Source organism: Gouania willdenowi, chromosome 24 (genome assembly GCF_900634775.1).
Source record: "Gouania willdenowi chromosome 24, fGouWil2.1, whole genome shotgun sequence".
NCBI lineage: Eukaryota > Metazoa > Chordata > Actinopteri > Blenniiformes > Gobiesocidae > Gouania > Gouania willdenowi.
Window position 1 is genome coordinate 751,606 of NC_041066.1, and position 144,179 is coordinate 895,784.

General features: G+C 39.6%; 4 protein-coding genes and 2 long non-coding RNA genes across 12 annotated transcripts; 4 read left to right on the plus strand and 2 right to left on the minus strand.

Annotated features, from left to right (window-relative positions):
- The first annotated feature begins 17,814 nt into the window (after positions 1–17,814).
- Positions 17,815–115,936, plus strand: LOC114457987 (uncharacterized). 5 transcript variants are annotated; one of them, XM_028440194.1, is made up of 7 exons: positions 41,983–42,066; positions 44,177–44,488; positions 44,643–44,924; positions 44,995–45,138; positions 45,351–45,376; positions 48,451–48,517; positions 49,555–49,993. In XM_028440194.1, the coding sequence occupies exons 1-7, from the start codon at positions 42,021–42,023 to the stop codon at positions 49,632–49,634; spliced, it is 957 nt and encodes a 318-aa protein (XP_028295995.1). In that variant the 5' UTR covers positions 41,983–42,020; the 3' UTR covers positions 49,635–49,993. The 5 variants fall into 5 exon arrangements, 3 of the variants coding, with proteins under 3 accessions (XP_028295995.1, XP_028295996.1, XP_028295993.1); XM_028440195.1 differs by lacking the exons at positions 44,995–45,138; positions 45,351–45,376; positions 48,451–48,517; positions 49,555–49,993 and adding exons at positions 108,983–109,135; positions 110,204–110,229; positions 114,084–114,161; positions 115,641–115,936 and having other exon boundaries at positions 41,990–42,066; positions 44,174–44,488; XM_028440192.1 differs by having other exon boundaries at positions 41,990–42,066; positions 44,174–44,488.
- On the plus strand, positions 42,134–57,760 carry LOC114457985 (paraneoplastic antigen Ma3 homolog). 3 transcript variants are annotated; one of them, XM_028440189.1, is made up of 5 exons: positions 42,134–42,145; positions 48,669–48,673; positions 52,929–53,123; positions 53,204–53,268; positions 53,772–57,760. In XM_028440189.1, the coding sequence occupies exon 5, from the start codon at positions 54,496–54,498 to the stop codon at positions 56,170–56,172; it is 1,677 nt and encodes a 558-aa protein (XP_028295990.1). In that variant the 5' UTR covers positions 42,134–42,145; positions 48,669–48,673; positions 52,929–53,123; positions 53,204–53,268; positions 53,772–54,495; the 3' UTR covers positions 56,173–57,760. The 3 variants fall into 3 exon arrangements, with proteins under 3 accessions (XP_028295990.1, XP_028295989.1, XP_028295991.1); XM_028440188.1 differs by having other exon boundaries at positions 53,791–57,760; XM_028440190.1 differs by lacking the exons at positions 42,134–42,145; positions 48,669–48,673; positions 52,929–53,123 and having other exon boundaries at positions 53,130–53,268; positions 53,791–57,760.
- LOC114457991 (uncharacterized) lies at positions 60,383–62,295 on the plus strand. The gene is made up of 3 exons (XR_003672978.1): positions 60,383–60,923; positions 61,003–61,067; positions 61,590–62,295. It is a non-coding gene; the product is annotated as an uncharacterized LOC114457991 (long non-coding RNA).
- On the minus strand, positions 69,162–70,003 carry LOC114457992 (uncharacterized). The gene is made up of 3 exons (XR_003672979.1): positions 69,967–70,003; positions 69,740–69,849; positions 69,162–69,263 (listed from the first exon to the last, which is right to left on the minus strand). It is a non-coding gene; the product is annotated as an uncharacterized LOC114457992 (long non-coding RNA).
- A 6,552-nt stretch (positions 115,937–122,488) lies between the features above and the next one.
- Positions 122,489–126,246, plus strand: LOC114458034 (serine/threonine-protein kinase pim-2-like). The gene is made up of 7 exons (XM_028440277.1): positions 122,489–122,510; positions 122,662–122,756; positions 123,740–123,790; positions 123,880–124,095; positions 124,691–124,868; positions 124,975–125,145; positions 126,152–126,246. The coding sequence occupies exons 1-7, from the start codon at positions 122,489–122,491 to the stop codon at positions 126,244–126,246; spliced, it is 828 nt and encodes a 275-aa protein (XP_028296078.1).
- An 8,434-nt stretch (positions 126,247–134,680) lies between these two features.
- Positions 134,681–138,698, minus strand: LOC114458035 (homeodomain-interacting protein kinase 2-like). Its single transcript, XM_028440278.1, has 8 exons — positions 138,694–138,698; positions 138,386–138,563; positions 136,856–137,037; positions 136,038–136,161; positions 135,780–135,899; positions 135,599–135,691; positions 135,236–135,405; positions 134,681–135,134 (listed from the first exon to the last, which is right to left on the minus strand). The coding sequence occupies exons 1-8, from the start codon at positions 138,696–138,698 to the stop codon at positions 134,681–134,683; spliced, it is 1,326 nt and encodes a 441-aa protein (XP_028296079.1).
- Positions 138,699–144,179: the final 5,481 nt, after the last annotated feature.

The following is a 144,179-nucleotide window of genomic DNA, read 5'->3' on the forward strand; positions in this document are numbered from 1 at the left end:
GTGAAGGAACTGTATAACATAAATATAAAATAACTACAATCTATACAAAACATGGCAACATACTGTGATCGTATAGTGGATAATTAAACTGAGGCATATTGGCTGAATATAAATAAATAATAAAACAAAAGCATAGTATTTCTGCCATTCTTGCTTTAAACAAAATAGAAATATACAGAAAAATATAAAACAAAATATGGACTGTCACTTTGCCTATTTTTATCAACAGTATAAAAATAGTGCATTGTTTTTATTTAACTTGCAACACACAAACTATTAAAATTAGCAAGTGCTAATTACATGAACTGATAAACCTTTGTGTTTATATAACAACAATCTTTAACATAAGGCACAGCACAACATACCTGCATTGTAATAAGACACACAGAGTAGAAACATCCTCTGGTTACAGCACATACACTCATCAAGCAGCAGCCTAGGAGATGGTCAGGGAAAATGCTAATGTTAGCTAGCTCTCGTTCTACCGGACTTGTAAGCAGACATACATACAAACACAGAGCATTCACTCATCATAAACATGGCGAAATTACTGTTAAAACATATCACAATCAACCCTATATAACCATCTTTACTAGTATGTGCATTAACTGTACTTAAAATGTCTTTTCTCTGAGAGCTTAACAGACAGTTACCTCCGGTAATTCCTCCGTGGCTGTGAAGGAATTACCCATAATACCTTGCGGTTTCTACTCCGGTATAGCCCTGCAGTTGCTTATTTCTAACAGCAGGTGTCCTCGTTGTGCATTTAGCTGGATTTAACACATACCTTATTAACTCTGTTACACTCGCATTCAGTGCAAGAGCAGATTGAGAACATTGATCTGTCCTCCTTATCAGCGGAGCAGCAGTGGGAAGCGAGGTCACTTCTGAGGAAGTACATCAATGTTTTTTCCACCAGTGACGGAGATCTGGGCTGCACTGACCTAATATCTCATGATATTCCACTCTTGGATAACGTTCCGGTGCGACAACGCTACCGACGCGTTCCTCCCTCAGACTATGAGATGGTCAAGGAGCACATCAATCAACTCCTTGAGTCACAGGTGATCAGGGACAGTTCCAGTCCCTATGCATCCCCTATCGTGCTCGTTAAAAAGAAAGACGGTTCCCTCCGAATGTGTGTCGATTATAGACAGCTGAATAACAAAACGAGGAAGGATGCCTTCCCCCTTCCTCGCATTGACGAGTCACTCAATGCATTGACTGGTGCCCGCTGGTTCTCCACTCTGGACCTTGCCAGTGGGTATAACCAGGTGCCAGTTGCAGAAGTAGATCGGCATAAGACAGCCTTTTGTACACCGTTCGGACTCTTTGAGTGGGATCGCATGCCCTTTGGGCTTTGCAATGCTCCAAGCACTTTTCAGAGACTAATGCAGCGCCTCTTTGGTGATCAACAGTGCCAGTCTTTGCTGTTGTACCTTGATGATATTGTGGTTTTCTCCACCACAGTGGAACAACACTTGACAAGGCTAGATTTGGTACTGGGGAGGCTGCAGCAAGAGAACTTAAAAGCAAAACTGGTTAAGTGTGCCTTTTTCCAAACAGAAGTTAGCTACTTGGGGCATGTGATTTCCCACAGGGGTGTCTCCACGGACCCACACAAAGTAGAAGTGGTGGCCAACTGGCAGCCTCCTACTACTGGGGCAGACCTCCGGTCATTTCTCGGCTTTGCCAGTTATTATCGACGTTTTGTTGAGGGTTTTGCTAAGTTGGCAGCCCCTCTACACAGGCTGGTAGCTGCACTGGACACCAAGGGGTCCAAAAAGAAGACTAGGTGCAGTTTCCTTGAGGGCTGGACCGATGAGTGTCGCAGTAGTTTCGAGTCACTCAAAACAAAGCTTACCTCGGCTCCTGTGCTGGCCTATGCTGACTTCTCCCTTCCGTTCATCCTGGAGGTAGATGCCTCTTATGGGGGGCTTGGAGCTGTTCTGTCCCAGGAACATGGGGGCCAAGTGAGGCCAATTGCTTATGCGAGCAGAAGCCTTAAGCCCACCGAGCGCAATAGTGCCAACTACAGCTCCATGAAGTTGGAGTTTTTGGCACTAAAATGGGCAATGACGGAAAAATTCAGGGAGTACCTGATCGGCCATAAGTGTTATGTCTACACGGACAATAACCCACTCAGCCACTTGTCTTCGGCAAAACTGGGGGCCACTGAGCAGCGATGGGCAGCCCAGCTTGCTTCATTTGACTTTGAGATCAAGTATCGATCTGGCAGAAGCAACAAAAATGCTGATGCCCTATCTCGTCAGCATCCCCCTGAACCGCCGGTCATGGAGGCTATGCTTTCTGGCACCGCAATCCCCAAGCCCTTACAACAGGTCTTGCATGATACAAGACATCTGGATGCAAGTCAATCCTCTGTTGTGGCTCTGCCTTGTCAGACACCCTCTGAGCTCGTGGCACTTCAACTGCTAGACCCTGTTCTACGGGAAGTATGGGCATGTTGGAAGAGGAAGCAACGGCCCAATCAAGAGGAGCGCAAACGGTTGCGTAAACCAGCCTTGGCCATACTCCATCAGTGGAACCGCTTGGTTGAAAGGGATGGGGTGCTTTATCGGAAAGTATTCCGCCCTGATGGTGCAGAGACTGTGCTCCAATTGTTGCTTCCTGCTGCCTTAAGAGATGAGGTGTTGACAGAGGTCCACCAAAGGCATGGCCACCAGGGTATTGAACGGACCCTGGAACTGCTTCGACAGAGATGTTTTTGGCCAGGCATGTCTGCTGAAGTTGCACATTGGTGTCAAATATGTGAGAGATGCCAATTTGCCAAAAACAACCAACCTACTGTCCGCAGCTCCATGGGCCATTTGCTGGCTTCACGGCCAAATGAGATTCTTGCCATGGATTACACGGTATTAGAGCCCACCCATAATGGGATGGAGAATGTCCTTGTCATGACTGACATCTTCAGTAAGTACACCTTAGCTGTACCCACCCGTGACCAACGAGCTTCCACTGTAGCTCAGGTGCTGGTAACGGAGTGGTTCTCAAAGTTTGGGGTCCCAGCCCGGTTACATTCTGACCAGGGTCGCAACTTTGAGAGCTTTCTTATTCACCAGTTATGTGCCCTCTATGGCATAGAGAAGTCCCGGACAACGCCATACCATCCTGCTGGCAATGGTCAGTGTGAGCGGTTCAATCGAACCCTCCACAATATGCTCAGAACTCTGCCTGCCTCTCACAAACGGGATTGGGGTTCCTGCCTTCCACAACTCATTTACTCCTATAACACCACACCCCATCAAGCAACTGGAGAATCCCCATACTTTTTAATGTTTGGTCAGGAGCCACGACTCCCAGTTGACTTTTTGCTCGGTAGAGTTGAAGAGCCAGTTGGAGGGGAAGTGAATAGGTGGGTGCAGGAACACCAGACGAGGCTAGAAATAGCCTTTGAAGGTGCCCGTGAAAGGCTGAGGGCCGCTGCAGAGCGTAGAAAGCAGTATCATGACCAGCAGGTCCAGGATGTCTCACTGGAAGAGGGCCAGTTAGTGCTCCTGCGTGACTTTGGGAACAAGGGGCGCCACAAGTCCAGGACTACTGGAGTTCTGTGGTGTACCGAATTCTCAAAGCACCACAACAGGGGGGCTCGGTATACACCATTGCACCAGCAGATGATCATACCAGAGCTAGAAATGTCCACCGCACGTTATTGAAAGTGGTTGTTGGAAATGGCTCCCCTGGTCCCCGTACTGTTCCGTCTGACCAACCACAGTCGGAGGCTGAGCTCTCGAGTGAAGAGGATGTATTTGCTCTGAGGCAAGAGCCGCCACCTGGGAATTCATGTCAAGTGCCGGCCGTGACCCAGGCATGTGGTTTACAGCCGTTACCATTAGTCGCAATGCCAGGTCCGTTAAGGGACCTTGTTAGGATAGAACAACCACCTGCCTGTTTTACAGTTTCATCCTCTGTTCCACTGGATTCCGGTGAGCCAGCTGTGAGACGTACAGGGCGATCAACTGCAGGACAACATTCAAATGTCCATCATCGGGCACACTCCCCGTTAGTGCTTGTGAAATCACCTGAAAGGTATGTTTTCCACTTAATGTGTTTATTTGACCCCAACGTTGACGTTGCTCCCTTACGTGTTGTTTTATAGTGTAGCTCTGAACTACCACTGTCTACGCTCCCTCTGTTGTGCTGCTGCGCATGCGTCCTCTGCATATGACAGGTACACACACTCCATGTCTGCTCTGGCTGTCTTCGTTCTTTTAAATTTAATAATGAAATGTGTAACAGGGCTCGTTTATTGGAGCGAGTTGGAGACCACTGCTGCTTTGCTTCACGTCATTGTTTTGATTGCCTGTTCTGGTTCTGTGGAACCCTGTATCCATCTACCCTCTTGTATGTCTGTGATGTGGGACGGACCTGCCCTGTGAATCGTTCTGACGGGCACAGAACGCCTTCCGGCTTCACACCACACCTGTGGTTATCGGACATCCTGCTGGTTTAGTTTAAGATATTTAATATTATTCTTTACATTGTATGGGCATAACTTTATTGTCTGCTTACTGCATATTTGGTTTATTTTATTATACATTCATTTGTTTAATCCTTGTTGGTTCACATAACCACAACCTCTGTTTGAAATTCCCATTAATTCTTTTATTTGCAGTTACTGAGCGCCGACGGTGGTGGTCCTGGTATCTGGTGGAGGGTTTTTCGTTGTGTGCTGTGCAGTCCCTGAGTTGACGTCCCCACGTGTGTGTGTGCGTGAGTGTTTGTTGCCACATTTTAGGTGTTTTATTTTCCTGAGATCCGCCAACCAGCCTCAGCACTGGTCACTTTTGTTAATTGATTTTATTTCAAGTAAACATTGTTTCAAGAAAAGTATATTTTTGTAATAAACAGATTTTTTAAACTGGAAAACACGTCTAGAGCTCAATTAATTGACGGGCCTGGGTGCCTTACACCATCTTTTCTTTACTAATTAATAGTTTATTATAAAGTAATTAAAAGAGAAAAACCCATCCCGCCACATATATAATTAAAAAATGCAAACATAATTCTACTGTTTCACATTACTCTCTAAAATATATTGTAGCATTTTCTTTTTTTTAAATTAAATAGTGTGTCACTCATTTTTAATTTTTTTTATCAATTTGAACCCCTAGAACAGACATCTTGTTTAACTTCTAATCTTGCTATTTATAGTATTTATTTTTGCTTTGAACATTATCTGGTATTTAAAAAAAAAAGAAAAAAGAAAAAACTATCATTAAATTACACAAGTTTTGATTTAACATTCTGTGAGGTTTTAAATAACGTACATGTTGTTGTGCTGCTTGTCTTGATTTTTATTTTGAGTTCAAGTCAAATGTCACGTTCTCCACACATTTGTGTGTTGTGTTCCTCCTGTGAGGTGCTTTATGAAAACATGAGCATCAGCAACAAGCTGAGCTGCTCCACTGATTAGAAACCATCAGCCAAGTGGAGGGAAAGGGTTAGTTAGTGCCCTCTGGTGACCACACAGAGAACTGCACTACATCACACTCACTGTGGAGCAGTGTTGCCAGGTTGGGCTTCTTTTAAACACCGTAGACCACACATGGGCAACTAGTGGCCCCGGGGCCACATGTGGCTAATTTTTTGTGGCCCTAAAAGCAACATATGAAAAATGAAGCCCAACATAATACACAAAGTACACATAAACAGACAAACAATTCCCAAAATGGCTCATAAAACATACAATGACTACGGAAACACACAAAACAGCAACACATTACAGAATAGCTCCAAAAACACACAAACTGGTGACAAAATGACAGAAAAAACAACAACAAAAATACAAAAAGTGATCCCAAAAATGCACAAATCAACAACAAAAATACAGACAATGACAGAAAAATTGAAAGTTAGACCAAGAACATAAAAATAACAAAATATTGACTCCAAAAACAAACAAAATGACTGCAAAACTGACAAAACATCAAAACCACAAAGACAATAAAAAAAGTCAAAACTAATCCACCTGTATTAATGCTCTGATTAGTAATTATTCTAAATGCTGACATGAATATTGATCATGTGACCCTCAAACCAGATACAATCAGATGTTTGTGGCCCTGCTGTGATAGAGTTGCCCATCCCTGTCGTAGACTGAGGGGTGAAAGTATTTCACACATTTCATGCTGGGAATTGGATCAGTTTTTTACACTTTGTGACAAGTTTGTTTATGTAACTTTTTTATTATTTAAATTCAACAGTTACAGAGCAAACTTCTTTTTTTCTTTGGTTATTTTGTGTAGTTGTGTTTAAAGAGTAACTAAACCCTGAGCTTTTGTTTGACGTGTGTCTAGGCTGGAAATAAAAAATAAAAAAAAAGCCTTAATTGTGGGCGGGGCGAAGGTATTCAACAATTACCAACATGCACATACAGTTTACTCTCCTTTATTTGTTACTGTTGCTCTCAGTAATATTTGTAATATTATGTTAATTGTCTCTTGTTGCTGTGAACTGAAATGACTGATTTATAGGGATGTAACGATTCACTCAACTCCTGATACGATTCGATTCACGATACTGGATTCACGATACGATTTTCTCACGATTTATTTTACAAAATGGGAATGTTGACAAATGACTGAAAAATATTCCTTTATTTTTTTGAGGAAAATACTATACTATTTTCCTTTTATTTTTCATTGTCAAAAGAATCCCTTGATAAACTATTCAAAATGATGCAATTTAACTAAAAATAAATCTTGAATGAAATAAATAAAGGAATAATACAAATGAAGAAGCCTATTAATTTAAATTCTGGTTTTATAATAAACAATTCAAAACTGCATAATAGTTCTTTTTCTTTTTAAAAGTGCAACTGAAAATGTATTTTGTGCCTTAACAATTGGACTTTAAAAAAAAACAAAAAAAAAAAAACAGTCATTTTACTGTATTTACGTCAGATATTTGTTTAGACCAGCAGAGGGCGCTGGTAACCCAGTGGTCGGTTGGCATGCAGTTATTCCACCAGTGAAGAAGAGAAGCTATGCTAGCAGACAGAGTTAATAGAAAAACCTGACTTTTACAGATATTCACGTAATATTACAGATATTCTTTCGGTGCTAAAGGAGTAAAGAATCATTTATGAGCATGTTTAACAGTAAATGGCGGCCAGAAAGAAAATAGGAGCAGATTCCGCCCGTCACGTCCGCTTCTGGAAGGATTAATATATAGCGCCCTCTTCTGGTTAAGAAAAGTACTGCGATTCAATTTTCAGAGCATCGATGTGAACCGTGGTGGTGGTAATAAAATAAATAATCCTTCTCAGCCAATAGCAATATTTGACTGTAAAGGGCAAGGTAATTCAACTTGTTTTACGTGATTAAAAAGTGCAAAAAAAAAAAAAAAAAAACATTTAACAATTCAAAAATCAATAAGAACATTAAAATCAGCAGTAAAAACATTAAATCAACAAAAATCTGATTAAAAATATTTCTCTCAGTCATACTCAGTAGAGAAAAAGAGCCTTTAACTAGCTGGATTTCAACCCATTAAATACTTTTAACAAAATGTCAATCAACAACAATACTTTAGACCAAATACAACTGTTTAGAGCAGAAATACATGGTTTTAGGGTTTAGTTACTCTTTAACATGTGTTTTTAGAGAAGTTGAGATTTGGGCTGGTTTTTATTGAAGTGGGCGGATGTTTTGAAGAGTTTGTGTGGGAAAATTTCTGACAGATCTGGCAACCCTGGGGGTAGTTCCTGAAAGTGAAAGTAAAGTGTGAGATCAGTAAACAGGTGTGAGAGCAGAGCTGTGGGAGACTCTAATCTGTGTTTGAAGACACTTCAACTGTTGTTTGTCAGCTCCAGACTCAGAGTGCTGAGTCACAGGGTGGCCCTTAAAGTTGGCTCTATTGTGAGCATTTAGTAACATTCACATAGTGAACATTTTATATTTGTTCATACTGAGTGCATATACAAGCAATTTATGCACTTCTATGTACTAGTCAGATTATTATTAGTTATTAAATTTGGACTTAAAACTACATTATTTGTGTAACTGTGACAGCATGTTTTCAAGAGAGGAATTAAAACAATGACATAAAACATGTATTTGTAGTGTAGTTGTTATATTTAACACATAAATATCATTGAAATCACAATAAAATCATGAATAAATTAAACATCACAAACAACGTGTGAGATGTCTTGAACAAAGTAGTTGTAAAGTAACTTTAAAAAGCTGGAGCTAACCTGCAGGTTGTGGAGGTAATGAGGTTTAAACCAATCACAGAGCTGCTTTTAATTAAATCAAGTCCATAAAATAAAAATAGATAATAACATTTTTGTTTGAAATAATCATTATAAGTTAATAAATGTCTAAATAATGTTATGCAAATCACATGGTTCAGTGGTTCCCAAAGGTACCAAAGGACAAGGAAAAATCTGAAGGCACAACTATTGTGGAAAATAGACTTTATAACATGTGTTATCACTCATATCATGTACAATATCTATAAATGTGCATAATTATTTACGTAAGCCAAATAAAATGTGACAGATATATTAACTAAATATTTTAAAAATATATATGTATAGAGTTTGCCTATGTATTATGAAATGAGTGCATACAAAGTAATAATTATTGTTGTGTAGTTGTATATTCCAATAATTAGGGCCCTATAAAATCATATAAAATCATATAAAATCAGTTTTATTATTTTCAAAATTCTGTGTTTTCCATATTATTATTTTTTTTATTCGGTTTTTTTTTTTTCTCAGAAATGATTTTTTACATAAAGTATTAGTTTTTAACTCCTGTGAGAAAACAAAATAAATACTAATAAATAAAAAAAACAATAATTGAACAAAAATGTACAGTAGATATAATTTAAAGGTAGATATAAGTTGTAGTGACATGGATTATTCTGACTGCTCCTTTTTAATAATTTATGTATCATATAAAGATGTATGAGAACAGCATTAATGTCACCCAAGTGCAAATTCCTCTCAGGGATCAATGGTTTACTAAATCTGATCAGGTTTATTGATTAAGTTTTGATCAACTTCATTCAAATTCACCTAATTTAAATGATCCTGATGACATCATTCCAGAGTAGGGTTGCACAGATATCTCCCTGAGATAAACGATTCTATATGCATCTTGATACACAGGTTACCAGGGCCATGGGAAGTGGGGGTGCTGCAGCACCCCCTAGTGGTGAAAGGGAGATTTTAACAAAATTTAATGACGTTTAATTATACAACATGAACTACTGCACATTAATTATACTTCATACACAGACCTAGAGGAACCAATCTATTATAATAATATATAATATAATATAATAATTATTTAGCACTGCTAATTAATCAATAATCCTTTTTTTCTTCTTTTTAGAGACAATTACAGAAAACATGCCAGACCATAGACAATATTTACAAATCTTATACTTTATAATACTGTGTGTGTGTGTGTGTGTGTGTGTGTGTGTGTGTGTGTGTGTGATATAATAATAATAATGTTATTGTGCTATTTAGAGGGTGAGGGGAGGAGACAATAACAAGTTAATAATTGTCAAATATGTGGGTGAAAGGAACAATATATATATATATATATATATATATATATATGTGTGTGTGTGTGTTACACCTGGGTGGAAGGTGGGTGTGGGGGTGGAGGGAGCAGGGAGGAGAGATTGAAGGTAGAAAATGAAAGGATGGGGAAGAGATGATTATTGTAAAGTGAGATGTGAAGTTGTAGTTGTGTATATTGTGCTTATTGTGTTGTGTAATCAAGCCAGTCTGGTGATAAGTGTGAGGTTTAGGTATAATGGTGGTGGCTGTGGACAGAGGGAAGGAGTGAGTGGTAATACCTAAAGCAGGACCCGTAGATGCAGCCAGGCCAGCAGAAAGAGCGGGGGCCAGGGAGACCAGGCCACCTCCCCATGGCCAAGCAGCCCCCCAGACGCCTCCAAGACCCCAAGCCGAGAGGCAGCCACTGCCCCCCACACACACCCTAGAAAGCACCAAGGAGCCGAGGACCCAGCGCACCCCGACCCCCAACCCCAAGGCCCCCCACCGACTGGTAAGTCTGCAAGCTGTCCGAGGTGTCACTTATGTCAGCAAAACCTGGTGAAAAGCAGGATTGTATGGTTGACTGGCTCATAGAGGAGTCAGAGCAGGCTGGTGAAGGCGATTGGAACTACAGTCAAATACCAAAAAACTACATACTAATTAGTCACATGTATACAGTACATATGTAAATCACAATGTGTAATTAAATGTGAAACATTTGTTTAGAATAAATGATACTGTGACAATCAAACCCAGCTACAACAACAAAAACAAACACATGATGTAAGAGTTTTTTGTAAAAAAATTGCTTTGATGTGCAGTTCAATCCCCAACTATCTAATGTTTACATTTGTGTATCTCCAAATAGCCGCGCATACAGGTAACACAATATTACAAACATTGTTGGATTTTGCTAGTATCAGATATGACTTACCTCACTGGGAACATTACACTCCGTCTCCCTGCATTTCACGAAGAAGTCAAGCCATGAAAGGAGTTTATATATTAGGGGAATGCCAGCTGCATTCGCCTCATCTCCACTTCAAATACAGGTTGGTGTTACGTTTAATGGGGGTTGATACAGGCCGAGCAGAGTTTTGTGTGACACCATGTATGCGCACAACTTCCGGGCGGCAGTAAAATCTGAGCAGATAATTGTCCCGGCTCACTCCGCTGAAATGATGTACGCCTGAGTATGTTTGAACCTCAATAGAAGGTTTGCACGGCGCGTCATCAACCCAGAAGTTGGCGATATTCAGCAGGTAAACAAAGCGCACACAAACAAGCAAATCCCGAATTTAGAGAGGAAATGGTGAATTATTGCTGTGTTTCAGGCTGTACCAATCGGTCAGACCGTTTATAGAATGCCAAAAGTTATCACAAATCAGGGAGAACAATGACAAAAATTATCAAAGGAAAGGCCTGCTTGTAGCTAGCAAAGCTAAATGAAAAACTATGAGGCAAAAATTGAAAATTTGTTCTGACTATTTTGAATTGTTGATAGCAGCGGCTCTTGACTCATTTTCTAGTGTGATAATAATATAATTCATATCAAGCTACTGCATGTAGCATTAATGGCTTAATATAATTACATTTAATAGCCTGCTACAGTACACTAAAAAAACAACTCTTTGAATGAACAAAAAAATCATGGAAAGTATTTCCACATGATTAAATGGCTTTTTTTCAGCAGGGTTATTCACCCAATCACTCTCACATTCACACACCAGTGGGACAGGACTGCCATGCAAGGCGCTAGTCGACCATTGGGAGCAACTTAGGGTTCAGTGTCTTGCCCAAGGACACTTCGACACATAGTCAGGTACTGGGATCGAACCCCCAACCTCTCGATCAGAAGATGACCCTCTACCACCTGAGCCACGGTCGCCCGTGTTAGGTCAATTCATTCATTGGGGTTAATTTAATTTGTTTCCGAGGACTCGGACTGACTAAACATAATAGTATTGGACCCACTAATTTCACAGTAGTGAAATTACAAAACTATATTAAGTTGATCCAACCCAAGTTAAATTAGTTAGCACAACAGAATTAGTTAATGCTGAAAAGGCCATTCAATCACATGGAAATACTTGTCTACAGTGGAGCGCACATACTCCACACAACAAAGTCAGGAAATTTGCAAGTCCGTTCTTCAAGTTTGCTCTCACGAGTCCGTATCCAGGAGTTCACAAGTACGGAGTATGCATACTTAGAACTGAGAAACGGCCCTTATCTTTCCAAATTCTACAGCTGATTGGAACCCAGAGGAAACCTCATTCATCCCAACTGATCAAAACCTCAGCAAACATATAAGATAAATTAACATAGGCAAGGCAAGGCAAGGCAAATTTATTTATATAGCGCATTTCATACTCAAGGCAACTCAATGTGCTTTACATGATAAAACATTCAATTGTTTAAAATCAATAAGAACATTTAAAATCATCAGTAAAATCAATAAGAACATTTAAAATCATCAGTAAAATCAATTAAAATCATCAGTAAAATCATCATTACATCAACAACATGACAAAAAATCTCTCTCTCAATCATATGCAGTAGAGAAAAAAAGTGCCTTTAACTTTGATTTAAAAATGTTCACATTGGATGCTGACTTCAGCTCCGCTGGCAGTTTGTTCCACTTCTTTGCAGCATAACAACTAAAAGCAGCATCACCATGTTTACTGTGAACTCTGGGCTCCACTATCTGATCTGTGTCCATAGATCTGAGAGACCTGCTGGGTTCATACCTGACTATCATGTCACTGATGTATTCTGGACCAAACCCATTCACAGATTTATACACCAGCAGCAGAACTTTAAAGTCTATTCTGAGGCTGACTGGGAGCCAGTGTAAAGACTTTAAAACTGGAGTAATGTGCTCTGACCTCTTTGTTCTGGTTAAGACCTGAGCTGCAGCGTTCTGAACCAGCTGTAGCTGTTTGATGCTCTTTTGGGGGATTCCTGTCAGAAGACCATTACAATAGTCCAGTCTGCTGGAGATAAAAGCATGGACCAGTTTCTCCTGATCTTTCTGAGCCATTAAACCTTTCACTCTGGAGATGTTCTTTAGGTGGTAGAAGGCTGTTTTTGTGATAGATTTGATCTGACTGCTGAATGTAAGATCTGAGTCAATCAGAACACCAAGGTTTTTGACTTGGTCTTTAGCTTTTAAAGATCGAGACTCAAGATAATTGCTGACAGCAGTCCTCTTTTCCTTGTTACCAAAGACAATCACCTCCGTCTTGTCATGGTTTAGTTGAAGGAAGTTTTCACTCATCCAGCAGTTTATTTTTTCTAAACAGTCACACAACACCTCAATGGGACCATGGTCATCTGGGTTCAGTGATAGATATAGTTGTGTGTCATCTGCATAGCTCTGATAATCAACCTTACAGTTCTGTAAAATTTGTCCTAAAGGAAGCATGTAAAGGTTAAACAGAAGAGGTCCAAGAACAGATCCCTGAGGAACCCCACAGGACATTGGTAATCTGTCAGATTCAAAGTTTCCAATGCTTACAAAATAGCTTCGCTCCTCCAAGTATGACTTAAACCATTGCATTACTTTTCCATTTAGTCCAACCCATGTTTGCAATCTGTGCAACAAAATTGTATGATCTACAGTGTCAAATGTAGCACTTAGATCCAACAGAATGAGAACAGATACTTTTCCTGAATCAGTGTTCAACCTTATGTCATTGATCACTTTGATAAGAGCAGTTTCAGTGCTGTGATGAGAACAAAAACCTGACTGAAATTTATCAAATATTTTGTTGAATGTTAAGAATTGACTCAGTTGGTTGAAGACCACCTTCTCAATGATCTTGGCCATGAATGGAAGGTTGCTGATTGGTCTATAGTTAGCCAGTATAGAGGCATCCAGTGTTCTCTTTTTTAACAGCGGTTTCACAGCAGCTACTTTCAGGGATTTTGGTACGGTGCCTGATTGGAATGAGCAGTTAATTATCTGACACAAATCAGTGACAATTGACTTTACAACAGTTTTAAAGAAGTTTGAGGGTATTGTGTCAAGGCAACACGTTGATGGATTCAGCTGCTGAACAGTCTCCTCTATTGTTTTTGGGTTCACTGTAATAAACTCTAACACTGTAGTAGACTCATCCCTCAGTGGTTGAAGCTGTTCAAGCTTTTTGTGATTTTGCTGGTTTGTTCTGATGTTTGACCTTATTGATTGTATTTTTTCATTGAAATATACAGCAAATTCATTGCATTTTCCAGCTGACAGTAATTCAGGGGCTATCTGATCTGGGGGGGTTGTGAGCTTTTCAATTACAGAAAACAACGTGTGAGAGTTGTTGACATTTTTGGCAATAATTTCAGAAAAGTATTGCTGCCTTGCTTTGAACAAGCCATCATTGAATTTTCGCAGACTTATTTTGTACAGTTCTAGATGAATTTGGAGTTTTGTTGATCTCCATTTACGCTCAGCTCTTCTACAGTCAGATTTCAAATTCTGCATTATCTCAGTCCTCCTCCAAGGTGTTTTCTGTGTGTTTGGTTTTCTCTTAGTTTTGATTGGAGCCACCACATCCAGAAGATCATCAACTGTCTCAGCACTCAATGTTGGTGTCATTGCTATGGCTTCCATAAACTGTGCACTTGTGTTTTCATTTATGTACCTTTTCTTTAAACACACATAACTAGGGGGAACAGATGTTACAGTCTCTAGGTAAAAAAAGACACAGAAATGATCAGATAGAGCTAAGTCTCTTACATCAACAGCAGAGATGTCAACACCTTTAGAGATAACCAGATCCAAAGTGTGACCTTGAGTGTGTGTCGGACCAGTCACATGTTGTGTAAGACCAAAATATCCATTAAAGCATACAGTTCTTTGGCAGTATTGTCCATGTTATTGTCTACATGAATATTTAAGTCACCTGTTATTATTAAAAAGTTGTATTCAGTGCATACAACTGACAGCAGTTCAGCAAACTCATCCATGAATTCTCCAGAATATTTTGGGGGTCTATAAACGACTAAAAACAGAACTCTTGAATCACCCTTCAGTAAGAATGACATATATTCAAAGGAGATAAAATCACCAAATGTTATTTCTTTGCACTGAAATATTGATTTAAAAATGGCAGCAACTCCACCACCTTTCCTGCAAGAACGACACTTATTTAAATAAATAAAGTCTTGTGGTGCACTTTCATTGAGAATAGTATTACTGATACCATCATTCAACCATGTTTCATTAAGAAATAAAAAGTCCAAGTGATGTGTCAAAATAAAATCATTAATTATTAGTGACTTGTTAACAAGAGATCTAACATTAAGAAGAGCTAATTTTAAAGACTTTACTGGAGACACTGGTGGACTTATTGGATGACATGTTATAGGAGTCAAATTTTTATCTCTATAAAGCTTTTTGCTTTTCTTTAATTTCACAATTTTACCTGTGTTACCTGTCACCACAGGAATTAAAGAAGCTGCATTAACTCCATAGGGCCCTGACTTTTTCTGGTTGCTCCTAAAAATAGAGCTATTGCAGTCTGGGCCCAGCACACATCAGACCTGTGTCGCTCTAAGATGAACACAGCTGGCCTGAGGAGAAGAGTGATCCTGAGCCTGGTATCGTCGAGGAGGGATGGGTGGTGCAGATTGATTCTTTAGAGGAGATAAGATGGGACCATGGTGGGGTAAAGGGTGGGGTGTCAGTCTTGTGCCAGCCAGAACCAGATCATTCATCTGGGCAGTTAAATCCAAGAAGGCAGGGGTAGGAGAGAAGCTGGATGAGGTGGAAGTAGGTGAATTTTGGGGTGAAGCAGGTGGGTCCTGAGATGTGGGGGTTGGGTTGACCTCTTCATTTTGGCGATTTTTATTTCTTGCTGGAAGCTCATCGACTCCATGTTCTTTCCTTGTTGTTTTGTTCTCCGATGGTACATGTTGTCCTCTGTCTTTATCAGAACTGATAGCAGTGTGACTGGTGAAGTAAAACAAGTTGGATGTGAAGAGTTTTACTCCAGCCTTGTTTAGACACAGTCCATCTGCTCTAAAAAGATGACGACGTTCCCAAAAAATAGGAAAATTTTCTATAAAATTTAGTGAAAGGGCAGCACAAGCCGAAGACAGAAATTTATTCAAAGAGTAAATCCTTGAGAATTTCAGATCTCCTTTGCGGACTGGAGGTATCGGGCCACTGATGAACACTTTAGGCTGTAAACAGCTCACAGTTTTTAGCAGATGGGTGAAATCCTGCTTTAACACCTCAGACTCCTCCTTGGCTAAATCATTTAACCCAAAATGAATCACAACATTTTTCAAATGTGGGTAATCTGCAACGATATGCAAGATGCAAGAACATACCATGTATTCCTTCACCAACTTTTCTGGATCTTCATTCAAGGAGACACACAGAACTTAGACGGACAGCTTTGACATTAGACGAGAATGTGTCCTCAAAGTATGCAGATCACAAAAAAATAAAACAAAACAACGTTAAGAACACATCTCAACCTACCAGCAGAGCTGGTTTCAAAAAGTTTAGACAACTTTTAACTAGACTTAGAGGAAGTCACAACTTTGAAGCCATTTAGAGATTAGAGTCGTAGTGAATACAGTGGTTCTCCAGCTTGTAAACCCTTCTTGAGTACATCATATATGAAAAGGCCAAAGTGAAGCAAGATCTTTCCTGTAAATCTACCACCTTCAGTTAAATCTATAAAAGTGTACAGGAATTGATTTGAGCATGTCCCTTATTTCCAGAACATTAGCCATTTCCACAATGGTCAGGTTTTCACTTCATCTCTTAACTCCCACTTTAACCGAGAACATTTTCTCCAGTTGAACTTGACCCAAATCTAAAAGCTTCTTCAAAAAAGTGACAAAAACGAGATGTAAATGAGGATGAAAATGCAGCAAAACAGGTGGCAAAGGAGCAACAAGTGATGCAAGAGCAACAACACAGATTACAAAAAACATAAAAAAAGTAACAAAAAAAGCAAAAAAAAAAGTAACAAAACAGGCGACCAAAAAAAAGGATGATAAAGCAAAAAAAACTGTTACAAAAAAGAGACAAAAAATTAGATGCAAGTGAGAATGAGAACGCAGCAAAAAATCTACAAAAATACAACAAAACAGGTGACAAAAAAAGCAACAAAAACTCCAAAAATATGACGAAAAAGTGACGACCCTGTGAGGAAAAGTCTTAGTTCAGTTTTTACAGTCAATAAGGCTGTAAGCGCTAGTCGGGAAGCTTTCAGATTTGGGTAAAGCTGAACTGGAGAAAATGTGCTCGGTTAAAGTGAAAGTTAAGAGGTTAAGTTTCAAAATATGACAGCAGTACAGGTTGAACAGTTTGTCTTTTCCATTGTTATCATACCTGGGTTATGGGTACCATGATGTTCTTGATTTTTCTCCCTTGCACAACACCTTTCTTGGCAAACGCCTTGAGCAGATTTGCAGAGTAAGCATCCAGCTCCGAGAAGAACTTTGACTGCAGATGCATTGTTGTGATTCTCTTAAATTCGGAACTCACCTACAATAACAATAAAAAAAACAATGGTAAACAAGACTCAATTCTACCTATTTTGATATCAATGTCACATTTGATATGGCAGTGCAGGCCATTGAAGACATGCATACCATATGTGTATTTATCTGTCTTTTGACTCTTTTCTATGGCACATACAAGTCTAGTCTGTAAACATTAGTTGAAAAAGGTTTCATAGAAAAACAGACATCTCACTCTTAAGGAGTTTTGCATTTCTCTAATGTAACACTATTAAATTAATATCAGTTTGTTCCATCACACAACCGAGTCCGTTGTTAGCGCTGTGAGCCACAAATCCATAAACATCCCCATTGTTTCCTCCTTACACTACACCGGGTCTCGCTGCATAAACTGGTGTAGCATTAGCACGGAGTGCTAACAGCTGATGTGTGTAAACAATGGGTCTGTGGCTCCAAGCAGTGACTCCCAACACGATCAGCAGCAGAAAAAGTAGTGCAGTTTGTATTTACATATATGGAAGTAAAGTATAATATATATTCTATATTAAACCGCAGTGTTGTTGTAGCTGTTGGCTTGTTGGAGAGGGAGGAGCTCACATTCTAGGAGGCATGTTAGGTGACGTCACCTGCCTACGTGGGCAAACTCCAACTCGCCCGTTTAAAGCTGACTTTGTTTTTACAAAATGTGTAATAACAAGGGAGGGAGGAAACAGAACTTTTTACACTTTGTCCCTCTGAATGAGGCTAAAGGATGTATATCACTGTAGCTAAATCATTAGAAAGTCACGCGAGATGTTCTGAGAGTCACGTGACAAGCTGAGAAAATTCAACATGGCGGCTCGCTGCCGTGACTAGTTTACCGATCCTGTTTACTTGCACATATTAACGATTTTTACCGTTAAATCAACGCCACCAACGAGAGCCGACCACGCGCCCTCTCACCAGCCAGAGTGGAGGACCTCGAGGACTTCATAGATAGATATTACGCTGAGTACGTGATGGAGTCCGGACCAAAAGCCAGTACATCAGGTAAGTCGGCGAAGCGCCGGAAAAACGATTCGGCCACCGATACATCAGACCTCGAGGTAGAATCCCACACGGAACTCCTACAGACCATAATTAAGTGGCTGGATGTGCTCGACTTACTGCACCGAGACGTTCAGGAAATGAAAGTCAGCCTGGAATTTGCCTAGCAACAAATCCAGGACTTACAAAAAGATAATCATGATATCCATTCGGCTTTATCTGCGGTGAGCTCCGAGGTAAAAGAGCTGAAAAAAGAAAACAAGTTTCTTAAAGAATCAGTCCTGGATATCCAATCTCGCAGTATGAGAGACAACGTAATATTCTCAGGTATTCCAGAAACCCCCAACGATGACCCACATGCTCTGTTGAAAGACTTCATGTCGTCGGCGCTTAAAATCCCGGCAGAAACCGTGAAAAACATCACATTTCACCGTGTCCATCGCCTCGGACCACGTAGAGGAAACCGTCCACGTCCCATCATTGCCAAATTTGAGCACTTTCAACAGAAGATCCAGGTTAAAAGTAAAGGTCGGAAACTTAAAGGTACGCAATTCGGCATGAACGATCAATTCCCTCGGGAAATAAACGAACGTCGAAAAACCCTGTATCCTATCTTTAAAGAAAACCGACAGAAAGGCAAAAATTCCAAACTGGTCGTAGACAAGCTTTACATAGATGGCCAACTGTTTAGGGACTTAAACATCACGCCCTGGCTCTACTGAGAAAGACAAATCTAAAAACAATAATAATAATGAAGTAAAAAAAAAAAAAAAACAAAAAAAAAAAAACACAGGTGTTATGTGAGTTAACATTGAAAGGATAATTCTCCACTTATGGTGAAGCTAAGGTAGCATTATTTAAAAAAAAAAAAAAAAAAAAAAGTTTAAATAAATATATATGTTGTATGTGTGTGTATGTATATATATATCCGTACATTAAAAAAAAAAAAAAAAAAAAAAAAAGAAAGCAAATTAAAACAATAAATACATTTAAAAAAAAAAAAAAAAAAAGTGTGTCTAGATGTGTGTGTATGTGTATGTGTATGTATGTGTGTGTGTATATATATATATATATATGTGTATATGTATATATATGTATGTGTATGTATATGTATGTATATGTTTATATATGTATGTGTATGTATATGTGTATATGTATGCACATATATATATATATATATATAAAAATAGAGGAAATAAATATAAAATAATGATAACTCCAAAAATAAAAAATAAATAAATAAATATATATATAACAATAATAATAATTAAAATAAATAAATACATAAAGATAATAATAACACTAAAATAAAAACATGGATAGGTATATATAGACACGTGTGTGTATGTATGTATGTTTGTATGTATGCTACATATTGGCTTAGATTTTGGTAAACACTTTTTGGCACGTACTCTCTCACAGGACACTCTCTACCCTCATGTCAACTCACTCGTCTCGAACCCCTCACTCTTTTTTTTGTTTCATACTCACTCAACACCCACAACACCCCCCACCTCCTATACCTCCTATAATTACCCCTTGCTACTTTTACTCTTTTGATATTGGATGTTGTCGTTGTATGTTTGTGCTTTTCACTAACCTATTCAATCCAGTCCTTTACCCCGTGGTGCTATCGCATGATAAATGTGTCTCCTCTTCTTTCTTTCCTTGCATCCAAGCTTTTTACAACACAGTGCACAAATGCTCACAGATTCTCACTTATGCTCACACCTGTATGGACTAACACTCACCTTATACTATGTATCAGTTTACAGTAGCTTCTTGGAATGTGCGTGGCATTCGCTCGCAGGCTAAAAAGATTAAGATATTTGACTATGTATCAAGATTAAATGCAGACATTGTCTTCTTTCAAGAAACTCACTTACTTAAATCAGAAGAAAAATCCCTGACAGATTCAAATTTTAACAAGATATATAATTCATGTTTCAATTCCAGACAAAGAGGAGTCTCGGTTCTTCTCAACAAAAGGTTACCCGTTAACATAATCATCTCCGTCATAGACCCAGAGGGTAGATATATTATTATCAAAGTAGTAATCTATAACAAATGTTTCACAATTCTAAATATATATGCCCCCAATAATGATGACCCTGATTTTTTCCATAGAATTTTCTCAGAGCTTTCAGACCTTTCTGCAGACTCATCTTTAATCATCGGAGGTGACTTCAATCTGGTGCTCAACACATCATTGGACAGATCTAGTAAGTGCTCAAATACAAAACCATCTCGATCCGCTAAAGTATTAATGGATTACATGGAAGATCTTGGAATAGGAGATGTATGGAGACTGAATAACCCAACTAAAAAAGAATATACCTTCTTCTCCCCCGTGCATAAATCCTTCTCCCGAATTGACTTTTTTCTTTCAAATAATTCCATCGTACATAAGATGTCCTCTAAAATACATCCTATAATTATTAGCGATCATGCCCCAATATCCCTCTCCCTGCAGTGTGACTCTAATCAGAAAGTATCCTCTCTATGGCGCTTTAACACCTCATTACTTAATGACAGTGAATTTGAAAAAATTATAAGAAAAGAATGGGAGGACTTTCTATTGACAAACGACTCCCCGGAAATATCACCGTCCTTACTCTGGGAAACTGGCAAGGCTGTCATTAGAGGGAAGATTATATCATACTCTTCTTTTAAGAAAAAACAGGAACAGATAACAGAAAAAACAACTGAAGAAAAGATCAAAAAACTTACGGAAGAATACGCAGCTAACCCGTCTGAACTTTTATGGGAAAAACTCCAAAATACAAAACTTAATCTGGATATCATCTTATCTAAAAAAACCGACTTCATTTTGCAACAATTAAGATACAAAAACTTTGACTACAATAATAAATCAGGCAAATATTTAGCAAATCAGCTCAAACACAATAAAGAAAATTCCTTTATAGCAGCAATTTCTGATAATGCAGGTCAAACTTTAAACCTACCTCAGGACATTAATAACATTTTTCATGATTATTATCAAAACTTATACTCATCAAATTTAAACCCTGACCCGGAAGATATTAAAACCTTTCTTAATAAACTAAACCTACCACAGCTCACTATAGATCAGAAAACCACCTTAGACTCACCATTAACCTTACAAGAATTACAAAATGCTTTAGACAGCATGTCAACAGGCAAAGCACCAGGTCCAGATGGGTTCCCTGCTGAATTCCTAAAACATTTCTGGTCAATGCTGGCTCCACTATTTTTCAGAGTAGTAACAGAGATCAAAAATAAAGGGCATGTAGGAGGTCACATGAATACAGCGAACATTAAATTGTTACTTAAACCAGACAAAAACCCCATATTACCCTCAAGCTATCGTCCCATCTCACTTATTAACACAGACTTAAAAATTATTTCCAAAGCACTCACATCCAGGTTAGAGAAAGTAGTACAGTCAATTATACACCAAGACCAGACAGGATTTATTAAAAATAGACACTCCACAGACAATGTGAGAAGACTGTTTAATGTGATCAACATGGCACAGAACTCTAAAAAGAAAAAAATAATCTTGTCACTCGATGCAGAAAAAGCATTTGATAGAGTCAACTGGTCGTTCCTCCTAGCTGTCCTTGGCAAATTTGGCTTCGGAGAATCATTCATCCAATGGATCTCCACCCTGTACAATAAACCTAAGGCTTCAGTAACCACAAACAAAATAACATCCCAAAGCTTCACACTGCAGAGGGGAACCAGACAAGGCTGCCCACTCTCACCTTTGCTTTTTGCAATATTCGTTGAACCTCTCGCAGCATCTGTACGTCAGAACTCTGTTATTAAAGGAATCCACTCATCCATCTCAGAACACAAAATTAATCTTTACGCGGATGACATCTTACTCTATTTGGTAGAACCACAATCCTCTTTGGAGGAAGTATTTAATCTAATAAACAGCTTCTCTAAATTATCAGACTATTCCATTAACTGGACAAAATCATCAATCCTCCCTTTGACAAAAAATTCATGGAATCCTGCAAACCAAAATCCACAACACCCCTCCACCACAAATACAATTAGATATCTAGGCTTAAATATATCACCAAACTTAAATGAATTAATTAAACTAAATCATGATCCGATGTTGGACAAAGTCACAGAAGATCTGCGGAGATGGAACAATCTCCCCATCTCACTACTTGGCAGGATAGCCTCAGTTAAAATGAAAATCTTACCTAAAATAAACTACCTGTTCTCAATGATACCACTAAAACCACCAAAACAATGGTTTCAAAGATTAGACTCTGCAACTACAAAATTCTATGCTAGAAATAAAAAACCTAAAATAAGCCTTTCAACCCTTCAAAAAAACAAAGACGAGGGTGGTTTAGAAGCCCCTAATTTCATGCATTATTACTTAGCAAACCAAATATTATATTTAACAGAATGGCTAAAACCAAAAGATTACTACAACACCTGGTTAGAAATAGAACAGTTAGACTGCAAACACATTAAACTCTCTGATCTCCCTTTTATCACTGCGACCCTCAAACATCACAACTGCTTTAAAAACCCACTAATTGCCTCCACACTGACTGCATGGTGGAAAGCCCTGGACATCACAAATGTTCAATTAAAAACTAGTATACTGTCTCCAATCTGGCACAACCCCGACTTTAAAAATAAAAAAACACCACTTTATTTGAAGATATGGGAAGAGAGTGGAATCACTCATCTCCAAGACCTCTTTGAAAATGACAAGCTTAGGACATATAATAATCTAACCCAAGCTTTCGGTATAAATAAATGTAACTTTCTACAGTACTTACAAGTAACAGAAACAATAAAGAAAACTACTCCACTAGACTTAACTACTTTACAACCTCCAGAACTGGCTATATATATGAAAAAAATCTCAACAAAATCAAAAAAACTCTCAAAAATATACAGAGCTCTCTCGATCACCAACTGTAATTACTTACCAATCGCTAAGTGGGAGGCCGAACTCTCAATCACCCCGAGCATTGATTTCTGGACAGAAATTTGTCGTAATACTTTTAAGATGACGAAAAACACAAATCTTCAGCTAATTCAATACAAGGTCCTCCACAGATCCCACATTACCCAACAGAAAATGCATAAAATGGGCTTCTCCCCAACAGACATCTGCTCTCAGTGCACCCAGAATACAGCGGATTCCTATTTACATGCCTTATGGCTTTGCTCCCCAGTGCAACACTTTTGGATTCTAATTACTGAAAAACTGTCCTCCATTTTGGACTGCAGAATTCCTTTATCTCTAAATCTTTGTCTGATAGGAGACCTGACAATGCTTCAACTTCCCGCAAACCGATCACAATCAATCCTTGCGGCACTAGCCATAGCAAAAAAAACAATATTACTAAATTGGAAAGACAAAAAATCCTTAAACATAAACCAATGGCAAAATCTCCTCACAGAATTTATCTCCATGGAAAAGATGTCTGCTCTCAGAAAACAAAAAAAAATAATGTGCTTTGAGGAGCGTTGGACTCCTTTTTTAATTGCATTAAATCTAAATTTTTAAAAGCCTCATGATCTAGCCTGCAAGCGACTGCCAGCACCACTTTTTACTAACGCACTAGTCCAACTGTAGGCCTGGGCCGCCCTTGGGCCTCTGGGGTAGTCCTGGCCGGGTTGGCTGGGGAGGGTTGCCGGGGTGCCTGGCTGCCTCGGCGCGGGTGTGCATTCCTTCTGGGTGTTCACAGGGTCCCAGGGCTGTTCGATTTGGCGCTGTTGCCCCTTGCATGCGCATCTGGTTGGCCTCTGGGGCTGGGGCCCTGCGTGCTCCTCTGCCGCTCCTTCCCCTTGCTCCCTGTCCCCCTGTCTCGTCCTCCCCCCCCTCCTGCTTTGCTCTTGCGCCCGCCATCCGGTTGGGCTGGGTTTGGGGGGCTCCCGTTTGCCTGGGGGCTGGTGGGGGTGCTGTTGCTCCCGCCTGGGGGGCGGGCGGTGCCGTGCCGGATGGGTTGGCTGGGGGGTGGTCCCGTTGGGGGGCCTGGGGTGGTGGGGTCCGTGGCTCCGGTCCGGGGGGATCCGGGGTGTGGGCGGCTTTGGGGGTGGCTGCTGCCCGGGGTCGGCGATTGCCTCCTGGGTTGCTGGGTGGCGGGGTGTGGCCGTGGGTTGCTCCGTCGGCCCTTGCGGGTCCTCGGCTTGGCTCCCTGGGGCGCGCCTTCGCCAGGGATGTCGCTTGCGTGACGGGCCGGGCGGGGCCCCCCTCTGGTGTGGCCAGTACGGCTGGGGGTGTGGGGTGGGGGGTGCTACGGGGCCTCCCCGGGGGTCGTGTTGGGTGGGTGTGCGGGGGCGCGGCGCGTGGCTCTTGGCCTGGTGGATCCGCGTCGGGATTGGCTGGTCTGCTGGCTGGGCGCACCGGGCGCCGTGGGCGCCATTCCGGGGCGGGGGTGTCCCGGGGGTGGATCCGTGGTCTGGGTGTCCGGGGGCGTGCTCTCCTGTAATCTGCCCGGGGACCGGCCGCGGCTCGTGGCGGCGCTGCGCAGCCTTGGGTGGGGCGGGGCTGGTGGCCTGGGGCCCGCTGTCGTCCGGGGTGCGCTGGCGTCGGGGGGGTGTCTCGTGCCGGTGCGTGGGTCGTCGGGGGTCCCCTCCGTGGGGGGGGGGGCTCTTCTGGCGCCGTTGGTGTGGGATGGCGGTACCGGGCTGGGGGTGCTTCGGTACTCGGGCTTGCCGGTCCGTGGCTGGCGGGGTGGCCCTGCTTGGCGGTGGATGGTGTCCTCTTTCGTCGGGGGGGCCGGGGCCGCCTTCCGGTGGAGGGTGTTGTGTCGTGGCGCCGGGTGGGCCTGTGCTGGCCCTGGTGCGGGCACGGGCCTCCCCCCTGCTCGGCCGCTCTCCTTGGCGGCGGGGGGGCGTCGCTCTGGGCCGGCGTGCGGCGGGGGTCGCTCCCTGGGGCACCGGGGGACGGGGTTGGTGCCTGGCTGCGCCCGGGGGTGGGGGGTGCCGCTGTGCTCCGCGGGGCCGTCGCAGTCTGGGGGGTGCCGTGGGGGGGGTCTCCGGCTTTGCTGCTCCGGGGCCCACAGTGCCGCTTGCCCGTCTGCACCATCTACCTTCTCGCGTGGCCCGCCACGCGGACGGGCCCGGCTCGCACCGGACAGTCCTCCTACATGTACACTTCACCTCACTCCCAGCTGGTCTGGCCCATTCACAATATGCACCACACACCCATACCCAACCCTTGGGGGGCTGGATGGTGGGACTGGGGGTGGAGGGGGCCGCCACCTGTGTCACTATGTAGTGGCGTGGGGGCGGCACTCCCACCTCTAGTTACCCTACTAATCCCTCCAATTTTAATCACACCTCAACATGCCACCCCCCGGAGGGTGTACCCTCACTTACACCCTCCGGCCTATTACACCACATACACGTATATCCACAGAGGTAGGATGGGGAGCACCGCTCCCCTCCATCCCCCTTCTTTTAATTACACCCCATACATTCACTGAACACACACACTCACACAGGGGATAGGGAAGTGCCTCTCCATTGGGGAATGGAGAGGCACCATAACAGGGTGGTGGGTTGGCTCACATATTTGGGCCTCTCCGGTGGGGGCCTGGCCCCTCTGTTGGTGGCTGGGCCACTACATAGAGTGAAAATACATCAGGATGGTGTGGTCGGGTGTGGCGGTGGGTCTCGGGGGGGCTTTGCTGGGGTCTCTCCTTGCGGGGTCTTTCCGGGCGGTGTCGGCCTGGTGGAGCGCGGGGACGCTTCCTCCCCTTGGGTGGGGCTTGGTGCTTCTTTCGTCGGCTGGTGGCCTTGGGGGCGGGCCCCGCGGTGTGCGGGCCTGGGGCGGCCTGCCTCGCCGGTGTGGGGGGTGGGTGTGCTGGGGGTGTGCTGGTGTCCTCACCGGGGTTGGGGCGGGGTTGCTAGGTGCCTCGGAGCGATGCTGTTTACTGGGGGGCGGCGCTAGCTGTTCCGGTGGTGGAGGTTGCTGTCGGCCGCCTGGTGGGTCTGTCCTGCCATCTGCGGACTGGTGGGTGGGTCCGGGGCATCTTTGGCTCGGGGCTGCGGTTCCGCACTTGATGTGTGCCTTTGGGGTGCCTCCGTCCCCGCGGTGGGGATCGCCGGTTGCTCGCGGGCCGGTGGGTGGCGCTGCTCCGTGGCTGGCGCTGCCCGGGGGGCGGCGGGCCCTGGGCTGCTGGCCTTGGGCTGTCCGGGGCTGTGCGGTCCTGCTGGGCTGTGGCCGGGTCCTGGGCGGGGGTGGGGGGTGCGTCCCGGGGGGCTTGGCCCGGGGACTTGCCCTTGGGGGGTCCTGGTCCCGGGGGGTGCTCCTGGGGCCCGGGGTGATTGGCTGGCTGGCCGGGCCGGTCCTGGCGGGGGTCTTTCGGGGCGGGTGCCGCGTGCCGCGCCCTTGCATACCTAATGGTACGGCCCCTGCTTGGGCAGTGCCCCGTGAGGCAGGGTGCTGGGGATGCACAAGGCGGTCTGGCTTGGCCCTTGGAGGGGGCCCTGGCTTTTAAAAAAAAAAATAAAAAATAAAAAAACTAAAGCCCGTGGCGCGGGCGACATCAACAATAGGTGATTTGGGGCGCCATGGGGGGCTAGGTTGGGGTGCCTGGGGGCCGGCGGGGAGACTCCCGGCGGCCCCCTGGTGCCTTATGCGGCTTGGGGTGTGGTCGTCCTCCCTGGGCGGGCTGCTCCTGGTGCTGCGTTCTTTCCGGGTCCCTCTGGCCGGGGGTCGGGTCCCTGCTGGCTCTGGGCCCGGCGGCGGGTGCCCGCCGGCTGCCCGTTCGGCGTGGCTCTGGTCGTCTGCTGGGCGTGGGCTTCGGCTCCTCCGCTGGGGTCTCGGGCGGGGAGCTCTCTGGGCCCTCCCCTCGGGGGGTTGGGCGCGGGGGTGTGGGGGGGGTGGGGGGGGAGTGGGGTGGGGGGTCTGGGGGTTGGGGTTGGATTGGTGGCGTGGTGCGCTGGGTCCTTGGCTCCTTGGGGCTTTCTCGGGTGTGTATGGGGGGGGCGATGGTTGCCTCTCGGTTTGGGATCTTGGGGGCGTTCGGGGGGCTGCCTGGCCGTGTGGTGGTCGCCGGGGGCCCCCGGGTTGCCCGCTCTTGCTGCTGGCCTGGCTGCTTCCGGGGCCCTGGGGCGGCTCGTGGGTTTTGCAGTGGCGGTTCTTGGAAATACATTTGTCATGGATGCACTGGCCTTGGGCTGTGGGATAACACTCATACTGGGCTCAACCACAGACACGTTGTTCCCAAATACCTGTTTTATGGAATTTCCACTCACTTCTTCCTCTGCTCACAGCCACCACCATTATTCCTAAGCCGCACACTGGTCACCAAACTGGCTTGATAACTCAACAATAAGCACAATATACACAACCACAATTTCACATCGCATCACTTGAAATCTATCGACTACTCCCCACCCATTCCATTTCCTATCTTGTATTCCTCTTCCCTGTTAACTTCCCCACCCCTCTCCAACCCCTCACCTTGGTGTAACACTGCCCTCTCTTTTTTTACATCCTCCCTTTAATAAAGTATTTCTTACCCTTCCCTAGGGAGGGCTGGTGATGGTCACAATTATGCAATGAAATAAATAAATTTATTTAATTGCAATAACAAAATATGCATTGCTGTTAAAAGATTGCACTTCTTGTAGTGTTAACCTTCGACAGAATGTGCAGACAAGAGAAAGAGAAAAAAAAAAAAAAAAAAAAAAAAAAAAAATTAGAAAGTCATTTTTTCATCATACCTCCCCTTTAATGCACTTTAGTTTTTGTTTTGGAATGCATGTTTTGTTTTATTCTAAGGGCTAATATAAATGAAAAACTTTGTTGTGTTTTTTTTTTTAAAAGAAAAGTCTACTGGAATATTTAAAAAATGTCATAATATTCAATAAAACATGTTTAAAAATATATTCTAGGCTATTTATGCACCATTAAGAAAAAGTAGTGAAAAACTTAATAACTGTATTCGATATTCAGCCAAGAGTTTATATTTTATTCGGCTTCGGCCACAAAAATTTTCATTTCTGTGCATCCCTAGATATTATTGTCGACTTTTTAGACCAATGTAACCACTAATGTAATGACAACATATCATAATATGCAAGTACACCTTTTCAAATGCAATTAACTTGTATTTCTCATTAGTATTTTTTACCATTGCAATTGGAATGTCAAGAACTTTTAAATATTTTAAATAAAAAACAAACAAAATAAAATGAACTCAGTCTCTGTTAGCAAAAAATTGCTCTGTTTCAAATGTACTACATTTGTGACGTCACTGTTGCCAGATCAGAACATCTCAGAACCTGCCTGTTCCAACAAAAACAGCCCAAACACGAACTACGAATCTGGCAACCCCGTGTTTGTGTCAATGCGAATGCTGCGGCTGCACAAAACAGCGGACTATTACCTTGAATGGACTATTCCTGTAATCTCTACATGAAATGATGACAATAAAGCAGGGGTGGGCAAACGTTTTGGGTCAGGGGCCACATGGACTTTTAAGAAATAAAAGATGGGCGGGGCCAGCACCCGATGAATACATACATTCTTCTTCTTCTTGTCTAAAGTTCAAATTTATAAAATTTCATAACAAATCAACCATATGCTAGAGATTTGCAACTTTCACCCAAATTTAGCTCCAATTCTAAAAAAACTGTATATTTAAGGAGAGACAGGTCTGTTAGTAAAGCAGTGCTTCTCAAAGTGTGTGGTAGAGAATGAAGAAATGACAGGTTGAAATTTTCTATTTCATGCCAATCTTTTTAAAAACCCTTTCTTCATCGACAATTTAGATCATTATTAGGCAAATTTAGAATCCTAAAATATATCAGAAATTAAAAGAGCATTAAATTAAGACTGCATTAGATATGTGACTGGGAACAAAATGTAACATGGAACTAAAATACAAACATAATGATTTATGTCGGCATGTGAAGTGGAGCAGAACCATAAACAAACTTTTATTATCTGATTTAAAACATTTATTTACTTTTTTGTTTTCTAAAGCTTTTTGGCACAGATTGCAAACAAAGTGTTGTTGTTTCCTGAATATTTGGACTGCTGTACTTTAACATTTGTTTTTTATGCAGGAAATTAATTAGTTTCCTTTTGTTTTTCAGTTTTGATTTTTTTATGAAATATACTTGAATTATGAAACATGATACTTGTTCCGTGTTAATTCATTTCATACTTGTACTGAATTTATTTTTTTTTTTTGGTTCTCTACTGCACTTTTTACATTTTTTTTTTTTTTTAATTCAGATAATGAGTTTAATTTAGTTTTTGATTTATTATGAAATATTATATTACTTGTTCCCTGTTGGTTCAACACAGTTTAACATGTGTTATTTGTCAGGATTATTTGGGGGGCAATGGGCACAGGTGGGACTTGAAAGTTCACATAACACACACGCACACGTGTGTGTAAAAGTAGCTCAGTTAAATAAAAAGTATTTGCATGAAAAAATCCTCCAACATAATTTGTTAGTAGTGGTTATTATCATAATTAGCAGCATGTTTGGAGGAAAAGTGACGGTGGATGTTTTATTCCTTTAAAACCACAACAGTTTCTCTGCAAATAATAAGACATACAGCCTTTGACAGGACTTCAGTGAAAAGTATTTACTTCATTATTAAACACTCAGCACTCACTGTCGACTTTTCTTTTCTTTGGGCCACTCATTGTTGTACATGTGTATCGCTGTGTCAGCCGCGGTTTTGCTCCGTCAACCTCCACCTGGCTCACAAGGCGCGCTACTCTGCCTTGTGAGCCAGGTGTATTCACGCGACACCACGTGATCCCGCAATAAAACATCAACAAACAGCTTACTTTGATTATGTGACGTGGAAGAACTATTTATCCGGCCAGATATCCAAGTTTCCTCTTCTACCATGAGTAAGTTCTTCTGCCGCTTCTTTTTCTTCTTCTTCTTCTTTGTGGGGGTGTTATGGTGGTGACCAATCTAACTCTGCTTTCTTCCTCATCTTACATTTTCTGTCCATACTGAGTAGGATGCCAGGCATCACAGGACTAATGTAACCGGTCGAGTCTCTGCGTTGTGTTTGAATGAGTTTTATTCTGACAGCAGCGGGAAAACACACACAAATCCTCCGTCAGTTTTCCCCCATAAACATGCCCCTCTCACACGGAGATCAGTAACAAAAGGGCAGTATATACCCGATATACACCACTATAACAGAATCTAGCATACCTGACAGCAGCGGGAAAACACACACAAATCCTCCGTCAGTTTTCCCCCATAAACATGCCCCTATACAAAATAAATAACATGAACATGTGTTATAATACATACGAAGCACTATAGAACAGGTTTAATTCAGCCAACCAACTTGGAAACATAACTAATAAATATATTTTTGTCTGGACAGCAAAGCCGCTTACCTCTCACACGGAGATCAGTAACAAAAGGGAAGAGGTAAAAGCGCGGGAAAACAAGATACAGGCGGAAGTGCAACATTAAAAACTGAACGTGGGGATACACACATATATTAAGGTTCCACATACTGATTTGGAGGCCCAACTGGTCAGGTATGAACTATTAAAATAAAATAAACTTAAGATAACAGATTTTGTGTAATTATAACAAATATTTTACATGCATAAATGACACTGTTACACTCACCCCCCTAGAATTATACAAAAACTGGGCAGTAACACAATCCACATATACATACAGGCCATTAAGAAGACAACCAAATGACATGAAACAGCAACATCAGCCTCCTATTAAAAGGATAAGAGAACAAGAGATTCGCTCGGCGCCTAGCAAAACTCACAGTACCCCATAGACAAAAAGAGGTGCCTTATACACCACACTTACACAGGCCAACAATGTGGGCGAGCAAAGAAAAACACACACAAAAAAAAGGAAAGAGAAAGAAAAAAAAAAATAATATATATATATATATATATATAGGCAGTATGAAACCGTAACAACATAAAGAGCATCTCAACAGAACATCCCACCCAAAAACACATCCTTCACACATGAATGACAGGACGATCACCTGACTGAACCCCTAGAATGGGCCCAAGTTGTGCCATGGACTCAATCAAGCGGCACACTGGTTTAATGACTCTGCCAAACCGTGAGGTAAGTTGGCCATCTGCATCAGTTGTTTGTGGCGGAGTAGCATGTGGTGGTTGCGGTAGGAGAGCTGTGGAAGCTGTTGAGGGGTCCAGAATGGCGGCAGGGCCACCAGCAGCAGGCAATGCTGTTACAGAGGGAGGTGTTGGACAGTCTAAATCAGGGGGCTCATCAATGGAGAACTGCTCACAAACCCACGAGGCAGTGCGGCCATCATCCCAGCCATCAACACTCGAGAGAGAATCAGCAAGGGATGGCTCAGCTGACGCAGCTGCAGAGTTCAAATCAGGCACATCCTGTTCATTCCGATCAAATTCAGGAGGGGCATCAGCCATGTTGAGGGCAGGCATGGACATGGGTTCATCACCATCCAAGGCTTCCTCCAGCGGAAGGAAGTTGACCTGAAGCAGCAGGTTACGGTGAACGACACGTTCGTTACCCTCTGGATCCCTGATCCGGTAGATATGTAGAGCAGGTTTGGAGGCTACCACAGTATGTACAACAGGCTGCCATTTATCAGAGAGTTTACGTTTCCCCTTGACGCCTTTGTTTGCCAACAGCACTTGATCACCGAGACACAGGGGCTGACCTTTGACTCGTTTGTTGTACTGGTCACATTGATGTCTCTGCTCAGCCGTGCAGTTCTTCTGAGCCAGGGCCATAGCACTGTGCAGGCCTTCCAATAGCGACTTCACATAGGCATCATAGTCACACACAGTCACATCACGGAGCACGTTCTTGAAGAGGAGGTCAACCGGCAACCTAGGAATTCTCCCGAACATCAAGTAGAAGGGCGCGAAGCCGGTGGTCTCATGAACAGTGCAATTGTATACAAATGTCATGGTCTGGATCATTTGCGGCCACTTCTGTTTGGAGCGAAGGGGTAGAGATCTCAACATGCTGCCCAGGGTGCGGTTAAATCTCTCTGTGCCACCATTCCCCATAGGATGATAAGGTGAGGTGTGGGACTTGTCAACTCCTGACAACTTCAAAAGCTCAGCAATCAGCTCACTCTCGAAGTTTGCTCCCTGGTCGGAATGGAGGCGCTGAGGGAAGCCGTAGATGCAGAAGAAGTTGTCCCACAGCTTTCTGGCCACCCTCTTCGCAGTTTGGTCCTGGCAGGGAAAAGCATGTGCCAACTTCGTAAAGTGATCAGTGATCACAAGAACATCCACGGATTTGTTGTGATTGTTCTCAGCCGACCAAAAGTCCATACACACAAGCTCAAGAGGGGCAGATGTTTTAATGCTCTCCAATGGGGCTCTTGCGGATGGCTCGGGAGTCTTGCTGAGAACGCATCTGTGACAGTGCTTCACATGATCGCAGACATCCTTCTCCATGTTATCCCAGAAGAAACGCTGGCGGACCAGAGAAAGTGTGCGGGGCTGGCCTTGATGACCAGCATGGTCGTGAACACCTGACAATGCATCTTTCTTCAGGGTCTCAGGCACAACAAACTGGAACCTCTTCTGTTTTGTTGAAAGATCCTTTGTGACCCGATAGAGGATTCCATTCAGAAGTGTTAATTTGTCCCATTGCTTCAGGACTCTCAGAGTTGGCTGGCTCTCATTGCAGCGTTCACGTCTGGAAGGTCTACGTTTCCTGTCCACATAATGAGCAACCCTTGAGATGACTGGGTCCAGCTGCTGGTGTGACTGAAGCTCAGCAAAAGACAAAGCGGGCATCACATCCTGGCCAGGAGATCCCAAGGTGGTGAGGTGGTCAGCCATGGAGGCTGCACGCTGCCTGGGAGCTGAGTCCCATTCTTCCAAGGAGGAGAGAAGAGAGGAGACATCATCCTCAGACATTGAGCCTACGATAGCAGCAGAGTGAAAAGGAACCCCCAGAGATTGTGGCTGGCACGTAAGTCGGAAGACATCCTGCACGCATCCATCACTGACGTCACATACCTGGTCCAGCAGCTCAGAGTAAGGTTCACACAGCAGCCGCTGCCTCAAAGGCTTCACAAATGGATCTCTGCTGAGGGCGTCTGCCACCACATTTAGCCTGCCGGGAATGTGTTTGATCTCGAAGGAATATGGGGCCAGCTTAGAGACCCACCGCTGCTCACACGCATCAAGTCTTGGTTTGGTCAAGATGTATGTGAGCGGGTTGTTGTCGGACCAGACAGTGAAACGATGACCCTTTAGCCAGTGGCTAAATTTATCGCAAACCGCCCACTTCAGAGCCAAGAACTCCAGCCTGTGGGCGGGATAGTTGGTTTGACTGCGGCTGAGCGTTTTGCTTGCAAAGGCGATGGGTCTTGCCTTCTCCTCACCGGCAGGCACTTGAGACAGTACAGCACCCAGACCATCAAGCGAAGCATCGGTGGAAAGAATGAAGGGCTTATCAAAGTCTGGGTGTGCCAACACCACACTGTTGAGGAGCGCATTTTTCAGATCTCCAAATGCTTTCTCACAGGCGGGAGTCCAATCCTGAGGAGTCAGTTCTCGGAAGGTGCCGGCTCGTCTCCGACTAAATGAGCCTTTAGTCCTCCTCTTCTGTCCTGCAGTCAAGGCGTAGAGTGGCTTTGCGATGGATGAACAGCCGGGAATGAAATGTTGATAGTAGAGCACCATCCCAAGGAAAGATTTTATCCTCCGCTGAGATGGGGTGCGACCGTCATCATTCATGAGGTCTTCCTTCATGAAAGCTGAGATGGTTCTTACTTTCTCCTCATCAACCGAAACACCACTACTGTCCACCACATGACCAAGAAACCTTACAGACTTCCGCAGGAAGTAGCACTTCTTCTGCGCCAACTTCAAGTTGTTAGCTCTGAGACGTGAGAAGACGACCCCTAGCCGTTTCAGGGCTTCCTCCTCAGATGGAGCAAAGACGAGTAGGTCATCTAGATAACAGAGGAGGCTGGAGAAGTTCAAGTCACCAAAAACACTGATCATCATCCGCATGAATGAAGCAGGACTGTTGCAAAGGCCCTGAGGTAGTCTGTTGTACTCGTACAGGCCCAAGGGTGTCGTGAAGGCCGTGTACCGCCTGTCAGACTCATGGAGGGGGATGTTGTAGAACCCTGATGTGAGATCCATGGTACTGAAAAAGGCATTACCACCAAGGGCAGCAAGACAGTCGGCTTGGTGAGGTAATGGGTGGGCATCCTTGGTGGTCTTGGCATTAAGCCAGCGAAAATCAGTGCATATCCTCAATTCTCCTGATTTCTTCCAGACGAGAACCAGCGGTGAAGCATATTCGCTGACCGACTTACTGATGATGCCTTTCAACTCCATCTCAGACAGCACCTCTCTCAGTTTGTGATAGTGTGCTGGAGGGACACGGCGATATGGCAGCCTGAAGGGGCGATCGTCAGTGAGGTGGATTCGGTGGACAAACTCCTTCGCCTCCCCGCAGTCCAGCTTGTCTTTGGAGAAGATATCTTGGTAAGATAACACAAGTTCAGCTAACCGCTGTTTCCATTCATCAGACACTTCACAGCCTTCAAGGTTGATGTCTGCTAACCCACAGTCCTTAAGCCGTTGAAATGGGGTAGAAGCGTCATCTGTGTTGTGAACAGTTTCAGTTAACTGGCCGGTCTGTGGTCTACCCACACCCTGGAAGAGTGGGAGGTCCTCCACCGCCACACAAGGAAACACATCTGCCACTTTAGCATTGCGACGCATTGTCACTGGTTTCAGTGTTGGGTTGAGGATCTTCATTGGGACCCAGCCATCACCCCACATGGGTGCCACAACCCGTCCAACAATGATGTCTTTAGGGGCTGAACGAGAAGAGGTGGGTTCCACAATGATGGTGCTCCCAGGTGACACAGGAGCACTACCGGGTAGCTTTCCCCACACCAGATACTCCCCCTGAGGGTCAAGAATGATAGCCTGCCGGAGCCTGACTGTGCCAACTTTGTCAGGTAATTCAGGACCAGACCAACGAGTAATGCAGCTGAGTAACTGAAGGAACTGCTCACAGTCTGGGTCTGAGGTGTTGGAGTGGATGAGCTCCCAGTACTTCTCATCAGACTTCATTCTCTGAATCATAGGCCTTATGACATTGCTTCCAATGATAAGCTCATCTCTCTGCCCTGGGACGAGAAAAGTAGGTACAATGAATTTGGACCCATAAAGTTCAATTTCCAGGTCATAGATGCAGCTGGGCTGCGTCGTAAGGCCACCACAGCCGATAAGAACCACCTTCCCGGGCACAGGCTGAGGACTCGGGAGAACACCTGCGGCTCTAAGCTTGGACTCTGCCTCCACACTGAGCGTGCATGACATGCTCCCTGAATCAAGCATCCCCTTCAAGGTGGGCTGACCCCCGACAGACACCGGAGCATAAAACAGTTCACTAGCTCCTTCCACTCTATGTGAACCCACTGCAATAACCGTTTTTTCACTAGAAACATTACCACAGCAGCTCACATAGATTGATTGCAAGTCTTTTCCTTCACTGAGGGTGTCTCCAGTACCGCCCGTGTTATCCCTCTCTCCACACAGGCGGGCTAGTTTAAATTAGCAGGGGAGGGAGAAAGTGGTGGCACAGCTGAGGAAAGAGAAGCCTGCTGGCACTGACTCCTTATGTGCCCGGAACTGAAGCAGTTGAGGCACAATCTGTAAAGCCTGCAGTGTGCATGGGTGGAATGATCCCGGGAACCACAGACTCTACATCCAAAGGGCTCAGAAGCCTGTGGGTTGCAGGGTTGACTACTCTGACGGCGGGCTGATCGATGATTGCCTGGTTGACGGCTGACTGGTCTTTGGTTGGCTACAAGAGAAGCATTGCACAAGGACAGAACTTTGTCAAACATTGCCACAACCTGCTGAACACCAGAGTCAGTGGTAGGGGAGTCAACACCAGTATGAGTCAGGTTAGAGGCAGCGGAAGGCGGTTGGGACAAAGAAGTAGACTCACGTGGGCACACCTCAATGTTGTCTGTCTGGGGCTGACTGCAGGCCAGGGCAGAGAGTGCCAGAGAGTTAGGAGGGGGCTTTGGCTGATGTGCTACAAAAGCAGCCGGGGACACACTTATATCAAGAGGGCTCTGGCCACAGGCAGACAAACCCACTATATGTTGGGAGTGGGCTGCTGTTTGTCTCATATTTCTCATGTGAGCATCCAGACGCTCCTGAACCTCAGCTGCAGTCCACTGCTCAGGTGCCTTTAGTTGGAATCCCATGGCGAGTCTGGGATCAGGACAATGATTAATAAACATCAACACCACCTCAGCACTGGGGTCCTCCACAGATTTACCCCGCCTCCGGAGACACTCATCGGCAGCATCAATTGACTTGTTAAGACGAATCCAATAGTCTAAAACACTCTCACCCGCATGAGGAATGGTGCTATAGAAGTCCTTCATAGGCAAGTTAGAGAATGACAGCTGACTGAAGTTACCTTTCAGTATGTTGAACACAGCTGTGGGCAGGTCGGCTGCACTCAGTTCAGGGCGGCTGCGGAGTGACACCTTCACCACATCCCGAGCTTTGCCTGTTAATCTTGACATTATCAGGTCAAACATTTCAGCATCAGTGTCACATTTCACCCTATTCAGGTAACAACTCATCATGTCCTCCCATTCATGGACAGAGAACACGTCGGCATGGTCACCCCTGAAGTAAGGTGGAGGTTTGGTATCTGACTGCACAACAACCTTCAACTGTGGTGTTACAGCATTGCTGGATGACTGATCTGTAGTGGGGGACTGAGGCTGTACTGTACAAGGCTGGTGCATAGTGTTAAGGCTGGCTGCGATGTTTTCTCCAATCTGTTTAGCCAAATCTGCGATCATGTTGCTGAAATCATCAACAGCTATGACTTGAGTGGGCTTGGGGTCTGACTGGCTAATTGGCGTGGAACTAGCAGTGGGGGTCAAAGGTGGGATAGCTGTCTGATCAGCTGTGTATTTGGGAACACTGGGGGACATCATCCAATCTCTGCCAGCAACCTGTCGGCTCCTACCCCTCCCAAATGTGACATTATGCAAATGTTCGTCCATCATTTCAAAAAAAAAAACCCCAAAAAAATGTGCAATAAACACTTAGAATTTAAGGCACACAGTCACACAGATGCACAATACAACAGTATGAACAAGTATATTCATAAAAAAAACATTTTTTTTTTTTTTATAAATTTTTACTTTCTAGTTTTTATTTTTTATTATTATTTTCTCTCCCTCCCTATTTTTTTTTTTTTTTTTACCACTTTAGTAACGGTCAGAGTCTGTCAAACGAGCTTCCAACCAGACAGCAAACCTCGCGCGTCCTCAGGCGAGGGTGCTTTCCTCCGCAGCAGCGACGAGCAGGGAGAAGGAGACAGGAACCAGGACTAAGCAGCCGCACCCCGGGGACCAGACGGGCGCTGATCGCGGATGCAACGGGTCGTCACGGCACCAAGTGTAACCGGTCGAGTCTCTGCGTTGTGTTTGAATGAGTTTTATTCTGACAGCAGCGGGAAAACACACACAAATCCTCCGTCAGTTTTCCCCCATAAACATGCCCCTCTCACACGGAGATCAGTAACAAAAGGGCAGTATATACCCGATATACACCACTATAACAGAATCTAGCATACCTGACAGCAGCGGGAAAACACACACAAATCCTCCGTCAGTTTTCCCCCATAAACATGCCCCTATACAAAATAAATAACATGAACATGTGTTATAATACATACGAAGCACTATAGAACAGGTTTAATTCAGCCAACCAACTTGGAAACATAACTAATAAATATATTTTTGTCTGGACAGCAAAGCCGCTTACCTCTCACACGGAGATCAGTAACAAAAGGGAAGAGGTAAAAGCGCGGGAAAACAAGATACAGGCGGAAGTGCAACATTAAAAACTGAACGTGGGGATACACACATATATTAAGGTTCCACATACTGATTTGGAGGCCCAACTGGTCAGGTATGAACTATTAAAATAAAATAAACTTAAGATAACAGATTTTGTGTAATTATAACAAATATTTTACATGCATAAATGACACTGTTACACTAAGTCAAAGGAATGCAGTCATAATTATGATATTGTAACGGACTGAGTCCCAATGTAGTTTATTCAACGAGTGTTGTGGTTTCCCATGGCCGTGAAGGCATCATTGTTACGTGCAGCTTTCTCTGCCAATGATCGTCTTTGTTTACATGTGTTCTGCGTGTTGATTGGCTGGGAGGCTGGAAAAGGGCAGGCGTAAGCAGAGAATGGTAGAACATTTGGTTACCACAGGTGTTGAGATAAATGACGGAGGAAGACGGTTCATTTTGTGTTTTGTTTATTTTGGCTTCGGCGAGCCGGATTAAAAAGACCAACGGGCCGGATGTGGCTCGCGGGCCGTAGTTTTCCCACCTATGCAATAAAGCAACGTAGCAGCTCTGGTAAGTGTTTGAAGCAGCAGAAACAGCTGCTTTAACTGTTGAAGCTGCTGTTGCTGCACTGAGCATACACGTCACAAAACAGTGTTTTTCTGACTCATAATCGCAATAGCTCCTTAAAAATCTGTGTTTTACTGTAATGTGCAGTTTTTTTTTGGCTGAAAACAATAACAAGAGTGTGTGCATAGCAAAAGAAAGTCACTAGTTTTCAACTGTTATGTGGAATCCGTGCGCATAGACACGCCCACTCAAACAGCCCGGTTTCAGAATTGGTCAGAAATGTGACTTTTCAGAGGCTAAAACTCCAGAAAACAGGCGAGTTTGGAAAAATAAACCTCAAATACAATGTTCATTCCGCTATGGAACAAACATGCTCAGGTGCTGAAGGTGAATCTCCTTGTCATCCAGCCTTTTTGGAGGCGAAAGACGAGGGGGAAAAAAATAGCGCTTATATCTCCTCCGCTGGCGGACACCGCGGGTAAGAGGCTCCGCTGCCCCATAGGCCGCTGGATGTAGCCGGCGTAGCAATCCCAAGCTATGTAGTCGGACCAGAGTTTCCTCATCTACCAGACTATAAAAGTTTGATTTACCTAAATCTAAGATTGCCTGGCAGTGGTATACTATTTTAGAATAATTACGCCGCAGTTTCACTGAGAAATTATTAGAACTGACTGAGTTATTTATAAAAAAAAAAAATGAAAAAACTATCGTACATGCAACCATTTGACCCACAGTCTAGAGCCTGTCAGAGAAAGAAACTATCATCTTGAACAAATATCACTGAAAATGGACTATAAACACAGTTCTTAAAATGTAGAGCTAAAATTATAGAAATATTTCCAGATTAAAGGTTTGAGCATTACTTACTTTGACCTTCACAACACATCTGTTGTTGGAGACTTGATACTGCATCTCCCTCACCCACCCACACACCATCTGGTTATAGACCTCCAAACTTTTATTAGATTTAAGGTATTCTGCTGTGTATGGGCTTAGCAAGAAAACCAAGTAGTTGACAATATCAGGATACATAATAGACGGAAGTTTCTCTGGGTCGTCATTGATCCAAGATGAGGGAGCCGACTCATATGGATCTGCACCACCAATAAAGCTTAACTTTTCCAAATATGGTGTCCTTTCCTGCAGACCAAGTCCTTCTCTGTATGCCTTTGCATCTATAATGCATTTTGAGGAGCTTTTCTGTGGTTTATCCATCACAGTGTTTACTTCCAAGTGCCTCCAACATGTATTGTTTACCTCTGATTGCCGCCAACATGGCCGCGTATCCGGTTACTGCCCAGAACGTGACGTTGTTGAAAACCCTTTATAGAGTTGGGTGACATAAACATAGATGGTTCAGTGACTTAAGTTCATGTCAGCTGACCAAATCTATTGCATCTTTATAGTGTTTTTGTGAAGTTTAACTAATAGCGCATATATTCATCTGGGAACTGATGATGTCTGTGCATTACAGACCCTGGCTGTGCTCACTGAAGTGTATATGATAATAATGTCATGAATCTCAATCCATTTATTTATAGGCTCTATAGGCTCATAGGTTTTTAGTCCAAAAAAACCAAACAATTTTTTCACAGCACCCCCCTGTTCAAAATTACTTCCAGCGGCCCTGCTTGTACTTTCACTATTTAAATAGTTTTCACATTCAAAACTGTTACTTTCTGCCAAATCTTCTTTTAAACTTAACAATGTTCGAGAAAACAGTCGTTCAATGTTGATGGAAAGTCTAGCAGGGTGTGGTTTAAATGTGAAAAATGGTTTTGCACCAGTGGCGGCTGCTGGTCTTTCATGCAGGGGAAGCTCATTTTCTGCCTACTTCAGAAAATGTATCTGTTTATTTAAATGTGAATTCTAGTAGAATTCACATTTTGTTGTCAACAACTATTTGTAGATTATCACGCACGCACGCGCGTAGCTGCTGCGCGCTGGAGTGTGAGTGTTTGGTCAAAAGTCTCACAACACAAGCAGTAACAGTCTCCACAAACACCAAAAACAGACACTAGGTTTGTCAGAAGTTGATTCGCTATGAGAGGATCAGCAAAGTCTCCGTGTCAACACAGAGCAACGGACTGAAATATTTGAAAAACCCGCCTGTGTGCTTACAACGTCATACTCTCTGATTGGCTCATTTCGCTGTCAATCAAAATTGAATTAGCCTGAGACAGATCATCCAATCATCATCCATTATTCCAGCGTCCGGAACAGACAGATCCAGCCCACTGCTCCATAGACCTCCTGTGAAGCCCGGCGTCCGATGGGCGGGACTAAGTGCGTCATAACCGAGCATTTATCCAATGAGCGTCTAGTTTGACTGCAGTGGATCAACCCCTAAATCATCTCCCATTGAAGTCAATTGAAGCTGAACTTCACCACTGTTTATTAACACTGTGACGCTGCGGTAATGAATGAAGAACGTCACGCTGTCACTGTCAGTTTCCTGTTATAAGAAGCTGATTCTGAACTAAACATACATGTGTTCTGTCATATATTTAGTCAATGAAATGTACACACAACACTACATATTTGACCACTGATTTTAGGGGAAGCTGAGGTTCCCTTGTAGTCTTAAAGCATCCGCCACTGTTTTGCACCAACTGAAGAGTATTGTACGTGCATGTTCATATTAAACGTACAGTGCACTGTGTCTGTATTCTGACTGTTGTCAAAGCGTTGGATTAAAAGAAAGTTTTAATGGCTGCCAAAGAAAACTAAGTCGTCTGCCTTTTTTTTTTTTTTTTTTTGCTGCATCTGGAAAAACATTTATTCCGCAACATCTGTTTTCAGGCAGATCACACACAAAAGTAACATCTTCACTCAATGGCTGATCCTAAAGGTCACCAACCCCTGGTTTAGGTCCTCTTCTTCTCTCTCACACATTAAATAAAGCATTAAACTGATTCTATGTAAATGTTGATGGACTTGACTTGATTTTATATAGCGCTTTATCACCACACTGAAGCAGTTTCAAAGCGCTTTACATAACAGCTCATTCACCGAATCACTCTCACATTCACACACCACTGCCATTTTATTTATATTATTTCATAGAATTATTATATTTTCTTTTTTTGACCGCATTTCAATCAAATTGAAAATAAAAACAATCCCAAAATTAAAGAAAAAAAAAATGTTAAAAACATTTTTTTTTAAATTATGTTTTTGGAAATGAAAACATTTTTTACAAGAATCATAAATGTAGTGAAATGAGTGTAGACTGTTGGAATAATGTGACTGTTCATTATTGTCAGTGTCTCTGCTGTGATGTTCTGTGTTCGCTATAGTCGACTTTGTAATTTCCTTTTTTGGTGATAAAGTTGAACTGTTTCATCCTGTTTGGCCTTGTGTGTGTAGCACATTATTTAAAGGAGACGTTAGATTAGAATCACTGTATAATGTGTTTTTATATTTTTATATGCATAAACCCCACCCATTTAAACTCCTCTTCCTCTTTTTATGACATCACTGATATAAGATGATATTTTTGCTCAGTGCACTCACAGATCAGAGTGTGAGGAAACATTAGAAACATTGATCTACAGCAGAATGCTTCTCCTGCAGCTCACTCTGCTCTTTGTGCTCGTGCTTGGAGGTAAACTTCTTCTTCTGTTGATGTTGTTTTATCATATAACAGAGTAGATGCTTTGGATTTCATTTGTTTTAATGAATTAGTGATAAAAAAAAAAAACTAGACATGTGTTAAAAACATATGGATGGTTAGAGAATATTGACAAAATACCATTTCATATCAAGTTTAAAGGCAAATTGTTATATTTATTTTAAAACAGAGCTCATTTTGAAAAAAAAAAGAAAAAAACTTAGTTTAAAGTTAGTTTTATTTCAGTCAGATAATAATGAACCCAAAAAGCTGAAATACATCAGTTTTAAGTTCGAAAAATTGAATCTACTCAAGTTGTGATTACTTTGATCAAATTTATTTCTATGAACAAACAGTATAAAATGATTAGGAGAACACAATGAAGGAGTATGGACCTAATTTAGGGCCACAGAATGAAAATTATAAATTTATGTTAAGGTTTTTTATCTGAAGCTTCCTCTTCTTCTTTTAGTTTATGAAAAACTTTCAGTTTTTACATTTGTGGAAATCAAATGAAATAATGTATTTTAAAAACTTACAAAGATAAATCTGAAGGTATTGTGTGTAAGAGGAAATATGATTTTAAAAATGATGAAAAAATGCTGGTCGCTGTAATCATAATTAAGTAGTAATTGTAAATGACTTTCTGAGGATAAATAATAATTGTAATTGGAAAAACTGCTTATGGTTGACTTTCTTTGTGTCTCTATGTTGTTCTGCCTGAACACCATGTGATAGTTGAACAGTGTGAGTTTAAAAAGCAGAGAAATGTGATGAAATCCGGTGCTGACGTTCTGGGCGTGCTCAGTGAGATCACCACAAAGAGGAACATCACAGATCTGAGGCTGAGGAAACATTTGAAAGAAATGTGATAGATCTGCACAGCTGTAATGCTCACCAAAAATGTCTTTCTCACCAGCAAAAGTAACGTTTCAGGCCTTAGCCCTTCATCAGACTTAGGAAACAGCTCTGACACACCTGCATATATACATGGGATGATTAGGTCACATGATCAGAGGGCGTCACATGATTCAATAAAAAACTATGAGACTTGTGAGATATATAGTATAGATGTTTTACATAATCGATCACATTTATAATTGCAGAGACTGTAAAACAGGTGTGAATTGGCACATCTAAAAAAGCAGTGAACCAGTGCAACCACAACATAGTGCAAAAATACCAGAATTACAAATATATTATGAATTATATAAATAGATTTATAAATACATTCATAAATATCAGAATTATAGATATATTATAAATAGATTATATAAATAGAATTATGAATACATTTAACAATACCAGAACCACAGATATACTTATAAATCCCAGAAATGCAAATGTATTTACACATATGTACATATACACATAACACATATAAATATTGATTTTTACAAAGTTTTTACAATAAATTTAGAGAGTAGTGTGTTTTTCCAATTACAAAAATGTTTTATCCTAAGAAAGTCAATTACAATTACGTTCTCAATGACTAAATTCCAATTACAAGAATCAAAATGACTGAGCCTGAAATAAATAAGCTAATAAAAGTTAACCTTCCTCTTGTGTTAGCTTTCTGTTAGCATCTCTAATGATAACTGGTCCTAAATCAGCTGTAAAATACACTAAAAACAAATATCAATCATCTCATTTTTTTCATATCTATTGGTTACCTTGTTAGGTTTTATAATCAATGAAAATATAGGTTTTAATATTTTTGGTGTGGGCGTCTGAGACTTTTATGTGTCAGTTTACGTTTAGATTTATATAATTTTTAATGGTAAAATGTGGTAAAGCTTGATATGAAACATAATAATTGTTAACTACATATGTGTAGAACTGTACATAGAACTGTAACATGGTTCCCCAGTTTTGTGTTAAATTATAATTGATCAATTTTATAGATTTTTCATGGCAATTACAATTACAAAGTCAATTATCTAAACTCAATTACAATTACGACAGCAACAGATTTTTAAAATTACAATTATAATGATGCCATAAATATCATAAATTATCAATTACGCAAGTACAATTATAATTGACCCTATCCCTGTTTTATTTTATAACTTTATAACGACTGCTCTGTGTTTCTTTGCAGCAGGCAGCAGTGATGACATCTATATCTATCACAGAGCTGGAGATGAGGTCATCATGTCCTGTAACAGTGTGAATTCATCTGAAACATCATGTTCTAGTGTTGACTGGTTTTACTACAGAGACATATTTACTATTGATACCATTGTTAGTGATGGACAGATTAATAAAGATTCACCTCAAGCTGATAAACTGAGTCTGGGCCGTAGATGTTCTTTGACCATCACAAACATCTCCTCTGAGGATGCAGGAGCTTACAGATGTCGCTATAGGAACACATATGAACACGACACAGTTGTGTATCTGAACATTTTAACACGTGAGTAACATGACATTATTGCAGCTGTTCCTAATATTTGTAATTGAAAACTTACAGTAATTGTAACTGAAAAGTACAATTGACTCCAACCCTGGTACTGACCACAAATCTCACTGTTCATTTAATTGTTTGGATTCTTCCACATTTTCCTCAGTCTCAGCAAATCAAAGCACTGATCCAGTGGGAGGAGTCACACTGACGTGCACTCTGTGGGGGTACACAGACAGCTATTGTGAAGAAGACAGCCTGAGATGGCTGGATGAGGAGAGAGATGAACTGAAGCAAGATGATGATGAAGTCTATTATAGTAGACAGAAGAACTGTGTTTCTGATCTGATAATAACACATCAGATTAACCACAGCAGAAGATACACCTGCCAGTTTGTTGATAACAATGAAGTGAAGATTTCTGCTGACTACACACTTGTGTCTACAGGTAGGACGACCAATCAAATCTGACCTTTAACATGTAAACACTGTCTTTATATGTTCTTCATTGTTTTCAGCTCCAGTTGATTTAACGTCTGATTTGACTCCAAACAAGATCATCTTCATCCTCAACATTGCAAAGATTTGCCTGCTGATCATCCTGGTTGTTATTGTTACTACTGTTCAGATTAAATACAGGAGGAGGACTGGAGCAGCAGAAGGTGTGTATCTCTACAAAGATTTAGTTAAAAACCTATGACAACAGAACATAAAGGTCTGTGACTCAGAGAGGACAAACTATGAAAGGATAAACTCTTCTTTTCTGTTTGTTTGCTGCTGAGAATCATATCAACACTGTACGACTTTAGTTATAACATCAATAACCAGTTTTTGATTCAATTCCAATGACAGAAATGTCTTTTTTTTGTTACAGATGCTCAAGATCAAGATTGTGTTCCTGTGAGTATATTTATAACCAACCAGCTTCTTACTAAACACACGTCAGCTCTCAGGAACTATTTAGGTTCTCAAATGTGGTCCAACAGCAGCAAAAGTAACCAGTGATTGTTTCCCAATACACAGAGTGGTTGATATGTGACTGCTCTAGGTTTAGACCTAAAGAAAAGAATCTGAATTATTAAACACAGGTGTTATGTACGTGGTTAGGAATATTAAAAGAGACAGCAGACTCGTGTATGAAAACATGAACTTTTTACTTTCTTCTTCTTCTCTGCTATACAGTCAGCAACACAGCATCATTCAACCACAGCGACCCCTGTGGTGTAGCAACTGAAGACACAACATATTTCCCCTTTGTTTAAGAATGTTACTGATAACTAGGAAATAATCAATACCTGAAATCAAATAAGACTGACTGTAAATTAGTGTTAACTTCAATCTTCATAATTGTTTTTTCACTGCAATCACTTGTTAATATTAACAACATTACTCAGTAGTACAAAATAATTATAAAGTAGCAACATAACCTTTCAACTACAATTACAGTATCTCTTCCACTTGTTATTCACATCATGACAAAGTCTGGAATGTTTTTCCCTTTTTTTTTCACATCATTTTCTATTTCAATATTCCCCCCAAAGGCCATGAGAACAAATAATGTTTGTAATTGTTAAGTCAAGCAGGCTTATTTCTGAACCTCGTGGGTCTAGGCACGTTATCAAACAGTGGTGGTGCAAGTTCTGGCTCAAGGGCTGGGGCAGCAGTCATGGTTTTAATGATGTTCTTTGAGCTGTCTGGGACCAGAGAGAGATGAGATGCATTCCATGTACGACCATCCTACTTTCTTGGCTTCGCTTGCACGACGTGCACAGGAGATTGGGACTCAGCTGAAAGAGTCTGTACATGCATGATCACAGCTTCCATATTAACTGATAAATCCATCCATATTTCCCTCTGTTTGCACCAACAGCTTCTCCCGTATTCTTGGGCTGCTGGCATGCTCAATGAGTTGGTCCTGGATCATCTCATCAGTATTCTCAGTAAACGCACACGTCACCGCCAGCTCTCGTAGCGTGTCAACATACTCAGCAACAGTCTCATGTGGCCTCTGCACTCGTTGTTTCTCCACCACGACATTTATTGCAGGTCTGAAGTGTGTACACAACGCGGTCAAGGTGGACTGATAGTTCGTACCTCCATCCGTGAGTGTGTAGAAGATAAGTTGTCCTTCGGTGCTCAAGCAGTGCAGTAGGAGCGCACGTTTCCTCTTGTCAGCCCACTCGTCTCCCTCCGTGTGAATAGCAAGCAGGTAGTTGGACCTTCATCCACATATCAGAAGGAATTGTGGGTTGTCCGGCAGATGCAAGAAATAACGCAGGTCGAGGCAAAACACTCGCCATCCTCGTCGTCAATTTGTTATGTGTGTGGTTAGGAATATTAAAAGAGGCAGCAGACTTGTGACTGAAAACGTGAACTTTTTACTTTCTTCTTCTTCTCTGTTATACAGTAGGGGTTGACCGACTTCATAATTTTAAAGGTCGACTTTATGTGCATACTAGTCAAGTCGACGTTGACTAGTCGATGACGTCACAGCCGAGTGGCAACCGAGTGCAGGTGTTGTGCCAAAATCCGTGACCCAAATAAATCTGTGACAGCAGGTGGCAACAGTTCCAACCCCTGCGGCTTCTCGGCGAACATTTACTCCCCCTAAACACGTTTGTAATTTTTCTCTAGTCTGCATTTACTTCACCCACCAGAGCGTCATGTTTAAGGGTGTGTAAATAGCTCCTTAATAGCTACGGAGAGGTTTAGTCAGTTGACGTAGCACTCTTCTTCTCTACCGCAGAGAAGCTGCAGCGGTCACAGATTTTTAAGAGTCACAGACTTTGGCACAACACCACCAGCCCCTGGGATACGGGACATGCTATAGAAGCTAAGTAAACCCAGGAAGTGCTGCTTCGCCTACCATGAGTCTATGGTAACTGTTAAGCCCCAAGGTTTCCTCAAAGCCGGGCGTTTAGACTTTGTTTGGGCTGTTTTTAAGGTAGCTTCGGCTTCCTTCACCAAAGCCGGTGTTGTCAAACCTCTTCGGAGCTATTTACATTTTAATGTCTGCCGAGAAGCCACAGGGGTTGGAACTGTCGCCACCTCCAGTCACAGATTATTATGGGTCACAGCTTTTGGCACAACAGCGGTCTTACCCCACTAATGAAGCCTCTGTCCTACACTGCTGTTTTCCAGATCTGCTTAATGCACAGACATGTTACCACTACAGCTAACGTTAGCATGTATATTAGCCATAGTATCTGCCTACCAGCTGCAGTTTGAGCACAAACCAGGAAGGAGCGAGAATTGCTTGATTTAATACAAGGACCCTCGTTTGCTGTGTTGTGTCGCCATCTTGGGCTAAAGTCAGGTACTGCGACAAGTCGACGTCACGTTGACAGATTTGCAAGACAACACTAAAGTCGACTAGTTTGTTCAACCCCTACTATGCAGTCAGACGCACAGCATCATTCAACCATAGCAACCCCTGTGGTGTAGCAACTGAAGACACAACAACATTGGAGAGTGGTGTGAGAGCTGTGTTTCAGATTTAGAAAGGATGTAAATTTGGGATGCATCATCTGTAGTGTTCCTTTGAATCAAGCGGTGTTTCTGCCTTTTTAACACTGAACACCCTCATCAAAGGTGACCAGCTACAGGGTGATCAAGCCTGAGCTTGCGTCCCATAACTGTTTCCCACTCTCTCCTATCTGCAGTTTTAGGCCACCTCACACACACTTGAAAAACACCAAGAATGTAATCAATGAACTCTTTATAATTCAGGGTCTTCCTAGATTTAACTTTAGAGGCTTTATCAAAACCAAGGTCATGAGTTTTGTGCTAAAGTTAAAAAGTGTATCATTAGTTGTATCTAGTTTGTGTGGACTGTCTGAGAAAGTAGTTTCAGAAATGCTTTATAGCATTTGTTACTATTTTTACACATTTTACACAACTAAAGAGTTGTGATTGTGGATTGTTACTTGTTATCACTATAGTTTCTACTTCTGAAGTACTTTGTTTGCACTCAGGATGAGCAGGACAGCAGAGTGATCTATGATAATGTAGAGAATCACCAAGGCCCTGCCCAGCACCACGGTAAGTGACTCATATACGTCCCAGCATTCAAGGATCTGTAACCTACGCAATATTTGAGCTGTTGAACTGTTACACATTATAACAATAACACAGACACACAAAGAATTCTCCCAAAATATTGATGGGATAAGTTTATTGTAATCAGGATAAGTGTTTGTTTTCATACTTTTTTTTAATAAATGGTATTGTGCTCTGCAGCACTGTGTGGTCTTACAAAGGTCTTATAGACATAATTTACAGGGGTCCTTTAACTCTATTAACAGCATCTGCCTTTATTGTCGCTTCTGTGGAAACATCCTTATCCTGGTATGTGTGCATTAAAATGACCGTAACTGTTAAAATTTGCTCTATTTGAAAAACTCCAAATGTTTCTATAAGCTAAGATGTTGTGCTTTATTGACAACCTACAAACATTACAGTAATCACGTTTCCTCCTTTGTAAAAACCCTGTGAAGAAGTCGCTTCGGCTTGCGGGTGGTGTCGAGTAGAGACGGAGAAGGGGTGCTGCTCGTGCAAACATGGAGATACAAAAAAGAGCAAATTATTTCATATTTGTAGCAAAAAATAGAATCTGGAAGACCTTCAAGGATGAGGAAACTTCCACAGAGGTGTTTTACATTCTCCTGATTGTTTTTATATTTGTTGAAAAATCTGTTATTCGTGTGTTTGCATTGTTTTATTCCTACTAAATCTAAAAAAAAAACATTTAGTTTTTGTGTTTTTCTTAATTTCAAAATGGTATTACACTGTTGGAAAAATAATAAATAGTGATAAATTGCCATATACTGGAGGTCTAAAGTGTTATGTAAAACACTTCATCATAGGACATTTTTATGACCATTTTATATGGACAAAATATGCAAAAAAACCCATGCAGAGATGTTAATATTACAGGTGTTAAAGGGTTAAAACTCTGATTAAATTACAAGGGTGTGAAACACCATGAAGGTGGAGACAAATGCTTCCTTGTTGACATATGCTGCTATCCTCTTTTAAAGACATACAATCAATCAAAACTCCCGTATTGTTTCCTGTAGGTCAGAAAAAAAGAGGAGGAAGAGGAAGAAGAAGTGATGTCTTCAACAGTCAAAGAAGCAGTGAAGAAGATAGTGTGTGAGGAGAGGACAGAGGAATTTTACACCAGCTTTAACTGTACATGAAAAGAAGCTGTAGCAGTAACACGCCTCCACTGATGTGTGTGCATTTCATAAGTTCTTGTTACGCAGTGACTCTTCTTTTTGTGGCTCATTTTTTTACAGTTTGGTTTGGTGGATCAGCTTTTTTCAAAGTGAAACATCAAAGCGATCAGCAGACACCTCTGATGTAGACTGGCAGTTGTCAGTCGAAACATGTCAGGAGATCAAAGTGGATTTATTAAAGAACAGTTGCTTGAATAAATGAAACCATAACATAACATTATCATCAGAACTTTGAAAAGAACATCAAGATCTTTTGTCGGCTGTCAATGTTTATTTTCAGGGCTTTTTCTTTGTCTAATTACAACTTTATTCTAATAATATTAAATAGTTTTTTTCTCATAATAGAATAAGTTTACTTTTGGAATATTATGACTTAATGACTGTTAAAAATGTCTTATACTAATACAACTTTACTCTTAAAGTCTATAAAAACGATGCTCACACAGATACTCTTTCTTCATCTCTGACCCAAGATAAGCTGTAAATATGTCTAAATTTACTTTCTATTTTCAGCTTCTTTTTTTTCTCACTGTTTTCTTCTTTTCTGTTTGTTCCTCCTAGAAAATTTCCACTTCACATTGTCTGCTTTCATCTCTGTAATTATCTCTGCAAAGAGTGAGAGTCACATTGTGAAAAAACAAAACAAAACAAAAAAACACCACAAATGAAGCCCTCAGTTTCTTTGCAGTTGTAGTTTAGAATCTCACACAGCTCAGTTACAGTCAGTTTCTCAGGTACAGCATGTTTAAGCAGAGGTGAAAGTAATGGATTACAAGTACTCACATTACTGTAATTGAGTAGCTTTTATGGGTACTTGTACTTTTTTGAGTATATTTCTAAATAGGTAATTTTACTTGTGCTTAAGTACATTTAAAAGAAATAAAGTAATTCATTACATTTCTACACCAGCATTATGTACAATTAAATGATACAAAATCGAACCAGTGTAACGTAAATCGGGGAGTACCCCAAGGCTCCATACTTGGGCCATTACTGTTCATATTATACATTAATGACTTTACAAAAGCATCAGAAAGATTACAGAGTATTTTATTTGCAGATGACACAACCTTATTTTACTCAAGTAAAGAAATACAGGAGACAATGGAAGTAATAAATGAAGAACTCAAAAAATAAAACATTGGTTTGATCAAAATAAATTAGTTCTCAATGTTAACAAAAGAAAACATATAATATTCAATGACAAAAGAAACACTGTTGATTTATCAATACAAATAAATGGGATGGACATTCAAAAGGTTAAAAAATAAAATTAATTCACCAATTAACTGGACAGGCTGATTATATAATTATTATAATATATTACATTTTCTCTACTCACTTTATATAACACAATGATTGTACCATATTTAACTTACTATGTGGAAATTTGAGGTTTGACCTGTAAAACTTACATACAGCCACTGTTCAGGGCTCTGAAAACTATATATAACATTAGACATAGAGATCCATCAAACCCACTATTAATCAAATGTAAGTCACTAGATTTTAATGATATTGTTGATTTTAATATTCTTCAGACTTTGTATAAAGCCAATAATTAAAAAAATTGCTAAAGAACATCTGATAAAGGTTTGAAAAAAGAGAAAATCACTATTATTTAAAAAGGACAGACATCTTAAAAAAAAAAAAAAGCTTTAACTGAAAAACAATGGAACAAACTGTCACAGTGACATTAATTTGTTGATGGAATGCACTTCAGAAAGAAATAAAAGAGTCAGAAACTCTCCTAAAATTTAAGAAACATAAAAACTGCAATGTTAAATAAGTATAAAAATTAGATTTGAATATAAATAATATGAGATATTTGATTTGAGCAAACATGAAAACGATGGTTCTGTTTTTGTTTTTCTCCTTTTTTGTTCTTTCTTTTTTGTGAATATTGTAAATATGGCACATGAAAAAATGTATTATGCTGAAGAAGAGATATGAGACAGAAGTGTAACTGTATTGTTGACAATGACTTTGTTGCAGCTTGACTTTGTTTAATGTAATTATTCTTTTTTTTTTTAAGGAGGGGTCAGATGTTATAAGTTTTTACTTCTTTCTGCTCCTTTTCATTCATATTTTTTCTTTTTTCAATGTGGAGAAGAAATAATATTTTTAATGTCTTGAATGAAATAAATAAACAAACCAAAGGAAATGATTGTGCAACTAAGTTATGTTTATCCAAAGGAACCTATGATCAACGTACAGTGCACTGTGTCTGTATTCTGACTGTTGTCAAAGCGTTGGATTAAAAGAAAGTTTTAATGGCTGCCAAAGAAAACTATAAAAACATTTATTCCACAACAACATCTGTTTTCAGGCAGATCACACACAAAAGTAACATCTTCACTCAATGGCTGATCCTAAAGGTCACCAACCCCTGGTTTAGGTCCTCTTCTTCTCTCTCTCACATTAAATAAAGCATTAAACTGATTCTATGTAAATGTTGATGCTGTAACATGTTTCTCTCTCTGCAGTCTGTGTTTTCTCCTCTCTCTCCTCTTCCTCTCTTCATTCTGACTTTTATTTTTATTTATATTATTTCATAGAATTATTATATTTCCTTTTTTTAACCACATTTGTTTAAAGTTTTTATTTTCAAAAATGTACTTAAATTAAAATTTTAAAAATTCTAAAAATAAAATTTTGTAAAAACGAATTGGAAAAAAATGTCAGTTTTTTTTTTCTTTTCTTTTTTTAGATTTTGGAGATTAAAACTATTTTTCAAGAATTAGTGACTGTTCATTATTGTCAGTGTCTCTGCTGTGATGTTCTGTGTTCACTATAGTCGACTTTGTAATTTCCTTTTTTGGTGATAAAGTTGAACTGTTTCATCCTGTTTGGCCTTGTGTGTGTAGCACATTATTTAAAGGAGACGTTAGTTTAGAATCACTGTATAATGTGTTTTTTTATTTTTATATTCATACCCCCCACCCATTTAAACTCCTCTTCCTCTTTTTATGACATCACTGATATAAGATGATATTTTTGCTCAGTGCACTCACAGATCAGAGTGTGAGGAAACATTAGAAACATTGATCTACAGCAGAATGCTTCTCCTGCAGTTCACTCTGCTCTTTGTGCTCGTGCTTGGAGGTAAATTTCTTCTTCTGTTGATGTTGTTTTATCATTTAACAGAGTAGATGCTTTGGATTTCATTCGTTTTAATGAATTAGTGATAAAAAAAAACAAAAACAAAACAGATGTAACCCTGTTATTTTTGTCTGTTTTATCTTACAAAACACTTTAAACACTTGTTAAAACGAATGAGGTGTGATTCCGAGTTTCGCCAGAAGGGGCAGCGCACTAAAACACTTTTAGCGCTCTTCTTCGTTGGTTTTCTTCCTCTGGCATCCATCTTGCTAAGCTGAGCACACCACAGAGAGGCAAAACGAGAGGTAAACTTTGAATAAAGGTTGTTTTAATAATCTAAATAGATCCAGAGACTAACTATCATAACTGTAAATATATCCTGCAGAACCTGTGATGGTTTTGATCCAGTTGGAACTCAGAAACAAAATCGTTTTGAACATTGTTATCCTGGTGAGTGTTGATCACATTTTCTCTGTGTTAGCATGCTAGTGTTGCTGATAAAATATGGAAATGACCATAAATGTATTTGTGAACTTTGCTAATGATAAAAACCAGTCAGGGTAATGTTTTATTGTTTAAACTGACTACTGAAAGAGTGAATTTATTTTGTGTGTTTGGAAAATCGCCTTCAACGTAAAAATGGTATTGAACAATGACAGTGAACTACAAGATGCACATGTCTAGACTTTGTAGAATCACATGTAAATGTGATATGCTACCTGTATATTTTGGGATGTTTACCATACTGTGATTTATATTTCAGTTAATTATTTAAATGATTTATATATTATATATATTTTATTGAAGAGAAATACTTTTATTTGTGAAATGTATGCCAATTTTGATTGTCATACTATTTTATTTTGTTATCCCAGCTGATAAGCTAAATTTGAGTTGAGTAATGGACATTAATATGAATAAGAACACAGACTGATTTTCTGCACGTTTTGCAGACTGGTTTTTTTTATGGAGGATTCGTCTGGATCTGATTTTTGGTTCTGCTGAATCGGGATTCCTTCACGTTCACCCTGGTGCCTGGTTCCCTGGTCTACCTCCTCATCTAACAGCGCTGCAACGGTTACATCGGGTACCCCTTTTGTTTTATGGACGCTGAATATTAACAGTAGTGGTAAAATCCTAATTTGAGTGCACTCAGAGGTTAATTTTATATGCTACCACACTATTTTGGTTTTGTCCTTTTATTTTAAGTATTTTCCTGAGATCTCAGAGGTAATATTGTGGCCGATCTGTACATTTATTGTTATGTTCAAATGAATCTTTTTTTTAATCAACAAAGAGAACGAAACTGAAAACCAAATATTAATACAAACTTAACCTTTAAACTTGCTGTGTGCTTCTTTTGGGGTGGAATCTACCAGTTATTAAACTGATAGATCAATTTACAGCCAGCCTCCTCATCGAATCTAGATTTTGATAACCTTACCTTAGGATCTTAGGATTGTTATTACAGAACAATCACCGTAGGGTTACAGTAGTGGCGAGCCGGCCAGGAGGTTGGTACAGAAAAAAGTAGAATCCACTCCATGTTAAAGGGTTCTTGACCCAGAACTACTCATTTAAACACTAGGATTAGAATCTTTTGATTTAAACACTTCCTTTACAAACTGAGGTATTTAAAAGCAGTAATCATATCCGATAAGCACACATTTATGCAAAATGGATCTTTGTAACCAGTTTGATGTGCATGGGCCTAGTTGTCTATACGTCACAGGCATAAGTGAAGTCAGCACAGATAGTGACATTACTGATTTCTTTCAATCCAATGGGGAAATTAATAAAGTTGTAAGAATCCCCAATGACGCAGAACAGCCCCAAGGTCGTGCGCTCATTGAATACACCTCTGATCGAACAATAACCAGACTTGACCCAGCACAGCTTGGTAACCTTCCTAGTCCAAGTGATCCAACTGTTACCTGGTGTGTCAGAACCATTCGTGAACTATCTCAAGAAGAGCTCGGTCGAGAAATGGCTCAGAAATGTTTAGCTGAATTGAGCTCTCTAACTAGGATCAGTAGAGCTGGCTTTTGGGATGCGCTTCAGAGCGAACTGCAAAGGGGTCAGCCAGACATTGCTCCTCCCCAAAGCCCAGACACACAGCAACAGCCCTTTGGACAGCCTGTTACTGCCTCCAGCACTGATAGTACTGATGATAGTGGTGGGCAGCCCAGCAATGCTACAGCAAATATCTCTGATCCAGTCATCCGTAGCATCCCAAACACCGCTGTTCCACGCATCCCTATTGATAATCATACTCTAAACCCACCTCATGTTCAGAAGGTCATTGTTGAGCATTTCATTCGCAGTGATTCCACACCTTCCAGCTACAGCCAAAGTAGACTCCGCACTTTCTCTGGGCGACTGCCAAAACCAAATGGAGAGGTTGACTATGATGCTTGGCGTACGCAAGTTGACCTGCTTCTCAATGATATGTCCGTCTCTGATTCACAGAAAGTAAGGAGAATATTGGAGAGTCTGCTCAGCCCAGCTGCTGATATCGTCAAGCCCCTCGGAACAAATGCAACCCCCCAAGCTTACCTCACTCAGCTTGACTCCGCATTTGGAGTGGTAGAAGATGGAGAGGAGCTATTTGCAACATTCCTGGGCTCCAACCAAAACTCAGGTGAAAAACCATCTGTTTACCTGAACCGCCTCCAATCCCTCATCACAAAGGCCATATCTAGAGGGGGAGTATCGGCAGCTGAGTCTGACAAGTACTTACTCCGCCAGTTTTGTAGAGGGTGCTGGGACCAGAGTCTTATCATTGGCCTCCAACTCGAGCATAGAAAAAATAATCCCCCCACTTTCCCCGAGCTGCTTCTGCTTTTAAGGACGGAGGAAGACAGGAGAGCGGCAAAAATGGACCGCATGAAAAAGCACCTTGGGAGCATAAGAGCTGCTGCACACGTTCAGTCAGTTATGAGCATGCCAGCATTTGAACATGAGCCTACCCCTGAAACAACAAAGAAACATGAGACAAATTCAAAACTTGAAAAAGAAGTAGCAGAGTTGAAAAAACAAGTCGCAAGGCTATTACAGCAAGGAGCGAAAGAGCAAAGACATGATAAACTGCCGAGCCACCTGACCCACAATGAAATACCTATTCAAAGTGAAACTTTACTTGCTCAAGCATCAAACAGAAACTCAAATCACCAATCCCCAATGCCCCCTAAAGCTTGGTTTTGTTTTAAATGTGGAGCTGATGGACACATTGCCGCAAAGTGCACTTTCGAACCAAACCCAGACCTTGTCCATAAAAAGAATGCAGAGCTCAAAGAAAAACGGAACAGATTTTGGGCTCGACAGGCAACCAATCAGGCTTCTTTAAACTTCTAGTGGCTCCTGCCACGGGACGGTCAGGAGCTACAGGGAATGAACATACAAGTCCCATAGCCATGATACACAGTCACAATGAATCACAAACTGAAAACAATGACTATTCCAGTAGTAAACTCCCTCCCGGACTTGTGGGCCCACGCTGCACTTCAACCATTTCTATTGAAGACATAAAATGTGAATCCATTCTTGATACGGGCTCCCAAGTAACAACGATTTCAGAGGCCTTCCATTCCAGATACCTGTCAAACATACCAGTTAAGTCAATACACAATCTGCTGGAGGTTGAAGGAGCTGGAGGTCAAGCTGTACCTTACCTTGGTTTTGTGGAAGTTAACTTAACATTCCCTGGAGATGTAACTGGAACAGAGGAGCAAATGCCAGTTTTAGCGCTCATCGTCCCCAAGTATGACTTCAATAGCAAGGTCCCTGTCTTGATTGGCACCAATGTTTTACTTGAGTTATACCAAAGAGGAATTAGTTATGATAAGTCCAAGTTTCTCAAAAGATCTGACAGTTTTGCAGTACTGCTCCAGCACGTGGCTCGGGTACACAAAACTGAGACTCAAGCTTGCCCTGTAAAGCTCCATGGAGAAAAACCCATTACCATTCCAGCCAGACACAAAATCTGTCTTTTCGGCGATGTTAGAGTGGGAAAAGCCAATCCCAATACTAACTTTATCATTGAACCCCCTGAGTCTTCATCCTTGCCGGGTGGGCTGTTCCTCCAGTGTGCTCTGATTAACGTCAACACAAGAGCCTCTAATAAGATCCCAGTAGTCCTCAGTAACATCACAGATCACACTGTCACCCTGCCACCAAAATGTGTCATTGGTGAAGTGTCTGCAGTTCAGAGATTACTACCTCTAACCACTACTCAAGCTGACTCACAGACATCCAAGGCCAAACATTCATTCAACCTGGATGACTCCCCAATGCCTGAGGAGTGGAAGAGTCGTATTACAAAAAAACTGAACTCTATCCCTGAAGTGTTTGCGCTAGATGAGCTGTCGTTTGGTCATACCACCGCCGTCAAACATCACATCCGCTTGCAGGATGACACGCCATTCAAAGAACGATCTCGGCCAATACATCCCTCAGACAGAGAGGCTGTCAGAGAACACCTAAGAGAACTCCTGGATGCTGGAATAATAAGGGAATCCGAGAGTCCCTTCGCTTCCCCAGTGGTTGTAGTAAAAAAGAAAAATGGAAAGATCAGGCTTTGCATTGACTATAGGAAGCTTAACAGCCGCACAATTAAAGATGCTTACGCTCTTCCGAACATCGAGGAGACGTTTTCAGCCCTGAGTGGAGCAAGGTGGTTCTCGGTGATGGACCTAAAATCTGGTTATTACCAGGTGGAAATGATGGAGCAAGATAGGGCTAAGACCGCGTTCACGTGTCCCCTCGGCTTCTACGAATTTAATCGCATGCCTCAGGGAGTCACCAACGCACCTAGCACCTTCCAACGCCTTATGGAAAAGTGCGTTGGAGACCTTCACCTCAGCGAAGTTTTGGTGTTTTTGGATGACGTCATAGTCTTCTCTCGGACACTCGAAGAGCATGAGACCAGACTCATGAAGGTTCTCAATCGCATCAAAAGTTTTGGCCCTAAAGTTATCCCCGGAGAAGTGTCAGTTCTTCAAATCCTCCGTGAAATACCTTGGTCACATCGTTGATGCACTAGGAGTCCACACTGACCCGGATAAAGTGTCTGCTCTAAAGGATTGGCCCTGCCCTACAACCGGGAAGAGTTGAAGCGCTTCCTGGATTCGCGGGGTATTACAGAAGATTTGTGGAAGGCTATTCAAAAATAGCCAGGCCTCTCAACACCCTTACTGCTGGATACTACCCACCTAAAAAGAGGGGTAAAGTGTACAAAGCACCAAGACCCAACCCTGGTATAAGCCCCAGAGCACTGTTTGGCGCAGAATGGACACCTGAGTGTGAGTCATCTTTCAGAACACTCATTGAGAGATTAACTTCCGCTCCTATATTGGCTTTCGCAAACCCCAAACTCCCATATGTACTGCATACAGACGCTTGCTGTGAAGGACTGGGGGCAGCTCTTTATCAGGAGCAGGACGGGAAGTTAAGGGTAGTAGCCTATGCCAGCAGAGGCTTATCCAAGAGTGAGAAGAACTACCCAACTCACAAGCTAGAGTTCCTAGCGTTAAAGTGGTCGGTTTGTGAAAAGTTTTGCGATTACCTATATGGTACAGACTTTACCGTCCTAACTGATAACCCGCTTACGTATGTCCTCTCATCAGCTAAGCTTGACGCAGCTGGACACCGCTGGCTAGCGGCCCTCTCGACCTTCCAGTTTAACATCAAGTATCGAGCTGGACATGCCAATGGCGACGCAGATGGGTTGTCACGAAGACCCCAGGCAGCTCCTCAGGAAGATTGCAACTACTTGGAGGAAAAGGAACGGATTAGGACAATGACAGAACGTCTACTAGAGGGGGAGATTCCATCAGATGCAGTTTTTGCTGTTTGTCAACGTCATTCAGTAGCCACACACTTACCTGTCCTTGCTGAATCCCTCGCAGTTGACGCTTCCTCTTTACCCGACCTGTTTACTGACAATGGACAAAGCGCATTACCTGGCATGACAAAAGAACACTGGCATGAGGAACAAAGAAATGATCCCTCCATTGAGAAAATCATTGGCCTGATTGAAAAAGGACACAAGCCCCACTTCAAAGCTGTAACAGGTGAGCCACCTGAAGTAAAGTTGCTCCTTCGGGAGTGGGAAAGACTTGAGCTTATCGATGGTGTCCTTTACAGAAACAGTTTTGACAGAGGCGACAAAATCCAACAGCTTGTCCTGCCTGAGAAATACAGAGACAGAGTCCTCAAAGGCTTTCACGATGAAGTTGGTCACCTCGGGCCAGAGCGTGTGTTCAGTCTTGCCCGTGCCAGATGTTATTGGCCAAAAATGAAAGAGTCTATTGAAAAGAAATGTCACACATGCGAACGCTGTTTCCGCAGAAAAGCCCAACCACAGAGAGCAGCGCCCATGGTTGAACATTAAGACAACCTACCCTCTAGAGCTTGTTTGCATGGACTACTTGTCCCTAGAGCCTGACAATCGTGACATTAGAAACATATTGGTCATTACCGACCATTTCACTCGGTTTGCCATAGCTGTGCCAACAAAGACCAAAAGGCCAGAACTGTAGCCAAGGCTCTCTGGGAAGACTTCCTGGTCAACTATGGGTTCCCTAGTCGCCTCCATAGTGACCAGGGGCGTGACTTTGAATCTCACACAATCAAGGAGCTGTGTTCACTGATAGGGGCTGAGAAGGTGCGTACCACCCCGTACCATCCCCAGGGGAACCCTGTCGAACGCTTTAACAGGACCCTAATCAGTATGCTCGGGACTCTAGAGGAGAAGGATAAACATCACTGGCGAGATTTTGTGAAGCCTGTTGTCCACGCTTACAATTGTACGAGAAATGACTCAACAGGTTACTCACCGTATGAGCTAATGTTCGGCAGGCAGCCGACCCTCCCAGTTGATCTCATCCTTGGTCTGAAACCTCCAACTGAGACCCATACCACACATTCAGACTATGTCCAGAACTTGCGCCAGCGGACTCAAAGAAAGCTATGCACTCGCTGCAGAGAACTCCAGAACGTCGGGGTGATAAAGAAACAGCTCAGATTTGATGCTAAAGTGAAAACTGCTGAGTTGACAGAAGGAGATCGTGTTTTGGTGAAAAAATGTCAATATCAGAGGAAAACACAATTAGCTGATAAATGGGAGAGGACAATTACGTTGTTGTGAAACGGATTGATGGTGGTTCCTGTGTACGTCGTTAAGCTGAGACGGAAATGGTCCGATCGTACGCTTCACAGGGACTTACTCCTACCCATGTGGATTTTTGCCAGTTGAGACTACTCCTGAGCCAGAGTCACACCAATAAGTAAACGACAAAAAAATGCACTTGAGAACCGACAAGTCGAGAGCCAGGACATGGGATGTGATCATTCAGAAGAAGATGAAGAGTATGATGATACTATGTTACAGGAGCCCCTGCCGTTCATGACATGGGGACCTTATGTGCAAGAGTTGTGAAAGTACTCTACTAGTGACCCCCAGTCCTTTCTAAACCCATGGCTCCTGAGTTCCGATCACCAGAACCCCAAACCAGTCACGATAACTCAGTCATGCCCTTTGAGTCCAAACGGCATAATGAGGCCTGTAAGCCAGTCTCCTGAGCAAAGTGAGCATGTCATTATCGACATTCCAGAAAGTGACATATTGCAAGATTCAGAGGTCACAGACTCTACACCAAATCAAAGTGCACAAAGCATTGGAACTCCTCACAGAACATCAGAGACTAATGCTGGAGATGTACCAAGTGAGCCCAGACGTTCACACCGAGAAAGACGTCCCCCACCAAAGTTAACCTATGATGAATTAGGGAAACCTCTGATCCTTGCCCTAACGCAATTTTTTGGGAAACTCCAAGAAATCCTCCCTGACCATCGGATGCTCTGTAGAGTCTAAAGCGCATGCAGAGCCTCATGCGGTTTAGAGGGGGAGGGTGTAACCCTGTTATTTTTGTCTGTTTTATCTTACAAAACACTTTAAACACTTGTTAAAACGAATGAGGTGTGATTCCGAGTTTCGCCAGAAGGGGCAGCGCACTAAAACACTTTTAGCGCTCTTCTTCGTTGGTTTTCTTCCTCTGGCATCCATCTTGCTAAGCTGAGCACACCACAGAGAGGCAAAACGAGAGGTAAACTTTGAATAAAGGTGTTTTAATAATCTAAATAGATCCAGAGACTAACTATCATAACTGTAAATATATCCTGCAGAACCTGTGATGGTTTTGATCCAGTTGGAACTCAGAAACAAAATCGTTTTGAACATTGTTATCCTGGTGAGTGTTGATCACATTTTCTCTGTGTTAGCATGCTAGTGTTGCTGATAAAATATGGAAATGACCATAAATGTATTTGTGAACTTTGCTAATGATAAAAACCAGTCAGGGTAATGTTTTATTGTTTAAACTGACTACTGAAAGAGTGAATTTATTTGTGTGTTTTGGAAATCGCCTTCAACGTAAAAATGGTATTGAACAATGACAGTGAACTACAAGATGCACATGTCTAGACTTTGTAGAATCACATGTAAATGTGATATGCTACCTGTATATTTTGGGATGTTTACCATACTGTGATTTATATTTCAGTTAATTATTTAAATGATTTATATTTTATATATATTTTATTGAAGAGAAATACTTTTATTTGTGAAATGTATGCCAATTTTTGATTGTCATACTATTTTATTTTGTTATCCCAGCTGATAAGCTAAATTTGAGTTGAGTAATGGACATTAATATGAATAAGAACACAGACTGATTTTCTGCACGTTTTGCAGACTGGTTTTTTTTATGGAGGATTCGTCTGGATCTGATTTTTGGTTCTGCTGAATCGGGATTCCTTCACGTTCACCCTGGTGCCTGGTTCCCTGGTCTACCTCCTCATCTAACAGCGCTGCAACGGTTACATCGGGTACCCCTTTTGTTTTATGGACGCTGAATATTAACAGTAGTGGTAAAATCCTAATTTGAGTGCACTCAGAGGTTAATTTTATATGCTACCACACTATTTTGGTTTTGTCCTTTTATTTTAAGTATTTTCCTGAGATCTCAGAGGTAATATTGTGGCCGATCTGTACATTTATTGTTATGTTCAAATGAATCTTTTTTTTTAATCAACAAAGAGAACGAAACTGAAAACCAAATATTAATACAAACTTAACCTTTAAACTTGCTGTGTGCTTCTTTTGGGGTGGAATCTACCAGTTATTAAACTGATAGATCAATTTACAGCCAGCCTCCTCATCGAATCTAGATTTTGATAACCTTACCTTAGGATCTTAGGATTGTTATTACAGAACAATCACCGTAGGGTTACACAGACATCCGTGTTAAAAACATATGGTAAAAATACAATTTTAAAAAAAAAAAAAAAAAAAAAAACAGCAGAAAATGTCTCTGTTTAGGGTTGAATGTTAAAATAAGGTGAATAAATAAATAAAGGACATCCTGGATTTGTGTTTTTTCTCTTTTTATCTTTTTAAATATTATAGAAGTATCGGATCGGGACTCGGTATCGGTCAATTCTCAAAATCAAAGGACTCGATCTCGGAGGCAAAATAACTGATCGGGACATCCCTAGATAGAACATCAGAGTGTCCAGACTAGTTGAGCTGTGAACTGTTAGCTCCAGCATCAAGAACCTGAAACAGAAAAGAGAGAGAAGGGTGAGGAGAAGGCACTGACTGCAGAAAAACATGATACAGTATTATCAGGTCTACCTGCATGGAAACATCTGGTGCTAGACTATGTGTGAGTGGAATGAGAATGAGTATGGGTGGACATCAGTGTAAATGGTGTGTAAGCAGTGTGGTGGGTATACGAGGTTCAGAACTGGGGAGGAGTTGTCTACAACCCTGCACGACTGTGTCCTGACTGGACTTCACCCATTGCAGCCCATTAGAGCTATGTGTAGATAGTGGATAGTGTTTGAATTTAATGTTGCTGTTCTACTACTTAATTTGGTTTTAGTTTCTATTTTAGGTTCAGGGCATTATTCCTAGAGGTTAATACTATTATACGATATATGCTTTTGCAAATAAGTAGGTTTTTAGTTTAGCCAGGGCGGGCTCACTCAATAGGCAGTATTGACAAATGCTCAGAGCGCCGTGGCGCCAGAAAATTATGGTAAAAGTACGTTACTTGAACTGCTTTTATTTTGAAAACCTTCCGGCCGCACCACTGTCTCCAAGATGGGGTCATGGTTGTTCTAAGTTCTGGGTGATCTGCAACCGAGCCAAACTTGTGTTAAGTTCCTACGTGAACCGGCTCAAAGTCCTGAATTAAATCAATGGGATGGACGTGAATTAGCCTTTAATCGGATTCAACGGTGATTTTATCAATCAGTTTGGTTTTTAAGAATAGAATCTTTAAAAAAAGATATCTTTAATTTTCCCGTTTCTTTGTAGCGGAGGTGCTTAGCGTCATTTTACAGAACTTCTAACAAAGTTATGTCAAGGTATAGAAAACTGTTATTTCTTTTTGAAAGTTAATAAAGCCAAAGTATAGGTTGATATACGCTTTTCATGTATTGTTTACACTTATTTTTTCCTTGATGAACTTACGTTTGTATATTTTGTAAACCAACCTTGGTTTGTATGGGCCCAATTATGAAAATAAATGATTATGTTGTCCAACTTAAAATAATGATTGTGAACAATCTGAACATTGCAATGATTTTATGAATATACTTTTGGTTATTATAAGTGCACTTAATTTGAATTAATAATTGTAAATATGAAAAATTTATTTCTCATGTAATGATAGATTACGTGATTCCTAATTTATGTTTTGACCTTCTTTAGGTCAGTTTTTTTTTTTTTTTTTTTAATCTTTTTGTACAAAGTTTGCAAAGAGTTGTATACAAGTATTTTGTACAGCTTTTGTATATTGTTATTGCGTATTATAAATATATAGATTTTTTTTGTTGCAAAATGTGGTTATTTAAAGGGGACATATCATGCTAAATCCACTTTTTTAGCCCTTAAATGCATTTTGTTGTATATTTAGAGTGCATAGAAGGACATAAAAGTTCAAATTAGTCTCTTCAGGTGCTCCGTTGATATCTTTATATTCTGTTTTGCTCATGTTTTTCAATCTGTTTCAATTTTTCTATTTTCTATTACGTTTTTTGAACTATTACATCACAGTATTTGCAGCGGAACTGCCAAATTAGTACATCAACTCCTGGTCCAACACTTTGAGCAATCCTCCATTTTTATTTCTCGCTTTTATTTTGTAGTCCAGCTCAAGGATGCAGAAGTTACGAGAGGATAAATCAAAATGTTTGGTTGTTGGATGTAGTAACCCACACGCTTCATTACAACGTCTCCCAGCATCAGAACCTTTTCAAAGTGCCTGGTTGAGTTTTATTTTTTATAGAAATGTACCCACATCTGTGGGTAAGGTCATTTTTGTGTGTGACGCACTTCAAGGATGACTGCTTCAGCAACCTCCACCAGTATAAAGAAGGATTTACAGAAAGACTTTGTCTGATCGAGGGTTCAATTCCTTCTATCTTTGGAGACGACGAACAGAGCACTTCGGTAAGCTGTAAATAACGCTAAAAAGTGTGATTAAGACGTCCCTGTCATGTTTTGTTAACATTAGCAGTTTGCACCGTCTTCATATGTTAGCGCTGTGTGCTCGTTTTAGATCCTTGATGATATGGCCTACGTGATTAATTTAAGTCTAAAGTTTTCATTAGTCATTTCATTTTTGCCGTTTTTGTCTTTGAAAAGACTATTAAAATGCATTTTGTGACGTTAGCTTGGCGCTAACGTCACGGTGTTGACATTAGAGTGAGAACTGAAGTTCTGCTGCCCTGGTTTCCCTCCCCAGGTCTCCTCACACAATAGGACTGTATAGGATTTATTTCAGCAGTTTTCTGGTCCTGCTCCTGTTTTCACTTCAGTCTGTGGATGTTTGAGCTCGTAAAAAGCTGCTCACGCTGTTGTTTTTGAACTGTAACACCGTGAAACAAGAGTATCCAAATAAACTACTGACTGACTATCGACTGTGAGGCTGGTGTGAGGAACAATAGATGTTAGAACTTCTACCATTTGACACTTTTGCAAAAAAAAAAAAAAAAAAATTACAGCTTTTTTTAGGATAGTAAAAAAATATTTTGCACGTTATAAATACCGCTAAATACCCTGCTGCACACTGTGCACATAAAGCTGAAAGTCTAATGCTATTTCACTACATGTCATAAAGTACTATTCAGCAGTAGTATATATGAATGTGACAAAACAACATTGTTTATTTTTTACTCTAATATGTAATATACTCAATTTTTAAACTTTACCTATTTCCAAGCACTTAAATTATATCAAAATAATGTTTTAATCTAATCCACAACAAAAGCAGTACATACTCGGTCAAATATGAGAAATACAAAGCGTCCCTGAATGCAACATTGTTGTACACATTTAAGACTGAATGAAGCACATCCGCGGAGCAACAAGCTCTTACCGGCGGTGTCTTCTCTTATGAGCGAGTCAGTTTGTAGTAGGGAAAGTCCTCCAAACATGCAGTGCATGGTACAGCTGTTCATGTGCTCTCTGATCCTTGCTGCTGCAGAGAGCATGCCAAACACTCAGATGTTCTGCTCATTACCCACACGTGTGCACCTGCTGAGCTACTCAGGTATGCAGCAGAGGAGGAGGCAGAGCTCACCAACAGCACGCCCATTGTTTGACCCAACACGGAGAAACTCACAACAAACCTTTTATTTAACACACAGGACCACATGAGAACTGTTTTCACCTTTATTTTGACTGTAGTTTTGAAGCAACAGCTCAACAATGACACACTTTGGTGTCTAATTGCAAACAATGAGGTTGTAAATTGACTGGTATCTAATCCAGAATCTAGAGCTGTGTATCATAGTGTTACAGTCAAATGTTCAGTGCTGTGGACAAAGGCCAGTCGCTCCACAGTTGTATCAGAGTTCCTGGAAGAGGTCAGTGATAGAAAGTTGTTTGTCCCCACAGTAACACGGTAGAAGTCATTATTTAACGCCTATGGTCAGATCACAGAAAGGCCCCTGACTGACATCAATAGCCTCTGCACAAAACTTCAGATTAAATGTATGAACAACAGGGAATATCAGTTTCTTAAGGAATATTGTGCCATTATGAAGCCTTTCACAGTCACACTGGACATCCTACAGGGTGAAGACACTTGTTTTTATAGAACGCATCAACCAACGCTAGAAGTTCTGACGGCCAAAATCTTAGGAATGAAAAATGGCCTATCACAAACGACCACTGGGCTGCCTGAGGTTATTGTGGGAGCAATCAAAACTCAATTTGCCACCACAATTGATTCCAAGGAAGCACTTCTGGCTGCTGTCTCCCTGCCAAAGTTCAAGCTGCGCTGGGTTAAAGAAGAAGCCAGAAGAGACCACATCAAGTTGCTCCTCACAACGGAGTGCCGACCCCTAACAGCAGAAGAGCCTACAGCCCTGATGCCCGATGCCCCTCAACCTGCTGCGACCAGCGAGGATGACTTTTTTCCCTTTGATGTACAGCCCAATGCCACGGCTGATGTGCCCATGTCAGTGGAAACAGAGGTAATGTTTTATCTCAATTCTGCCCCTGTGATGGAAAGCCTTATCCTGATGTGCTTCAACAGATATTTCAGTCAAGTGGGTAGTGAAATAGGCTAGCCCACCCCACCCCAGCCTTCTTTAGCAGAATGCTACCTCTGTTGAATAGGCTGTAAGTTAACAGCTTTCCTGTTTTTTTCTTATCTGTGTTTGTTTCATTTATTTTTAGTATTCTTGAAAAATGTGGTCATTAGCTAGAGTTCTAGCTCTAAGTTATTTTAATTTAACCAGCCTTTGTTTGGTAGCCTATGTATTAGCCATTTTTTAGCAAATTGGCCTGTGTTTTATTGATAAGCAGTGGTAGACTTTGTTTAACCTACATGTTCTTCATTATTGTGAAGTTGGACTGAAATGACTGAGCCATGTTCCTTGAGGCCTACTCCTTCAAGAGCACTTTTTGATTCTTGATGAAGCGTAAGTTATGTCCGTCCAGTGCATGCCAGCTTTGTGCTGTGAGCTTTAATTAAAATAAAATAATAGAAACAAAAAGATTGTGCGTCTTGTCACGTCATAAGGATATAGGTTACATTATAGTTGTTTCTAGCTCTATGTGTTTCATGTGAATTGGCCTAGACTTTAAATATGTACAATATCTTTATCATAATTTACCAGATTTTAACTTTGTCTGCTTTTGTGATTCTGACAGTCAATGTCACTTATTGTATTGCACCATGAGCTTTCACTGTAGATATTATATTCAGTTGTTAGTAGCCTACACAGTCATTGTGCTTTACCACATCACCCTCCACTGGATATATAATCAGCTGCAATAAACTATATTTTAGCATTTTACAATGCAACTCATACTTCTGCTGTTATTTTGGTGAAAGTAACTCAAAAGTAGTGTAACACATTACAATTCAGAGAGTAATATTGTAATGTAACTAATTACTTTTAAATGACACTAACTACTAATATGCAATTAATAGTAACTTGCCCCAACATTACTCAACACACACTTGCTCACATTTAAAATAAAATTGATTAAACACTGATAGAGTTTAAATTCCAAACATAAATAGTTTAAAGTTCATCAGTTTCATCTTTGTTGTTGGTTTAGTTAATACATCTGCAACCATTTCATTTGTTGGACAGTATTCCAAGCTCGGCTCATCCTGCTTCATTCATCACAGATCTCTCAAAATGATTTTTGACATAAATGTGCTTACATCGTTGTCCGTACACTTTGCCAAGGCTATCGCTCCTTGGTTGTCTTCATAGATTTGACAATTATACTGTAGCCCTCTAAAACATTTCAGTAACTGTAACTACAAGCACTCCTGTATTGTGGCAGCTAAAGCCATTACTCAGCCTGGCAGGTGGACAGTGCAACTGTAGGCTGTTTATTTGTTTTCCATGAAACCAAGGGACTTGTTAGAATAATGCAACACCCAGTGGTACAGTAGTGTGTTCAGAGTGAACACTAATTTAGTACTAGATTTATCTTGTATACCGCTAGCTCCGAGGAACAAATGTAGTTTATCATAGAAACATTGAAAAATGACCAATAAAAAAACCTTGAACTTTTGACTAGCTGGTTAACAAATAGCCAAAACTACAACTTTCCCGTGATGCTGGACCCACTGAAAATGACTCATGTACACGACCACAGGCAGAGATCAGGCAAAAATCCAAGAAATAAGTCAAGGTACCGGGCAGACTAAATCACATGAGGAAAACTGGTGGACCACTGGTCTATGATGAACACAAACAATCTGGAAAACAGAAACTAAAGGAGCAGAATTAAATAGAGCAGGGATAACGAGTGAAATGGGTGACAGCTGGTAGAACAGATAATGCAGATTGCACAGTAAATGAAGCAGCCTGAAACAGGAAACAAAGTGAGGTAACAGGAAGTGTCAAAATAAGACCAGAACGAAACCAAACTGTGCACTACAAAAAAGCCCTTTCTTAAAATAAGAAAAATTATCTTGTTTTGGGGTAAAAAAAAGTCTTATTTCAAGCGAAATTATCTGCCAGTGCAGTAAGACATTTGCACTTATCAAGATTTCTTAAAACAAGAAAAAAGTTCAAAAAGCTGAAGATCTTGTTTTAAGCCTTATACACTAGTTTTAGGTATTTATATTAAGATTTTATATCCTATTTTGAGCAAATCTATTCTTGATTTAAGTAAATATTGCTTGTTAGGATTTAGGCAGAGACCAAAATGTGCTCATTTCTAGTGCACCACACATCTTAAAATAAGCTTATAATTCTTGCGTAGATAGAGATACTAGATTTGAGATAGTCTTGCTTTAAGCATCAACAATACATTTACAAAAGGAGACAGTGCAGTAATAGCCTTTTTATTGATCAAAAAAATCTTTTCAGCCATTGCACAACATTGACAGTATGTTTCTTAATAGGGTTTTCTAAGATGGTGATTAAGATGAGTTTGAAATGCCAAATAATTGCAAAATGCACACCTCTCTTAAACAATATTCCTCAAGTCCTTTTAACAAAGATGAGAGTGTAAAGAATGCTCTTCCAAAACAATGAAGAAAATGCAATAACCAAATGCATTTCAGAACATACTTGTAAAAGTGAGTGTCCTACCCAACAACAGCTGCAAACTCTGTCATCGCCTTTTTATAGGCAGGGGTTGCATCATTGTCCGTGATGGGATCTTGAAGCACCTCTGTTTGCAGGGCTCGCAACAAGGATGCAATGCATTTGGGGTATGCCATGTGAAAAACGTAGTAATAAACCATAATGTAAAGAATGGCTTCCTGGAGCTTGGATTTAGGAAAAGATGAGATGGGAGTTGAGCCAGCACATATGAAGCAGCCATCCTCATCAACGAGCAGGACTGGTGTGCAGAGAGGTCGCTTCTGAAGAAACATTCCTGGTTCCTGTAATGGCTGAAAGGAAAAAAACTAAATATTATATTGTTGAATAACAATGGCTCTCAAACCTTTCGCATCAAATACAACCTAATAGTAATTTGTATTGTGCTTTGCACATTATTGTTCTCCATTCACTCCAAACACAGTAGTGGTAGGCTATATGTAGTCACAGTTTCCCCTGGGGTAGACTGACAGACTGACACTTCACACATCTACGTTAACGGTCCATCCATTCATTCACTTACACACAGATTCATCTTGGCCTACAGCACACGTTTTTTAGTGGAAGAGGAAACCGGAGTACCCGGCGGAATACTTTGCAGACACGGTGAGAAGATGCAAACTCGACACAGAAAGACCCCTCCGGCCCGGAATTGAACCCAGCACCTTCTAGCTGTAAAGCTTGAGTGCTAACCTCTGGACGACCATGTACCATGCAATAAATAGGAATCTTATAATCTTACAAGCTTACACAACACAAAAAATCTTACCAATAAGATATGGAACAGGGCGTCCGATGCATTGGACAGTTTCTTCGGAAGGGCAGCATTAGAAGGAAATAGCACTGGGAGGCACTTCAGTAGCTCAATTGCTTGTTCTTCTGCGGAAGCAAAAATAAATAACAAGATGTTATTGATATTATATACTTGAAAAGTCTAAATAACAAAACAAATCATTTTTAAATAACTCTTTTAAAAATTATCATTTCAAAAATTACCTTTAGAAAGTGACATCGGTGGTTTCATTGCCTTCTTGTAAACAGCATAGAGGAGTAATTTTTGCTGGAAGACTTCCCAGCGCTCTCTCAGCTCCTTGACATAGTTGTGCTGTCCGTTGGAAATGATTCTCCCCACTTCGTCGAGGGCCTTAAAGGTACCAGAATGTTACTTCAGGATTCCTTAAGATGAGGCAAGGGCAGCTGGCTGCAGTTTAGACAGCTGCCTAATACACATGCAAAACTAAATTAAACAAAATCTAAGGCATTAGTGGAATTTATGTAAATGACAATAGCCAGAGAGTATCAGCAAACTATAAACAAATAAAAACTTACATGGTCAATGTCTTTGAAGCAGGGATAGGCGTCAATTATCTTAGCTGCCTTGTCCGGCTCTTTTAGCAGGTCTGCATCTATGAAGTTTCTCCTTGCTTCAAATTCTAAATCCAACAGTTGGGCAACTGCCTCCTTGTCTTGTTTTGGCTTTCGAAACATTTCTTGCAGTGTTTTGTAGTGTCTGGCCTGGGAAATCTGGCTGTCGTGCAGTTTGGGACCTACACCAAAAATGAATAAAAAAACAATAATGAAATTGAGATTTGGTCTTTGTTCATTGTACAAATACATATGCAAAAAAATAATATTCATAATAATCAAAATATCAAGAGAAATATCAAAATCATACAATATGGTCAATGTGCAAATTAATAGTAATACTAAAATTTCAAAACCAATTCAGATATTAAGAAAAAAACTACACATGATACCAATATTCACTTTCTATTAGGATACCACAGTATTAATATTAATAATAAAAACAAAACAAAAACAAAGCTTGTGTACACAATCTCATTTACAGTACCAAGCTTTTATTTCTGTTCTTTTGCTGCTAGAGATCCACAAGGTGACTTGCCTGATCTAACTAGGTTCTCGCTGGCCGTATTAGGAGAGTAAACCTGTGGGCTTTCTGGGGTGCAAATGGTGTTTCTTGGAGAGACATTAGAAGAGCACGGGCTCAAGTCCAGGACTGGCTCTTCTCCCTCGTCTGTGAGTTCCTTGCCTGTAGTGTTCTCAAATGAAAGGCGTCTTCTTTTCCCATTGCCTCTCGATGGTGTAGCTCCTTGCCCTTTTCGTGGAGACTTGATGTTTTGGAGTCTCTTGCTGAGCTTCTTAAAGATATCGGACTGTAACACAAAAAAGTAATAACATTGTAAAAAGTTTTTTAAAATACAGCAGCGTCTTTCGAAAAACAAAGTAAAGACATATTCAAAACAGGTCTACTTGTAAGATATGGTTACAAGACCATACACAATAAGACAAGGCAATGTCAGGAAAAAAGTTTGGTGCCAGTTTATCACACAAATACTACCCCATTACACCTCTAGCCCTGGACAAATTAAAGTTTAAAAAAGAAAACATTAACAGTGTGCTGTCAACAAAAAATTATCAATCAATAAGTAAAACATAGGTTGATTACATACAGTATCAAGAAAATGACTTGATTAATTACTTTTCTAAAATAATTTTCAGTCCAATATCATCTTCATAAATGCTTTATATACTGTTGTCATTGTCAACATTGTATTAATAAAATAAAAAAAATATTTGTAAGCAAAAAAAATCTTCATAAATGCTGAGACATCATCTCTATGTGTTGTCTATGGGCCAGTATATTATTATCATCGTATACAACACTTACCCATGGACAGCTGGTGTTTTCCCAGTCAGCAACCATTGGATAGTAGTCCATGATTCATCTGGCCATGGCCTGCAGCCCCACTTTTGTGGGGTATTGCAGGCAGTCAGTCCCACCTGACGCTCTCACAGCAGTTATCATGCTGATAATCGTATTTCTTATCAGTCTACAGTACAGCTCTTTAGAAAGCCGGCACTCCCTTTCTCGCCCAATGCGTTTAAATTCAAAATATTCTCTCCTCACATGCTCTAATTCACTGTCAGTATAAATCACATATTGCGGGCTTGGGAGCTGCACAACTAGGACTTATTTTAACTGCAGGATGAACAGGACCCTCACTTTCTTTTGTTGCCTGCTCCTGGACACATGAAATACAAGCAGAAGAATGTGGTATTTAGAACAGACCAAAACATTAAGTTAATGCTCAAGGATAACTTACCACAGGGTGGGCCAGGTCCCAAATGGCTTTCCTTCTTCGAAAGTGTTCCGGCCCAGGAAAGAGGTCCTTTAAATCTTCTCTCGTTAAGGTTGGCAGGACATCTGCATCCACATTTGCAGCTGGCGCAAATAGAGAAATGTTATTAATTTTAAAAGTCATATATGATTCTGTGGTCATAACTGCTCGAAATTTCAAGTTTGTAAAATGTTTAAAGGAGGTTTTGAAATGTAAAATATTTATTTTAGCTGAACTAGATTGTGTGCACAGGTAAGAAACACAGAAAAGTAAAGATCCTGAACTTCAAAATAGTGCAGATCCCAAGCGCTAATTATGTGAAGTACTTTGACATTATTTTAGACCATGTTAGGAAAGAGTATTTTTTATTAAAACACATTGGATGAGATAGGCTTTCCTTATCCATGAAGGTCTAAAGGCTGCTAAAAATAGCCTGGCTTCAATTATAAAAATTTAACCATATACGTTAAAGGAATAGGCCACCATTTTTGCATACTGAAATATGCGCTTACCTGAGCTTAGACAAGTTGATACGTACCTGTCTGGTCTTTGTGCGTGACCGTTGAAGAGCGTGGTAGCTTCCAACTTCACCCCTGTTTGGAGCTATAGGAATATACTGGGAAAGGCCAATTGCTAACAACATCTTTGGTCGTTTTGCATGACTGAAGGCATGCACAAAGACTAGACAGGTACTCATCAACTCGTCTAAGCACAGGTAAGAACATATCTCAGTCTGTAAAAACGGTGGCCTGTTCCTTTAAGGTTTACCCATGGCAACCCGGCAGTTAACCCAATTGTTCTTCAACTCTTTTGTTTTCTATTAGTCATACAAAATGGCATTAATTTGAGTTTTTGAATACACTACTCAAATTACATTCATAAATGTGTTACTCATTTATTATACTATATTTCACAGTCAGAATCTTTTTTTATTCTTACCTTTTAAAACCTCGACTGCCACACGGTCACGTTCCATACTGTAAAGGACAGTTTGTCAAAGTAATCATATATATATATATATATTTTTTTTACTTTATTTGCCTTGTTTAAACATCACCAGTCTCCGTCTTCTCCACCATGGGCATGGCTCGATGTCTGGCCCGCACCCGCCATCAGCTACAAAAAACAAAACAAAAAAATAATTATCCAGTCCAACAAACCCTGTACATGTTGTGCCTTTCTGATTTGCAAATGTATCGCAATCTATTTTTTTTTATAGTAAAGCTGCTAAATGTATTTAGCATAATTTGATATTAGCCTGGCTAACTTCCTAACGTTAGCTAGTTATCCAGGCTAATATTAAATGACTCGTCCATTTTTGAAAGAAAAGAGTTATAATAGTCCACTTTAGTAACGAACGCCAAAGGGAGTCATCATCAAAGAATTAATATTATTTGCCTAAAATACCTTATTCCCGTGGTTCTCTTTGCTCAAGTTTTGTCGTTTTCTTGTATGAACTCTGAACGATCTCCTCGCGGCTCCCTGTCGCCTTCTGTGGCTGTCGAAAGTGAATTCCAATTAGCCTGAAATGGGGGTGCGTTTTCTGTTTCAGGACAAACCATAAATTAAAGGTCTCGTTAGTAATGGAATATTCACTAATAATTTATGACAATACAAAAAATACGCAAACTGTGTAAAATATAACTGATCAGATATAAAAAAGACATTAAGGTTATTTTCAAAATCCTCTCTCTTTCACGATGGCGGCGGGATGGCGCTGTGTCATTTGTTTCGTGTTCATGGCATTGACTTTAAAAGTACTACTTAGCCATGTCAACAAAGCTCATGGACGCAATCCTAAATTTCGTGCTATTTGTGGAATAGATGGCTGCACAGAAAAATATCGAGTATTTAATTCGTTCTACTACCACATCAAACGAAGACATGCATCCTACCTGGCTAATGGACGCCCACCACCGGTCACTTCTACATTGACTCACTCGCATGGTCTTGGAGATGAACGGTTCGACATACCCATTTTCTCCGGCTGTGCTTCATCCATTCATTCTACCGGCAGTGCTACCAGCAATACTGAAGCAGACTCCACCACCCTCGAAGCTAACGAAGCTAACGGCTTAAACGCAACTCTAGGTGGGACCAACGAACAAGAGCTCCTGGATGAAAAAGAGGAAAGGCACAGTCAACCTCTTGATGTTCAACCCCTTGAAGCCCAAATAACCCCCGACACGGTAAGCATAATCGACTAGCGTAATATGTTTCAGTGAATCTTCACACAATGTCACCAGGTTAGCTTAGCTACATTCGATTCAAAATGGGACTTACTGAGACAGGCTAACGTAGCATTGAGAAAGAAAAAAAAAAGAAGATTAACATGAATGCGGAGTATAACATGTAGGTGTTTGCCCATTGTAGACAATTAACGTCTATAATTGTGACAACCCAGCTGTTAATGTATACTGCAAATGTTACATACTTACCGTTAGCAGTAGCTGCGCACGATGTTTACAGTAGAGTCCACTAGCATGCAGCTTACACCTGGTAGGTCCCGTCCTTCAACTGTACAGGTAACCGGTAGGATTATAATGCGCGATGCAGAGGACACATCGCCAGACAGGTTTTTAGGCTGCAATTTAGCTGTTGTTTCACAGCCTATATAATATAATATATAATATAAATTCACTTTAGCATTCATAACAGTGGTGCGGCACTTACTTGGTGCAACCCATTATGAGGGGGATGTTGACCTGTAATAAATATTGTATCAATGAGATCTTATTACCTTTTTTTTTTTTTTTTTTTAACTACATGTTTATTTGTGGTCAAGTTTACAAAACCACCGTCATTGGTATATAATGTAAAATTGAGAATAATATGTTATAAAATGTTATGAATAATTTGATCAATTAAGGGCATAAAGTGGGAATTAAATGGGACATTTATATACAGTGCCAATGGCTAATAATTCTCTTGTTTCATGTCTCATTTCTTTTATACAGGCTTTAACCAGACGTGCTGCTGCATTCACCGTTGATGTTCGCGAAAGATGCTGCATTTCTCGGGTAAAGTATCTACCTATTTTTTAAATCATTCTTTGTCTGAGGCACATCCTCATGAAGAGGTACAGACCTTTGAATGGCGGGGAAATTTGCATAGAGTGCACCATAAACACCATGTGTTACATTGGTGTATGAATGAGAGAGTGAATGGGTGACTGGTTCCTTACTGTAATTCATGTTGGGTGTAGGATACATATGTATGTGTATATATGTATATATGCATATGTTTGTATCCATAAAATTAAGAGTACGTCCTTAAGACTGCTCTACTGTAAAGTGTCTTGATATACCATTGGCTATGATTTGGCGCTATACAAATAAAGATTGATTGATTGATTGATTGATTGATTTTGATCAAGGTGGAAAAGCGCTTTATAAGTTGAGTCCATTTACCATGGGGCTATTTCCATTTATTTTTCATTGATTTTTTTTTTTTTATTGTGGTGCTGCTTTTCCGGCACATTTTTGTCATGTTTTCATCCTTGATTTGACGCTTTTTTCAAGAAGCGTTTAGATTTGGATAATGCCAAATTGGACAAAATAAGCTCGGTTCAGTTTGGGGTTAAGAGATAGAAAATTACTGTTTCTTTTATTTTTATTTTTTGTTTATTTTTTTGGTCAATTGGTAAAGGGGGTTGTGCCAGAAAAATACAAATGCTTTTATAGTGGAAATTTTGAGAAAAATGAAAAAGAAAAGGAAATTAACTGCTCAAATAGACTACAACTACTAATAATGATAATTTTCTTTGTTTCTTATTGCAGGGGAATGTCAACAACATAGTGGCAGAAGTGCAACAGTTTCAATTTGCCCTTTTGGAAAACCTGCGAGAGAGAGTGAGGAATGTTTTTGAAAGACATGGACATATGGACTACATAGAGCACCTTCGTAATGAGACAATGGCAACAATTGTTGACTTCCCCGATCCTTTCGCCTCCTTGACCACGAGTTACATGCAGGACCAAACTATTAAAGAACTTTTTCATCCAGTTGAACCTGAAGAGGTCATCATCTCACAAAAGCTCATTAGAGTTAAGAGAGGTGGAACAAGGGTACTTAAAACTAGGAACATTTCTTTTTATTATGTGCCTCTCATCAAAATTTTGGAACAATTTCTGTGTAACCCGAGAATATCCAGTATGATTCATCACCCAACAAACTGTAGCAAAGATGGCTTTCTTAAAGACATTGTTAATGGAAGCCTTTTCAAAACTCATCCTTTATTTTCTGTTAAGCGCACAGCATTACAGTTAATTTTATATTCAGATGAAATCGAAATCTGCAATCCTCTTGGTGCACATGCTTCTGTTAACAAACTACTGATGTTCTATTACTCATTAGGAAACATTGAGCCAAAATTTAGATCAAAGCTTCCAGCCATAAGACTTCTCGCAATTGCGAAAGCTAAGGATATTTCAGAGGCTGGTGTTGATGTTATTTTGGAGCGAATCGAAAAGGATTTAAAGAAGCTTTACAGTGGTACAAGAGTCAAAACTGGAAGCACGGAAACAAATATCTTTGGTGCTGTAATATCAGTATGTGGGGATACCCTTGCTCAGCACGATCTAGCTGGGTTTAAATCTGGGGTTGGTTTTGCTTTTAGCAAGTGCAGGCATTGTGAGTGTTACTTTAACAGTATGCAAAGCAACTTTGACGAGAATGATTTTACCCCAAGAACATTACAAAATCATATCAGACAGTGTGAAGAAATGGAGAGGGCCAGTACAGAATTTCTTTAAAAAATCCCTAATGACCACTTATGGCCTGTTACGGCTGAATTTACGGTTGACCTCATTTGAAGACATGATTCATTGCTCTGGTTGAATGATGGAGTCCAGGAGAAGCATTGATGATTTTATATAAAAAATAGTTTATTCTAAACTAAGAAAAAAGGTACAAGATGGAACAAAATTAGCGTCCGTCCAGGCGGACGTCCGAAGGAAGTGCCGCGCCCCTCTCAACAGTTTCAAAGCCTAAGCTTTTTATACAGATAAGAAAAGGTCCCAACAGTGAGAGACAAAAGGGAGGGAGTCAGATGCCCATAGTGGAATTGTTGGAGGATGATGAAGATGTTATGAGAAGGTTCTGCTCCAGTCTTTATCTGTCTTGATAAGTGTGTGTGTCAGTGTATGTCTGCATGTGAGCAGAGATTCTGGCCTTGGCAGAGACTGTGCTGCACTGAGAATAATACGATCTGTACTGTTTAATCATGATTCAGCTGTTCGAAAGTGTAAAGATTAATGGAGTCGTCATGTATTAAAACATGACAAATTGTACACATGAACATACATTTGAGGATATGATGATGAATATAAAAATGACCATAACATTCCCCACTTTTGGTCGCCTCAACGACCAAATCAAGAAACAAAATTATTATATTCCACCTTTGCTGTCTGTCAGGGTTAACCATTAGCATCGTTATTGTCATACATTGGATATATTCTTCTTTTGTGAGGCACAGATATATCAAGAAAAATGTGGAAATAAACCTTAAAAAAACTTCATCATTATTATCAATGGCATGAATCATCAAAAATCATCCTTTATTACATCTAGATAAGCAAAAATCATCATTTGCATCAAGGACATCACTCGTCTTCATCGGCTTAGTTCAGTGGTAACTGGGGTAACCAATAGCCATGGTTAGAATCACACTTGATTGGCGGCATCATGAGTGAAGAACCTTGAGTATTTTCCTCAATCGTAGCAGAAGGGTTTATGACTGTATTCCTGCAGCTAGGTGTGAGGTTGTCCTCCCTCAACCTAGCTATGAGCATTTGGTGTGGCTTATAAACAAAGCTAGGCCCTTGTTCTAGAGCGTTTTCTTGTGTGTGTCTCAGTGGCCTTGTCGGTTCCCCCTTCATTGTTCGGTCAGCCTCCGTCTCAGCATCAGCTGGTGTCGGCAATCATCTTGGATCCATGTTGCCTGCTCCGCGACCTTCACTGCCGTGTGGGTCGTTCGTTTCCGGTCGACGTTGTAGATGATTGGTTGTTGTCTGAGGAAGGGTAGTTTCCACACACCTGGCAACCTCTCTTGGGATCGGAAGGTACCTGAACAGAAGAGGGGGAAAAACACCGAAACAGAACTCTTGGGATTGGCTGGTACCTGAACACAGGCGCGATCCCACTACTGAGGCTTTAGCTGGTACCTGGTACCTGGTAGGCTTTAGCTGGTACCTGGACAGAAAAAAAAGGGGTGGGGGGGAAAAACACTCACAAAACAAAACAAAACAAAACAAAACAAAACAAAACAAAACAAAACAAAATAAAATAAAATAAAATAAAATAAAATAAAATAAAATAAAATAAAATAAAATAAAATAAAATAAAATAAAATAAAAGTTTAGGGGTGTTAGGTTTAGTTAACTAACTAAATGAATAGTTAGTATGGCCAGGAAGGCAGAGACAGGTCAGAGGTCAGGATCTGAGAGCTTTTCAGATCCTAAAAGGTGCTGCTGCACAGTCACACAATGGTTAGGTGTGGGTTAGTGAGCTTTTAGCCATGCTAGCTCTGTAGCCCATTCGCACGCGAGTGGGAAAATATGAGGCTGAAAGAAAAGCAGGAAGTATTAATTCGATTTTCTTTTCCTGGAGTAAGAAGAAGCATAGCTGGAGTTGCAGTGATTATCTGTGGTACGTCTACTTACCTGGTGAGAAGCAACAATTTGAGAACCACTGTTTACAAGGACATGCAAGTCGGACGGAGAAGGACATGCAAGTCGGACAAGTGTGGAGTGTGGCTACATGTCTTCTCAAGATGAATACATACAATTGGGAGACATGGAGATGTGAGAAAGCTAAATAAGTTTAACCAAATAAATAAATGATGTTATTTATTTATTTAAATTGTTTGTTTCTTTGCTATCTCTTATTTGTGAAGGAGAAATCTTATTCTATCCTTTATTTATTCCGAATAATGTTAACACTCCACACCTAATTACATAGCCTAATTCTTTTATAGAGCTGAATTTGTCAGTTCATTTATTTCATTATTTTCCCTCATAATTATTATTTGAGATTTAATTTACTTAATTTTGAAGGTCAATTGGTGGCAAAAGTGTCTCCTATTCTGTGTCTGAGTTAGAGTTAAGCAAGATTATTGGCCCTTTAAGGTTAGACAGAATTAAAGTTAAGTTGAGTCGAACAATCATATTGTCTTTTGCTCTCTGTATTTATCCCATTCGTAGGGGTGACGAGCCCCAGCACGGTTTGGAGAGCTTCCTTAAATACTTGGAAGTTACTTAACTTTAAACTATCTCTTATTTCAATCAATTATCAAGAGTTTCAGGAGGACCCTTTTTAAATCTCAGGCGACCCAGATTGGGCCACCAACCCAATGTTGAGAACACTTAATTTTTTCCTTAAACGTGTCTAAACCCAGTGAAGGTGTTTTATGGTCTTGCACGCTAAGTGCTGGTGGAACAAGAAGAAAATAGTTGGAGGGTTTGAGGTATATTTTCCTATGATAAAATATAAATCAAAAATCAGAGGGACGTTGGTCCCTCCCTTCCCTTTTTTTACATAAGAATACATTTGGATTCTTAAAACCATATGATAAATATCATTGGAAAATCACTTATCTGATCATTTTGGATGTGTCTCCGTTTTCCTCTCTCTTGTGTCCGCCTGCCTGTGTGCCCTCCAACCTCCTCGACCTCCTCCTCCTCAGCCTTAAAAGGTCAAAGCCAGGGTCAACTGTACGCTCCCTTTGGAAATTTGAAGATCTGTCCCCACTTTTGCAGTTGGATTGGAAGTCTCTGTAGTCTCTGGAATAGATATTATGTTAGAACATCCACAATATGTCATATTGTCACGTGTCTATTTCTATTTCCCCTTTGCTTCCCAGTTACAGTTATGGACAATACTTCCCTTTAATTCTCATCCTTCATCATAAGAGCAGTGACCAGGCATGGCGGCGAAGAGGTAGGATCGGAGTCGAGAAGGCGGTGGCATTCTGTTAGGAAACACTCAGAAACAGAAAGAGAGGAAACCATTAAGACTTAACTGGATAATTTAAAATATCTCTTTTCTTTAGTTGGATCTGATTCGTCTCCTTACAGCGACCTGTATTTTGGAAAAAGCTACATAATAACAACAGCTAAGACGAAGACGTAGACAAGTGCACACCACAACGAGTATACACATACAGTATAACAACAAAAAACATGGACACTGAACATGAACAGTAAGGTCAGTCAAGGTCAAAGCCAGTCATTCCACTGAAAGTGGTATCATATATAAAAAACGTCGTTTGGTGTTTTTAAACACCCAGAAAAAACCTTTAAAACCTGGTAAACTTTTTAGAAGGCCCAAGGCCTAAAACCATAGTTCTTTTAACAAGCAGCAGTGTTTTCTGAACACCCCACTACATAATTGGCAAAAACAGGGAGAAGATCTAGTGCATCAAAACCCAGGAGGAAAGGAAGGTGAAACAGAGGAACATGTGTAGTCAAACAGCCATTCATCGGTCAATCACTCAATGACACGTCCACGGCACATTCGCACTCACAACACGGTTCTCTCAGGCATACGTAACGTGTCATCATTCAGTCATTCATGCACCGCACACGTTCATGCCTCAATTTTCACGTCCATGCATTCACAAGGTTTTGTTGCATAGTGTCTAAGTAGAATATAGGTCTCATCTAACCCACCAATGGCGATAGCCAGTCCACCTCCTCTCTCGGGGTCAATGAGCTCTTATTGCCCCCCCATGCTTGGCAACCTTTTAGTGTTAATTAATTGCTTTTTACTGGTATCGTCTGATTACTAAGAGGTACGCTCCTTTTATTCCGCCTTGGCGGAGTCTACACTTAGAGTATTGTCCCTTGCAGTACTGACAGTCTACTAGCTGCTGATCAGGCAGCAATCGCACAGCCGTGCACAATAACCAAACTCAACCCCGGTACCCAACCTAGGGGAAACTCAACCGCTGTCCATCTCCAGAAATGTAAAAAAGAATCTCTGAATCAGCAGGAAACTCAACCACCGCTCTTGAAGAATAAGAGTTTGGGAATAACTCAACCACCATAAACTCCAGAAGTCTAAGAAAAAACCTCTGAATCGGCAGGAAACTCAACCTACACTCTTGAAAAATAAGAGCTTGGGAATAACTCAACCTCGGTCTGCAACCTGAGGGAAACAAACTCAACCCCGGTACCAAACCTGGGGGAAACTCAACTGTCAGGACTTTATTGGGCACCTCTAAGATTGAACGGAGCACGCAACCTCTAATAACCCTCACTCTAAGGGAACGTAGAAATTTGTTCAGAACGGTATTCGGTTACCAAGCATGTATCAAATCAGGTGGACCACTATCCCCCGAAGAGTGCTTTCCCTAGCAAGGTGTATCCTTTTTCTGCACATTAAACCAGGACTTCTTGTTTGAAAAGTAATTGCCTATGTACTCATAGCAACTAATGGGACATTTTTTCTCAGGAAAAATTTGGTACCCCCCCCATGCTGTCGAGTGGCTTTGGGCCGGCCAGACAGTCCGACGCGGTAAGGGGGAGGCGCGCAAAATGAAAACAATGAATGTTGAACTAGGCTGTCTGTCGCAAGCAGCTTCAAAAAGGGTAAGGTACAGATTGTTTACGAGGGTATCGGTCAAAAAATGTCAAAATGTAAACTTGGTTGAGGCTGCAGTCCTCAATCTCTGTCTCAATTTTCCTGAAATTGAGTAAAAACAAAAGAGAAAAAGAAGAATCGTTCAGAAATAACAAAGGAGAAAAACGTGTGAGCTCAAAAAAAATCATGGCCAATAAAAATTAAAACTTCAGCTCCAAAAGCTGAGGCAACAGAGGGCTCTGTCTTCAGCGGATGTAACCATATCTTGCATTGTGGGGGCCTCCCTCAGCAAGAGTATAAAATGAAAGAAAAGCAAACAAAAACAACCTTATCAGTAACACTATTTTCTTCCCCTTTTGTTTGTTCTTTTCTCATAAAGGCAAAATCAGTGTAAATAAATGAGCAACATAATGAATAAAAGCAAAGATAAATGATGGGCACACTTGATCTCATGTGGCAAACAGAAGGGTTCTGTGTGAAGTTCTGGTGGTCCTGTGTTTCTCATAGTTATGAATGTGGGTGTGTGACTGTATGTCTGGTCTGTCTGCGTGTGAGAGAATAAATGAAAACAAAATAATCTAGTGCACAGTCAGAAGATAGAGGGGTTAGTATTGTGCGAAGGAGAAGCTTGTTGGCTATTTGCTAGTTGTCCCCCTCCATGCCAAAGTTCAAGGCTAAAGTGATTTAGCACTACCACCAAAGGCTGTGGTGGACTTCTTGTGGCTTGGTATCCTTGTGGCTTTTGAAACAGTGTCTTTTTTGGTGAAGATATCCAGCAGACGTGTGACCAGTCTGCAGTTGCTGCCCATCATTCAGGCAGTAGTCGTGGCGTTTAACTCGCAACTCATTGGTGGGAGAGTGTCCACTCCGACGCCCACAGGTTCTCAGTCTTTGATGATGGGGCATGCGGCCCATTCATAGACGATGAAGAGTTGACTTGGGACTGAGCGAGTTATTTCAGCATTGCTTTGCTGAATGGGAGTTGAGTCCTTGAGTCCTGAAAGGTCACAGACCTTTGATTGTCCATTTCCTTCTGATGCTTGGTCCTTTGAATGATGTTGACATTTCATTAGCATAAGAGTTGAAGGTGATTTCATTCTTTCATTGAAGATGTCGTTTCTTCAGGGGGCAACCACAAAGCCAACAGAAACTAACAATTTAAATAATAAAAAATGATAATGATGGTAACAGTAATATTAAAATAAAATAAAATGAAATACTGTATTCATCTGTGTGTGTGTGTTTGAGTGTGTGTTGCCCATCAAACATGAAATCAAAATAAAATTTAAAATAAAAATAAAAATAGTGTCTGTGTGTAATGGCACTATTCTATCGGCAGGGGAGAAGTGAGAAATCACAATGTTGTGTCACAAGTGTGTAGTGCACTAAACTGGCCAGTGAGGGGCGCCACCTCTCTCTCTTGTGTGTGTGTGTGTCTTTTCCCTCTCTCTCTCTGTGCGTGGGTGCGTGCGTGCGTGTTTGGCTGTGCGTGCGCGTGCCTGTGCGTGTGCGTGCGCGCGCTTCCCTCTCTCTCTCTGTACGTGTGTGTGTGTGTGTGTGTGTGTGTGTGTGTGTGTGTGTGTGTGTTCACACGTCCAAAAAAAAGAAAAACACAGCAGCGACGTGTGTGTGTGTTTGGCTCTCTGTCTTTCTCTCCCTTTCTCAAAAGCTGACACTCGTCCAAATGAAAGCATTAAAGCTAAGCCAAAGGGAGAAATCTGATTCCACGTTTAAACAAAATAAAAACAAAGATAAAAAAAAAAGTAAAACTCGCCTGAAAGCATGATCTGAGTTCACATCATACCAAGATTGTATATGCGTATGCATATATTATTTGTTTATTGGGTTGTTCATCTGTTTGATTCACAGAAACACAATTTAGGTTAGATTTGGGGTTTTAATCTATTTTGCTTTCGGTACAGAGGTGAACTCAGATCATGGCACCGCTGGGATGTTTTGGAAACTTTGGTTGCCCGTCTATCTATGGTCAGGACCTCACAGGCTGTCTGTGGGTGTCCGAACAAAACCAAAGTAAATAATGACCAGCCGTATTTTATGCCTAAACAAAATATCCGAGCCCGAAGAAAAACAGAGGGAACCTACAGCATTAAAAAGCACAGAGCCTCAACCATTTGAGCCTTTCTCATGGCAGTTCACTGCGTCAAAACACAGAACAGCTGAGGATCAAAATCAAAGCTCAAAGCTGAAAATCAATACAATGCTTGACTGGTTCCAAAAAAAAATCAACACAGAGCGAATATATATGTAAATGAAAATTTATATATATATATTTATAAAGGCAGCTTTACCTTAGTCCGAATTGGTGTTTGAGGTTCAACCGATGGTTCGTGCTCCAGTCTCTGTCCGAGGGCGGACCACCGCGGGCCAGCCCCGGGGCTTCAAGTGTGTCGACTCAGTGCTGGTCCACGGTCGATGCCCCACAGAGCAGAAGATGGATTCAGTTCGTCGACGCCAATTGTTACGGCTGAATTTACGGTTGACCTCATTTGAAGACATGATTCATTGCTCTGGTTGAATGATGGAGTCCAGGAGAAGCATTGATGATTTTATATAAAAAATAGTTTATTCTAAACTAAGAAAAAAGGTACAAGATGGAACAAAATTAGCGTCCGTCCAGGCGGACGTCCGAAGGAAGTGCCGCGCCCCTCTCAACAGTTTCAAAGCCTAAGCTTTTTATACAGATAAGAAAAGGTCCCAACAGTGAGAGACAAAAGGGAGGGAGTCAGATGCCCATAGTGGAATTGTTGGAGGATGATGAAGATGTTATGAGAAGGTTCTGCTCCAGTCTTTATCTGTCTTGATAAGTGTGTGCGTCAGTGTATGTCTGCATGTGAGCAGAGATTTTGGCCTTGGCAGAGACTGTGCTGCACTGAGAATAATACGATCTGTACTGTTTAATCATGATTCAGCTGTTCGAAAGTGTAAAGATTAATGGAGTCGTCATGTATTAAAACATGACAAATTGTACACATGAACATACATTTGAGGATATGATGATGAATATAAAAATGACCATAACAGGCCTTAATAGAAGGAGCAAACTTGTCGATTTCCCAGCTTTTGATTTAATCCGGCAAACCCCACAGGATATAATGCATGTCTTACTTGAGGGTGTGGTGCCCTATGAAATGAAATGCGTGTTAAAGGCTCTCATTTTGTCTGGAGACACTGAATTGGACTCCATAAACACAGGTATACAAGGCTTTTCTTATTCACCGGTTGATGTACGCGACAAACCATGCCCCATCACTGTAAATACTTTATCCTCAAATGATAACAAACTTAAATAGTCTGCAGGGCAGATGTTGGTGTTCATGAAAATATTTCCATTTATTGTAAACAGCATCAGTACTAATGTATATGTTCAGTTTATGATAGGATTACTTGAAATATCTCAGATCATATTTTCCCCAGTTATAGCCATTGAAACATTGGAAAAACTCAGGAGGATGATTGAACAACACCTAAAACAGTTTACTAATCTTTTCCCTGCCAACAACATAACTCCCAAACAGCATTATATGATACATTTTCCTTCACAAATTGAGGCCCTGGGTCCCCTGAGAAGACATATGTGTATGAGGTTTGAATCCAAACACAGATTTTTTAAAAAGTGGTCTTCAAAATTGAACTATAAAAATATTTGCAAATCTCTTGTCCAGCACAATCAAATTGTTGAAAGCACACAAAATGAGAACAATAATATTTTTACCCATGAGAAAGATCTAGGCCCTGTGGAAGAAGTGTCAAATTTCCAATATGTTGAGTCAAAGCTCAGAGATTTTCTAAACATTGTCGATGTCCAGCATGTAATTTCTGTCAAGTGGGTTACGTTAAATGGTAACACTTACACAACTGGAAAAAGCTTGATTATTACAGACACTGATAATGGATTGCCTATTTTTGGACTGATTAATAATATTTTCATTGTTGATTCGGTTTTATTTTGTTGTGAATATCAAGTTCATGAAACACTAGATTTTAATAGAAATTTGCTATCATATGAAATTACTGTACCAAATGTTGCCATGGCCACAGAAATGATTAATTTGGAGAAACTGAAGGATTACACTGCATATCAAGCTGTTATGCTCAATACCAAGACGTATGTTCCAAGAAAATATGATCTTACTGATGTATTGTTGGTAAATTAAAATGTTTAATAAACAAACTGTAAATATTGAGTTATATAGAAATTTGCTATCATATGAAATTACTGTACCAAATGTTGCCATGGCCACAGAAATTATTAATTTGGAGAAACTGAAGGATTACTGCATATCAAGCTGTTATGTTTAATAAACAAACTGTAAATATTGTTATTGACTCTTGTTTAAATGTACGTTGCTGTTCTCTACACTCGGTAGCTCGGTTGGCCCATTCATTGCGTAAATTCAAATGCCCATTATAATGACAACAAATGTGCATGTGATGTTATATCAACAGCATGGCAGACTGCATTCTATTACGGCAACAGCATAACAACCAAACGGTAAATTTGCAATGTTACGAAAGTAACTATGCTGACTTGCTGCTTATTTGGCTCCTGTTGGCGTAATGGAATGCTATGCTGTTGCTATAGAACACACAAAATCTTAAAACAAGAAAAAATCTCTTACTGTTCACTGGTTTTGGCGTCTGCATGCGTGATATAACTTGATTTTGTATAAAATGTACTTAAAATAAGATATAATATCTATGAACGATTGCTCTAGAAAGAATAACTTAAAACAAGTCAAATTATCTTAATAAGAACGTGTCCTAATAAGTGAAAACATCTAGAATCTAAACTTCTAAGATTAATATTCTTAATTTAAGTCAGTTTCACTTGGTTAGGAAATTCATTTTTGTAGTGTGAGTGTTGATATAGGCATAAAATATACAATCTAATTTGGACCTCCTACAAAGTCAAGCAGAAGATCTCACCTGCTCCAGGGTCAGCTTTTGATGAGGCACTGCAGGCCTGACACCCCCTCCCTCATCCTGACGGGTTCCACCTAACAAAGAACATAGGGAGATGTTAGTGTCAAATAGAAGCTATTCTACTGCAACTAAAAGCTGCTTGTCGTGAAATGAACATTCAATGACAAGGCACCAAATTGTTCAAAGCATTAAAAGTTCACATCATGTAATGAGTGTATGAATAAAAGTTAATCTTTACTGTTTACTGAAGTTGTCAACCATGACCTAAAGGTGTGTGATTTCACTAACCTACACAATGTACAGCCATACTTACAAACGGTGGTGAGTGTGTGAGGATAAATGTAGTGTGTGACTCTATAATGACAAACCATCACCACATTGTCCTCCACAGTGAGCAGACCTGTTTGGCTCTGCACTGTGGCAAGGTGGACATCAGGAGAGGGGGGGGGTCTAGCAGCAGGCTCACCTCATCCTCCAGTGCTCTTGAAACCTGCATCTGAGGAGCAGTGAAGAACCGTGTTCCTCTCACTATCCTAAGGTGGCAGGGGGCTCATTCCCCACTATGCTGTGGCCCTTCATGTAGAAGATATTCTCAGCAGTTACCTGCTGGGAATATTCTTCAGAGAAGGTGGTCTTCACCACTGTCACTCCATCGCTGAGTGCTACACTCTGTTTTTCTTTTAGTCCAAGGGGACCACATTATCATTGTCTTTCTTCCAAGAAATTACCCTGACCTCCTCCTTTAATTTCACCACCTTCACGTTCAGGTGCAGCAGCCATTAAAGGGGCCAGAGCGTCGGCCATTCAGCAAATCTTGCAATGCCATTCTAAAATGAAAAAAAAGAGGTAGTTTGAGTTGTAAAAGTTACAAGTTCATGATTACCAATTACACAGTCATAAAATAAAGTCACATCAATGAACTGACAGCTTAGTGCAGTGGTTCCTATTTTATATCATAAATTTCTGGTGACCCCAAAGACTTTTTTCTCTAAAATTTGTGTTTTCGTAATTTTTGTTTTACAAATACAGAGTAGCAAGTATCAGTGCACAAAGTAATAATAAGTGCAGGCTCAGATATTTATATACTGCATTTTATTTGAATGAGATTTGACAGTGAAACTATAGAAGTTGTTTGAGATTGTGTGTAAGGTGTTTTATAAATATGATTCATACCCCTGGCATATTTTGACTTAAAGTTACTTTTATTCAACCAGCAAGTTTTTTCTTGAATGAAAATGACACAGGTGTCTCCCAGAAAATAATAAGACAATGTACAAGAGACATCATTGTGAAAAAAAAAAATCCTCGCTTTTATTTACATTTGAACAAAAAGTGACATGTCCAAAATTATTCATACCCTTAAATAATAGAAAAGCCTTTATTGGTTATTACAGTAATCAAACACTTCTTATAGTTGTTGACCAGCTTTTTGCATGTGTCCACTGGTATTTTTGTTCATTCATCTTTAGCGATGAGTTCCAGCTCTTTCAGGTTGGAGGGTCTCCTTGCCATCACCCTGATCTTCAGCTCCCTCCACAGGACTCTGGCTGGGCCACTGCAACACATTTCTGTTTTTGTCTGCTAAACATTTCTTCACCACTTTTGCTGTATGTTTTGGGTCGTTGTCCTGCTGAAATGTCCACTGGTGGCCAAGGCCAAGTTTCTCAGCAGATGACCTGATGATGTTGTTGAGAATCTTGATGTATGCATCTTTTTTCATGATGCTGTTTACTGTGATTAGGTTCCCTGGTCCATTGGCTGAAAAACACCCCCAAAACATTAGGTTTCCACCACCATATTTGACAGTGGGGTGGGGACAGTGTTCTTAGGGTTGAAGGCTTCTGCTTTTCTACGCCAAATGAAGGATACATCATTGTGACCAAACAACTCAATTTTTGTTTCATCTGACCATAAAACAGAGGACCAGAAGTCATCTTCTTTGTCCAGATGAGCTTTTGCAAAGACCAAACAGGCTTTTGTGTGCCTTATCTGGAGAAGTGGTGTCCTCCTTGGTCTGCGTCCATGGAACTCAGCAGTGTGAAGCATCCGTTGGACTGTCTGCCTTGAGATGTTGCCACCAGCAGAGCCCAGATTCACCAGAATGACTTTGGTGGTGATCCTTGGATTTTTGTTCACCTCTCTCACTATCCTCCTGGCCAGCGCAGATGTCACTTTCATCTTCTGACCACGTCTGCTAAGATTTTCCACAGTGTGGAACGTCTTGTGTTTTTTAATAATACTTTGCACTGTAGCCACTGGAACTTGAAAACATTTGGATATGGCCTTATAGACCTTTCCTGATTTGTGAGCAGCCACAATGCACAGCTGCAGGTCCTCACTGAGCTCCTTTGTCTTCTTAGCCATGACTGTCCACAAACCAACTGCAGAGAGCTGCTGTTTTTCACCTGTTGAGTTGATTAAACAGCTGTTTCTAATGAATCAGGGTCATTAGAATGTTTTAGAACAGCTTGGACTGTTTGGAATGGTGTAGAACTTTGCATTTGCTAAACACTGACCATTTGCAAAGAATATGAATCATTTTGGACATGCCACTTTTTGTTCAAATGTAAATGAAAGCTAGGATTTTTTTTCCACAATGATGTCTCTTGTACATTGTATTGTTATCTTCTGGGAGACACCTGTGTCATTTAAAATCAAGAAAAAACTTGCTTGTTGAAAAAAAGTAACTTTAAGTCAAAATATGACAGGAGTATGAATACTTTTGGGCTTGACTATATATATATATATATATATATATATATATATATATATATATATATATATATATATATATATATATATTTTTTTTTTTTTTAATATTTTAAAATTCCTTTTTTTAATTTCAAAAGAATATTATTTATTAATTTAAAAACATTTATTTTTATTTAAAAAAACATTTTTTTAAACAATTTTGAATTGCAAAAATGAAATTTTATTCAGTTTCTTATTTTATTTCATTTTATTTTATTATAACTAGACATTTCAGGTGACTCCATTTTATTTCCAGGCGACCCCAATGTTGAACAACCCTGATTTAACCTACCACGGCGGAGCAGTGGACTGTCAAGGAGTAAAATTGTTGTTTTTTTAATTAAATGTTTTTATTTATTTTGAAAGTTCAACTTTTTCATTTTAAAATGTATGTATAAATTTTTTTATTTAAAAAAAAAAATCTAAAATTGAAAAATATCATTTTAATTTATTATTACTAGACATTTCAGGCTACCCCAACGTTGAAAACCCCTGGCTTAGTGTGAGACATCATACTTACAGGACTTTAGTTTGGAATGTTGATGGAAGAAAGGACGGGAAAATGTAATTATGTTAAAGCTTATGTTTTCAGTGGACAGCAGCGGTGCTGAACACGCACAATACTCACGCACACAAACGTGCACACAGTGAGTGTTTGTGTGGCGTTTGTGCTAAAGTTTTCATGGCTGTATATGTGTCTTTAGAGCTATGATATCTTTCTGATTAAGTCTTTACAGAGAAATGACAGGAGTGTGTGTTTTTCCATCAATTTGGACACACGTACACTGTGCACGTGAGTGCATTCACAGGCCGGCCTCGATGTTAGGTTTAATTATTAATATTAAAACCATAGGTCTAACTGCTCAGAGTGAACACACACTTAGGGTGATGCATATGTACATTGTATATGTGCGTATAAGCACAGGCCGACTGGCCTCAGAAGTTCACCTACTCTCTTTGAAGTTAGAGCGGCACCGCCTCCGTCCCACGCTCAATGACAGTAAAAATGCAACAAAAAAGACATTTCTGAGCATTTAGAAAGTTGGTTAACGATTTAAACTAGTATTATGAAAGCCTTTATGGAACTAAATATGTAATGCCTACTGAATTAAAGTACTATACAAATATATACATTTTGGCATACCTTTTTGTCATGCCCTCTACCTCTGGCATCTCCTGAATTGGTCCGTTGGCACCATCTGGTGGTCTCCATGCCTCACTGTCCGGACTACTCACCTCTAATCATCAGGATTGCTTCCAGCTGCGGCGGGGAGTGGTCTCCCCACCTGCAAGTATTCACACCACTACATAAGACACCGGCAGACCACAAACCGACGCCAAACCATAAACAGTGCTCACTCTGACTCCCTCTGCCGCTGGGATCTCTCCTTTCACCACCATCACCTCTGGAATCCCTCAGCTCACTCCACCCTTCAGCTGGTTCTTCCCCACTCCTGTGCCAGGCTCCTTCGTTTCGTCCGTGTTGGCTGCAGCTCGTGCGTCTCTGTGTTCCTGCCCATTTGGGGTTCAGAGGTTTTCTTTGTTAGTTTAGGCCATTCTGAGTTTATGCCTTTAGACCTAGGGTTTTGTTTTTTCGTCAGTAGTTTCCTGATCGTTTTTATTTAATCTTAGTATTAGGTCTCCCTCAGTTTGATCAGCACTTCCTTTGTTTCTCCACCACCCCACTTAGGGCGCTGGTAGGTTTTCTGTTGTATTCTGTTTGTGGAATAAATCATTTAATTGTATCTGTGCCTCCTGTTGTGTTGTCTGCGCTTGAGCCTCAGTTCTGTCTCGTGACACTTTTAGCATCTGTATAGAATAATTCCAGTCCCCAAAGAGTTTTTCTGATACATACCCAGAAACATCTTTAATGATATAGTTCAATAAAGTCATATCAAAATGTGTAATAAGAGGAAGCAACTCTATGGAATAAATTAATTATATGAAAAAGCGAAAAATGCGTTATTTCTATTTTCATCAATGTACATTTAAAACCTAAAAAAATGGGTGTGTCTTCCATTACGAGCAGCTAAAGACATACGACTTAAAGTTAATTACAATTTAATAATGTTAACCATGTTGAGAGTTTTGTACAAAAAAGTAATATGTACATTAATGATGAAGTGTAAAAAATGTACATTTATTATAAAAGATAGGCATCCTAAACATGTTTAGTTAGCATTGTTTTTAAAATAAATGTATATATTTTTACTATTTTAATGTATTTTTGCAATCAACTAAATTAAAAACTATTTTTTAAAAACTTGAAGGCTTAAATCTATTCTGTGGCTCATAATGTAGTTTATTTTTTCTGGAAAAAATTTGGCTGGTGGAAAATGTGGTTGGTTTATAACTTTAAGAATCTACTAGCCATGCTGGCTGGTGATGTAAAAAGTTAATTTAAAGCACTGATTGTGACCTACTGTATGATAGTTAGTGGGATATAGATTTGTTCCAAGCCATTATTGTGTGAATGATCCTGGTACCAGGATCACTGATCCAGATAACTTACAATATCTGACAAAGAGGAGATTTGGAGCTTGGAGGAGGTTTGGGTGTCTGAGTGAACTCTCCTTTGGTTATTTTTATTGTCTTTAATTTCTTATCTTCATGCAGTTCTCTTCTCTCCTTTTTTTTTCTCTTCAGTTACCATTGTAATTAAGTATGTAGCATTATTATTTTTAGTGAGCCAGTAATAATTAATACTTATGAGCTCATTTATAATCCATTTTACTTTGTCTATAATATCATTATCAAGCATTAATCTTTGTTAAAACCCTTATTGGTTATTATTCATGTGTGTTTTAAATCAACAAATCACTTCATCTGTTTTGTTTTGCACATTTTATTTTATTTTTTTCACAATAAATGGTACATTGTTACAAAGTGATTGTATCAGGTTGTAACATAAAGTCATTAATGTTTCCACATTTTTCAACAAATGTTTAATTATTTGTTGGAAAAACAGATTGTGTCACTGAGGATGGATGCGGGTGAAGATCCTCTTCTGCATCCACCTGATGAATCGGTTCATTCGACTCTTTTTCTTCTTTCGAGATTCCTCCACCTTCACTGGTGACTGCTCATGTAGGGTCGTGGGCTCCTCATGTAGTGACGTGGGCTCTTCAGTGAGAGACTTGGGCTCCTCATGGAGAGACGTGGGATCTTCAGGGAGAGACTTGGGCTCCTCAGGGAGGGTCGTGGGCTCTTCAGTGAGAGACTTGGGCTCCACATGGAGGGACTTGGGATCTTCAGGGAGAGACTTGACCTCCTCATGTAGTGACGTGGGCTCCTCATTTAGAGACGTGGTCTCATCAGGGAGTGACGTGGGCTCTTCAGTGAGAGATTTGGGCTCCTCATGGAGGGTCGTGGGCTCCTCAGGGAGGGACATGGTATCTTCTTGTTTCCCCCGAGGTTGAAACAAAGCCGTGATCTGTTCAGCTGTAACTTCAGCAACGTGGTGCATCAACTGTGGAGAAAATGAGTTCAGCATCTTCCTCCTGATGTCTTTGGGGTAGGCTTCATGAAGTGTCTTTATGATAGAGGTGATCATCTCATCCCTGGTTGAGCGGGACATGTTGACTTCATGTGTGGTGGAGCCTAGGGCAGCTAGAACACCATCTTCTACCCCTTTGGTGACTCCAACTGCCATCTTATCCAGCTTCATGGAAGGCATGGTGAAGAACAACCTTGGTTTAGGCACCCACAAGCCCTGAAGCACCTTTGGAACCACGTCCAAAACCACGTCCCGGGGCTGCTGGAGATGTTCAGAGCAGGAGGTTTGCTGATGCCTCTCAGTGAGCGCCTCCCCAATGGCCTTTGCCTCTTTCATCATCTTTGCTGATCTATGAAATGAAATCATAAAGTTAGCTTCAAAACAGCCCAAAGCAGCAGGTGTTTAAAGTGCAAATGTCTGTCAAATATAACCAGAGGTGAAAGTAATGGATTACAAGTACTAATGTTACTGTAATTGAGTTGATTTTATGGGTACTTGTGCTTCTTTCAGTATATTTCTAAATCTGTAATTTTACATGTACTTCAGTACATTTTTCAAGAAATAAAGTCATTCGTTGCATTTTTAAACCCAATCATTACTGAGAAAATTATTATTATTTTTCATTTAAAATGATCAATGGACATTGTGAAACTATAAAAAATGAAATGACCAGACAACAATTAAATGCATTTGTACTTGTAATTGAGTAGGATATATCACTACTCTTTACACCTCTGTATGTAACTCACATAAAGTTTGGAGGCATGAGCTCTGGAGCGCTGATCAGCCTTTGAGCATCCAGCTGAATATCCCTCATCCTCATGCTGTCGTTGACCTCCCTCGCCATGCTGAGAAGCATCCTAACCTCATCATCATCATCGTTATCGTACTCCTGCAGCTGAAAGTCCAGCAGCTGCACCCTTAGACTGCGTTTGCTCATTACATGGAGGTGTCGAGCCATGTCTTCAGGAGTCACCTCAGACAGAAGTTGGTTCTCCTTCTGTAACCTCAGGAGTTCAGCCACCATAGCTACATGAACTTTGTAGGAGGGCATATGCCAACAGTTCTGAAAAATCTGTCTATAAACAGGAGTGTCGAACAGCACCCCGATGGGACGATAGGTGCCTTCTTGAAAAAGCTCCATCAATGCTCAGAAAAATACACTCAGAGAAGGAAATATACAGATAATAATGAACAAAAGTAAATGAGTCAAGGAAATGTCAAAGAAATAGTGATCAATGGAGAAAAGATGCTGAAGAACTGCTTATATTGGAACACGAGTGAACACTGTGAGCTCTATGAGAAGATGAAAGAGCTTTAGAACATGAAAGCAGGAGATAACTCTTTTTCTATTGGCTGTTGCAAGGAGTGATGTAAACAGAGTTGTCATGCCAACAGAGTTCTGTGTTATGTTTGTTTACACACGTGTGTGTGTGTGTGTGTGTGTGTGTGTGTGTTTGGGGGGGTTCTTTGTTAATCCCTCATTGGTTATTATTAGCATTTGAGGAATAGGTTGAATGTTGTCCAATGTTTTATTTTATTTTAGACTATTTTATTCAATTTAAATTGGCTGAAAATGAAATATAAAACAGTCTCACGATGGCTCCTTACTTTGGTTTTAATTCACATATCAAACAAAGTAAAAACAAAATAAATACTAATAAATAAAAAAAACTCATAATTAAACAAAAATGTTTGTCAAAAATAAAGTATATACAATTAAAAGGTAGATATAATTGTAATGACATGGGTTATTATGGCCGGTATTTTTTAATTATTTATATGTCATATAAAGATGAGAACATGTATGAACATGTACAAAGTATGAGAACAGCATTAATGTCACCTGATTTCCTCTCAGGGATCAATGATTTACTGAATCTGATCAGGTTTAATGATTAAGTTCTGATCAACTTAGTTTAAATTAACCTAATTTAAATTATTTTCTGTGTAATGTGGAATTTGACGTTGACTAGATGTTGCACTTTGTTACTTTTGTCCCCCATAGTCAGGGCGAAAGTAACACCATGCAATACACTGAAGTTAAAAAACAAAAGAAAACCAAACATTTTTTTAGGAAAACAACAAAACAATGAATAAAAAAAAAGTATAAACTTTGATTTTCATTAGTTAATTGTTTATTAATTCATTATTTTAACATGCATTTTACTGTAGCTCTGATGAGTTGTTAGAATGTAACATTCTAATAGCGTTGCTCCAATGGACTTTTATTTTGTAAACCAGAAGTTCCCACTGAAACTGTTGTACTTGAGGTAGCTTGCTGACTGTGAATGTTTACCTACAAGACACGGACAAAAGGTTGGAATAAAAAGAACTAAAAGACAACATGGACTGAGTTATTCTTAGTTAACCTGGCACAACAGTTCGAACACTGAGCAGGTGAAGATGATTAAAGCTGATCACATTTTCAGAGCGCCGCTGCGCTACACGAAAAATGGGCGGAGCTTCACAGGCACAGCAAAGTTAACGTGCACTGGAGGCTCTGTAGTTAGGAGTCAGTGATGATTTGCGTTGCTTTTTAGACAGTGTTTGTGGTGATTTAGGCAGAGTTTAATGCAGCCAGGACAGGAGGAGAGAGGGCGGTGCACCTACTAAGCGGTCCCCAGAAAAACTTCCCCATAAAAAACATTCTTTGCCCCACGGTGACGGCGTTTCATGCCGATTTTGTCCATTTCCCCGTTTAACCGTTTTTATTGGTTGATTCCGTTAATGAGGATTTTATAGAGCCCTATACTAATTGCCACTTTTGTAGCTATCTGTACACAGCAAATCCAGCATGCCCAAATTAACACTGTCAGATTTGATTTCAACACTTTTAAAGTGTCTATATGGGTCCAGACCAGAGAGTGTTAATTTAACTCTTTTTGGAGAGTTGGTACCTTAACTCTAATTAAGTGTCAAATACTAAATCTGTCTGGAGTTATTAATTTAACACTAACTCAGTGTTAGAGTCTAAATATTAACTCTTCAAGAGTTTTTTTTCTTTTAACTACATAAGAGTTATTTGTAAATAATACTAAAAAAGGTATACATTTTGTTTTTAACTTTTAGAAATTCATTGGGAAATAAACATTTAAGAGGCAATGATTTTCTGAAATACATTTATTTCAAAACATGCATCACAATTAGAAAACAATTTCTAAAACATGTAACAATGTGGAACAATGTACATGCTCTCACTTTCATTAGAATATTGCTTATGTGTCATATGTGAGCTGGTCAATGCAAATAACAGCATTTTCATTATTTTTTTTTATTTCAATACATTATGCATGGAAGTGTTGATCAGGATAAGTCCACCCTCTGTGAAGAGTTGAGACTGAAAGCTGAATTTCTCCATAACTGAAAGAAATTAAGAGAATTGAAATGTCATAAACTATTAAAACCACCAATTCAAGTTGTTCACTCACACTCACTTAGTCTATACCAATTTAAATTGCACATAAATACAAACCTCTTGAAGAAACTGGAGGAAATGGAAGCATTCATCACTTTGTGGAACTTTAATGTACTTCTGCACTCCCCCATATTCCACCTTTGCATCTCCTGCGTGGAGATTAAACCAGAAGTAGTGTAAGCCCAATTATTTTACAAGAAGACAAATTGTAGATATTATTGTTCATCTTTAAAGGCAATTTCATACTCAAAAGTAAGTAAGTAAATAACATTTATTTATATAGCGCTTTTCGCTGATAAAAATCACAAAGTGCTTTACAATAACAGAGAACAGAAGTTGTTTGTTAAAATTGTGCTCTCTTAATCAACGCACACAGACAATAGTTAGTGCAGAAATAAATACAAAACCTCAACCTTTTTTATTTTTATCTAAACCGTGTGCACAAAGATCTGAAGAGATCTAAATGTTAACGTAGAACCCAATCAGAACATCTGTCTTCAAGTCGTGGCATAACTGTATGTCAACCTTTCATGATCTGAAAATTGCTTTATGATTAAGTAGTCCCTCGCTGTTTCACAGATTTTTTACAGTGCAATTTTGGATGCATTTTTTTTACAGTGTATGAACGCGCATTGTGTTCTGTGTCCTGATTGGCTAATGCTGCGTTCACCCACCAGCGACACATCCAACTCGCTGAGTTTCACTGTCAGCTGTAGTGAAAACCACCAGTGAAAAAAGCCGGTGTGATTAGCGGCTAATGCTATGCTAGCTCAGTGCTACAGAGAGAACTTTTACCTGCTACTACCACCTCCTCTCTGATTCTCTGATTTCGCCTATTGCAGGTTTTTTTTAGAACGTAACCCCCGCGATAAATGAGGAACTACTGTATTTAAGTTAGCCAAAAATGTGAATGTTCACCTGCACGGTTTTTTAAAAACTATAGTTTTGCCCACAAACAATGAACTTCGGTGATAAACCAGACTTATATGCCATATCACGAAGCAATGTGTCTAATGCTTATCACACAGGTTGGTCTCAGCCCAAAATAATAATGACAAATAAAAACAGATTAAAATGACTTACCAAGCGTGGCAAACACCTCAGTCATGTGGAAAAGCAAATTGTTCTGAATGTTCGCTTCGGTCGCTTTGGTGAGAGCCTGTGATGCTGGGGGCGGAGTCAGTGAATTTACTCTTTTAGTGTTATAGACACTGTGGGAGTTTAGAGTTAAAAAATCAAGAGTTATTGTTTTCATTGTAACACCTCCAGAATTGATATAGAAACACTCTGTTTTAACACTCGATTTTAACTACTAATATTATACACCACAGAGTTACATAAAAATAATGTGACTCTATTAGAGTAAAATTAACTCTGCTTTTGTACAAAGTCTACCAACACCAAACATTTAACACTTTTGAATTTGCTGTGTGGGGCATATTTTTTTGGATGGTGTATTTTTCTGTAACGGATGTTTTTTGGAGTCGTGTATTTGTGTATCTTAGTTTTTAGTCATCTTAAAAGTAATACAACAAATTTCTGTTCATAAATCGGTGTTCGTGGTGATTGAGAGTTCAGCTTCCCATTTAGTGATTGGTTAGTGATTAGAGTTAGTTTTCGAGAGTGCTCTGTATATTTTTGAGAGTTTTTTGTTTTTGTTGAGATTTTTTTCATATATATAGCCAGTTATGGAGGTTGTAAGGTAATTGGATCTATTCTTGATTGTTTCTGTTACTTGTAAGTACTGTAAAAAATTTACTTTTATCTATATTGAATGTTCAGTTTAAATTGTTATATGTCCTGAGCTTGTCATTTTCGAAGAGGTCTTGGAGATGAGTGATTCCACTTTATTTCCATGTCTTCAGATAAAGGGGTGTTTTTCTTTTTCTAAAGTCAGGGTTGTGCCAGATTGGAGACAACATTCTAGTTTTTAATTGAACATTCGTAATGTATAGGGCTTTCTACCACGCAGTCAGGGTGGAGGCAATCAGTGGGTTTTTAAAGCAGTTGTTACGTTTGAGAGTCGTAGTGATAAAAGGGAGATCAGAGAGTTTAATATGTTTGCAGTCTAACTGTTCTATTTCTAGCCAGGTGTTGTGGTATTCTTTTGGTTTTAGTCATTCTGTTAAATATAAAATTTGCTAAGTTATAATGCATGAATTTAGGGGCTTCTAAACCACCCTCGCTTTTATTTTTTGAAAGACTTATTTTAGGTGTTTTATTCCTCACATAGAATTTTGTAATTGCAAAATCTAATCTTTGGAACCATTGCGTTGGTGGTTTCAGTGGGATCATAGAGGAGCAGTTTCTGATGAAGAAATGTGAATTTATAACGGTTCTAGTTCCTGGTTGAAAGTCTGAATGAATGAAACTCTGTTGTCTTTTTTCTAGCTAGTTTTCAGAGCAGTGTAAAAAGTCTGCGCTATTGTGCTTTCAGTTTCAGTCACTGCCCATCTTCTCATGGCCCCCAGCACAATTCCTCCTTCCTACTCCAGAGTCCACAAGATGGTCTCTCTGCTGCCTCACCCACCCTGTGGACAGTCGTCTTACTCCCAGAGCTGTGAGTGTCTTCCACACAGACTGTGCCTTGAAACCCCTGCACCCAACCTCAACTAGGAATAGCCAGGCCTACAAACCTTTGTCCCTGCACTGCTCGACAAGGTCCTGGTAGTTGGAATCTTTCCTCTCGTATGCCTCCTCGCATCCCTCTTCCCACAGGATGGTCAGTTCTATCAGGATGATTTTTTTTTACTCCTCTGACCACAAGAACAAGTCAAGCCTCAGTGGTGTTTGTATAAACTGGGGTTTAGATAAGTCTCCTGCTGAGGTCCACTCTCATCTCCCATGATTGTGCTGCTTGGAGAAGGCCCTTCTTGATTTTCTTGGGAACTGGTGGTTTCTGTTGGTGATGGAATGGCGTCGTACACTGCATGGAGCAGGAATGAGATGCAAAACAGCTCCAGCCTCCAAAGTCCCTCTGCCATCCTGGGTCGACAGCGCTGCAAAGTTTGCTGCAAGAGAACTCCTAGGAAGTGTTTGTGTTTGTGATGTAGGCCTTGTGTCTGCAGCCACACAGGAACTGCTTCCTTCAGTTCCATTGATGCCATTAGGGCCAAAAACACCTGTAATTAGTTTACATAAAATGCCCTGTTTTTGGAGATGTTAATATTACAGGTGTTAAAGGGTTAAAACTCTGATTAAATTACAAGGGTGTGAAACACCATGAGGGTGGAGACAAATGCTTCCTTGTTGACATATGCTGCTATCCTCTTTTAAAGACATACAATCAATCAAAACTCCCGTATTGTTTCCTGTAGGTCAGAAAAAAAGAGGAGGAAGAGGAAGAAGAAGTGATGTCTTCAACAGTCAAAAAAGCAGTGAAGAAGATAGTGTGTGAGGAGAGGACAGAGGAATTTTACACCAGCTTTAACTGTACATGAAAAGAAGCTGTAGCAGTAACACGCCTCCACTGATGTGTGTGCATTTCATAAGTTCTTGTTACGCAGTGACTCTTCTTTTTGTGGCTCATTTTTTTACAGTTTGGTTTGGTGGATCAGCTTTTTTCAAAGTGTAACAATCTGGAAACATCAAAGCAATCAGCAGATGCCTCTGATGTAGACTGGCAGTTGTCAGTCGAAACATGTCAGGAGATCAAAGTGGATTTATTAAAGAACAGTTGCTTAAAAAAAAGAAACCATAACATAACATTATCATCAGAAGTTTGAAAAGAACATCAAGATCTTTTGTCGGCTGTCAATGTTTATTTTCAGGGCTTTTTCTTTGTCTAATTACAACTTTATTCTAATAATATTAAATAGTTTTTTCTCGTAATAGAATAAGTTTACTTTTGGAATATTATGACTTAATGACTGTTAAAAATGTCTTATACTAATACAACTTTACTCTTAAAGTCTAAAAAACGATGCTCACACAGATACTCTTTCTTCATTTCCGACCCAAGATAAGGTTTAAATATGTCTCAATGTACTTCCTATTTTCAGCTTCTTTTTTTCTCACTGACTTCCTCTTTTCTGTTTGTTCCATTGCTTTCGTCTCTGTAATTATCTCTGCAAAGCGTGAGAGTCACATTGTGAAAAAAAAAACAAAAAACACCACAACTGAAGTCCTCAGTTTCTTTGCAGTTGTAGGTTAAAATCTCACACAGCTCAGTTACAGTCAGTGTCTCAGGTACAACATGTTTAAGCAGAGGTTAAAGTAATGGATTTCAAGTACTCACATTACTGTAATTGAGTAGCTTTTATGGGTACTTGTACTTTTTTGAGTATATTTCTAAATCAGTAATTGTACTTAAGTACATTTAAAAGAAGTAAAGTAATTCATTACATTTCTACACCCAACCATTACTGAGTCAGTTATTTTTTTTTGTTTTAAAATGATCAACAGACACTGTGAAACTACAAAAAATGAAATAATGAGACAATCAAATGCATCACAATATAACCGACTCATCAGATTAAATGTAATGCATCACATTATAGCCGACCAATCAGATTAAACGTAATGCACAACACCAAAACAGCATTGAATGGAGGTTATTTTCTCAGTTTTAGAGTTCATAAATGTATCTATACTTAGAGCCTGATAATTGAATTTAAGTGAATTCATTGTTGTTTTATTAAAAAAATAACTGCACATTTGGACAAACTATTCTATGCAGAACTTAAATGAATGTAGTGTCATGTGCAGGTGTCGCTGCAGACCCAAATGCAGGAAAGGAGGTGGAGCTCAGGTGCATTAACCCAATAATTATAATCAAAAAATAATCAAAACACAAAAAGGCAAACCAAGCACACAGAGCTGGGCTAAAACAAGAAGAATGTCCAAAAGCAGGGAAGAAACACTTGTTATAGAATCCAGGAATTACTAGCATGAAACCAAGCTCAGAAAACAAGTGAAAAACCATAGTAGAAAATGTCCCAGCACTGAGCTGAAGCTAAGCCTCCCCATTTATACACAGCAGTTAAGTGTGTGTGTGTGTGACTCGCACACACGCACGCGCTTTAGTCGCGCACATGCACGCACACCAGTGACTCACATTAGGCCCAATAAGTGAGACTTGAGAGTTTTGCCAATATATCAGTGTGAGCGTGGCTGCTCAGATGCCCCTCCCCCTTCTCCGGTCTAACCTATTTTCCTCTCTCACTTGTGTGTTTGCAGTCCGTGTCTGCTTGACTGTGTGTGCAGCGATTGGCTCTGGCCACACACGTGACTCTCGAGGAGCTGTACAGTGAAATAGATATAGATGGTACGCTAGAGCCCCCTCACACACTGAGGTCAAAAACTGAATAGGTTTCACTTCTGGGTGAACTTGAATGTGCCGTCAAGCTGAAATAAAATTAAAATAAACAAACTAAGCTGTGTTTAGCCAAAGGAACCTATGATCAACGTACAGTGCACTGTGTCTGTATTCTGACTGTTGTCAAAGCGTTGGATTAAAAGAAAGTTTTCTGGCTGACTTGTTTTTTTTTTTTTTTTTTTTTTTTTTTATTTGCTGCATCTAGAAATACATTTATTCCACAACAACATCTGTTTTCAGGCTGATCACACACAAAAGTAACATCTTCACTCAATGGCTGATCCACCAACCCCTGGTTTAGGTCCTCTTCTTCTCTCTCTCACATTAAATAAAGCATTAAACTGATTCTATGTAAATGTTGATGCTGTAACATGTTTCTCTCTCTGCAGTCTGTGTTTTCTCCTCTCTCTCCTCTTCCTCTCTTCATTCTGACTTTTATTTATATTATTTCATAGAATTATTATATTGATTTATTTTTTTAACCAGATCTGTTTAAGGTTTTTATTGAAAACATTTTTTTTTTTTTAAATTATATTTTGGAAATGAAAACATTTTTTACAAGAATCATAAATGTAGTGAAATGAGTGTAGACTGTTGGAATAATGTGACTGTTCATTATTGTCAGTGTCTCTGCTGTGATGTTCTGTGTTCGCTATAGTCGACTTTGTAATTTCCTTTTTTGGTGATAAAGTTGAACTGTTTCATCCTGTTTGGCCTTGTGTGTGTAGCACATTATTTAAAGGAGACCTTAGTTTAGAATCACTGCATAATGTTTTTTTTTTTTTTGTTTTGTTTTTTTTTGTACCCATTTAAACTCCTCTTCCTCTTTTTATGACATCACTGATATAAGATGATATTTTTGCTCATTTGGAAATGACTAATATACTTCAAATTTAAGGATGCTAAAACTTGGGGTATTTGGAAGCCATTCATGAAGTTTGACGTCCAACAAACGTGTGTTGGGGAGAAATTCACTCCACACACACACTCACGCAGACCTTCTTTGCTTTTATAGATAGATAGATAGATAGATAGATAGATAGATAGATAGATAGATAGATAGATAGATAGATAGATAGATAGATAGGATACAGAAGTGTAACTGTATTGTTGACAATGACAGCATCAGAGAAAAGTGCTTCTGTCTGCACTGCTGCTCACCTCAGACAGGTTCATCCTGTCTAATGGAGCAAACTGTTGGTTTAGACTGGAAACCAACCAGAAAACATAATGTGACTACTTCTATCTCTCTATTTATGGGAAATTTATAATTATAATGAGACTCACTAATGAGTCCAGGTCAAACCACTGTGTTACAAATTTAACAAGATTTATCTGAAAATCTAAAGGAATTTTATTTTATTAAAACTTGAACTATTTATAACTTGTCCCAACATGGAAAAGTGTACTTCATGTTTAGTTAAAAACGTTAGTGTTTAGTATAAAAGTGTAATGTAATTTCCTGTGATGTTACAGAAGAGATCTTTTGAAAAAGCAATAATTCTAAAGTAAAAAAAGAAGGAGCAGCGTGAGGCAGCTAAGGGTAGTGGATCACTAACCAGCTGGGTTAAAAATAGCAAACATAAGAACAACAATACATAGTTTTTCAAGGTTGTTTTGAGATGAAGATACACTAAGGATTTATTCATTGTTTACATTGTATATCAGTGGATCAGAGAATGGAGAACAAACCACAAAGAAAAGGTCAGAGTAGAAGGCACTGGAAAAATACTTTAAAAAAATGTTAAAAATGAAGAAGTATAGTTGTAAATAGTTGTAAATATTTTGAGTAAAGAAGACCACGAAGGAAAAAGAATAGAAAAGGCAGGAAAACAAGAGAAGAGGGAAAAAATAAACTGTATACAGGTGATGAAACGCATAAAGTTGGATCATAAATTGAGGTGATCAATAGAGGCTGATTAGGAATGTTAATATATCTTTATTAGGGCAAAACATGTATTTAATCTCCACTGTTCTTATTTTATGTCTGCAGTTCCATGTTCCAGTTTGCTGCTAGTGTTAAGAATGTACTACTGTAAGTCTGGCAAAGCATTTGGTAATAATGGTTTATTACAGTATATTAAAATACCAACAGTGTGCTCATGTACGTTTGTTTTTTCTTTCCTTGTCATGACCCTCCCCAGTCCACAATCTTTCCATCATCTCCTCAGCCCAGCAGTGCCAGTAAGATCTTAGCCATAGATAATATTAGAATCAAAGGAGCTCTCACTTCATTTTGAATGACAACATTTTGTTTAAAATATGTGCGACACGTTGTTTGTTTTATATATTCTGTTCAAATAAAACATCTTTCATTTTTCATGCCTACTACTTTTGTTATATATATGAAACTGTCTAATACTGGCCAAGATGCCATGATGTGTACTGGTAATATGTGCCCTTTTTATTTGAGCACCAGCTCCTTTGGAGGTCTCTGCACGGGCCTGAACTAAGCTGTGTTTATCCAAAGGAACCTATGATCAACGTACAGTGCACTGTGTCTGTATTCTGACTGTTGTCAAAGCGTTGCATTAAAAGAAAGTTTTCTGGCTGTTTTTTGTTTTTTTTGCTGCATCTGGAAAAACATTTATTCCACAACAACATCTGTTTTCAGGCAGATCACACACAAAAGTAACATCTTCACTCAATGGCTGATCCTAAAGGTCATCAACCCCTGGTTTAGGTCCTCTTCTTCTCTCTCTCACATTAAATAAAGCATTAAACTGATTCTATGTAAATGTTGATGCTGTAACATGTTTCTCTCTCTGCAGTCTGTGTTTTCTCCTCTCTCTCCTCTTCCTCTCTTCATTCTGACTTTTATTTTTATTAATTTTATTTCATAGAATTATTATATTGATTTATTTTTTTAACCAGATCTGTTTAAGGTTTTTATTGAAAACATTTTTTTTTTTAAATTATATTTTGGAAATGAAAACATTTTTTACAAGAATCATAAATGTAGTGAAATGAGTGTAGACTGTTGGAATAATGTGACTGTTCATTATTGTCAGTGTCTCTGCTGTGATGTTCTGTGTTCGCTATAGTCGACTTTGTAATTTCCTTTTTTGGTGATAAAGTTGAACTGTTTCATCCTGTTTGGCCTTGTGTGTGTAGCACATTATTTAAAGGAGACGTTAGTTTAGAATCACTGTATAATGTTTTTTTTTGTTTTTTTTATACCCATTTAAACTCCTCTTCCTCTTTTTATGACATCACTGATATAAGATGATATTTTTGCTCAGTGCACTCACAGATCAGAGTGTGAGGAAACATTAGAAACATTGATCTACAGCAGAATGCTTCTCCTGCAGCTCACTCTGCTCTTTGTGCTCATGCTTGGAGGTAAACTTCTTCTTCTGTTGATGTTGTTTTATCATTTAACAGAGTAGATGCTTTGGATTTCATTTGTTTTAATGAATTAGTGATAAAAAAAAAAAAAAAAAAACTAGACCTGTGTTAAAAACATATGGATGGTTTGAGAATATTGACAAAATATCATTTCATATCAAGTTTAAAGGGAAATTGTTTTATTTATTTTAAAACAGAGCTCATTTTGAAAAAAAAACTTTGTTTAAAGGGGACATATCATGCTAAATCCACTTTTTTAGCCCTTAAATGCATTTTGATGTATATTTAGATTGTTTAGAAGCACAGAAAACTTCAAATTAACATATAACATCAGCAGAACTGCCAAATTAGGACATCGACTCCAGGCCCAACACTTCGAGCAATCCGCCATTTTTATTTCTCGCTTTTATTTTGTAGTCCAAGCTCCAGGATGCAGAAGTTACGAGAGGATAAGTCAAAATGTTTGGTTGTTGGATGTAGTAACCCACACGCTTCATTACAACGTCTCCCAGCATCAGAACCTTTTCAAAGTGCCTGGTTGAGTTTTATTTTTTATAGAAATGTACCCACATCTGTGGGTAAGGTCATTTTTGTGTGCGCACAGCACTTCAAGGATGACTGCTTCAGCAACCTCCACCAGTATAAAGAAGGATTTGCTGAAAGACTTTGTCTGATTGAGGGTTCAATTCCTTCTATCTTTGGAGACGATGAACAGAGCACTTCGGTAAGCTGTAAATAACGCTAAAAAGTGTGATGATAAGACGTCCCTGTCATTGTTTTGTTAGCATTAGCAGTTGCACCGTCTTCATAAGTTAGCGCTGTGTGCTCGTTTTAGATCCTTGATGATATGGCCTACGTGGTTTAATTTAAGTCTAAAGTTTTCATTAGTCATTTCATTTTGCCGTTTTTGTCTCCGAAAAGACTGTATTAAAATGCATTTCGTGACGTTAGCTTGGCGCTAGCATTAGCTCGGTGCTTGTGTTAGCTCACTTGTTAGGATTCTGCAGGTTCATCATCTTCATTTACATCTCGCTCCGCCGGGTCAGACTCTGGCTCAAACATGTAAAGCTGGATGGACAAGTCTTCTGTTGTTAACATTGTGTAAATAACGTGTGAATAAACTTTTTCTGCGCCGCTACATAGCCATATCTCTTCTATCAAACTACAAAAATGGCTGAGCAGGGTGGAGTTGAACCTGGAGAGGGGGCGGGGTTTGCATTTAAAGAGACCCCACCAAAATGAGTCGCTCTGAGAAGCACATCAGAAAAGGGTAGAATAGGGGTGGGGCTATAATAATGAGGAATTCAGACCCAAGCATTGCAGTTCCGCTTTATATAGACCACAACTGTATGATTTATATGTAAAAAGGAAGGATTTAAAACCATGATATGTCCCCTTTAAAGTTAGATTTATTTCAGTCAGATAATAATGGACCCAAAAAGCTGAAATACATCAGTTTTAAGTTAGAAAATTGAATCTACTCAAGTTGTGATTACTTTGTTCAAATGAGTTTATTTCTTTGAACAAACAGTATAAAATGATTAGGAGAACACAATGAAGGAGTATGGACCTAATTTAGGGCCACAGAATGAAAATTATAAATTTATGTTAAGAAGGTTTTTTATTTGGAGCTTCCTCTTCTTCTTCTTTTAGTTTATGAAAAACTTTCAGTTTTTACATTTGTGGAAATCAAATGAAATAATGTATTTTAAAAACTTACAAAGATTAATCTGAAGGTATTGTGTATAAGAGGAAATATGATTTTAAAAATGATGAAAAAATGCTGGTCGCTGTAATCATAATTGAGTTGTAATTGTAAATGACTTTCTGAGGATAAATAATAATTGTAATTGAATTGTAATTGGAAAAACTGCTTATGGTTGACTTTCTTTGTGTCTCTATGTTGTTCTGCCTGAACACCAGTTGATAGTTGAACAGTGTGAGTTTAAAAAGCAGAGAAATGTGATGAAATCCGGTGCTGACGTTCTGGGCGTGCTCAGTGAGATCACCACAAAGAGGAACATCACAGATCTGAGGCTGAGGAAACATTTAAAAGAAATGTGATAGATCTGCACAGCTGTAATGCTCACCAAAAATGTCTTTCTCACCAGCAAAAGTAACGTTTCAGGCCTTAGCCCTTCATCAGACTTAGGAAACAGCTCTGACACACCTGCATATATACATGGGATGATTAGGTCACATGATCAGAGGGGGTCACATGATTCAATAAAAAAAAAACTATGAGACTTGTGAGATATATAGTATAGATGTTTTACATAATCGATCACATTTATAATTGCAGAGACTGTAAAACAGGTGTGAATTGGCACATCTAAAAAAGCAGTGAACCAGTGCTACCACAACATAGTGCAAAAATACCAGAATTACAAATATATTATGAATTATATAAATAGAATTATAAATACATTCATAAATATCAGAATTATAGATATATTATGAATAGATTATATAAATAGAAGGCCAGCAATTTTTCCAATTACATTTAAATTCCAGTTATTTATTATCCTCAGGAAGTCAATTACAATTACGTTCTCAATGACTAAATTGTAATTACAAAGAATCGAAATGACTGAGCCTGAAATAAATAAGCTAATAAAAGTTAACCTTCCTCTTGTGTTAGCTTTCTGTTAGCATCTCTAATGATAACTGGTCCTAAATCAGCTGTAAAATACACTAAAAACAAATATCTATCATCTCATTTATTTCATATCTATTGGTTACCTTGTTAGGTTTTATAATCAATGAAAATATAGGTTTTAATATTTTTAGTGTGGGTGTCTGAGACTTTTATGTGTCAGTTTACCTTTAGATTTATATATTTTTTAATGGTAAAATGTGGTAAAGCTTGATATGAAACATATTATAATAATTGTTAACTACATATGTGTAGAACTGTACAAAGAACTGTAACATGGTTCCCCAGTTTTGTGTTAAATTATAATTGATCAATTTTATAGATTTTTCATGCAAATTACAATTACAAATTCAATTACCTAAACTCAATTACAATTTAATTACAATTACGACAGCAACAGATTTTTAAAATTACAATTACAATTTTAATGATGCCATAAATATCATAAATTATCAATTATGCAATTACAATTATAATTGAACCCATCCCTGTTTTATTTTATAACTTTATAACGACTGCTCTGTGTTTCTTTGCAGCAGGCAGCAGTGACAACATCAACATCTATCACAGAGCTGGAGATGAGGTCATCATGTCCTGTAACAGTGTGGATTCATCTGAAACATCATGTTCTAGCTTTAAATGGTTTTACCACAGAGATGGATCTACTACTAATACCATTGTTAGTGATGGACAGATTAATAAAGATTCACCTCAAGTTGATAAACTGAGTCTGGGCCGTAGATGTTCTTTGACCATCACAAACATCTCCTCTGAGGACGCAGGAGCTTACAGATGTTACTATGGGAACACATTTGAACAAGCCACATCTGTGTATCTGAACATTTTAACACGTGAGTAACATGACATTATTGCAGCTGTTCCTAATATTTGTAATTGAAAACTTACAGTAATTGTAACTGAAAAATGTAATTGACTCCAACCCTGGTACTGACCACAAATCTCACTGTTCATTTAATTATTTGCATACTTTCACATTTTCCTCAGTCTCAGCAAATCAAAGCACTGATCCAGTGGGAGGAGTCACACTGACGTGCACTCTGTGGAGGTTGACATACATCAGTTGTGAGGAAGGCATCCTGAGATGGCTGGATGATGAGAGAGATGAACTGAAGCAAGATGGTGATGAAGTCTATTATAGTAGACAGAAGAAATGTGTTTCTGATCTGATAATAACACATCAGATAAACCACAGCAGAAGATACACCTGCCAGTTGGTTATAAACAATGAAGTGAAGATTTCTGCTGACTACACACTTGTGTCTACAGGTAGGACGACCAATTAAATCTCACCTTTAACATGTAAACACTGTCTTTATATGTTCTTCATTGTTTTCAGCTCCAGTTGATTTAACGTCTGATTCGACTCCAAACAAGATCATCATCATCATCATCATCATCGTAGCCTCAGTCGGACTGTTGACCATCCTGGTCATAGTTGGTCTGACTGTTTTCATCAAATCCAGGAAGAAGACTGGAGCAGCAGAAGAAGGTGTGTGTGTGTGTGTGTGTGTGTGTGTGTGTGTGTGTGTGTGTGTGTGTGTGTGTGTGTGTGTGTGTGTGTGTGTGTGTGTGTGTGTGTGTGTGTGTGTGTGTGTGTGTGTGTGTGTGTGTGTGTGTGTGTAACATAAAGGTTCATTTATTTGCTGTTTTGTAGTTTTAGTTTCCCAGTGTTTTAAATGTGTGTTAAATACACTTAAAGGTTTGACTTTATAAAGCTTATTTATAGCATCTGATTTTTCACAGTCAGAGAATCATAGGGGCAGGGTTGGGGTCATTTACAATTGTAATTGTGTAATTGATAAGTAATTACAATTATGCTTAATTTTAATTACTTATTGTCATAATTGTAATTAAATTGTAATTGAGTTTAGATAAATTACTTTGCCATGAAAATTCTATAAAAAAATATCAAATACAATTATAATTTAATAGAAAACTGGGGAACCATGTTACAGTTCTATGTACAGTTCTACACATATGTAGTTAACAATTATTATAATATGTTTCATATCAAGCTTTACCACATTTTACCATTAAAAAATATATAAATCTAAGGATAAACTGACACAATAAAGGTAGATTTATCAGACATTTAAGGTTTGGTCTTGTAGAACCATTCACCACCTGAAACAGTCTACTTCAGTTTTAAACTAGGCTTTTAAAAAAAAGATGTTCATCAATTAGACAAAATCCTCTGTGAGTTAATCTATCTCCCAATGAGGACAGTTTTGAGTGAGGATTAAATTAGGAGATAATTTTCAATCCTCATGCAGGTGGATGAATGTGTAGCAATCATAGAAGAGACAGATGATGATGTCACATATACACAGAATTTAGTAAACTCTGAAATGTAAAATCAGTTAATTAAACCTTGTTAGTATTCATCTGTATTATGATTATATGTTCTATTATTGAACTGCTTCTTTTCATGTTTTAAAGATTTGAGCTGAGCTAGAAAAGTAACTTTACACTTCCTGTCGCTGACGGTTGTGACAATAAAAACTCTTTGCATCGCTGAGTGGTTGAGATAATAATCTGTATTATTGGTTTGTTACAGACGCCCCAAAGCGAGCTCATGTTCCTGTGAGTATATTTAAACACTCACCACTTCTCACAAACTGTTGCAGCTATTTTTTACATCACCATGCAGATGAGTCGGAAATTATCAAACATGCTTCACGATCAGCTGTTTATTCACTTTTCAACCAGCTGTTTGATTTGTTGAAAGCTTTATCATTAGTTTCTCTTCAGATTTGTGTGGAAAGCCTGCATTAATCTGCCTTTTCCTTTGTCTCTTTACTGCACTCAGAGGTTCACCAACCGATACAGCAAACCTCACTAATGGTTGGGACTCATTGTCGTACTTTCTTGCCTTTGGTTCCGTCTATGATGTAATCTGTAATAGTTTCAGAGATGCTGGAATTTATGATAGCCATTGTTTAAAAAAAATATTTTCTCTAATTCAGTGCTTTTACTTTGGGGTCGCACAAGATAACCCCCGGTCCGGTTTTGTCTTTGTTTACACAACAACGTTTTCAAGTGAAAAGTTTTGTCGCGTTTTTTCTGTCCATTTTCACGGCAACAGAATTTTGGTGCTTGAAACTAAACTTTTTAAAAATGGCCTCCAGAGGAATTTACCTGAACTTCTCCAACAAAGTGTTGATTTACTTCACCATCACTTGGATCATTGGAGACGTATTTCATTCTGACCACAATCACAGTACTGCACTCCTACTTAGAGCTTTAAATATTTGCCCGAACCCGGTGTCGGGCTTAATTTCTATCTTTTTAACACAGACTCTGGTTGGTCTCGGCTCAGACACTGCGTGGTAAATGAACGGTCAGATGATGTTTAGATTAAAGCAGAAAAGTTGCACAAATGGATAACGAGGGGGTGAATGGAGGCTGTCCTCTGGTACATGAATAAATGATGTTAAAAACGCATAAACAACTCGTTCTGTAAGCATGTAGCATCACATGAAGCTGCTTGTCATGTTTACCCCCAATTTCCACCACATCTTTAACTGCAACGCAGCTGATAGGTTTCCATTCAAGTCCATGTGTCAATTTCCACCACATCTGAATCTGCACCAGCACAGCACTGTAACTGCTGCAGCTTGATGCTTCCATCTGCTCCAATTACGCAGCACTTCTATTTCTGCTGGACGCTGGAGCTGTGCTGCAGCATTTTAACAAAAATAAGCCTGTGCAGGACAGGAAGTAGTGCATTGACACAGAATAAAATATCTGGATTATTTTAAAAATATAATATACCGTGTTCAGACTCTATTTGAAAACCGAGCACATATTAAAAAAATTAACACTCTTTTTTTCGGTCCGGAAATTGTGCGTTTCGGCTCTCGCGGGCACAATTCAGACTCAACCCAAAAACCAAATACTTTTTCGGACTCAATGGGACCAGACCTTTATGTTGATACCATTGTTGGCCTGATCTGAGCACTTTAAAAATCGTATTTCACATATAAATATTGTATCTATCCATGGTTGTATCACATACAAATATCGCGCAATTTTATTGAATTAAAGGGATCTCCTGACTCCTTACTGCAACAGATGTGCAGCAAAACCAGAGGTGGTGGGGATTTCTGGACTGCAGATTGCGCTAAAGTTACGCAGAGGAGCAGTTTCGGTGGAGATACGCATTCAGTGGAAATCCAGGGTTATAATTGGATGTTAAACGAGTGGTTGTAAATAAAGCTGAGTTATTAAAGAAACTTGCCTCGAATGATTCTATCCAAGGTATTGGATATCGGATTCGTGTAATGTTGGGCTCTAACGGGTTCGGGCTTAAAGAGGGATCGCCTTTATTCGGGTTCAGGCCGTGTAACTTTGTAGGTCCGATTAAAGCTCTACTCTTCTGTTCGTAAGAAGTTTTGGTAACACTTGAAATGTTATACATAAGTCTGACATTAGCATGAATAACGTGTCATAAAGGCTGTCATTAAGCTGTCATTAAGTGCCGTTTGCTAAATTATGACACTTTTTGAGCTATGTTGGCATGTTTTGGTTAGGTGGAGGGATCTAGAATGGTTAAGGTTAGGGGTTAGGGTAACGAAGTGTTAGAGGTTAGGGTTAAGATTAGAATTAGGGTTAAGGTTAGGGTAACAAACAACACTTAATGACAGCCTCCATGACACCTTATTCATGCTATTGTCAGATAATGACAGCGTTAATGTCAGCCTTATGTATCAAACTTCAAATAAAGTGTTACCAAAGTTTCTCTTATTTTGGTTCATTGCAAAATCACACCGCCATCTATTGACTACATTATTTAGTTTTTTTTCTTATTTCTCATGTGAGTGGAGATCATTTTGAAAACGTTGTCGTGTGAAGGTGGAACTTTTTGGAAACAAACAGAAAAAGAATCAAAACAGGCCTTACAGTCAGTTATTTGTTTTGTGGAGAGTATCAAAACTATACATTTTTGGAAAATCTATTGTATAAGCAATCAGAAAACAATGTTTTCATCTTCCCTGATACCTATTTGGCCTCCATCTTGGATTTTACATCATGGATGCCATAAAAAGGGTTTTTGTCAACATCTTGGCTTCTAAATAACCTAGAGCTTTTATTTTGACAGCTAAATTACCATTTTCAGGGCCCAGGAATCCAATGATATGAACATAAATAAGCTAAATCCAACCATAAAATTGTTACACTGAAATGTTCCGTTTTATTAAGGTTTCACAAATTTATCAGACATAAACGTTCTATGAAGTTAGTGTCCATTAACCTTTTTAAAACCATCAAATGTATTATCGCCAAATCTAACACAAATCTCCACAGAAAAGTCGTGGAGAAAAGGAAGCATCTTTTCTCCATCCTCACTGCAGCACGAGCCCCAACTAGAGGTGCTCCAGCCAAACGTGTACGGTGCTCAGCTGGCCGTCAACTCAAGTCCCAGCTCGGGACCCTGGGTTACATTCAGTCGGATCTGTCCAGCATCAGCTCTCGCATTCAAACCTTGGAACCGCTTCAACTCCCTCCAATAGCTTCCCCCGCAGGCAAGTGGCTTGTTTGCTATTCCACGCGCAAACGTTGGAGCCCCCATGGCGCAAAAAATTATGACATCACTCCGGAAAAGCAAGGAGTACCCATAATAAGTCCATATTTCATATTGCTCAGCTGCCTGCTGTCTAGTGTTTGGGGGGGTCTAGATGACCGCTCTCCTCGCTTCAGGCATTCCATGAGGGCTCATGGAGGGAAAGGGAAGAGTGCTCTTCCCCGCGATGGGCTTTTCCACACAGGCGCGTGGAAAAGCAAGGAGGACCCCGTCTCCTTAGTTTAGGAGAACCTATTGCGAATTCACCCATAACAGTTAATATTGCTAAGCTGCCAGCCAGGTAATGTTTGGGGGGGGGTCCAGCTGACCACTCTCCTTGCTTCAGGCATTCCATGAGGGCTCATGGAGGGAAAGGGAGGAATGCTCTCCCCACCCTGGGCTTTCCACACATGCTCTTGAAAAAGCAAGAAGGACTCGTCTCCTTGTTTTAGGAAAATCCACTGCAAATTCATATTGCTCTAGCCTGGTGTTGTAGGGTGTCTTGGGGGTTTCTTCTAACCACTCTCCTTGCTTTAGCCTTTAGCCAGGGCTCAGGGAAGCTCAGGGAGCTCTTGGAAAGGGTAAGGAGGTCCCGGAACAGACCCATACCGCCAAATATACGATTGCATGCATATCCTTGTAAAGCACCCAAAGCCGCTATATAAATCCTAATGCACATTTATTTTGACAAAATAAATAGTCCTGACTGAACTATTAGAAAGACTTAACCTGATATAAAGGTTCCTGAGACATGAATAAACACAGAAGTAATGCAAAGAGTTTGACAGGCCTGAGGCATTTAAACTGAGACATTTAAACTGCTGAGACAATAAATCCTGCTGAGGAAGTGATTTGTTCCTTTGTTTGACCTCAGGATGGGGAGGAGAGCAGTGTGACTTATGTCACCGTCAGCTACAGAAGCCAAAACCAAGAAGCCTTGCCCAGCTCAGAGGTAAGTGACTCCCTACGTCAAACCATTGCTCCCACTTTAGCAGAGTCGCTAAAACACAAGAAACCAAACTGGGTTTGAATTCACAACAACTAGACACGCACACATCATCATTCAGTGATGTGTAATCAGAAGTGGCAAAAGTACTAGTCGTCAATACTCAAGTAAAAGTTTAGATACTTGAATAAAAAACGACTCTGGTAAAAGTCAAAGTATTGAAGTTGCTCCCTTACTTGAGTAAAGGTAAAAAAGTACATGCTACTAAATGTACATAGGTAAAAAGTAAAACTTATGTCCCTTCAATAATAAGACAGGGTTTTTAAACCAGCAAATTTCTTATCTTTTATCTGGAGAATTTAAGACTCATAAGAAATACAATTTGTAAATAAAACATGTCAAGAGTAAATGTTCAATAAAACCCAGAGCAGCTTTGAGTTTAAAATTCTTAAAAACTTGTAGAAAACTGGTACATGGAAATTAATTAAATCTATTACTCTTTATGAACACTTGCAGAATTTGTAAATAAAATATTTCAAGAAAAAAAAAAAGCCTCAATTAAACTCAGAGCAGCTTTGAGTTTAACATTTTAAAAAAAACTTAAAATTCTTAACCATAAAACTAAGGGACCTGCCAAACAGAAAAAAGCTCAAACTACCAAAATTTAGCATATTTTTACGTCGTGACGTCATTTTTGAAGGTCTTGAAAGTAACGAGCTCATTTTTAAAATGTAAAGAGTAGAAAGTACGGACAAATGTTTAAAATAAAGTAAGAAGTACTCAAGTAAAGTACAGATACCAGAAAAACTACTTAAGTACAGTAAAGTATTTGTTGCTTATCACCTCATCAATACTACCCATCCAAGGAAGAACCAAGCCATGGACTTATTAACATATAAACATTGACATACATACAGATTTAAAGGCAGAACCGCCTGTAGTTCACATTTTAACCCTCGCTGTGCCGTGTCTGCGTCATATGTCTGTGGTCCATACACAGAACATCCAAAGGTTTTTTTTCTCTGCCAAATCACACCATTTGCTAGTCAGCATGTCAGCATTATTTACAGACACTGAAGAATTATTAAGCGCTTAAACCAGGCAGAAGTACGCTCTGCTCCCCCTCCCCCAAGTGCACGGACACAGTCACATTTATAGACACATCGTGTGTATCCCCGTCTGTCTCTGTGTGTGAATGAACGTGCATTTACTTCTCGCTGCTGTGTGTGTGTGTGTGTGTGTGTGTGTGTGTGTGTGTGTGTGTGTGTGTGTGTGTGTGTGTGTGTGTGTGTGTGTGTGGGCTGTGTATTGTGTGTAGTAGTTGAGAAGACGGTGCTCTGTCACTGGCAGCTCTAACCGGCTGCCTGAGTGGGTGTGTCTTACTGCTCCAAGAGAAACACCCATAATCAAGACATTTTAGTTCAGGGTTTAATTTCTCTTTAAATATACACAATCACCTCAAAACTCCACCATTGTCTCCTTTAGGTCAGAGAACCAGAGGAAGGTGAAGAAGAAGTGACTTATGCAACGGTCAAGAAGTGAAGAAGAACGTGTGAATGTGAAGGCAACACTTCACCTACTGTCAGTGCCAATACTGCTTTTCTAGAACGAGTACAACTACTTATGAAATAAACAGTTTGGATTGTTTTGTTCTTTAGTTTCCAGCAGACATGGGAAACCAGTGGCTCTTAGTGTTTTACATTAAACATCATTTTATTATTGTTTTCTCTGGTACTAGAACATGTTTTAACTTCTTTTTACTTTATAATTGTAAGCCATGATGCCAGTTATTCACAGTTGTATGCTTTGTCTTCTTTTCTTAAATATTCTCATATAATTCAATAAAAACACTTTAAAATACACTTTTCTGTGCAAAATATTGTCACATTATTTAGGGTTTGGACTAAACTCTGACATTATGATAACTTTAACAGATCATCAAGTAAAACCCTCTAGAAACAATGAATACAATACATCCCTGTTTATTTGAATGGGTTAGCTTAGCCAGAAATTCAATGATAGTCTCCATTTTGTAATAAAAGTATTACATTTGGTTCAAATTTAGCCAAATTCTTTCCAAAAACATGTAATGTTGATTGAACCATCCAGAGTTTTTAACATGGCACTATATGTATACTGTATTTTTCAAAGAAAAGATAAATTAAATGTTAATTAAATTTGATTAAAATGAGGCCCTAATTAACAGATTTAAAATTTACATTGTTTTATATAACTTTTATAAAATTGAGGGGTTTTTTTGTTTGCAAGAATATAACTTTTAGCAATACATTTACCATACACATTATATTTAAGTTGAGCTTCAGATCAAGGGTTTTGACCACTATATTATATAAACAAATGACACAAACTGTGGTATGTGTGGGGTGCTGATTGTAAAGTTGCACATAGTTTAATACACATTAATTTTTCGCAACATTGAGCAACAAAAAGGTATGTGAATTTTTTTCACATTACTTTTGACCAGATTTACAGCAATATTTGTGAAATTTGTTGCATTTACTTTTCTTGTAAAAGTTTAACATCAATGTTAAATCTAAATGTTAATTATTATATATATATATATATATTATATTATTATTATTATTATTATTGTTTGTTTTTTTCCTGAATAGATTTTTTTTTTAAATATAATTTTATTTTTCCTAGTTTTTTGTTTCATTTTACTGGCAGGAATGGGCTTCCATATATTACTAATGACATAGATAATCAGACAGTTTTTATAAAGGGAATCAAAACCATTGACATTATATACGTAGACGCCTCATGACGTCGCCGCCATATTGGAAAGGTCTCCTCACTCTACGCTAGCACTAGAGAACAACTATGCTGGTGTTTTGTACAGTTTTTAATTGCAATAATCGGTGCAGTATTCAAACCAGATCCTGTGGGATTACCTTTAACAAGTAAGATTGAACAATACTTTTAGTTTATTTACATTTTATAATATTATGTCATTTTAACTAATATTATTTACGTGTATTAGAGCAGGAACTGGTTCTCTCTCTCTCTCTCACACACACACACACACACACACACACACACACACACACACACACACACACACACACACACACACACACACACACACACACACACACACACACACACACACACACACACACACACACACACACACACACACACACACACACACACACATTATGAAGGTTTCCCAGTGATACAGGCTTGAGGAGACAATGTGAAGTTGTTTTAAGACGGGAGGGTTTAGTTTCTACTAAATCATCAGTGATCTGTAGTCAACACTTCAAACCTGATCATTTTGACAGGACGGTTCAACTTCTCATGTCATCTCCAAAGAGTAGGTGTCATTTTATTCTCCACGCTAAGAAATGTGAATGATTCATATGGAAAACAAGTTAATATTACACTTTGCTAAACGTATTTTTTTTTACTGTTTGTTTTTTCTGCATGTTTAGGAATTAGTGATGTATTGCAGTATTTTTCTATGGAAGCCCAAAAGAGTCATAATTAAATAAATATAAACAACATTTTGAAATAAATACCATTTTGATAAATAATATATGATATGGCCATTAAATTGTTAAATAAGGTAATATTGTTATGAAATACAGAGCCAGAGACTGGAACCAGCAGACCCCCGACCCTGTAAAACAGGAGCAAGTGAGTTTGAAAATGGATGGATGTTATGAAATACATTTTATTATTCTTAAATATCTATTTCCACAATGATCTTTTTTATTTCATGTCATTTTTCAGCAGAATGACTTTGGTCTGTGTAAGATATGTTATAGTGTGTGTGGTTTTTTATTACTTTATTAGTTATAGTTAGATGATTAAACGATAGTTAGAATATGAAATTATCCATGATTAACTGTGTGTGTGTGTGTGTGTGTGTTTGCAAAACATATCCATTGTCCACCACAGCTGGTTTAAACTAGTTTGGGCCAGTGTGGGTGTAAGTGACCCACTGCATGGACATATGAGCTGTTTTCTCCCCCAAAGTTTTTGTGTTACCATATATGGTATTAACCCTGCACCCAGAGCGTTGTTGCACAGCCCCTCTGGGTGTGGTCTATGTTTTCTATAATAAATACCTAGTTCTGAGGCATCACTTCAGAGCAATCCAACTTATATCGGACTTCTGTGTCTCTTTTGTTGGGTTTTTCTCCGAGCTGCAGCTCGCACCTCTCTGCCTCTGGTCGCCTTTTAAGTCAGATAGTGTTTTTCTCCTTGAGTTGTGATTGAGCAACGGTCTTAACGTATTTAGACCTAACAGTCTGTCAATCAAAGCTAGTGGGTTGGACCTCGGCTTGATCCTTTAAGATTGATTCGTTTTCCTGAACATCAGTCATGGCCGTTCTTTGACCGACACAGTGGTAGCAATGGGAGGGAATATAAATACAAGTATTATTAATAAAAGTACAGTGAGATGTGTCTGGCTTGAATGTATTCATTTTGAGTGAGGGAACGGGTGCATGCGCGTGGCCGATGCGCACGTGTTAAGACCTGGGTTCATTCCAACACGGTGACCATGACAGTAGCGAGGTTTATGTTTACAGTGCAGGTAGTTAATAAAGTACAGTTCTCCAACACCAACACAGCTGTTGTTTCTGCACGGTTCCACTTTTATCTGAGGATTTAACACTGGAGGAGGAGCTACATTCAGCTCTGGAGAGTAAGGACCTCCCCTGTGTCCCCCAACCACGGTTAGGAGATGAAAACAGTAAAGGTTTTAACAAGAGAATTACAACATTACTCGGTCCGTGAATGGATATTTATCTGCTTTTGGGTTGAGTTTTTTGGCGTCAAATGTTGTCATAGCAACCACGGAAGAATGTATGTTGTAACGAAAAAACTACAGATTGTTTACATAAACTGAATGGATACTATGAAATTTAAGGGTACATTTCTCACTAGAAATGTCATCAAAACATTTCTAAAGCCACAATCTATCTTGAAATAAGGCAATTTGCTATTAAAATATACGTGTCCACCATGTTTTTCATTGCCTGTGGGTGGAACACGGACCCTCAGCATCAAAAACAAACACAAAGGGGTACCCCGTGTGTGGAACACTGACGCTAAGGGGTCCTGACCGATGGTCAATATGTGACGAGTTGAGAATGAGACTGTGTTACTCTAACGTGTGATGCACTCGTGGCGCTCAGGCTTATCAGCATTAGTGATAATTCTCCACAAATCGATACTGTAAGTGCTGCTGCTCATGTCTGTGTAAAGGATCAGCCAATCACTTCACTGGCTCCGCCTTATGTTCTTTGATTGACAGACCGAAGTCATTCGGCTGAAAAACGATATGAAATAAAAAGATCATTGTGGAAATAGATATTTAAGAATAATAAAACATATTTCATAATAATATTACCTTATTTAACAATGTAATGGCCATATTATATATTTGTCTGTTATTTAACAAAATGGTGTTTATTTCAAATTGTTGTTTTTATTTATTTAATAATGACTCTTTTGGGCTTCCATATGTTTCAACCTTGTTTTTAACCAAGGCACATCTTTTCATTGAAAAAGGCACACCACCAACTGGAAATGTTTGTTAAAAAATGAAACTTTGAAACCTATAATAACAATATACAGTTATTCTCAAAGTGGCTTGAGTTTGAATCAAATAAACACAAAATAAGTGTTTTTAATAGGAATCAAATGAACAACAACAAAATCTATTATTATTTTTTTCACATTTCATTTTTCAAATAAAAAGTGCAATTAACAATATGCAGTATTCTTATCAAAGTGTATTGAATACAAAAAATTAACTTTTATACTTTGCATTATGGGATAAAAGTGTTTTTTAAAAAAAATAAATAAAAAATAAAACAAAATATGATTAAAACAGTTTAACTTTGTTAAATTTTGTTTGTTTTGTATAATGTATTTTATATTATATAACTTTTATATCATATTTATATAATATAGAAGTATATTATTATTAATAAAAATATTACATCTATAATACATTTTGTGTGTATTATTTAATTCATTGGAGTTATTTTATGAAAAAATTATTATACATATTGACAAACTATTTATTTTATACAGAACTTAAATAATAATAATGAATAATAATAAATAATACATTTGGTCCTTGGTTCCTTTTTAAGTTAGCTTATACATGAGATGTTTACTGTATGCAAAAAAATGCCATAGACAATATTTACAAATCTTATACATTATAATACAGTAAGTGCAACAAATCTGTTATTTGAACACAATTCATTTGTAGGCAGTTTTTCCACACATTGTTTATATGTAGCCCCAACTCAAACAAAAGACATTCCATGCAATTAATGTTTTAAAATTACTCAATTTTATTAAATTTAGCTAAAATGAAATAAATACTTTTAATAAGCCTCACTGATTTACATTCGTCCAACTCAAACTAACTTAACTAAAATGTGTTGGTGCAACTCATTTTTATCTAAAATAATAATTCATATTTTTTAATATAGTCAACTTAAATATTGTTCTAAACCCCCGCGACCATTCAGACAAAAGTTTGATTCTTCAGTTTTTTATTAATATAACCATTTTTTTTGTGCAAAAAATTAAAAGTGCACGTGATAAAAATCTTGCAGTGTACGTTACTTTTTCAAAACAAGAGATCATTATGATCACAAAAATGACACAGAGGTCACAACTCTATTTCAACATGAAATTTTAAAGTGCATTTTTTAAAAACATACAAACAACAATTTTTAAACAATTGTTAGTATAATATTATCACTTTTCAACATGTTTCTAAGATGCATACAAAGCCTTTTCTTTTTAAATGTATCAAAAGAAATCTGCAATCAATCAGAAGTCAATAAAAAAAGCAGAGTGAGGGTGTTTTGATCATTAACAGCTTCTCTTTGACACACACGGCCACACAGCAAAACCAGCACAACTTTAGTCTAATACCTTGTTTAAAAGTATGAAGCCATAAAGTACAGACAAAAGAAACCCTAAATGGGGTTCATGCACTTTTAAAAAATGATTATGTAGCTTTTTATTAAACTGTAGAATTATTTAAGAGCCCATTTTCCTTTGTCCACTTAAAGAGGATTCAGTTTGGTTTGTTTTAAGTGGGACATATGTGAAAGCAGATTATCAACTACAGTTTTAGAGAAATAGACCAAGTGTTCAGTTACATAGGACCAAACTGTTCCAACACTATAAGAAACAGTCAGTGTTAAACTAACTTACCAGATAGTCCTTGATGAGTTGGTCTGGATTTTCTCCTGGTACAGCATCAGACACCTTAACATGCGCTCCCTCCTTGTGTTTATGTGACACTAAAGTGAAGACAAATACAAACAGAAAATAGACAAAATCTGCACCAAATGAAGCTCCTTGGACATTAGTTTACCACCATTTTCCAGCTCCAAAATGGTAAAATGTCCTAAATGGTAAAATGCTGGAAAGCTTGATATCAAACATATTTCAATCACTGGTGACTAACTACATATGTGGAGAACAGTTCATAGAACTGTAACATGGTTCCCCAGTTTTTATAATTGACAATTTTTATAATATCTTCAGGGTAGTTACAATTACAAAGTTAATTATCTGAACTCAATTACAATTCAATTATGATTACGACAAAAACAGATATTTAAAGTTACAACTACGCTATAATTCTAATTAATTATTAATTCTAATTGACCCCAACCCTGGAAAAAGGACAGATTGTTGTGTTTTTCTGTTAGAAGTGAACACTAAGCGGTGCTAACATTGGCTTCTAATCATTGAAATATACAAGAAATGTGGAGGACACACTAACATGCTGATGTTCTTCTTTCCCACCACACTTTGAGGCCCCACTCAAGGATGAGGATGGGCTGCTCACAACGGGAAGGGGCCGGAAAAGAAAAGCTGAGGAAGACAATGTTCTACTAAACAGCAAGACAGCAAGGTTTCAGGAGCTAAAACCAAACACAACCCTGAAATCCAGAAGAACCTTTTCACTCTCGGACACAACGAAAGAGTCCCAAATATGTGAGAAGTGCAAAGACGCAAACAGAGACGATTCACTGCAGTCTGAGCTAAATGAGTGTGTGAAAACATTTTCACCCACCATACCAACTCACATTGCCCTGTTGGAGGACGATCCTCAGGTTTACCTTGCCCCTGAAGAGTCACCATCCCCTGACTCACCTTGTTTAGATGAAATAGAGAAAAACTGGATCCGTAAAAGAGGTAAGATGAACAAAGCTAAACAGTGTAAAATTCACTATTACCCAGTGTAGAACCCGTATTTTAAAGGTAAATATTGCATACAATCAGGTTAATTTAATTATGGCAACCAAAATTAAAATATGATCAATTGTGCAGCCCAAGGTAATATGCATTAAAATCAGGATTTTTGATGAATGATTGATCTTTGATGGTTCATGAAGTCATTTTAGAAGTTACAGTTGTGTGTGCGTTTCTGTCCGAATGTCTAAATTGTTGCATTTTCAAACCAATGTGTGCATTTGTGTGTTTGCAGAGAATTTTGAGCATTTTTACAAGGAGCAGTGTCTGCTTGGTAAAGGTGGTTTTGGGAGCGTCTACGCCGGTTTTAGCTTGTATGCTGACAAGTCTGTAAGTTTATACACACAATGTACACACAGTTTTAGTGTTTTCAGCCTTTAAAAATTACATTTACGTCTTCATTTATCCATGTTCAATTACAACTCAATTACAATTACAGCGACCAACATTTTTTCCAATTACTATTAAAATTTAAATTATTATTTTTCCCCTGAAGGTAAATTACAATTTTGTTCTCACTTACTAAAGTTGAATAACAATCAACCACAATTACTGTGCCTTTAATGAATCACCCCATTAACTGTGACCCTTCTCTTGTGTTAGCATCTCTTTTCAGTTTTGAACCATCTTCAATCAGCTGTAAGATACACTAAAAAATATTATCTATCACATAATTTGTTTCACGTCTCTTGGTTACCTTGTTAGGCTTCTTTATCCAGGAAAATATAGGTTTTAATAATTTCGTTGTGGGTATCTGAGCCTTTTTTTTCTGTCAGTATATCCCTAGATTTCTATTTTCCAAAAAATGGTAAAATGATCCTTAAAAGAACCAACAGGTAAACTTGATATGAAACATATTTTAATAATAATTATTTATTTTATTTTAAAAGTTTTAAATGTTAACTATGTTTGTGTAAGCCATAGAACAGTAACCCGTTCCCCATGTTTGCATTTAATTAAACGTTACAGACAGTTTTTATAGAATTTCCATGACAATTACAATTACCATGTTCAATTCAATTACAGTAACAACAGCAACACATATTTCTAATTACAATTATAGATATGTCATAATTGTAATTTATTATCAATTACACAATTATAATTATAATTGACTCCAACCCTGGCCCAGTGTCATAATCAGTCGGTAGAACAGATTAGTTCAGATTTCAGTTTTGATACGACAGTGAAAAATGTTACAAAAATACTCAGAAAAACCCAAAAGTGTATCACATTTTACACGCATTCCCACTGATTTTAGTGTTTTAAAAACCATGAACGTTGTGATTAAATACTTGATTCTTGTCTTGCAGGTAGCCTTAAAACATATTCCAAAGGCGGAGGTGGAATACTGTCAAGTGGATGTAAGTATTTTTCTCATCAATGATGGCAGAAATTCTCAGATTTGGGACTCGTTTTTGAAACATGGGCTGTTTGTTTTCTAAACTTCCAGGATGGAGAGTTGATGGTTTTGGAGGCGCTGCTGTTGATGAACGCGGCTGGTAACCTCGTGGAAGGCTGCAAATATAACCCCGGAATCATTGAGTTGGTGGATATTGTTGAGCTTAAAGATGAGGTGGTCATAGTTATGGAACTTCCTGACAATGCCATGGATCTGCATGACTACAACGAAATGAAGAACAGCAACATGCAGGAACAGGAAGTGAAGGTAGCACGACTTTAATCACTGTGTCTCCAAACTCCTCCCCTCACTGCCCCTAACCTAGGGCTGCTCGATTATAGAAAACAATAATAATCATCATTATTTTTAGTCAGAATTGAAATCTTGATTATTTGTCAACCAAAAACGTATTCAGTTTTTGAACAAAACAATGTAAAATGTATTCCTTAATCATAAATAAAATCCTTCAAACCCTAAAATCAAGTATGTTCACATTTGCACAAAACAAAACACTTCATCATCAAACCCAAAGTGTTCTCAGAGAAGAGAATTTGACTTGCCTTGCTTGTTTACCAAGTGTTTTTTGCTGCGTTTCTCCTGCAATGTTTCAAGACCGCTAGCAACAACTTTCCTCGCGTTAGCCTGCAGGCTAGCTTTAGCTTTGAGAGGGATGGGGCTTAGGAGCTAGCATGTGCATGCATTAAACAACTCAAAGTTAGTATTAATAATCGTTTTTTTCCCGTGTGTGCCAAGCTTTATTCTTTGTAGATATCCTAAATCGTGGAAGTTTGTTTAATTTAGCAAATAAAACATATGTATAATGACAGTCTTACCCTAACCCTTCTGTCTCTTTCTGTTACAGGTTAACATCAAGCAAATGCTCAAAGCAGCGGTCATAATGCATAAAAATGGGGTCTTCCACAGGGACATTAAAGCCGAAAATATCCTGATATCCAACACCAATGGAACCCCATCTGTAAAGATTATTGACTTTAGCTGTGGTGATTGGATCAAAGACGTGCCCTATGAGCGGTTTGCTGGTTGGTGTTTAATTCTTTTCTTGGTTGCACATCTTTGAATCCACAGAATTTCCTCTTTGACTCTCGTTCTGACTGCTTTTTATGTTCCATTTGTTTATGATTCTAGGTACACAGATTTTTGCCCCACCGGAGTCTCTTCTCCATAAGAAGTACCAGGCTGAACAAACCACGGTGTGCCAGATCGGGCTCCCCCTTTGTAACCTGTACCTGCGCCACGCCTTTGGCAAAATGGAACACATGACAGGAGAAACACGGCTCATAAGCCATCTCTCTCACTGTAAGTCATGCAAACACAAACACTTGACTGTACTGTCCAGCAGGGGTGTTAAACTCATTTTAGTCAAAGTGGTTCAAACCAGTATAATAATGGCATAATAAGCACTAAATAATGACGATTGAAAACGTTTTACCTTTGTTGTTGTGCCAATGAATGAAAGGACATTCTGATTAGTGCTGTCAATAGATTAAAAATATTGTGCAATTAATTTAATTCATCTCTTTTTTAATCTCACCTAACGTTTGCTGAGAAACGCCCTCAACTTGTGGTATTTTCATTTAAATTACATTATTGTGGCAGATTGTAAACATTATGTATAACAAATTGGGCTTTAAAAAGTCATTTTTTGTTTTTAACAGACATTTCCATTGCTCCTTGCTTTTTCTCTCCTTCAGATAATAGATAATAAATAAAAACAGACCCATCAATCACAGTACTGTAAATTAGCACATCAAAAATAGCATTATTAACAACTCATGGATTTATTCATTTTGGCTCTGAACCCTGTCATCTTGGCCACTCGGTCTACTGTAGTGTCCAAAGGACCGCTGTCCGTGCTAGCTGCTACATAGTTAGCATTTAGGTGCTAGCTGCTACACACTCTTTTCTTGCGCAATTTGCACACAACTGGGCTTTAGTTTTCTATTTTTTTTTAACTGAAATTTACTCGCACAAAGACTTCTCCTCAGGTTTTACCATTGTAGCCGATGCATTAGTATTGAGTATTCTGGGAACGTGCGCAATGAGAAGTAAAATAAGCGATTAATGGCGTTAATTTTTTTAGTGCATTATTTTTTTCCTGTAATTAATTGACAGCCCTAATTCTGATTTTATTAACTGTGGCATATTAAAGGAAAATAAGTGTATATGCACCAATAACAGTCTTATACACTATGGTGAGACCCTTTTGGTCAAATTAGAAATAGCAGCTACTTTTTGAATCTTTGACACCCCTGATTTCTAGTCAATCAGTGTTCTAAAATCTTCCTTTCATTTTACTCTCCAGTGGGAAACTCCTTTGTGGTGCAGTGTCTGAGGCCAGATCCTGACCTTCGAATGGGGTTAGAGGAACTGCTGGATCACCCGTGGTTCAAAGTTTGAAAAAAACATGAATTTCCACGTGTGTATGTGTGCAAATATACAATTAAACTGTAAATATGTAAATAAAGTGCAAATATATTCTCAATCAAATCTGTTCTCTGCGTCTGGTGAAGAAACACAAGAAATCATGGTAAGAATGAAGTAAAAACAAATCGATGCATTTGTCTATGGAACTCCACATCCCACAATGCAATGTGAAAACTTTTCTGACAATGTCAATAAAATGAGTCTTTACAGTGGAGATCAAAACAAAGTTTTAAACAAACAGCAATTTCAAACGTGACCTATGAAGCCTAAACTATAGATTAAACTGATTTTGTCTCCAGGCAGCTTTAATTATTGAAATTATAAACAGTAAATTGTCACCATGAAGCAATCTGTCATTGGTCTGGACCGATCGCCCCTCACCCGTCATCCTTCGTGACGTACTTTCACGGGCTCTGCAAAACCTGGGGGCGGAGTCGCGCGGGAAGGATTGGTCCCCTTTCATAACTGCTTGCAGTTCTAGTTTTTAATGTATTTATTTTTGTGCTTCTTAAAAAGGACAATTAAACGTGAATAAAATTGACAATGATAGCAAAAAATTGAAGCTTTCTCTTTGTTTTGGTCTCTGCTGTATTTTTGGGTTGTAGGTCTGCAAACAAAGAGTTATGACATGAGAAAAATAATATTTTACTGAGGATTTATAACTAATTAAACATCTAACACATTTTTGTTGTAATAACCATATCAATCTGTCGTTTATCAAAGTTGTCATTCATTTATTGATTGTTCTAAATGGTAAATCAATGTAAATTGAAACATGTATAATTAAAAAAGCATAACTTCCAGTGTAATATTGCTTTTATCCAACAGTTCTACAAGCACATTTTATTAGTCAACAGTATTAAGCAACAACAGATTATGATTTGTTTATTTAATCATTTATTTGGCTCCTCCAAAACAAATAGATCCACAACTGGAAGGGAGACGAGGCTGTTGCCAGGCAACACAAACATTTTCTATTAGAAAGCCTGAACAGAGGAGTGATAACGTGTGTAAAAAGTCCCAGTGCTGTTGTTACTCTGAACCAAACACATTCCATGAGTGCTGATATAATCAAATGACTTGTTTGGAAATAACTGTTGTTTAATGTACATTTACAATTTAAAAATATCATTAACTGACCAATACATTTACTACTGCTGTCACCCTCTTTTATAGGATGGGACCAGAGTCATCATGAACCTCTGGAGAGAAGCTGTCCTGTTCCCCATCCTGCAGCACAGCAGGATTAAAGTGACCCACCTAAAGGGTGTCACTAACCACTATGGCTTTCAGCTGCAGAGTACTAACAGTACTGCAGTACATGTAAATATTCATTTTTGTTTTCAATAGGATGATTGGTTCTCTTCCCCTATGTATATATTCATTCATCTTTCTCCTAACAGTCAGTGATATCTGCAGCCCAGGAGGTGGAGGTACTGTCCTGTCTGCCATCTGAGGAAGGGGAGTACATCCTTCTCCTCGGAAATTATGATGATGTCGTGGCCACCGACCTGTGGGAGCCTCTGGCCCCCATGCTCTATGATCCCCTCAGGGTCAGCATTGTGCTGCAGGGGGGGAGAGTTTGCTTAACCAACAGCAATAATTAAATGTTGGCCATTGTTTCCCAGTTACCAGCCAAAGAATTATACAGGATCAACCTCATTAGACAAATAACCAAAAATAAACTGGAACAAATTTACCTACAAAAGATGATAAAGACGGATCTTGAAATCCTGCTACTTCAACGATAGTTAATGTGGATGCATAGTTTTATGTGAATGATGGTTCTATCTGTAGAGATTTTAATAGATGCTTTTGAACTTTTAGGGAATAAGAATAGCACAAAAATTACTTGATTCTGTATTTCTGTATTTTCTTTTTCAGAAACATTTCTGGGGCTTTTTTTCAAAAGCAATGTTGTTTTATATAATGTTTTGATGGGGGGGTTAAGGAAAGAGTTTAACATAGATTCCTGCAGACAATGTCCCTTATGGCCCTTCCATCCTGGGCATCAGCAGCAGGATGAAGGGATGGTCATCCTCAGGAATCAGTTGTACAGCAGGGTGTGGCTCCCCTCTAATAATTGCAATATTATTGAGAACAACACATGCCACAATAATGTCACATGCCCTTGCTGGAGTGACCCTGAGCTTTTTCAGGCACTGGAACCGAGCTTTGAGAATGTCTATGGTATTCTCAACCCGGGCTCTAGTCCTGCTGTGGGCCACATTAAAATGTAGTTGGGGACCAGGCTCAGGGTCAGGATATGGAGTCAGTAACATTGGCAGGCATTGGTAGCCTCAATCTCCCAATAGGTATCAAAGTGGCCTGTAATAAGAGGATATACAGAACTTCAATTAAACTGGAGATGAACAGTGCAAAAAACGTTCTTCCTTAACACTTGCAAATCTGTTGCTCAGACTACACTCCCCATAAATTCTGGAGTCGTGCACAGAGCCAGGCCACTTTGCTTCCACATTGGTGATGAGGTAGGAGGGATCACATATGATCTTCACAGTTCAGAGGATGACATGTTCAATGAATTACAAATACATTTCTATGTACATGAGTGTGATAGCTGTTCACCCTGGACATTGATGCTGTGAAATGATTTCCTATTCACATAGTCCGCCTCATTTTGGAGCAATTGTGGGATTTTGTGTCCCATCCACACAGCCTAAAACATTTGGGATTCCTGCCGAATTAGAGCACATTAAACTACTCACCCACCTGTGTGGTTGCAGCACAATGCATGTCATTTTAATAATACAGTAAATAATGTGTACATCACTCACCTGCAATCCTGTAGAATACAGCCTTTATATTAGCCACTGGCTTGTATCCTGGGAACGTGACAAACGAAGGAAGTCGGCCTTTTAATGCCAGAGCAACCTTCCTTATTGATCTGCATACAGTTACCTTTCCCAGGTGCTCAGCATCCTCAATATTATAAAGGAAACTACCGTTAGCGAAAAAACGTAAAGCAGCACACAAGATTTGTGTGGATGTGAGCGCTCGTCCACGGTATGAGGTTCCTAATGTGTGGTCCCAGATGATCATAAAGAATAAACTAAACCGGTAGCGTTCATAAAGATACTCCTCAGGAAAATAAAACATATCCTGTCTTGGCCGGAAAAAGCTCTCGCAGCGTAAAGCATTTCTAATCATTTGAGCTTCTATGTCAATGGGATTAGCAATGAACTAACAATCCATGACTTCACTCTTGTCCAGGTGGGTGGAGCCAGGTAGAAACCCAGGGTTTCTTTGATAAAACCTGCCAGCAACCAGGTTTAGTTCACTGACAATGTTGCCAGGGTAACATACTCAGAGAAGAACATACCTCATGTTTAGGAATGAGATACTCAGAGTTTCCCTCATTTGAGTTTAGACATAACCCACTTTATGGAATACCCTCTGAACAGAAAGTGAACTGATGGTGTTGACTCTCTGATAGCACACACTCAACTGAGCTAAAGACCTGCCACCCCCTTATATAGACTCTGAGCTACTGATTGGAGTCAGCTGAGGGAGAACATCACAGGTGCAGCCAATAGCTCCTGATTGGTCCTCAGAAAACCTTTGACAATCTGTCCAGAACAATGTGTGGAATAAAACCTGCACTGCCATGAACTATTAGGGAACCTCTAGACATTCTGTAACGTACAGACCACTAGTGTCTGGGTTTTTTTAATTTATTAATATGTTACTAATAGTTGCATTTTCAGATATCTAGCGTCACAAGAAGTTGTTAGTAACTGTTTAGAAGTCAAATCCACCTTTGCTATACTACTTGACCAATGCAGGATGTCTGAGGCCTATGGGGTCCATAAGAGACAGGGTTCTACTGGTACATTGTCATGTTTCAGGTCATCCACAGGGTTCAAGGTCCATTTCAAAGGTATTCAGTGTTAGTTGTTGTACTGTCAATTAAAGCTTAAAATTATTATTACTTCTTTTGAAATTGATCTAACAAGATGTAAGACTAGCTTCTAGGGCTGGTACAATACCCTTTTGTCCTGATTTGATTTTAATCCCGATTCTTGGGTGATTCTGATTTTACAAGTATGGTAACGATTATCACAATTTCTTCCTTATCTGAACACATAAGTTGAATCCTAAACAAAAATCAATGCACAACACATCATATCGAGTCATTCACTGATTTATCATTATTTATTTAGTGATTTATTATTATTTATACTGAAATAAAATAAAACCTCCATCAGAACGGAGGTAAACATGTACGAAAAATCAACATATCTTTTTGAAGGTAGTCAACTGAAACTTTTAATGTTCATCAAGCTCGTGCTTTGGAGTGTCTAGGTTTTTGTGTATGAACAAGAGCTGTTCAACATGCTGGTAGTTGTGCTGCTCCAAAAGAGAAGTCACAATGTTTTGCAGTGTGAAAATAGGATTCATTTTTCTGTCTGTGCCACAGTTAAATTATCTCTTCTTTCTCCTCATACTAACGACAGAATTATGTTTGTTTGTGTAGAAAGCCATCATCATCATCATCATCATCATCAGTGTTTCACTTGTTATTTACTCTGTAGTGTGATCAAACTGTGGCTTTACAATGGACACAGTGTTATCATCATTTTGACGTCTGATAGAGTTTCATTTCATAAGTTGCAGCTGACGTGCGTACTACAGCACACAGCTGATTTGCTGCTACCATCCTTCCAAGAAAAGGAGTGGACAGCAAGGATCAAATATAATTAAATGTAACACATGTTGTCCCGTCTAAAACTGGTAAATTTGAACTTATTACAAATGCTGATTGTGAATCTAATGAAAACAATAGCTGCCCATTTAGATGCCTGAACAAAACCACCAGAACACAAATGAAACAGGAAATTTATAATACTTGCAAAAAAAGAATAAAAAAAATCACACAAATACATTATGGCTGATTAATGTTCACTTTTGCTAGCGCACTTTTTCTCTCTTTTTCTGTCGATCCAGAATACAACGGTACAAAAAACAATAGCTGCCCGTTTAGATGCCTGAACAAATCCACCTGAACACACAAATGAAACATAGGGAATTCATAATAATTGCAAAATAAATAAATAAAACACAAATACATTATGGCTGATTAATGTTTCTGTCGATCCAGTCCTTTTTCAGCGTAACAGGCTCATTAAATTGACCAATACGTTTAATATGTTAGTTACAGATAGCATTTTGGGTTCATAATTTTTTAATGTTGGACCAAAGCATTTAATGTAAAGTGGAAGTAAAATCTTTTTTTTTTTTTTTACTGTTCGTTGGCGTCACCAAGGTGGAGGTCAGGGATTTGCTGCTTGAAAAGGTTGGAGACCACTGTTCTAGATCTATACTGCACGCCTAATTTAGCTACATTATGTGTTAATCCAGTAGAATAATACAACAGGGTGTGGACAGGAGATAAGTTCTCCCTGAAGGTGAGAGCTTTGTGCTCAGGATGGCACTCATTCATTGTGTCTTATTCAGCCATTTTACAAGGACAACCACTGTGCACTGGTGCTGGTCTTTCTGTGCATCTGATAATAGTTTGATGTCTGGCGTCTGGTGTACATTGTGGTTCTGATGCCTGCAATGTTGACGCATGCAGCAATAATCACTCTTCTACTGTATATTTGATTTTAAATATTTCACTTCATAATAAATGTTCTTATGTATATTGTTGAACAGTATTAATTTATTAAATTGTAATTTTTAAGACTTTAAAACCTTCCAATGAAATATTTCAATTAGGATCAAAAACAATAATAAGCTTCTATTTTGGTCCATTAATGTATTATTATTTGATTTTAAATATTTCACTTCATAATAAATGTTCTTATGTATATTGTTGAACAGTATTAATTTATTAAATTGTAATTTTTAAGACTTTAAAACCTTCCAATGAAATATTTCAATTAGGATCAAAAAACAATAAATAAGCTTCTATTTTGGTCCATTAATGTGTAGATCCCACTCCAGAGAAGTCATTTCCTCACCAGTCATGGACATCATTACAAGTCACTGGTTCAAAGCTATTTCTCTGCAGCTGTCCCCCTGATTTTATCCATGTATTAAAATTGAAATATGTCTCTGTTTTTGTCAAAAATATGATGGTAACTTATTCTATATTATCTTTTCAGAATGTCTCTCCAGCAGCTTCTCACTGCTACTGTCTCACTTTACACTCGGGTGCAGAGCTTAAAGGTGGTGGTGGTGGATATGGTGGCTAGTGTCCACCCATCAAACGTTCAAGGAGTAGGCTACACCATTTCACCACTGTCGGAAAGCGAAACAATTCAGTCCCTTTACTGAAGTCACAGGTGCGCCAGGTACCGGCACATTATGGGCTCTGTCTCGACGGCAAAGCGCAGGCTGCGCCCGGTACGGCACGGCGCAGACCGCCCCGCCAGACCGTCAAGACAGGGCTTGCGAAATAAAATCACAAAAATAGAGAAAAAAAAAAGAAGAAAGAAAAGCTTTGTACTCACCAAAACGACTATCCCCGCTTATTTGAACACAAAATCCATCCTCCTTTCTTTCCTCAAGAAGACTTCAATGACTGTTGTACAGTTTATCTGTCTGTCTCAGTTCCACCAATAAGTCCTTTTCTATCAACATGGAGGCTAGTGCTGAAAGCCGAGTCTCTCTGAACCTGTGAGCCAGGGATACTGCTCGTAGCTGCTGCTTTGAAAGTGGCGCACAAACTCTTTTCCCGGCTGGGATAGGTTAGCTAGCGCGGGGGTTTGGACGACCTAACGGGACACCAGCTTCCATTTGGTTAACGTCACTCTACTTTGCATAGCGCTGCCTCTCACTAGTGCGTATCCAATCAGAAGACGTGAACGTCAGAACGTGTCACGTTCAACGTGATACCTGCTAGCTGGCCCTGATGTCGCCAACTCAAAATCTGATTGGTTATCACAATCTGTCTGTTTCAGTTCATTTAAGTGTACAGGTGCCCCCACTTTTAATTCTGAAGGCCTCGAGAAGATTTCGTGGAGCCTGGCAACACGTGATAGCTCAAATATGATTGGATGAAAGCTATAAGATAAATATACAATCCTGGAAGTAGCGCAACCAAGAGGAAGGCTATGAAATGAAGAGAAAAGACTATGAGGAATAATTTAATACATATTTATTAAAAAAATATGTTAAAATGAAATTTATTTTCTGATTATGTTTAGGCCAGCAGAGAAGGCATTGCTGGCCCTGACGGCCCACCACTGCTACTGCAACACCACATCATCAGTAGAATAACACTAACCTGTCTCACCACAATTAGTTTATTGTTCCAGTTAAGTTCCACTTGGCAGACCACAGTATCTCTTAAGTACTTTTTAAATGATGAAACATTTATAATAATCTGTGGGTATAAAATTATCTGAAAAGAGTGGAATAGGACAGACAATATTTGCAATTTTTCCAGAAACCATTCCAATAATGTTTTCATTTGTGACTTTTCAAACATAATGCAATTTCTTTGTTCTCCCTTTTTCACTGTGGACACATCTCAGAGAAGGGGCCTGCAAAGTGTCCTTGTGTGACAGCTCAACACAGGGGGTCAGGGGTCAGTGGGACAGTGCTATGATCTTACAGCATCCCAAAAATATCTGTTTGTAAAGGAGGGAGAAAACGGATGTTCTTCCTCCGTGTGGAGTTGTAAAAAAAGTTTGTACTGAACATTTCAAAGTGTTGGGCCAGCCTTTTCAACTGCGTTATTGGGTTCAAAAGGCCGCATAGTGGGGTTAGCTATGCACCTCAAAGTTGCTGGGGCAGTTATGTTGTAAACAGTTTGTGATAAAAAAACAGGCTCCTTGGTTAATTCCTGTTAGAAATGGTCTTTAGGCTTGATGTGGTTTGGTTCCCTACACTATTAATAAATTAATATTATTTTTGTCATATTATCTGTCATCACAAATGTTTCCCCAATTCTAAGTATATATACAAATATATTATCTATTATTGTATCAGTGGCATGACTTTTATTATTATTTTTTATGACCATAGGAGGAAACTGAGATCATGCTGCCAAGTAGGAGTTTGGTATTAGTTTTAGGTGCTGACATGGTATTGGGCAATGCCATCATCACTACTGACTTATGAAAAATAAACACAGTTTCTTTTCATTCTGATCCAGGACATTCAGCAGCTCTGCAGAACTTTTAGAACACTACAATATCAGGGACTTCCACGAAAAGCTTCAAAATATTTTGGAAAAAGGAGTCAAAACTACAAAAACATTAACAAAACAGATAATATAGTGTGTTTATTTACACATACACAGACAGATAAACAGAGTGACTGAATGACAGTTGTCCCTGGTTGGATTGGATAGGAGAACAAGACGAATGGAGAGAACAGAGGACCTGAGTGTACGGGAGGGTGTATAGATAGAATAGAATTGATGGAATACATGGAATTACTCCTGCACGGAGCAACAGAAGCATCCAAAAAACGTTTTACGAATTCTGGAAAAGAACTTCCGAACATTCCTAAATCTCTTGGGGGCGGGGATGGGGACGTCTTCCACCACAGGTCCATTCACTGAGGAAAATGATTCAAGATTTTCATCACCACAATGAGGAAGGGTGAAGATTCCTGAATCATCCACTGATGAATTATGATTGAATTCTTCTCCCCAATCGAGACTTGGCTCCTTAACACTTCCATTGTCATTATTCACATCAGAAAGTGGTTCGATTTGGCTGGATGCAGGAGTCAGGATCTGATCAAATGGCTCACGTCCATGCACCTCATCAGATTCCCAGCTATTTGCAAGAAGAACCTGGCTAGGAGACAGCTGAACCTTATGTTCCTCATCAATGTCCTCATTGGTACGCTTCATTGACATGAGACTCTGTGCCTCGGTTAGACTAGAGGAAAAATTAAAAAACAAAGATTAATTTAAAAAAAGTCAATTAAACAACAAGCTGATCTCCATGTGCATGATTGTCTCCTCAGTGCAGTTACTCACTAGTCACTGCTGCCTGGATCCTGGCTCAGGTGGGACATTGTTATGAATGGATGCTGAAGGGCCTCAGTGGGAGAGATTCGCTTCCCCCCATCCTGATGCAGTACCTGCTTGAGGAAGTCTATGAATGCCCTCCTGTCCTCCAACTCCTCAGCATCCTCTTCATTAAAGATCTGGATTTAAAACAAAAAAGAGTTAGGTCCTCGCACAAGTTCAAACCTCTCTAGCTCATAACATATGATAAGTGTTAACAAAAAATAAACTGTGAGTATTTTCATCTTATAAACGCATGTATAAAGTATGTTACATTTTAAAGAAGAGACCGCTGCTAAGTATTTGAACTCAAATATTGTAGAGAACACTTACATAGAGCAGGTCATCCCATGATTTGAAATGACAGCGCCATGCAGGCCATTCTTCAGCTTTTTTGTCATTATTAGCGGAATATTCTTCCGGTGTCTGAGGAAACACATCGACAATGACAAGGGTTTAGGATGAGTTTAAGACAACAGTCAAGGTTCAACAACAATAAAAATAATGTTTTTACCAGGAGCCTCCATCTTGAACCAAACTCATCCTCTTCCTGACAGAAGAATTTCTTGGTATACACGCCACAACAGAGCTGGTAGTCCGGCGGCATGCCAAGAAACTCCACCATGGCTTTCATCTGCAGAAAGAACACACAATTACACACATTAGGGGCATTTCTTCAAGACTTTATATACATGCGTATAAAACAGCCTGAGAAAGAGCACGTGGGTCACTAAATGGATGGTGGGATGGTGTATAAAAAAAGGTGAATTACCATGAGATATTCACAGTTGACAGGGAAGAGGCTCTGATCCAGGTACAGGTCGGCCAGCATACAGCCCAGCCCCCACATGTCAATGGCCTCTGTGAATGGTAGACCAAGACAAATCTCTGGGGCCCTGTGAAGCAAAATGAATGAGATACGCTTTAGAAATCTGTTGCTTAGCACTAAGTGCCAACACTATAATGACTAAACATGTAACAATTCATCCATTAGATCAATTCATCGATTTATATTCCTACGATCCAACTACATCGATTTGTGCTCGGCAAGTTGGCCTTCCGGATGACATCAATTGATATAAAATTGTTCTAAAAAGTAATCAATCAGTTGTGTCGATACAAGGAAACATAGCGTTAGCATTAGCTCTGCAGAAAGCCTCGAGCTCACCATTAAGGTAAAATAAAAAGTATCAGGTTTAACCACTGCTCATTGATCCTGAACAGATCTTGTTTACACTTCATTTTTAATATCAATGTTATGTAGTTTTTACATTGAAAAAACAACCAGAAAAGTCTGATGAACCTAATATGTAGTTTTTATTGAAAATATATTGAGTAGTGAAAATGAGAGCAGAAAAGTTAACATTCTGTTAATATAAACTGAAGTGTTGGTTGGACCTTAGTCAAATTAAATGTGAATACATTTGTCATGAAATGTTGTTTACTTGTTTGTTAATGACCATAATTAATTTTTAGATGATTCCCCAACAATAAACAACAGGAATCAATAAATCCTAATTACCTGTACTGTACAATATTCAGGTATTTATTTCAGTCACACAGAAGTCATTCAGGCTGACACCCTCATACCTGGAGCCGATGGGCTGAAGCTGCATCCCACACCTGGCAGCAGAGGATGGAATAGCCAGTCCAAAGTCAATAAGCTTGACTTTGTATGGAGTCTTCTCATGGTTTGCCAGCATGACATTGTCAAGCTTGATGTCACTATGGATGATCCAACGAGATTGGAGTCCCTGTAATGCAACCAACATCTGCAGGAACACAATGAGAAAAGACAGGATTATAATCAGAGGTGAAAGTAAGGGATCACAAGTAATCACGTTACTGTAATTTAGTTGCCTTTATGGGTACTTTTACTTTTTTTAAGTATATTTCTACATCAGTCATTTTACTTATACTTAAGTACATTTTAAAAGAATTATAGGCATTTGTACAGTAATTTGTTAGATTTCTACACCCAACCGTTATTGAGTAAATTACTATTTTTCGATTGTAAAACTACAAAAAAACTTAATAACCAGACAACAATCAAATGCAACCAACCAGATTGAACGTAATGCACCGCACCAAAACAGCATTGAATGTCGGAGTTTTCAGTCTGATATATTTTATTTTGAATTTAAATCATTGGTGATATTTTATTTAAGAAAGAATAGTACATTTTTACAAACCTTTTATTTTATAAAGAATAGTGCAGTGCACGTAGGAAGTATGTCTTGCTACAGAAAAGTGGGAGGTTAAGTAGCTTTTTCATGGATTATTTACATGGGAGCTTTAATTCATTTTTAATTCAGAATAAAAGTAAAATCTTCTTTAAACCATCTTTGTAAACACTCAGGGGTGGATTCACTAAGATCTGAAATAAAGGGTGGTAAATCAGTTGCGTCCCTAAATCCTTTGGTGACGTAGTTTCCTCACCTGTTGCGAGGAATTCACTAAGATTGCAGCAATGACTAGTGCACGTGCAGAACTGGTGCAGACCGCCCTATTTAAATGAGCATTTTTCTCATTCAGACATTTGAGGAAGTTAAATTGGAGGCAGATGGACTTCTCTGTCTTTTGCACAAACATTTAATAATGTAGAAAACTAAATAAACAGATAAAAAAGTGTTTTTTTAATTCTCTTTAACAACTTTAAAACCTGATGATTTTTTCTCCCCTATTTTAATGTGGCTGCTCTGATAGGTCCTGTAACTTTGCTCTGATCAGTCCATGAAAAATAGGCAGATTTTGACAGAAACCGTCCTATTGATCTGTTGATGCCATTGATCTGAGTTAATGCAGCAACACAGTCTGTCAATCAGTCGATCAGCATCATTTGAAGATGATCTACTGAGCATCAAGCAGGTCTGAGGTCCTGAGTAGCGCTGTGTCACCACACTCTCATATGTGAACATTGTGCCATCACTGTGTAAACTACGCATCTGATCAGCTGATTCTGGCCTGATGCTCCTTCCATCAACGCGACACGAGAGTTTAACGGTCAAAACATCAGCAACATCCATGCAGCTCCGCGCACCACATTGTGTCACACACAAACTAGACTTCAACACGCACGGCACCGCCGCCATTTTAGTCAAATTATACAGAGGATCATACCTGCTTTGCAATGGGGCGGATTTGGTGCACATACATGGAACAAAAATGCAGCTCAGTCCTGATGAACTGTAATAAGTCCATGGCAAGCAGCTCAAAGACGAGGCAGGTACAGCCAAAGTATTCAAACTTCTCGTAGAATTTGACCACGTTAAAGTGGTCTGGATCCAGTGTGCTGATTCTACTCAACATAGACAGCTGGAGGGGAAAAAAGGAGAATTAGATCATCTTTCTGTCACTATTCTCTAAACAGTTCATAGTTACAGTCCTGTTGGAGGCACCAAAACTATAGGAGAGATCCAAACACTCACCTCATGCTGCACGTTTTGCACAACCTCGTCCTTCAGGATTTTCACTGCCACTATTTCACAGGTGGATTTATTCTGGCACTTGGCCACTTTACCAAAGGAACCTTCTCCCATGAACTCAATGATAGTGTATTCGGTTGAGCTGCTGCACAGAACCTGCCCTACTGATAGTTGAGACACTGTCAAAGTGGATAGAAAGGACACAAGGTTAGTATTCAGTATTTCAACACTAAAACTCACATAAACAAGGAAATCTTGTCCTGTCCTGTCATTTTGAAATTTGGGTTTAAACCCCCCCCAAAAACAGTCTGTAAATCCACTTCACATGTGAAGTCTTGACTCTGCACTGACTGCATGTGTAGGACATCTTGATCTTCTGTTAATACACTCACAGTATGTATCATGTTACTTTACTTACAGGTATTAAATAGTAATAAAAAAATTCTCCTCCTGCTATATCACATACATTATGTGAACATTGAAGTCAAACACTCTTATTTTATTTATTACATTTGGCTCTGAAAGACTCTCAAACTGTTCTAAACAGTATCATTTACAAAAAAAAATCAAACTGTTTTTTTTTCTTCAAGAAATAATATTTTAAATATATTAAAACCAGATTAAATAAATTTAATTGAACCACTAGCAATGAGAGAAGCTGGAGTTGGTTTCGTTATTGTTCCGTTGATGATGACATCAAACTGTTTCCTGTATTGTAAATACATAAATTAAGTGTTGATAAATGAAGTAAATATACTTAGGTTGCATTTTTTTGTACTTTTACTCCACTATTGAATAAATGATATAAGAATGCAGGACTTTAAAAATTTAAAACTTATTATTTTGCAGGAGTTTTTTGCCTTTTGATATATATATATATTTTCAATAAATAAAGATGTGATCTACATTTCAATCAACACCTTGTTTCTATCCCGTCAGCTTAGGTTTTTTTGTCATTGCTTTATTTCTGATAATAAATGTAAATAAATACATATTATATGTACACACACCTTTGGCTCTGAAAGACTCTCAAACTGTTCTAATAATGGTAATATTCATGCATTGGATTTTATACAGCGCTTTATCATAGACACTCAAAGCGCTTTACAGGATTAAGGCATTATTCTTTCACTCCCCACTAAGTGGTGGTCAGCTACTATTGTGGCCACAGCTGCCCTGGGGAATATTGATGGAAGCGAGGCTGCCGTAGTGCGCCATCGGCCCTTAAACCAGATTAAAACATTTTTCTAATAATATTTTGTAACATTTTTTAAGTAAATATTGTGATTTACTAAAGTTTTTTTTCATCTTAGCAGTGAGAGTTCATCCTCTTCTTTTGTCTGTACAGTCTCTTACCTACAGCTGCCATTTCTCACTCAGGTCTTCAAAATTTAAGCTTTCAAAATACACAAAAATTGCTTGTTTAACTTCTCGATGCTCAGATGACTAAGAAAAACACTGTCCAACTGAACCACTAGCAATGAGAGAAGCTACTGGAGTTGGTTCTATTATAGATTCTTTTTTTCTTTCATCTTGGAGCCACGGCAAGATGAAAGAGAATCACTGTCCAACTGAAACACTAGCAATGAGAGAAGCTACTGGAGTTGGTTCTATTATAGATTCTTTTTTTCTTTCATCTTGGACCACGGCAAGATGAAAGAGAAACACTGTCCAACTGAAACACTAGCAATGAGAGAAGCTACTGGAGTTGGTTCTATTATAGATTCTTTTTTTCTTTCATCTTGGAGCCATGGCAACCATACTTGATGATGACATCAAACTGTATTGCATACATTTTTACTCCACTATTAAATGGATAATACAAGTGGGTAGGATTAGAAAAGTTTTAAGAATTAATTAAAATGGCTGATATTATATACCATGAAATTTGTATATGACACTGTTTCCCAAACTTTATTCCCCCATGTACCCCCTAGCCTTTATTTCTCATTACAAGTACCCCTTAGTTCATGTTGCTGTGGAAAATTTGATGGAAATGCTTACTGTAGAAATAACAAATGATAGTGGTAAAAATATGTTGATCTGTTGTGTGTATAGAGCACCAGGGCCTTGTGTTGAATTATTTACAGACAAAATCCTTGAGATGTTTGAAAAAATTAATAACAAATCATTAATTTTGTGTGGTGACTTCAATATAGATCTGGGAAACCCTTCAGCATCAAATGAATTTAAGAATGACATGAAAAGTACGGACCTATACCTAATGATAACTAAACCAACAAGGGTGACCACTCATAGTGCAGCTATCATTGACAATATATTTACAAATGTACGTGGTAAATTAATTAGTGGTGTCTTAATGACAGACGTGAGTGATCATCTCCCTATATTTATAATTTATGAGAAAACCTGTTATGACATTGTACAAGATGAAATTACAACATTCTTTCGAGATAAATCAAGTAAGACATAGAGGCCTTCAGAGAAGATCTGAAGAAACAGAACTGGAATAGGGTGTACACAGATAATGTTAATTCCGCCTATGAGGCTTTCATGACAACATTAATTAATCCATCCATCCATCCAACCATTTTCTCCCGCTTAGCCGTTTCCGGGTCGCGGGGGCAGCATCCTCAGTAGGGAGGCCCAGACTTCCCTCTCCCCGGCCACTTCCTCCAGCTCTTCCGGGGGGAACCCGAGACGTTCCCAGGCCAGCCGAGAGACATAGTCTCTCCAGTATGTCCTGGGTCTTCCCCGGGGACTCCTTCCGGAGGGACGTGCCCTGAACGCCTCACTAGGGAGGCGGGCACCTAATTAGGATGACCCCTGAACGCCTCACTAGGGAGGCGTTCAGGGGTCATCCTAATTAGGTGCCCGAGCCACCTCATCTGGCTCTTCTCGATGCGGAGGAGCAGCGACTCTACTTTGAGCCCCTCCCGAATGACTGAGCTTCTCACCCTATCTCTAAGGGAGAGCCCAGCCACCTTACGGAGGAAACTCATTTCGGCCGCTTGTACCCGTGATCTTGTTCTTTCGGTCAGGACCCAAAGTTCATGACCATAGGTGAGGGTTGGAACGTAGACCGACCTGTAAATCGAGAGCTTCGCTTTTTGGCTCAGCTCCCTTTTTACAATGATGGACCGGTGCAGACTCCGCATCACTGCAGACGCCGCACCAATCCGCCTGTCGATCTCTCGCTCCATCCTTCCCTCACTCGTGAACAAGACCCCGAGGTACTTGAACTCCTCCACCTGGGGCAGAACCTCATCTCCAACCCAGAGAAGGCACTCCACCTTTTTCCGGTCGAGAACCATGGACTCGGATTTGGAGGTGCTGATTCTCATTCCGGCCGCTTCACACTCGGCTGCGAACCGATCCAGTGAGAGTTGAAGGTCACGGTATGTTGGAGCCAACAGGACCACATCATCTGCAAAAAGCAGTGATGCAATACTGAGGCTCCCGAACCGGACCCCCTCAACGCCCTGACTGCGCCTAGAAATTCTGTCCATAAAAGTTATGAACAGAATCGGTGACAAAGGGCAGCCCTGGCGGAGTCCAACCCTCACCGAAAACGGTTTCGACTTACTGCCGGCAATGCGGACCAGACTCTGACTTCGGTCATACAGGGAACGAACAGCTCCTATCAGGAGGTTCGATACCCCATACTCCCGGAGGACCCCCCACAGGAATCCCCAAGGGACACGGTCAAATGCCTTTTCCAGGTCCACAAAACACATGTGGACTGGTTGGGCAAATTCCCATGACCCCTCAAGGACCCTGCTGAGGGTGTAGAGCTGGTCCACAGTTCCACGGCCAGGACAAAAACCACATTGCTCCTCCTGAATCCGAGGTTCAACTATCCGGCGGACCCTCCTCTCCAGTACCCCTCAATAGACCTTACCGGGGAGGCTGAGGAGTGTGATCCCTCTATAATTGGAACACACCCTCCGGTCCCCCTTCTTAAAAAAGGGGACCACCACCCTGGTCTGCCAATCCAGAGGCACTGTCCCCGATGTCCACGCGATGTTGCAGAGTCATGTCAGCCATGACAGCCCCACAACATCCAGGGCCTTGAGGAACTCTGGGCGGATCTAATCCACCCCTGGAGCCCTGCCACCGAGGAGCTTTTTAACCACCTCGGCAACCTCAGCCCCAGAGATAGGAGAGCCCAATCTCAGGTCCCTGGGCCTTGCTTCCTGATTGGAAGGCGTGTCGGTGGGATTGAGGAGGTCTTCAAAGTATTCCCCCCACCGATCCACAACGTCTCGAGTCGAGGTCAGCAGCGCACCATCCGCACCATACATAGTGTTGACGGTGCACTGCTTCCCCCTTCTGAGACGCCGGATGGTGGTCCAGAATCCCTTCGAAGCCGTCCGGAAGTTGTTCTCCATGGCCTCACCAAACTCCTCCCATGTCCGGGCTTTTGCCTCGGCGACTCCGCTTGGCCCGTCGGTACCTGTCTGCTGCCTCCGGAGTCCCACAGGCCAAAAAGGCCCGGTAGGACTCTTTCTTCAGCTTGACGGCATCCCTCACCCCCGGTGTCCACCAACGGGTTCGGGTATTGCCGCCACGACAGGCACCGACTACCTTGCGGCCACAGCACCGATCAGCCGCCTCAGCAACAGAGGCACGGAACATGGCGTACTCGGACTCAATGTCCCCCGCCTCATCTGAGACATGGTTGAAGTTTCCCAGAGGTGGGAGTTGAAGCTCCTTCTGACGGGAGACTCTGCCAGGCGTTCCCAGCAGACCCTCACAATACGTTTGGGTCTGCCAGGTCTAACCGGCATCCTCCCTCGCCATCAGAGCCAACTCACCACCAGGTGGTGATCAGTTGACAGCTCCGCCCCTCTCTTTACCCGAGTGTCCAAGACATGCGGCCGCAAGTCCGATGACATGACTACGAAGTCGATCATCAAACTGCGGCCTAGGGTGTCCTGGTGCCAAGTGCACATATGGACACCCTTATGCTTGAACATGGTGTTTGTTATGGACAATCTGTGACGAGCACAGAAGTCCAACAACAAAACACCGCTCGGGTTCCGATCAGGGGGGCCGTTCCTCCCAATCACGCCCCTCCAGGTCTCACTGTCGCTGCCAACGTGTGCATTGAAGTCCCCCAGCAGAACGAGGGAATCCCCAGAAGGAGCACTCTCCAGTACTCCCTCTAAGGAATCCAAGAAGGGTGGATACTCCGAGCTGCTGTTTGGCCCATAGGCACAAACAACACTCATGATCCATCCCCCCACCCGAAGGCGGAGGGAGGCTACCCTCTCATCTACTGGGGTAAACTCCAACGTAAAGGCACTAAGTCGGGGGGCAAGTATAGCCACCCCGGCCCGGCGCCTCTCACCATTGGCGACTCCAGAGTAGAAGAGAGTCCAACCCCTGTCGAGAAGGCTGGTTCCAGAGCCCTTGTTATGTGTCGAGGTGAGACCGACTATATCTAGTCCGAACTTCTCCACCACGCACACAAGCTCAGGCTCCTTCCCCGCCAGAGAGGTGACATTCCACGTCCATAACACTAG

Coding starts and splice junctions, on each gene's coding strand:
- LOC114457987 (XM_028440192.1), top strand. CDS start 42,021: ATGCTTCTCCTGCAGCTCACTCTGCTCTTTGTGCTCGTGCTTGGAG. Junction 45,377..48,450: donor AAGATCAAGATTGTGTTCCT/GTGAGTATATTT, acceptor GTTTGCACTCAG/GATGAGCAGGACAGCAGAGT. Junction 48,518..49,554: donor AGGCCCTGCCCAGCACCACG/GTAAGTGACTCA, acceptor TGTTTCCTGTAG/GTCAGAAAAAAAGAGGAGGA.
- LOC114457985 (XM_028440189.1), top strand. CDS start 54,496: ATGGATCTTTGTAACCAGTTTGATGTGCATGGGCCTAGTTGTCTATAC.
- LOC114458034 (XM_028440277.1), top strand. CDS start 122,489: ATGATCAATTGTGCAGCCCAAG. Junction 122,511..122,661: donor GATCAATTGTGCAGCCCAAG/GTAATATGCATT, acceptor GTGTGTTTGCAG/AGAATTTTGAGCATTTTTAC. Junction 123,791..123,879: donor TGGAATACTGTCAAGTGGAT/GTAAGTATTTTT, acceptor CTAAACTTCCAG/GATGGAGAGTTGATGGTTTT.
- LOC114458035 (XM_028440278.1), bottom strand. Junction 135,692..135,779: donor GTTCAAGATGGAGGCTCCTG/GTAAAAACATTA, acceptor GTGTTTCCTCAG/ACACCGGAAGAATATTCCGC. Junction 135,135..135,235: donor GATCCAGGCAGCAGTGACTA/GTGAGTAACTGC, acceptor TTTTTCCTCTAG/TCTAACCGAGGCACAGAGTC.